Source organism: Schistocerca piceifrons, chromosome X, assembly GCF_021461385.2.
Source record: "Schistocerca piceifrons isolate TAMUIC-IGC-003096 chromosome X, iqSchPice1.1, whole genome shotgun sequence".
NCBI classification, from domain to species: domain Eukaryota; kingdom Metazoa; phylum Arthropoda; class Insecta; order Orthoptera; family Acrididae; genus Schistocerca; species Schistocerca piceifrons.
In genome coordinates this window covers 989914717-990058895 of record NC_060149.1, presented here as the reverse complement: position 1 = coordinate 990058895, position 144179 = coordinate 989914717, and positions in this window count along the sequence as shown.

Below are 144179 nucleotides of genomic sequence, written 5' to 3'. Positions count from 1 at the left end.
CTTGGAGACAAGTCGGCTGAAGAACGATGTATTGAATCTCGACGCAATTTGAATGTTTCATCGTAACTAGGAGGCCCTGAATGTTACAATTAACTTTCAGTGTTTCGTCGGATTCGAAAATCTAGACTCACTGGAGACGGACCATAAGGTGCACGAAGCAGCAATATCCCTTTGGGGACCAGTCTGCTGGAAGACGATGTATTGAGTCGCGACGCAATTAGAGTGCTCCATCGTCATTAGGAGGCCCTGAACGTTACAATTAACTATCAGTTTCGAGTCTGATTCGAAAATCTAGACTCACAGGAGAAGGACCATATCCGCCCGAGGCACCAATATACCCTTGGAGACAAGTCGGCTGGAGGCCGATGTATTGAATCTCGACGCAATTTGAGTGATCCATCGTCATTATGTGGCCCTGAACGTTACAATTAACTATCAGTTTTGCGTCGCGTTCGAAAATCTAGACTCACAGGAGAACGATCATAAGGTGCACGATTCAGCAATAGACCCTTGGAGACAAGTCGGTTGGAGGACGATGTATTGGATCGCGACGCAATTTGAGTGTTCCATCGTTTCTAGGAGGCCCTGAATGTTACAATTAACTATATGTTCGTCGGATTCGAAAATCTAGACTCACTGGAGACGGACTATGAGGTTCCGAAAGCTGCCAAATTCCCTTGGGGACCAATCCGCTGGAGGACGATGTATTGGATCGCGACGCAATTTGAGTGTTCCATCGTTATTAGGAGGCCCTGAACGTTACAATTAACAATCAGTTTTGCGTGGGGTTCGAAAATCTAGACTCACAGGAGAACGATCATATAGTGCCCGAGGCAGCAATAGACCCTTGGAGACAAGTCGCCTGGAGGACGATGTATCGGATCCCGACGCAGTTTGAGTGTTCCATCGTCATTAGGAGGCCCTGAACGTTAGAATTAACTATCAGTTTAGCGTCGGATTCGAAAATCTAGACTCACTGGAGAATGATCATAAGGTGCCCGAGGCAGCAATGGACCCTTGGAGACAAGTCGGCTGAAGGACGATGTATAGAAACTCGACGCAATTTCGGTGCTCCATCGTCTTTAGGAGGCCCTGAACTTTACAACTAACTATAAGTATTTCGTCGGATTCGAAAATCTAGACTCACTGGAGACGGACCATAAGGTTCCGGAAGCAGCAATATCCCCTTGGAGACCAGGCCGCTGGAGGACGATGTATTGAATCGCGACGCATTTTGAGTCCTCCATCGTCTATAGGGGACCCTGAACGTTACAATTAACTATCAGTTATGTGTCGGATAGAAAATCTAGACTCACAGGAGAACGACCATAAGGTGCCCGAGGCAGCAATAGACCTTTGGAGACATGTCAGCTGGAGGACGATGTATTGACTCTCGACGCAATTTGAGTGTTCCATCGTCATTAGGAGGCGCTGATCGTTACAATTAACTATCATTTTTGAGTCGGATTCGAAAATGTAGACTCACAGGAGAACGACCATCAGGTGCCCGAGGCAGCAATAGACCCTTCAGTCAAGTCGGCTGGAAAACGATGTATTGACTCTCGAGGCAATTTGAATGATCCATCGTGATTAGGAGGCCCTGAATGTTACAAATAACTATCAGTTTTACGTCGGATTCGAAAATCTAGACTCACTGGAGACGGACCATAAGGTGCCCGACTAAGCAATATCCCCTAGGAGACCAGTCCGCTGGAGGACGATGTATTGAATCGCGACGGAATTTGAGTGCTCCATCGTCATTAGGAGGCCCTGAACGATACAATTAACTATCCGTTTCGCGTCGGATTCGAAAGTCTAGACTCACAGGAGAAGGACCATACGGTGCCCGAGGCAGCAATATCCCCTAGGAACAAGTCGGCTGGAACACGATGTATTGAATCTCGGCGCAATTTGAGTGTTCCATCGTCATTATGAGGCCCTGATCGTTACAATTAACTAACTGTTTTGCGCCGGATTCGAAAATCTAGACTCATAGGAGAACGACCATAAGGAGCCCGAGGCAGCAATAGACTCTTGGAGACAAGTCGGCTGAAGGACGATGTGTTGCATCTCGACGCAATTTGAGTGTCCCATCGTCATTAGGAGTCCCTGAACGTTACAATTAACAATCAGTTTTGCATCGGATTAGAAAATCTAGACTCACAGGAGAACGACCATAAGGCGCCCGAGGCAGCAATAAACCCTTGGAGACTAGTCGGCTGAAGGACGATATATTGAATCTCGACGCAATTTGAGTGTTCCATCGTCATTAGGAGGCGCTGAACGTTACAATTAACTATCAGTTTTGCGTCGCATTCGAATACGTAGAATCACCGGAGACGAACCATGTGGTGCCCGAGGCAGCAATATCCCTCTGGAGACTAATCGGCAGGAGGACGATGTAATGAATCTCGACGCAATTTGAGTGTTCCATCGTCATTAGGAGGTGCTGAACGTTGCAATTAACTACCATTTTTGCGTCGGATTCGTAATTCTAGACTCACAGGTAAAGGACCATACGGTGCCCGAGGCAGCAATATCCCTTTCAAGGCAAGTCGGCTGGAGGTCGATGTATTGAATCTCGACGCAGTGTGAGTGATCCATCGTCGATAGAAGGCCCGGAACATAACAATTAACTATCAGTTTTTCGTCGGATTCTAAAATCTAGACTCACAGGCGAACAACTATAAGGTGCCCGAGGCAGAAATAGACCCTTGTAGACAAATCGGCTGGAGGACGATGTATTGGATCGCGACGGAATTTGAGTGTTCCATCGTCATTATGTGGCCCTGATCGTTACAATTAACTATCAGTTTGGCGTCGGGTTCGAAAATCTAGACTCACAGCAGAACGATCATAAGGTGCCCCAGGTAGCTATTGACCCTTGGAGACGAGTCGGCTGGAGGACGATGTATTGGATCGCGACGGAATTTGAGTGTTCCATCGTCATTAGGAGGCCCTGAACGTTACAATTAACTATCAGTTTTTCAACGGATTCGAAAATCTAGACTCACAGGAGACGGACCATAAGGTGCACGAGGCAGCAATATCCCCTTGGAGACAGGTCCGTTGGAGGACGATGTATTGAATCGCGACGCAATTTGAGTGCTCCATCGTCATTTGGAGGCGCTGAAAGTTGCAATTAACTGTCAGTTTCGCTTCGGATTCAAATATCTAGACTCACAGGAGACAGACTACCTGGAGCCCGAGGCAGTTAGACAAGTCGGCTGGAGGTCGATGTATTGACTCACGACGCAATTTGAGTGTTCTATCGTCATTAGGAGGTGCTGAGCATTACAATTAACTATCGGTTTTGCGTCGGATTCTAAAATGTAGGCTCACAGGGGAACGACCATACGGTGCCCGAGGCAGCAATAGACCCTTGGAGACAAATCGGCGGAATCCCGATGTATTTGATCTCGACGCAATTTGAGTGTTCCATCGTCATTAGGAAACCCTGAACGTAACAATTAACAATTTCGCGCCGGATTCGAAAATGTAGACTCACAGGAGAGCGAACAAAAGAGGTCCGAGGCAGTAATATCCTCATAGAGACAAGTCGGCTGGAGGACGATGTATTGAATCTCGACGCAATTTGAGTGTTAAATCGTCATTAGCAGGCCCTGAACGTTACAATTAACTATCATTTTTGCGTCGGATTCGAAAATCTAGACCCACAGGAGAACGACTATAAGGCGTCCGAGGGAGCAATAGACCCTAGGAGACAAGTCGGCTGGAGGCCAATGTATTGAATCTCGACGCAATTTGAGTGTTCCATCGTCATTAGCAGGCCCTGAACGTTACAATTAACTATCAGTTTCGCGTCGGATTCGAAAATCTAGACTCACAGGAGACGGACCACATGCAGCCCGAGGCAGCAAATTCCCCTTGGAGACAAGTCGGCTGGAGGAGGATGTATTGAATCCCGACTCAATTTGAGTGTTCCATGGTCATTAGGAGGCCCTGAATGTTACAATAAATTATCAGGTTTTCGTCGGATTCGAAAATCTAGACTCACTGGAGACGGACCATAAGGAGCCGACGCAGCAATATCCCCTTGGAGACCAGTCCGCTGGAGGACGATGTATTGGATCGCGACGCAATTTGAGTGTTCCATCGTTATTAGGAGGCCCTGAACGTTACAATTAACAATCAGTTTTGCGTGGGGGTCGAAAATCTAGACCCACAGGAGAACGATCATATAGTGCCCGAGGCAGTAATAGACGCTTGGAGACAAGTCGCCTGGAGGACGATGTATCGGATCCCGACGCAGTTTGAGTGTTCCATCGTCATTAGGAGGCCCTGAACGTTAGAATTAACTAACTATCAGTTATGCGTCGGATATGAAAATCTAGACTCACAGGAGAACGACCATAAGGTGCCCGAGGCAGCAATAGACCTTTGGAGACTAGTCGCCTGGAGGACGATATATTGAATCTCGACGCAATTTGAGTGTTCCATCGTCATTAGGAGGCGCTGAACGTTACAATTAACTATCAGTTTTGCGTCGCATTCGAATACGTAGAATCACCGGAGACGAACCATGTGGTGCCCGAGGCAGCGATATCCCTCTGGAGACAAGTCGGCAGGAGGACGATGTAGTGAATCTCGACGCAATTTGAGTGTTCCATCGTCATTAGGAGGTGCTGAACGTTGCAATTAACTACCATTTTTGCGTCGGATTCGTAATTCTAGACTCACAGGTAAAGGACCATATGGTGCCCGAGGCAGCAATATCCCCTTCAAGGCAAGTCGGCTGGAAGACGATGTATTGAATCTCGACGCAATTTGAGTGTTCCATCGTCATTATGAGGCCCTGATCGTTACAATTAACTAACTGTTTTGCGCCGGATTCGAAAATCTAGATTCATAGGAGAACGACCATAAGGAGCCCGAGGCAGCAATAGACTCTTTGGAGAAAAGTCGGCTGAAGGACGATGTATTGCATCTCGACGCAATTTGAGTGTTCCATCGTCATTAGGAGTCCCTGAACGTTACAATTAACTATCAGTTTCGCGTCTGATTCGAAAATCTAGACTCACAGGAGACGGACCCCATGGAGCCCGAGGCGGCAATATCCCCTTGTAGTCAAGTCGGCTGGAGGTCGATGTATTGAATCTCGACGCAATTTGAGTGTTCCATCGTCAATAGGAGGCGCTGAAAATTACAATTAACAATCAGTTTCGCGTCGGATTCGAAAATCTACTCACAGTAGAGCGGCCATAAGGAGCCCTAGGCAGCAATATCCCCTTGGAGACCAGTCCGCTGGAGGACGATGTATTGACTCTCGACGCAATTTGAGTATTCCATCGTCATTTTGAGGCCCTGAACGTTACAATTAACAATCAGTTTTGCGTCGGATTAGAAAATTTAGACTGACAGGAGAACGATCGTATAGTGCCCGAGGCAGCAATAGACCATTGGAGACAAGTCGCCTGGAGGACGATGTATCGGATCCCGACGCAGTTTGAGTGTTCCATCGTCATTAGGAGGCCCTGAACGTTAGAATTAACTATCAGTTTAGCGTCGGATTCGAAAATCTAGACTCACAGGAGAATGATCATAAGGGGCCCGAGGCAGCTATGGACCCTTGGAGACAAGTCGGCTGAAGGACGATGTATAGAATCTCGACGCAATTTCAGTGTTCCATCGTCATTTGGAGTCCCTGAACGTTACTATTAACTATCAGTTTCGCGTCGGATTCGAAAATCTAGACTCACAGGAGACGGACCACATGGAGCCCGAGGCATCAATATCCCCTTGGAGACAAGTCGGCTGAAGGCCGATGTATTGAATCTCGACTCAATTTGAGTGTTCCATCGTCATTATGTGGCCCTGATCGTTACAATTAACTATCAGTTTTGCGTCGGGTTCGAAAATCTAGACTCACAGCAGAACGATCATAAGGTGCCCGAGGTAGCTATTAACCCTTGGAGACAAGTCAGCTGGAATTTGAGTGTTCCATCGTCATTAGGAGGCCCTGAACGTTACAATTAACTATCAGTTATGCGTCGGATATGAAAATCTAGACTCACAGGAGAACGACCATAAGGTGCCCGAAGCAGCAATAGACCTTTGGAGACAAGTCGGCTGGAGGACGATGTATTGACTCTCGACGCAATTTGAGTGTTCCATCGTCATTAGGAGGCCCTGAACGTTACAATTAACAGTCAGTTTTGCATCGGATTAGAAAATCTAGACTCACAGGAGAACGACCATAAGGTGCCCGAGGCAACAATAAACCCTTGGAGACTAGTCGGCTGAAGGACGATATATTGAATCTCGACGCAATTTGAGTGTTCCATCGTCATTAGGAGGCGCTGAACGTTACAAATAACTATCGGTTTTGCGTCGCATTCGAATACGTAGAATCACCGGAGACGAACCATGTGGTGCCCGAGGCAGCGATATCCCCCTGGAGACAAGTCAGCAGACGGACGATGTAGTGAATCTCGACCCAATTTGAGTGTTCCATCGTCATTACGAGGTGCTGAACGTTGCAATTAACTACCATTTTTGCGTCGGATTCGTAATTCTAGACTCACAGGTAAAGGACCATATGGTGCACGAGGCAGCAATATCCCCTTCAAAGCAAGTCGGCTGGAGGTCGATGTATTGAATCTCGACGCCATGTGAGTGATCCATCGTCGATAGGAGGCCCGGAACATAACAATTAACTATCAGTTTTTCGTCGGATTCTAAAATCTAGACTCACAGGGGAACGACTATAAGGTGCCCGAGGCAGCAATAGATCCTTGTAGACAAATCGGCTGGAGGACGATGTATTGGATGGCGACGGAATTTGAGTGTTCCATCGTCATTATGTGGCCCTGATCGTTACAATTAATTATCAGTTTTGCGTCGGGTTCGAAAATCTAGACTCACAGCAGAACGATCATAAGGTGCCCGAGGTACCTCTTGACCCTTGGAGACAAGTCGGCTGGAGGACGATGTATTGGATCGCGACGGAATTTGAGTGTTCCATCGTCATTAGGAGGCCCTGAACGTTACAATTAACTATCAGTTTTTCGTCGGATTCGAAACTCTATACTCACAGGAGACGGACCATAAGGTGCACGAGGCAGCAAAATCCCCTTGGAGACCAGTCCGTTGGAGGACGATGTATTGAATCGCGACGCAATTTGAGTGCTCCATCGTCATTTGGAGGCCCTGAAAGTTACAATTAACTGTCAGTTTTGCATCGGATTCAAAAATCTAGACTCACAGGAGACGGACTATATGGAGCCCGAGGGAGTTAGACAAGTCGGCTGGAGGTCGATGTATTGAATCACGACGCAATTTGAGTGTTCTATCGTCATTAGGAGGTCCTGAGCATTACAATTAACTATCAGTTTTGCGTCGGATTCTAAAATGTAGGCTCACAGGGGGACGACCATATTGTGCCCGAGGCAGCAATAGACCCTTGGAGACAAATCGGCTGAATCCCGATGTATTTAATCTCGACGCAATTTGAGTGTTCCATCGTCATTAGCAAACCCTGAACGTTACAATTAACAGTTTCGCGCCGGATTCGAAAATCTAGACTCACAGGAGAGCGAACAAAAGAGGCCCGAGGCAGTAATATCCTCTTGGAGACAAGTCGGCTGGAGGTCGATGTAATTAATCTCGACCGAATTTGAGTGTTTCATCGTCATTAGGAGGCACTGAACGTTACAATTAACTATCATTTTTGCGTCGGATTCGAAAATCTAGACCCACAGGAGAACGACTATAAGACGTCCGAGGGAGCAATAGACTCTTGGAGACAAGTCGCCCGGAGGCCAATGTATTGAATCTCGACGCAATTTGAGTGTTCCATCGTCATTAGCAGGCCCTGAACGTTACAATTAACTATCAGTTTCGCGTCGGATTCGAAAATCTAGACTCACAGGAGACGGACCACATGCAGCCCGAGGCAGCAAATTACCCTTGGAGATAAGTCGGCTGGAGGAGTCCCGACTCAATTTGAGTGTTCCATGGTCATTAGGAGGCCCTGAATGTTACAATAAACTATCAGGTTTTCGTCGGATTCGAAAATCTAGACTCACTGGAGACGGACCATAAGGTGCCGACGCAGCAATATCCCCTTGGAGACCAGTCCGCTGGAGGACGATGTATTGAATCTCGACGCAATTTGAGTGTTCCGTCGTCATTAGGAGGCCCTGAACGTTACAATTAACAATGAGTTTCGCGTCGGAATCGAAAATCTAGACCCACAGGAGACGGATCACATGGAGCCCTATGCAGAAATATCCCCTTGTAGACAAGTTAGCTGGAAGTCGATGTATTGACTCTCGATGCAATTTGAGAGTTCCATCGTCATTAAGAGGCCGTGAACATTACAATTAACTATCAGTTTTCCGTCGGATTCGAAAATCTAGACTCACCGGAGAACGACCGTAAGGTGCCAGAGGCAGCAACAGACCCTTGGAGACAAGTCGGCTGGAGGCCGATGTATTGAATCTCGACGCAATTTGAGTGTTCCATCGTCATTAGGAGGTCCTGAACGTTACAATTAACAATCAGTTTTGCATCGGATTAGAAAATCTAGACTCACAGGAGAACGACCATAAGGTGCCCCAGGCAGCAATAAACCCTTGGAGACTAGTCGCCTGGAGGACGATATATTGAATCTCGACGCAATTTGAGTGTTCCATCGTCATTAGGAGGCGCTGAACGTTGCAATTAACTACCATTTTTGCGTCGGATTCGTAATTCTAAACTCACAGGTAAAGGACCATATGGTGCCCGAGGCAGCAATATCCCCTTCAAGGCAAGTCGGCTGGAGGTCGATGTATTGAATCTCGTCGCAATTTGAGTGATCCATCGTCGATAGGAGGCCCGGAAAATAACAATTAACTATCAGTTTTTCGTCGGATTCGAAAATCTAGACTCACTGGAGACGGACCATAAGGTGCCCGACTCAGCAATATCCCCTAGGAGACCAGTCCGCTGGAGGACGATGTATTGAATCGCGACTCAATTTGAGTGCTCCATCGTCATTAGGAGGCCGTGAACAATACAATTAACTATCCGTTCCGCGTCGGATTCGAAAGTCTAGACTCACAGGAGAAGGACCATACGGTGCCCGAGGCAGCAATATCCCCTAGGAACAAGTCGGCTGGAAGACGATGTATTGAATCTCGATGCAATTTGAGTGTTCCATCGTCATTAGGAGGTGCTGAACGTTGCAATTAACTACCATTTTTGCGTCGGATTCGTAATTCTAAACTCACAGGTAAAGGACCATATGGTGCCCGAGTTAGCAATATCCCCTTCAAGGCAAGTCGGCTGGAGGTCGATGTATTGAATCTCGACGCAATTTGAGTGATCCATCGTCGATAGGAGGCCCGGAAAATAACAATTAACTATCAGTTTTTCGTCTGATTCGAAAATCTAGACTCACAGGAGACGGACCACATGGAGCCCGAGGCGGCAATATCCCCTTGTAGTCAAGTCGGCTGGAGGTCGATGTATTGAATCTCGACGCAATTTGAGTGTTCCATCGTCAATAGGAGGCGCTGAAAATTACAATTAACAATCAGTTTCGCGTCGGATTCGAAAATCTACTCACAGTAGAGCGGCCATAAGGAGCCCTAGGCAGCAAAATCCCCTTGGAGACCAGTCCGCTGGAGGACGATGTATTGACTCTCGACGCAATTTGAGTGTTCCATCGTCATTTTGAGGCCCTGAACGTTACAATTAACAATCAGTTTCGCGTCGGATTCGAAAATCTAGACTCACAGGAGACGGACCACATGGAGCCCGAGGCATCAATATCCCCTTGGAGACAAGTCGGCTGAAGGCCGATGTATTGAATCTCGACTCAATTTGAGTGTTCCATCGTCATTATGTGGCCCTGATCGTTACAATTAACTATCAGTTTTGCGTCGGGTTCGAAAATCTAGACTCACAGCAGAACGATCATAAGGTGCACGTGGTAGCTATTAACCCTTGGAGACAAGTCAGCTGGAGGACGATGTATTGGATCGCGAAGGAATTTGAGTGTTCCATCGTCATTAGGAGGCCCTGAACGTTACAATTAACTATCAGTTTTTCGTCGGATTCGAAAATCTAGACTCACAGGAGACAGACCATAAGGTACACGAGGCAGCAATATACCCTTGGAGACCAGTCCGTTGGAGGACGATGTATTGAATCGCGACGCAATTTGAGTGCTCCATCGTCATTTGGAGGTCCTGAAAGTTACAATTAACTGTCAGTTTCGCGTCAGATTCAAAAATCTAGACTCACAGGAGACGGACTACATGGAGCCCGAGGCAGTTAGACAAGTCGGCTGGAGGTTGATGTATTGAATCACGACGCAATTTGAGTGTTCTATCGTCATTAGGAGGTCCTGAGCATTACAATTAACTATCAGTTTTGCGTCGGATTCTAAAATGTAGGCTCACAGGGGAACGACCATACGGTGCCCGAGGAAGCAATAGACCCTAGGAGACAAATCGGCTGAATCCCGATGTATTAAATCTCGACGCAATTTGAGTGTTCCATCGTCATTAGGAAACCCTGAACGTTACAATTAACAGTTTCGCGCCGGATTCGAAAATCTAGACTCACAGGAGAGCGAACTAAAGAGGCCCGAGGCAGTAATATCCTCATGGAGACAAGTCGGCTGGAGGACGATGTAATTAATCTCGACGCAATTTGAGTGTTTCATCGTCATTAGGAGGCACTGAACGTTACAATTAACTATCATTTTTGCGTCGGATACGAAAATCTAGACCCACAGGAGAACGACTATAAGGCGTCCGAGGGAGCAATAGACCCTTGGAGACAAGTCGGCTGGAGGCCAATGTATTGAATCTCGACACAATTTGAGTGTTCCATCGTCATTAGCAGGCCCTGAACGTTACAATTAACTATCAGTTTCGCGTCGGATTCGAAAATCTAGACTCACAGGAGACGGACCACATGCAGCCCGAGGCAGCAAATTCCCCTTGGAGACAAGTCGGCTCGAGGAGTCCCGACTCAATTTGAGTGTTCCATGGTCATTAGGAGGCCCTGAATGTTACAATAAACTATCAGGTTTTCGTCGGATTCGAAAATCTAGACTCACTGGAGACGGACCATAAGGTGCCGACGCAGCAATATCCCCTTGGAGACCAGTCCGCTGGAGGACGATGTATTGAATCTCGACGCAATTTGAGTGTTCCGTCGTCATTAGGAGGCCCTGAACGTTACAATTAACAATGAGTTTCGCGTCGGAATCGAAAATCTAGACCCACAGGAGACGGACCACATGGAGCCCTATGCAGAAATATCCCCTTGTAGACAAGTCAGCTGGAAGTCGATGTATTGACTCTCGATGCAATTTGAGAGTTCCATCGTCATTAAGAGGCCGTGAACATTACAATTAACTATCAGTTTTCCGTCGGATTAGAAAATCTAGACTCACCGGAGAACGACCGTAAGGTGCCAGAGGCAGCAACAGACCCTTGGAGACAAGTCGGCTGGAGGCCGATGTATTGAATCTCGACGCAATTTGAGGGTTCCATCGTCATTAGGACGTCCTGAACGTTACAATTAACAATCAGTTTTGCATCGGATTAGAAAATCTAGACTCACAGGAGAACGACCATAAGGTGCCCGAGGCAGCAATAAACCCTTGGAGACTAGTCGCCTGGAGGACGATATATTGAATCTCGACGCAATTTGAGTGTTCCATCGTCATTAGGAGGCGCTGAACGTTGCAATTAACTACCATTTTTGCGTCGGATTCGTAATTCTAGACTCACAGGTAAAGGACCATATGGTGCCCGAGGCAGCAATATCCCCTTCAAGGCAAGTCGGCTGGAGTTCGATGTATTGAATCTCGTCGCAATTTGAGTGATCCATCGTCGATAGGAGGCCCGGAAAATAACAATTAACTATCAGTTTTTCGTCGGATTCGAAAATCTAGACTCACTGGAGACGGACCATAAGGTGCCCGACTCAGCAATATCCCCTAGGAGACCAGTCCGCTGGAGGACGATGTATTGAATCGCGACTCAATTTGAGTGCTCCATCGTCATTAGGAGGCCGTGAACAATACAATTAACTATCCGTTCCGCGTCGGATTCGAAAGTCTAGACTCACAGGAGAAGGACCATACGGTGCCCGAGGCAGCAATATCCCCTAGGAACAAGTCGGCTGGAAGACGATGTATTGAATCTCGATGCAATTTGAGTGTTCCATCGTCATTAGGAGGTGCTGAACGTTGCAATTAACTACCATTTTTGCGTCGGATTCGTAATTCTAGACTCACAGGTAAAGGACCATATGGTGCCCGAGTTAGCAATATCCCCTTCAAGGCAAGTCGGCTGGAGGTCGATGTATTGAATCTCGACGCAATTTGAGTGATCCATCGTCGATAGGAGGCCCGGAAAATAACAATTAACTATCAGTTTTTCGTCTGATTCGAAAATCTAGACTCACAGGAGACGGACCACATGGAGCCCGAGGCGGCAATATCCCCTTGTAGTCAAGTCGGTTGGAGGTCGATGTATTGAATCTCGACGCAATTTGAGTGTTCCATCGTCAATAGGAGGCGCTGAAAATTACAATTAACAATCAGTTTCGCGTCGGATTCGAAAATCTACTCACAGTAGAGCGGCCATAAGGAGCCCTAGGCAGCAATATCCCCTTGGAGACCAGTCCGCTGGAGGACGATGTATTGACTCTCGACGCAATTTGAGTGTTCCATCGTCATTTTGAGGCCCTGAACGTTACAATTAACAATCAGTTTCGCGTCGGATTCGAAAATCTAGACTCACAGGAGACGGACCACATGGAGCCCGAGGCATCAATATCCCCTTGGAGACAAGTCGGCTGAAGGCCGATGTATTGAATCTCGACTCAGTTTGAGTGTTCCATCGTCATTATGTGGCCCTGATCGTTACAATTAACTATCAGTTTTGCGTCGGGTTCGAAAATCTAGACTCACAGCAGAACGATCATAAGGTGCCCGAGGTAGCTATTAACCCTTGGAGACAAGTCAGCTGGAGGACGATGTATTGGATCGCGACAGAATTTGAGTGTTCCATCGTCATTAGCAGGCCCTGAACGTTACAATTAACTATCAGTTATGCGTCGGATATGAAAATCTAGACTCACAGGAGAACGACCATAAGGTGCCCGAAGCAGCAATAGACCTTTGGAGACAAGTCGGCTGGAGGACGATGTATTGACTCTCGACGCAATTTGAGTGTTCCATCGTCATTAAGAGGCCCTGAACGTTACAATTAACAGTCAGTTTTGCATCGGATTAGAAAATCTAGACTCACAGGAGAACGACCATAAGGTGCCCGAGGCAGCAATAAACCCTTGGAGACTAGTCGGCTGAAGGACGATATATTGAATCTCGACGCAATTTGAGTGTTCCATCGTCATTAGGAGGCGCTGAACGTTACAATTAACTATCAGTTTTGCGTCGCATTCGAATACGTAGAATCACCGGAGACGAAACATGTGGTGCCCGAGGCAGCGATATCCCCCTGGAGACAAGTCAGCAGACGGACGATGTAGTGAATCTCGACCCAATTTGAGTGTTCCATCGTCATTACGAGGTGCTGAACGTTGCAATTAACTACCATTTTTGCGTCGGATTCGTAATTCTAGACTCACAGGTAAAGGACCATATGGTGCCCGAGGCAGCAATATCCCCTTCAAGGCAAGTCGGCTGGAGGTCGATGTATTGAATCTCGACGCCATGTGAGTGATCCATCGTCGATAGGAGGCCCGGAACATAACAATTAACTATCAGTTTTTCGTCGGATTCTAAAATCTAGACTCACAATGGAACGACTATAAGGTGCCCGAGGCAGCAATAGATCCTTGTGGACAAATCGGCTGGAGGACGATGTATTGGATGGCGACGGAATTTGAGTGTTCCATCGTCATTATGTGGCCCTGATCGTTACAATTAACTATCAGTTTTGCGTCGGGTTCGAAAATCTAGACTCACAGCAGAACGATCATAAGGTGCCCGAGGTACCTCTTGACCCTTGGAGACAAGTCGGCTGGAGGACGATGTATTGGATCGCGACGGAATTTGAGTGTTCCATCGTCATTAGGAGGCCCTGAACGTTACAATTAACTATCAGTTTTTCGTCGGATTCGAAACTCTATACTCACAGGAGACGGACCATAAGGTGCACGAGGCAGCAAAATCCCCTTGGAGACCAGTCCGTTGGAGGACGATGTATTGAATCGCGACGCAATTTGAGTGCTCCATCGTCATTTGGAGGCCCTGAAAGTTACAATTAACTGTCAGTTTCGCGTCGGATTCAAAAATCTAGACTCACAGGAGAAGGACTATATGGAGCCCGAGGGAGTTAGACAAGTCGGCTGGAGGTCGATGTATTGAATCACGACGCAATTTGAGTGTTCTATCGTCATTAGGAGGTGCTGAGCATTACAATTAACTATCAGTTTTGCGTCGGATTCTAAAATGTAGGCTCACAGGGGGACGACCATATTGTGCCCGAGGCAGCAATAGACCCTTGGAGACAAATCGGCTGAATCCCGATGTATTTAATCTCGACGCAATTTGAGTGTTCCATCGTCATTAGCAAACCCTGAAAGTTACAATTAACAGTTTCGCGCCGGATTCGAAAATCTAGACTCACAGGAGAACGACTATTAGACGTCCGAGGGAGCAATAGACTCTTGGAGACAAGTCGCCCGGAGGCCAATGTATTGAATCTCGACGCAATTTGAGTGTTCCATCGTCATTAGCAGGCCCTGAACGTTACAATTAACTATCAGTTTCGCGTCGGATTCGAAAATCTAGACTCACAGGAGACGGACCACATGCAGCCCGAGGCAGCAAATTCCCCTTGGAGACAAGTCGGCTGGAGGAGTCCCGACTCAATTTGAGTGTTCCATGGTCATTAGGAGGCCCTGAATGTTACAATAAACTATCAGGTTTTCGTCGGATTCGAAAATCTAGACTCACTGGAGACGGACCATAAGGTGCCGACGCAGCAATATCCCCTTGGAGACCAGTCCGCTGGAGGACGATGTATTGAATCTCGACGCAATTTGAGTGTTCCGTCGTCATTAGGAGGCCCTGAACGTTACAATTAACAATGAGTTTCGCGTCGGAATCGAATATCTAGACCCACAGGAGACGGACCACATGGAGCCCTATGCAGAAATATCCCCTTGTAGACAAGTCAGCTGGAAGTCGATGTATTGACTCTCGATGCAATTTGAGAGTTCCATCGTCATTAAGAGGCCGTGAACATTACAATTAACTATCAGTTTTCCGTCGGATTAGAAAATCTAGACTCACCGGAGAACGACCGTAAGGTGCCAGAAGCAGCAACAGACCCTTGGAGACAAGTCGGCTGGAGGCCGATGTATTGAATCTCGACGCAATTTGAGTGTTCCATCGTCATTAGGAGGTCCTGAACGTTACAATTAACAATCAGTTTTGCATCGGATTAGAAAATCTAGACTCACAGGAGAACGACCATAAGGTGCCCGAGGCAGCAATAAACCCTTGGAGACTAGTCGCCTGGAGGACGATATATTGAATCTCGACGCAATTTGAGTGTTCCATCGTCATTAGGAGGCGCTGAACGTTGCAATTAACTACCATTTTTGCGTCGGATTCGTAATTCTAGACTCACAGGTAAAGTGCTCCATCGTCATTAGGAGGCCGTGAACAATACAATTAACAATCAGTTTCGCGTCGGATTCGAAAATCTAGACTCACAGGAGACGGACCACATGGAGCCCGAGGCATCAATATCCCCTTGGAGACAAGTCGGCTGAAGGCCGATGTATTGAATCTCGACTCAATTTGAGTGTTCCATCGTCATTATGTGGCCCTGATCGTTACAATTAACTATCAGTTTTGCGTCGGGTTCGAAAATCTAGACTCACAGCAGAACGATCATAAGGTGCCCGAGGTAGCTATTAACCCTTGGAGACAAGTCAGCTGGAGGACGATGTATTGGATCGCGACGGAATTTGAGTGTTCCATCGTCATTAGGAGGCCCTGAACGTTACAATTAACTATCAGTTTTTCGTCGGATTCGAAAATCTAGACTCACAGGAGACAGACCATAAGGTGCACGAGGCAGCAATATCCCCTTGGAGACCAGTCCGTTGGAGGACGATGTATTGAATCGCGACGCAATTTGAGTGCTCCATCGTCATTTGGAGGTCCTGAAAGTTACAATTAACTGTCAGTTTCGCGTCAGATTCAAAAATCTAGACTCACAGGAGACGGACTACATGGAGCCCGAGGCAGTTACACAAGTCGGCTGGAGGTTGATGTATTGAATCACTACGCAATTTGAGTGTTCTATCGTCATTAGGAGGTCCTGAGCATTACAATTAACTATCAGTTTTGCGTCGGATTCTAAAATGTAGGCTCACAGGGGAACGACCATACGGTGCCCGAGGAAGCCTAGGAGACAAATCGGCTGAATCCCGATGTATTAAATCTCGACGCAATTTGAGTGTTCCATCGTCATTAGGAAACCCTGAACGTTACAATTAACAGTTTCGCGCCGGATTCGAAAATCTAGACTCACAGGAGAGCGAACTAAAGAGGCCCGAGGCAGTAATATCCTCATGGAGACAAGTCGGCTGCAGGACGATGTAATTAATCTCGACGCAATTTGAGTGTTTCATCGTCATTAGGAGGCACTGAACGTTACAATTAACTATCATTTTTGCGTCGGATTCGAAAATCTAGAACCACAGGAGAACGACTATAAGGCGTCCGAGGGAGCAATAGACCCTTGGAGGCAAGTCGGCTGGAGGCCAATGTATTGAATCTCGACGCAATTTGAGTGTTCCATCGTCATTAGCAGGCCCTGAACGTTACAATTTAGTTTCGCGTCGGATTCGAGAATCTAGACTCACAGGAGACGGACCACATGCAGCCCCAGGCAGCAAATTCCCCTTGGAGACAAGTCGGCTGGAGGGTGATGTATTGAATCCCGACTCAATTTCAATGTTCCATGGTCATTAGGAGGCCCTGAATGTTACAATAAATTATCAGGTTTTCGTCGGATTCGAAAATCTAGACTCACTGGAGACGGACCATAAGGTGCCGACGCAGCAATATCCCCTTGGAGACCAGTCCGCTGGAGGACGATGTATTGAATCTCGACGCAATTTGTGTGTTCCATCGTCATTAGGAGGCCCTGAACGTTACAATTAAAATGAGTTTCGCGTCGGAATCGAAAATCTAGACCCACAGGAAACGGACCACATGGAGCCCTATGCAGCAATATCCCCTTGTAGACAAGTCAGCTGATAGTCGATGTATTGACTCTCGACGCAATTTGAGAGTTCCATCGTCATTAAGAGGCCCTGAACATTACAATTAACTATCAGTTTTGCGTCGGATTCGAAAATCTAGACTCACTGGAGGCGGACTATAAGGTTCCTAAAGCTGCAAAATCCCCTTGGGGACCAAACCGCTGGAGGACGATGTATTGGATCGCGACGCAATTTGAGTGTTCCATCGTTATTAGGAGGCCCTGAACGTTACAATTAACAATCAGTTTTGCGTGTGGTTCGAAAATCTAGACTCACAGGAGAACGATCATATAATGCCCGAGGCAGCAATAGACCCTTGGAGACAAGTCGCCTGGAGGACGATGTATCGGATCCCGACGCAGTTTGAGTGTTCCATCGTCATTAGGAGGCTCTGAACGTTAGAATTAACTATCAGTTTAGCGTCGGATTCGAAAATCTAGATTCACTGGAGACGGACCATAAGGTGCCCGACTCAGCAATATCCCCGAGGAGACCAGTCCGCTGGAGGACGATGTATTGAATCGCGACGCAATTTGAGTGCTCCATCGTCATTAGGAGGCCCTGAACGTTACAATTTACTATCAGTTTAGCGTCGGATTCGAAAATCTAGACTCACAGGAGAATGATCATAAGGTGCCCGAGGCAGCAATGGACCCTTGGAGACAAGTCGGCTGAAGGACGATGTATAGAAACTCGACGCAATTTCAGTGTTCCATCGTCTTTAGGAGGCCCTGAACTTTACAATTAACTATAAGTTTTTCGTCGGATTCGAAAATCTAGACTCACTGGAGACGGACCATAAGGTTCCGGAAGCAGCAATATCCCCTTGGAGACCAGGCCGCTGGAGGACGATGTATTGAATCGCGACGCATTTTGAGTGCTCCATCGTCTATAGGGGACCCTGTACGTTACAATTAACTATCAGTTATGCGTCGGATATGAAAATCTAGACTCACAGGAGAACGATCATAAGGTGCCCGAGGCAGCATTAGACCTTTGGAGACATGTCGGCTGGAGGACGATGTATTGACTCTCGACGCAATTTGAGTGTTCCATCGTCATTAGGAGGCGCTGAACGTTACAATTAACTATCAGTTTTGCGTCGCATTCGAATACGTAGAATCACCGGAGACGAACCATGTGGTGCCCGAGGCAGCGATATCCCTCTGGAGACAAGTCGGCAGGAGGACGATGTAGTGAATCTCGACGCAATTTGAGTGTTCCATCGTCATTAGGAGATGCTCAACGTTGCAATTAACTACCATTTTTGCGTCGGATTCGTAATTCTAGACTCACAGGTAAAGGACCATATGGTGCCCGAGGCAGCAATATCCCCTTCAAGGCAAGTCGGCTGGAGGTCGATGTATTGAATCTCGACGCCATGTGAGTGATCCATCGTCGATAGGAGGCCCGGAACATAACAATTAACTATCAGTTTTTCGTCGGATTCTAAAATCTAGACTCACAGGGGAACGACTATAAGGTGCCCGAGGCAGCAATAGATCCTTGTAGACAAATCGGCTGGAGGACGATGTATTGGATGGCGACGGAATTTGAGTGTTCCATCGTCATTATGTGGCCTTGATCGTTACAATTAACTATCAGTTTTGCGTCGGGTTCGAAAATCTAGACTCACAGCAGAACGATCATAAGGTGCCCGAGGCACCTCTTGACCCTTGGAGACAAGTCGGCTGGAGGACGATGTATTGGATCGCGACGGAATTTGAGTGTTCCATCGTCATTAGGAGGCCCTGAACGTTACAATTAACTATCAGTTTTTCGTCGGATTCGAAACTCTATACTCACAGGAGACGGACCATAAGGTGCACGAGGCAGCAATATCCCCTTGGAGACCAGTCCGTTGGAGGACGATGTATTGAATCGCGACGCAATTTGAGTGCTCCATCGTCATTTGGAGGCCCTGAAAGTTACAATTAACTGTCAGTTTCGCGTCGGATTCAAAAATCTAGACTCACAGGAGACGGACTACATGGAGCCCGAGGCAGTTAGACAAGTCGGCTGGAGGTCGATGTATTGAATCACGACGCAATTTGAGTGTTCTATCGTCATTAGGAGGTGCTGAGCATTACAATTAAGTATCAGTTTTGCGTCGGATTCTAAAATGTAGGCTCACAGGGGGACGACCATATTGTGCCCGAGGCAGCAATAGACCCTTGGAGACAAATCAGCTGAATCACGATGTATTTAATCTCGACGCAATTTGAGTGTTCCATCGTCATTAGCAAACCCTGAACGTTACAATTAACAGTTTCGCGCCGGATTCGAAAATGTAGACTCACAGGAGAGCGAACAAAAGAGGCCCGAGGCAGTAATATCCTCTTGGAGACAAGTCGGCTGGAGGACGATGTAATTAATCTCGACCGAATTTGAGTGTTTCGTCGTCATTAGGAGGCACTGAACGTTACAATTAACTATCATTTTTGCGTCGGATTCGAAAATCTAGACCCACAGGAGAACGACTATAGGACGTCCGAGGGAGCAATAGACTCTTGGAGACAAGTCGCCCGGAGGCCAATGTATTGAATCTCGACGCAATTTGAGTGTTCCATCGTCATTAGCAGGCCCTGAACGTTACAATTAACTATCAGGTTTTCGTCGGATTCGAAAATCTAGACTCACTGGAGACGGACCATAAGGTGCCGACGCAGCAATATCCCCTTGGAGACCAGTCCGCTGGAGGACGATGTATTGAATCTCGACGCAATTTGAGTGTTCCATCATCATTAGGAGGCGCTGAACGTTGCAATTAACTACCATTTTTGCGTCGGATTCGTAATTCTAGACTCACAGGTAAAGGACCATATGGTGCCCGAGGCAGCAATAACCCCTTCACGGCAAGTCGGCTGGAGGTCGATGTATTGAATCTCGACGCAATTTGAGTGATCCATCGTCGATAGGAGGCCCGGAAAATAACAATTAACTATCAGTTTTTCGTCTGATTCGAAAATCTAGACTCACAGGAGACGGACCACATGGAGCCCGAGGCGGCAATATCCCCTTGTAGTCAAGTCGGCTGGAGGTCGATGTATTGAATCTCGACGCAATTTGAGTGTTCCATCGTCAATAGGAGGCGCTGAAAATTACAATTAACAATCAGTTTCGCGTCGGATTCGAAAATCTACTCACAGTAGAGCGGCCATAAGGAGCCCTAGGCAGCAATATCCCCTTGGAGACCAGTCCGCTGGAGGACGATGTATTGACTCTCGACGCAATTTGAGTGTTCCATCGTCTTTTTGAGGCCCTGAACGTTACAATTAACAATCAGTTTCGCGTCGGATTCGAAAATCTAGACTCACAGGAGACGGACCACATGGAGCCCGAGGCATCAATATCCCCTTGGAGACAAGTCGGCTGAAGGCCGATGTATTGAATCTCGACTCAATTTGAGTGTTCCATCGTCATTATGTGGCCCTGATCGTTACAATTAACTATCAGTTTTGCGTCGGGTTCGAAAATCTAGACTCACAGCAGAACGATCATAAGGTGCCCGAGGTAGCTATTAACCCTTGGAGACAAGTCGGCTGGAGGACGATGTATCGGATCGCGACGGAATTTGAGTGTTCCATCGTCATTAGGAGGCCCTGAACGTTACAATTAACTATCAGTTTTTCGTCGGATTCGAAAATCTAGACTCACAGGAGACGGACCATAAGGTGCACGAGGCAGCAATATCCCCTTGGAGACCAGTCCGTTGGAGGACGATGTATTGAATCGCGACGCAATTTGAGTGCTCCATCGTCATTTGGAGGTCCTGAAAGTTACAATTAACTGTCAGTTTCGCGTCGGATTCAAAAATCTAGACTCACAGGAGACGGACTACATGGAGCCCGAGGCAGTTAGACAAGTCGGCTGGAGGTTGATGTATTGAATCACGACGCAATTTGAGTGTTCTATCGTCATTAGGAGGTCCTGAGCATTACAATTAACTATCAGTTTTGCGTCGGATTCTAAAATGTAGGCTCACAGGGGAACGACCATACGGTGCCCGAGGAAACAATAGACCCTTGGAGACAAATCGACTGAATCCCGATGTATTAAATCTCGACGCAATTTGAGTGTTCCATCGTCATTAGGAAACCCTGAACGTTACAATTAACAGTTTCGCGCCGGATTCGAAAATCTAGACTCACAGGAGAGCGAACTAAAGAGGCCCGAGGCAGTAATATCCTCATGGAGACAAGTCTGCTGGAGGACGATGTAATTAATCTCGACGCAATTTGAGTGTTTCATCGGCATTAGGAGGCACTGAACGTTAGAATTAACTATCATTTTTGCGTCGGATTCGAAAATCTAGACCCACAGGAGAACGACTATAAGGCGTCCGAGGGAGCAATAGACCCTTGGAGACAAGTCGGCTGGAGGCCAATGTATTGAATCTCGACGCAATTTGAGTGTTCCATCGTCATTAGCAGGCCCTGAACGTTACAATTAACTATCAGTTTCGCGTCGGATTCGAAAATCTAGACTCACAGGAGACGGACCACATGCAGCCCGAGGCAGCAAATTCCCCTTGGAGACAAGTCGGCTGGAGGAGGATGTATTGAATCCCGACTCAATTTGAGTGTTCCATGGTCATTAGGAGGCCCTGATTGTTACAATAAATTATCAGGTTTTCGTCGGATTCGAAAATCTAGACTCACTGGAGACGGACCATAAGGTGCCGACGCAGCAATATCCCCTTGGAGACCAGTCCGCTGGAGGACGATGTATTGAATCTCGACGCAATTTGTGTGTTCCATCGTCATTAGGAGGCCCTGAACGTTACAATTAACAATGAGTTTCGCGTCGGAATCGAAAATCTAGACCCACAGGAAAGGGACCACATGCAGCAATATCCCCTTGTAGACAAGTCAGCTGATAGTCGATGTATTGACTCTCGACGCAATTTGAGAGTTCCATCGTCATTAAGAGGCCCTGAACATTACAATTAACTATCAGTTTTGCGTCGGATTCGAAAATCTACTCACAGTAGAGCGGCCATAAGGAGCCCTAGGCAGCAATATCCCCTTGCAGACCAGTCCGCTGGAGGACGATGTATTGACTCTCGACGCAATTTGAGTGTTCCATCGTCATTAGAGGCCCTGAATGTTACAATTAACAGTCAGTTTTGCATCGGATTAGAAAATCTAGACTCACAGGAGAACGACCATAAGGTGCCCGGGCAGCAATAAACCCTTGGAGACTAGTCGGCTGATGGACGATATATTGAATCTCGACGCAATTTGAGTGTTCCATCGTCATTAGGAGGCGCTGAACGTTACGATTAACTATCAGTTTTGCGTCGCATTCGAATACGTAGAATCACCGGAGACGAACCATGTGGTGCCCGAGGAAGCGATATCCCCCTGGAGACAAGTCGGCTGGAGGACGATGTAATTAATCTCGACCCAATTTGAGTGTTCCATCGTCATTACGAGGTGCTGAACGTTGCAATTAACTACCATTTTTGCGTCGGATTCGTAATTCTAGACTCACAGGTAAAGGAACATATGGCGCCCGAGGCAGCAATATCCCCTTCAAGGCAAGTCGGCTGGAGGTCGATGTATTGAATCTCGACGCCATGTGAGTGATCCATCGTCGATAGGAGGCCCGGAACATAACAATTAACTATCAGTTTTTCGTCGGATTCTAAAATCTAGACTCACAGGGGAACGACTATAAGGTGCCCGAGGCCTTGTAGACAAATCGGCTGGAGGACGATGTATTGGATGGCGACGGAATTTGAGTGTTCCATCGTCATTATGTGGCCCTGATCGTTACAATTAACTATCAGTTTTGCGTCGGGTTCGAAAATCTAGACTCATAGCAGAACGATCATAAGGTGCCCGAGGTACCTCTTGACCCTTGGAGACAAGTCGGCTGGAGGACGATGTATTGGATCGCGACGGAATTTGAGTTTTCCATCGTCATTAGGAGGCCCTGAACGTTACAATTAACTATCAGTTTTTCGTCGGATTCGAAACTCTATACTCACAGGAGACGGACCATAAGGTGCACGAGGCAGCAATATCCCCTTGGAGACCAGTCCGTTGGAGGACGATGTATTGAATCGCGACGCAATTTGACTGCTCCATCGTCATTTGGAGGCCCTGAAAGTTACAATTAACTGTCAGTTTCGCGTCGGATTCAAAAATCTAGACTCACAGGAGACGGACTACATGGAGCCCGAGGCAGTTAGACAAGTCGGCTGGAGGTTGATGTATTGAATCACGACGCAATTTGAGTGTTCTATCGTCATTAGGAGGTCCTGAGCATTACAATTAACTATCAGTTTTGCGTCGGATTCTAAAATGTAGGCTCACAGGGGAACGACCATACGGTGCCCGAGGAAGCAATAGACCCTAGGAGACAAATCGGCTGAATCCCGATGTATTAAATCTCGACGCAATTTGAGTGTTCCATCGTCATTAGGAAACCCTGAACGTTACAATTAACAGTTTCGCGCCGGATTCGAAAATCTAGACTCACAGGAGAGCGAACTAAAGAGGCCCGAGGCAGTAATATCCTCATGGAGACAAGTCGGCTGGAGGACGATGTAATTAATCTCGACGCAATTTGAGTGTTTCATCGTCATTAGGAGGCACTGAACGTTACAATTAACTATCATTTTTGCGTCGGATACGAAAATCTAGACCCACAGGAGAACGACTATAAGGCGTCCGAGGGAGCAATAGACCCTTGGAGACAAGTCGGCTGGAGGCCAATGTATTGAATCTCGACACAATTTGAGTGTTCCATCGTCATTAGCAGGCCCTGAACGTTACAATTAACTATCAGTTTCGCGTCGGATTCGAAAATCTAGACTCACAGGAGACGGACCACATGCAGCCCGAGGCAGCAAATTCCCCTTGGAGACAAGTCGGCTCGAGGAGTCCCGACTCAATTTGAGTGTTCCATGGTCATTAGGAGGCCCTGAATGTTACAATAAACTATCAGGTTTTCGTCGGATTCGAAAATCTAGACTCACTGGAGACGGACCATAAGGTGCCGACGCAGCAATATCCCCTTGGAGACCAGTCCGCTGGAGGACGATGTATTGAATCTCGACGCAATTTGAGTGTTCCGTCGTCATTAGGAGGCCCTGAACGTTACAATTAACAATGAGTTTCGCGTCGGAATCGAAAATCTAGACCCACAGGAGACGGACCACATGGAGCCCTATGCAGAAATATCCCCTTGTAGACAAGTCAGCTGGAAGTCGATGTATTGACTCTCGATGCAATTTGAGAGTTCCATCGTCATTAAGAGGCCGTGAACATTACAATTAACTATCAGTTTTCCGTCGGATTAGAAAATCTAGACTCACCGGAGAACGACCGTAAGGTGCCAGAGGCAGCAACAGACCCTTGGAGACAAGTCGGCTGGAGGCCGATGTATTGAATCTCGACGCAATTTGAGGGTTCCATCGTCATTAGGACGTCCTGAACGTTACAATTAACAATCAGTTTTGCATCGGATTAGAAAATCTAGACTCACAGGAGAACGACCATAAGGTGCCCGAGGCAGCAATAAACCCTTGGAGACTAGTCGCCTGGAGGACGATATATTGAATCTCGACGCAATTTGAGTGTTCCATCGTCATTAGGAGGCGCTGAACGTTGCAATTAACTACCATTTTTGCGTCGGATTCGTAATTCTAGACTCACAGGTAAAGGACCATATGGTGCCCGAGGCAGCAATATCCCCTTCATGGCAAGTCGGCTGGAGGTCGATGTATTGAATCTCGTCGCAATTTGAGTGATCCATCGTCGATAGGAGGCCCGGAAAATAACAATTAACTATCAGTTTTTCGTCGGATTCGAAAATCTAGACTCACTGGAGACGGACCATAAGGTGCCCGACTCAGCAATATCCCCTAGGAGACCAGTCCGCTGGAGGACGATGTATTGAATCGCGACTCAATTTGAGTGCTCCATCGTCATTAGGAGGCCGTGAACAATACAATTAACTATCCGTTCCGCGTCGGATTCGAAAGTCTAGACTCACAGGAGAAGGACCATACGGTGCCCGAGGCAGCAATATCCCCTAGGAACAAGTCGGCTGGAAGACGATGTATTGAATCTCGATGCAATTTGAGTGTTCCATCGTCATTAGGAGGTGCTGAACGTTGCAATTAACTACCATTTTTGCGTCGGATTCGTAATTCTAGACTCACAGGTAAAGGACCATATGGTGCCCGAGTTAGCAATATCCCCTTCAAGGCAAGTCGGCTGGAGGTCGATGTATTGAATCTCGACGCAATTTGAGTGATCCATCGTCGATAGGAGGCCCGGAAAATAACAATTAACTATCAGTTTTTCGTCTGATTCGAAAATCTAGACTCACAGGAGACGGACCACATGGAGCCCGAGGCGGCAATATCCCCTTGTAGTCAAGTCGGTTGGAGGTCGATGTATTGAATCTCGACGCAATTTGAGTGTTCCATCGTCAATAGGAGGCGCTGAAAATTACAATTAACAATCAGTTTCGCGTCGGATTCGAAAATCTACTCACAGTAGAGCGGCCATAAGGAGCCCTAGGCAGCAATATCCCCTTGGAGACCAGTCCGCTGGAGGACGATGTATTGACTCTCGACGCAATTTGAGTGTTCCATCGTCATTTTGAGGCCCTGAACGTTACAATTAACAATCAGTTTCGCGTCGGATTCGAAAATCTAGACTCACAGGAGACGGACCACATGGAGCCCGAGGCATCAATATCCCCTTGGAGACAAGTCGGCTGAAGGCCGATGTATTGAATCTCGACTCAGTTTGAGTGTTCCATCGTCATTATGTGGCCCTGATCGTTACAATTAACTATCAGTTTTGCGTCGGGTTCGAAAATCTAGACTCACAGCAGAACGATCATAAGGTGCCCGAGGTAGCTATTAACCCTTGGAGACAAGTCAGCTGGAGGACGATGTATTGGATCGCGACAGAATTTCAGTGTTCCATCGTCATTAGCAGGCCCTGAACGTTACAATTAACTATCAGTTATGCGTCGGATATGAAAATCTAGACTCACAGGAGAACGACCATAAGGTGCCCGAAGCAGCAATAGACCTTTGGAGACAAGTCGGCTGGAGGACGATGTATTGACTCTCGACGCAATTTGAGTGTTCCATCGTCATTAGGAGGCCCTGAACGTTACAATTAACAGTCAGTTTTGCATCGGATTAGAAAATCTAGACTCACAGGAGAACGACCATAAGGTGCCCGAGGCAGCAATAAACCCTTGGAGACTAGTCGGCTGAAGGACGATATATTGAATCTCGACGCAATTTGAGTGTTCCATCGTCATTAGGAGGCGCTGAACGTTACAATTAACTATCAGTTTTGCGTCGCATTCGAATACGTAGAATCACCGGAGACGAAACATGTGGTGCCCGAGGCAGCGATATCCCCCTGGAGACAAGTCAGCAGACGGACGATGTAGTGAATCTCGACCCAATTTGAGTGTTCCATCGTCATTACGAGGTGCTGAACGTTGCAATTAACTACCATTTTTGCGTCGGATTCGTAATTCTAGACTCACAGGTAAAGGACCATATGGTGCCCGAGGCAGCAATATCCCCTTCAAGGCAAGTCGGCTGGAGGTCGATGTATTGAATCTCGACGCCATGTGAGTGATCCATCGTCGATAGGAGGCCCGGAACATAACAATTAACTATCAGTTTTTCGTCGGATTCTAAAATCTAGACTCACAGGGGAACGACTATAAGGTGCCCGAGGCAGCAATAGATCCTTGTGGACAAATCGGCTGGAGGACGATGTATTGGATGGCGACGGAATTTGAGTGTTCCATCGTCATTATGTGGCCCTGATCGTTACAATTAACTATCAGTTTTGCGTCGGGTTCGAAAATCTAGACTCACAGCAGAACGATCATAAGGTGCCCGAGGTACCTCTTGACCCTTGGAGACAAGTCGGCTGGAGGACGATGTATTGGATCGCGACGGAATTTGAGTGTTCCATCGTCATTAGGAGGCCCTGAACGTTACAATTAACTATCAGTTTTTCGTCGGATTCGAAACTCTATACTCACAGGAGACGGACCATAAGGTGCACGAGGCAGCAAAATCCCCTTGGAGACCAGTCCGTTGGAGGACGATGTATTGAATCGCGACGCAATTTGAGTGCTCCATCGTCATTTGGAGGCCCTGAAAGTTACAATTAACTGTCAGTTTCGCGTCGGATTCAAAAATCTAGACTCACAGGAGAAGGACTATATGGAGCCCGAGGGAGTTAGACAAGTCGGCTGGAGGTCGATGTATTGAATCACGACGCAATTTGAGTGTTCTATCGTCATTAGGAGGTGCTGAGCATTACAATTAACTATCAGTTTTGCGTCGGATTCTAAAATGTAGGCTCACAGGGGGACGACCATATTGTGCCCGAGGCAGCAATAGACCCTTGGAGACAAATCGGCTGAATCCCGATGTATTTAATCTCGACGCAATTTGAGTGTTCCATCGTCATTAGCAAACCCTGAACGTTACAATTAACAGTTTCGCGCCGGATTCGAAAATCTAGACTCACAGGAGAGCGAACAAAAGAGGCCCGAGGCAGTAATATCCTCTTGGAGACAAGCCGGCTGGAGGTCGATGTAATTAATCTCGACCGAATTTGAGTGTTTCATCGTCATTAGGAGGCACTGAACGTTACAATTAACTATCATTTTTGCGTCGGATTCGAAAATCTAGACCCACAGGAGAACGACTATTAGACGTCCGAGGGAGCAATAGACTCTTGGAGACAAGTCGCCCGGAGGCCAATGTATTGAATCTCGACGCAATTTGAGTGTTCCATCGTCATTAGCAGGCCCTGAACGTTACAATTAACTATCAGTTTCGCGTCGGATTCGAAAATCTAGACTCACAGGAGACGGACCACATGCAGCCCGAGGCAGCAAATTCCCCTTGGAGACAAGTCGGCTGGAGGAGTCCCGACTCAATTTGAGTGTTCCATGGTCATTAGGAGGCCCTGAATGTTACAATAAACTATCAGGTTTTCGTCGGATTCGAAAATCTAGACTCACTGGAGACGGACCATAAGGTGCCGACGCAGCAATATCCCCTTGGAGACCAGTCCGCTGGAGGACGATGTATTGAATCTCGACGCAATTTGAGTGTTCCGTCGTCATTAGGAGGCCCTGAACGTTACAATTAACAATGAGTTTCGCGTCGGAATCGAAAATCTAGACCCACAGGAGACGGACCACATGGAGCCCTATGCAGAAATATCCCCTTGTAGACAAGTCAGCTGGAAGTCGATGTATTGACTCTCGATGCAATTTGAGAGTTCCATCGTCATTAAGAGGCCGTGAACATTACAATTAACTATCAGTTTTCCGTCGGATTAGAAAATCTAGACTCACCGGAGAACGACCGTAAGGTGCCAGAAGCAGCAACAGACCCTTGGAGACAAGTCGGCTGGAGGCCGATGTATTGAATCTCGACGCAATTTGAGTGTTCCATCGTCATTAGGAGGTCCTGAACGTTACAATTAACAATCAGTTTTGCATCGGATTAGAAAATCTAGACTCACAGGAGAACGACCATAAGGTGCCCGAGGCAGCAATAAACCCTTGGAGACTAGTCGCCTGGAGGACGATATATTGAATCTCGACGCAATTTGAGTGTTCCATCGTCATTAGGAGGCGCTGAACGTTGCAATTAACTACCATTTTTGCGTCGGATTCGTAATTCTAGACTCACAGGTAAAGTGCTCCATCGTCATTAGGAGGCCGTGAACAATACAATTAACAATCAGTTTCGCGTCGGATTCGAAAATCTAGTCCCACAGGAGACGGACCACATGGAGCCCGAGGCATCAATATCCCCTTGGAGACAAGTCGGCTGAAGGCCGATGTATTGAATCTCGACTCAATTTGAGTGTTCCATCGTCATTATGTGGCCCTGATCGTTACAATTAACTATCAGTTTTGCGTCGGGTTCGAAAATCTAGACTCACAGCAGAACGATCATAAGGTGCCCGAGGTAGCTATTAACCCTTGGAGACAAGTCAGCTGGAGGACGATGTATTGGATCGCGACGGAATTTGAGTGTTCCATCGTCATTAGGAGGCCCTGAACGTTACAATTAACTATCAGCTTTTCGTCGGATTCGAAAATCTAGACTCACAGGAGACAGACCATAAGGTGCACGAGGCAGCAATATCCCCTTGGAGACCAGTCCGTTGGAGGACGATGTATTGAATCGCGACGCAATTTGAGTGCTCCATCGTCATTTGGAGGTCCTGAAAGTTACAATTAACTGTCAGTTTCGCGTCAGATTCAAAAATCTAGACTCACAGGAGACGGACTACATGGAGCCCGAGGCAGTTAGACAAGTCGGCTGGAGGTTGATGTATTGAATCACTACGCAATTTGAGTGTTCTATCGTCATTAGGAGGTCCTGAGCATTACAATTAACTATCAGTTTTGCGTCGGATTCTAAAATGTAGGCTCACAGGGGAACGACCATACGGTGCCCGAGGAAGCCTAGGAGACAAATCGGCTGAATCCCGATGTATTAAATCTCGACGCAATTTGAGTGTTCCATCGTCATTAGGAAACCCTGAACGTTACAATTAATAGTTTCGCGCCGGATTCGAAAATCTAGACTCACAGGAGAGCGAACTAAAGAGGCCCGAGGCAGTAATATCCTCATGGAGACAAGTCGGCTGCAGGACGATGTAATTAATCTCGACGCAATTTGAGTGTTTCATCGTCATTAGGAGGCACTGAACGTTACAATTAACTATCATTTTTGCGTCGGATTCGAAAATCTAGACCCACAGGAGAACGACTATAAGGCGTCCGAGGGAGCAATAGACCCTTGGAGGCAAGTCGGCTGGAGGCCAATGTATTGAATCTCGACGCAATTTGAGTGTTCCATCGTCATTAGCAGGCCCTGAACGTTACAATTTAGTTTCGCGTCGGATTCGAGAATCTAGACTCACAGGAGACGGACCACATGCAGCCCCAGGCAGCAAATTCCCCTTGGAGACAAGTCGGCTGGAGGGTGATGTATTGAATCCCGACTCAATTTCAATGTTCCATGGTCATTAGGAGGCCCTGAATGTTACAATAAATTATCAGGTTTTCGTCGGATTCGAAAATCTAGACTCACTGGAGACGGACCATAAGGTGCCGACGCAGCAATATCCCCTTGGAGACCAGTCCGCTGGAGGACGATGTATTGAATCTCGACGCAATTTGTGTGTTCCATCGTCATTAGGAGGCCCTGAACGTTACAATTAAAATGAGTTTCGCGTCGGAATCGAAAATCTAGACCCACAGGAAACGGACCACATGGAGCCCTATGCAGCAATATCCCCTTGTAGACAAGTCAGCTGATAGTCGATGTATTGACTCTCGACGCAATTTGAGAGTTCCATCGTCATTAAGAGGCCCTGAACATTACAATTAACTATCAGTTTTGCGTCGGATTCGAAAATCTAGACTCACCGGAGAACGACCGTGAGGTGCCAGAGGCAGCAACAGACCCTTGGGGACATGTCGGCTGGAGGCCGATGTATTGAATCTCGACGCAATTTGAGTGTTCCATCGTCATTAGGAGGCCCTGAACGTTACAATTAACAATGAGTTTCGCGTCGGAATCGAAAATCTAGACCCACAGGAGACGGACCACATGGGGCCCTATGCATCAATATCCCCTTCTAGACAAGTCAGCTGGAAGTCGATGTATTGACTCTCGACGCAATTTGAGAGTTCCATCGTCATTAAGAGGCCCTGAACATTACAATTAACTATCAGTTTTGCGTCGGATTCGAAAATCTAAACTCACCGGAGAACGACCGTAAGGTGCCAGAGGCAGCAACAGACCCTCGGAGACAAGTCGGCTGGAGGCCTTTGTATTGAATCTCGATGCAATTTGAGTGTTCCATCGTCATTAGCAGGCCCTGAACGTTACAATTAACTATCATTTTAGCGTCGGATTCGAAATTCTATTCTCAGGAGAACGACCATATGGTGCCCGAAGCAGCAATCGAGACTCACAAGAGAACGATCATAAGGTGCCCCAGGCAGCAATAGACGCTTGGAGACAAGTCGGATGGAGAACGATGTATTGGATCGCGACGCAATTTGAGTGTTGCATCGTATCTAGGAGGCCCTGATGTTACAATTAACTATATGTTTTTCGTCGGATTCGAAAATCTAGACTCACTGGAGGCGGACTATAAGGTTCCTAAAGCTGCAAAATCCCCTTGGGGACCAAACCGCTGGAGGACGATGTATTGGATCGCGACGCAATTTGAGTGTTCCATCGTTATTAGGAGGCCCTGAACGTTACAATTAACAATCAGTTTTGCGTGTGGTTCGAAAATCTAGACTCACAGGAGAACGATCATATAATGCCCGAGGCAGCAATAGACCCTTGGAGACAAGTCGCCTGGAGGACGATGTATCGGATCCCGACGCAGTTTGAGTGTTCCATCGTCATTAGGAGGCTCTGAACGTTAGAATTAACTATCAGTTTAGCGTCGGATTCGAAAATCTAGATTCACTGGAGACGGACCATAAGGTGCCCGACTCAGCAATATCCCCGAGGAGACCAGTCCGCTGGAGGCCAATGTATTGAATCTCGACGCAATTTGAGTGTTCCATCGTCATTAGCAGGCCCTGAACGTTACAATTAACTATCAGTTTCGCGTCGGATTCGAAAATCTAGACTCACAGGAGACGGACCACATGCAGCCCGAGGCAGCAAATTCCCCTTGGAGACAAGTCGGCTGGAGGAGTCCCGACTCAATTTGAGTGTTCCATGGTCATTAGGAGGCCCTGAATGTTACAATAAACTATCAGGTTTTCGTCGGATTCGAAAATCTAGACTCACTGGAGACGGACCATAAGGTGCCGACGCAGCAATATCCCCTTGGAGACCAGTCCGCTGGAGGACGATGTATTGAATCTCGACGCAATTTGAGTGTTCCGTCGTCATTAGGAGGCCCTGAACGTTACAATTAACAATGAGTTTCGCGTCGGAATCGAAAATCTAGACCCACAGGAGACGGACCACATGGAGCCCTATGCAGAAATATCCCCTTGTAGACAAGTCAGCTGGAAGTCGATGTATTGACTCTCGATGCAATTTGAGAGTTCCATCGTCATTAAGAGGCCGTGAACATTACAATTAACTATCAGTTTTCCGTCGGATTAGAAAATCTAGACTCACCGGAGAACGACCGTAAGGTGCCAGAAGCAGCAACAGACCCTTGGAGACAAGTCGGCTGGAGGCCGATGTATTGAATCTCGACGCAATTTGAGTGTTCCATCGTCATTAGGAGGTCCTGAACGTTACAATTAACAATCAGTTTTGCATCGGATTAGAAAATCTAGACTCACAGGAGAACGACCATAAGGTGCCCGAGGCAGCAATAAACCCTTGGAGACTAGTCGCCTGGAGGACGATATATTGAATCTCGACGCAATTTGAGTGTTCCATCGTCATTAGGAGGCGCTGAACGTTGCAATTAACTACCATTTTTGCGTCGGATTCGTAATTCTAGACTCACAGGTAAAGTGCTCCATCGTCATTAGGAGGCCGTGAACAATACAATTAACAATCAGTTTCGCGTCGGATTCGAAAATCTAGACTCACAGGAGACGGACCACATGGAGCCCGAGGCATCAATATCCCCTTGGAGACAAGTCGGCTGAAGGCCGATGTATTGAATCTCGACTCAATTTGAGTGTTCCATCGTCATTATGTGGCCCTGATCGTTACAATTAACTATCAGTTTTGCGTCGGGTTCGAAAATCTAGACTCACAGCAGAACGATCATAAGGTGCCCGAGGTAGCTATTAACCCTTGGAGACAAGTCAGCTGGAGGACGATGTATTGGATCGCGACGGAATTTGAGTGTTCCATCGTCATTAGGAGGCCCTGAACGTTACAATTAACTATCAGCTTTTCGTCGGATTCGAAAATCTAGACTCACAGGAGACAGACCATAAGGTGCACGAGGCAGCAATATCCCCTTGGAGACCAGTCCGTTGGAGGACGATGTATTGAATCGCGACGCAATTTGAGTGCTCCATCGTCATTTGGAGGTCCTGAAAGTTACAATTAACTGTCAGTTTCGCGTCAGATTCAAAAATCTAGACTCACAGGAGACGGACTACATGGAGCCCGAGGCAGTTAGACAAGTCGGCTGGAGGTTGATGTATTGAATCACTACGCAATTTGAGTGTTCTATCGTCATTAGGAGGTCCTGAGCATTACAATTAACTATCAGTTTTGCGTCGGATTCTAAAATGTAGGCTCACAGGGGAACGACCATACGGTGCCCGAGGAAGCCTAGGAGACAAATCGGCTGAATCCCGATGTATTAAATCTCGACGCAATTTGAGTGTTCCATCGTCATTAGGAAACCCTGAACGTTACAATTAACAGTTTCGCGCCGGATTCGAAAATCTAGACTCACAGGAGAGCGAACTAAAGAGGCCCGAGGCAGTAATATCCTCATGGAGACAAGTCGGCTGCAGGACGATGTAATTAATCTCGACGCAATTTGAGTGTTTCATCGTCATTAGGAGGCACTGAACGTTACAATTAACTATCATTTTTGCGTCGGATTCGAAAATCTAGACCCACAGGAGAACGACTATAAGGCGTCCGAGGGAGCAATAGACCCTTGGAGGCAAGTCGGCTGGAGGCCAATGTATTGAATCTCGACGCAATTTGAGTGTTCCATCGTCATTAGCAGGCCCTGAACGTTACAATTTAGTTTCGCGTCGGATTCGAGAATCTAGACTCACAGGAGACGGACCACATGCAGCCCCAGGCAGCAAATTCCCCTTGGAGACAAGTCGGCTGGAGGGTGATGTATTGAATCCCGACTCAATTTCAATGTTCCATGGTCATTAGGAGGCCCTGAATGTTACAATAAATTATCAGGTTTTCGTCGGATTCGAAAATCTAGACTCACTGGAGACGGACCATAAGGTGCCGACGCAGCAATATCCCCTTGGAGACCAGTCCGCTGGAGGACGATGTATTGAATCTCGACGCAATTTGTGTGTTCCATCGTCATTAGGAGGCCCTGAACGTTACAATTAAAATGAGTTTCGCGTCGGAATCGAAAATCTAGACCCACAGGAAACGGACCACATGGAGCCCTATGCAGCAATATCCCCTTGTAGACAAGTCAGCTGATAGTCGATGTATTGACTCTCGACGCAATTTGAGAGTTCCATCGTCATTAAGAGGCCCTGAACATTACAATTAACTATCAGTTTTGCGTCGGATTCGAAAATCTAGACTCACCGGAGAACGACCGTGAGGTGCCAGAGGCAGCAACAGACCCTTGGGGACAAGTCGGCTGGAGGCCGATGTATTGAATCTCGACGCAATTTGAGTGTTCCATCGTCATTAGGAGGCCCTGAACGTTACAATTAACAATGAGTTTCGCGTCGGAATCGAAAATCTAGACCCACAGGAGACGGACCACATGGGGCCCTATGCATCAATATCCCCTTCTAGACAAGTCAGCTGGAAGTCGATGTATTGACTCTCGACGCAATTTGAGAGTTCCATCGTCATTAAGAGGCCCTGAACATTACAATTAACTATCAGTTTTGCGTCGGATTCGAAAATCTAGACTCACCGGAGAACGACCGTAAGGTGCCAGAGGCAGCAACAGACCCTCGGAGACAAGTCGGCTGGAGGCCGATGTATTGAATCTCGATGCAATTTGAGTGTTCCATCGTCATTAGCAGGCCCTGAACGTTACAATTAACTATCATTTTAGCGTCGGATTCGAAATTCTATTCTCAGGAGAACGACCATATGGTGCCCGAAGCAGCAATCGAGACTCACAAGAGAACGATCATAAGGTGCCCCAGGCAGCAATAGACGCTTGGAGACAAGTCGGATGGAGGACGATGTATTGGATCGCGACGCAATTTGAGTGTTGCATCGTATCTAGGAGGCCCTGATGTTACAATTAACTATATGTTTTTCGTCGGATTCGAAAATCTAGACTCACTGGAGGCGGACTATAAGGTTCCTAAAGCTGCAAAATCCCCTTGGGGACCAAACCGCTGGAGGACGATGTATTGGATCGCGACGCAATTTGAGTGTTCCATCGTTATTAGGAGGCCCTGAACGTTACAATTAACAATCAGTTTTGCGTGTGGTTCGAAAATCTAGACTCACAGGAGAATGATCATATAATGCCCGAGGCAGCAATAGACCCTTGGAGACAAGTCGCCTGGAGGACGATGTATCGGATCCCGACGCAGTTTGAGTGTTCCATCGTCATTAGGAGGCTCTGAACGTTAGAATTAACTATCAGTTTAGCGTCGGATTCGAAAATCTAGATTCACTGGAGACGGACCATAAGGTGCCCGACTCAGCAATATCCCCGAGGAGACCAGTCCGCTGGAGGACGATGTATTGAATCGCGACGCAATTTGAGTGCTCCATCGTCATTAGGAGGCCCTGAACGTTACAATTAACTATCAGTTTAGCGTCGGATTCGAAAATCTAGACTCACAGGAGAATGATCATAAGGTGCCCGAGGCAGCAATGGACCCTTGGAGACAAGTCGGCTGAAGGACGATGTATAGAAACTCGACGCAATTTCAGTGTTCCATCGTCTTTAGGAGGCCCTGAACTTTACAATTAACTATAAGTTTTTCGTCGGATTCGAAAATCTAGACTCACTGGAGACGGACCATAAGGTTCCGGAAGCAGCAATATCCCCTTGGAGACCAGGCCGCTGGAGGACGATGTATTGAATCGCGACGCATTTTGAGTGCTCCATCGTCTATAGGGGACCCTGTACGTTACAATTAACTATCAGTTATGCGTCGGATATGAAAATCTAGACTCACAGGAGAACGATCATAAGGTGCCCGAGGCAGCATTAGACCTTTGGAGACATGTCGGCTGGAGGACGATGTATTGACTCTCGACGCAATTTGAGTGTTCCATCGTCATTAGGAGGCGCTGAACGTTACAATTAACTATCAGTTTTGCGTCGCATTCGAATACGTAGAATCACCGGAGACGAACCATGTGGTGCCCGAGGCAGCGATATCCCTCTGGAGACAAGTCGGCAGGAGGACGATGTAGTGAATCTCGACGCAATTTGAGTGTTCCATCGTCATTAGGAGATGCTCAACGTTGCAATTAACTACCATTTTTGCGTCGGATTCGTAATTCTAGACTCACAGGTAAAGGACCAAATGGTGCCCGAGGCAGCAATATCCCCTTCAAGGCAAGTCGGCTGGAGGTCGATGTATTGAATCTCGACGCCATGTGAGTGATCCATCGTCGATAGGAGGCCCGGAACATAACAATTAACTATCAGTTTTTCGTCGGATTCTAAAATCTAGACTCACAGGGGAACGACTATAAGGTGCCCGAGGCAGCAATAGATCCTTGTAGACAAATCGGCTGGAGGACGATGTATTGGATGGCGACGGAATTTGAGTGTTCCATCGTCATTATGTGGCCCTGATCGTTACAATTAACTATCAGTTTTGCGTCGGGTTCGAAAATCTAGACTCACAGCAGAACGATCATAAGGTGCCCGAGGCACCTCTTGACCCTTGGAGACAAGTCGGCTGGAGGACGATGTATTGGATCGCGACGGAATTTGAGTGTTCCATCGTCATTAGGAGGCCCTGAACGTTACAATTAACTATCAGTTTTTCGTCGGATTCGAAACTCTATAATCACAGGAGACGGACCATAAGGTGCACGAGGCAGCAATATCCCCTTGGAGACCAGTCCGTTGGAGGACGATGTATTGAATCGCGACGCAATTTGAGTGCTCCATCGTCATTTGGAGGCCCTGAAAGTTACAATTAACTGTCAGTTTCGCGTCGGATTCAAAAATCTAGACTCACAGGAGACGGACTACATGGAGCCCGAGGCAGTTAGACAAGTCGGCTGGAGGTCGATGTATTGAATCACGACGCAATTTGAGTGTTCTATCGTCATTAGGAGGTGCTGAGCATTACAATTAAGTATCAGTTTTGCGTCGGATTCTAAAATGTAGGCTCACAGGGGGACGACCATATTGTGCCCGAGGCAGCAATAGACCCTTGGAGACAAATCAGCTGAATCACGATGTATTTAATCTCGACGCAATTTGAGTGTTCCATCGTCATTAGCAAACCCTGAACGTTACAATTAACAGTTTCGCGCCGGATTCGAAAATGTAGACTCACAGGAGAGCGAACAAAAGAGGCCCGAGGCAGTAATATCCTCTTGGAGACAAGTCGGCTGGAGGACGATGTAATTAATCTCGACCGAATTTGAGTGTTTCATCGTCATTAGGAGGCACTGAACGTTACAATTAACTATCATTTATGCGTCGGATTCGAAAATCTAGACCCACAGGAGAACGACTATAGGACGTCCGAGGGAGCAATAGACTCTTGGAGACAAGTCGCCCGGAGGCCAATGTATTGAATCTCGACGCAATTTGAGTGTTCCATCGTCGTTAGCAGGCCCTGAACGTTACAATTAACTATCAGGTTTTCGTCGGATTCGAAAATCTAGACTCACTGGAGACGGACCATAAGGTGCCGACGCAGCAATATCCCCTTGGAGACCAGTCCGCTGGAGGACGATTTATTGAATCTCGACGCAATTTGAGTGTTCCATCATCATTAGGAGGCGCTGAACGTTGCAATTAACTACCATTTTTGCGTCGGATTCGTAATTCTAGACTCACAGGTAAAGGACCATATGGTGCCCGAGGCAGCAATAACCCCTTCACGGCAAGTCGGCTGGAGGTCGATGTATTGAATCTCGACGCAATTTGAGTGATCCATCGTCGATAGGAGGCCCGGAAAATAACAATTAACTATCAGTTTTTCGTCTGATTCGAAAATCTAGACTCACAGGAGACGGACCACATGGAGCCCGAGGCGGCAATATCCCCTTGTAGTCAAGTCGGCTGGAGGTCGATGTATTGAATCTCGACGCAATTTGAGTGTTCCATCGTCAATAGGAGGCGCTGAAAATTACAATTAACAATCAGTTTCGCGTTGGATTCGAAAATCTACTCACAGTAGAGCGGCCATAAGGAGCCCTAGGCAGCAATATCCCCTTGGAGACCAGTCCGCTGGAGGACGATGTATTGACTCTCGACGCAATTTGAGTGTTCCATCGTCTTTTTGAGGCCCTGAACGTTACAATTAACAATCAGTTTCGCGTCGGATTCGAAAATCTAGACTCACAGGAGACGGACCACATGGAGCCCGAGGCATCAATATCCCCTTGGAGACAAGTCGGCTGAAGGCCGATGTATTGAATCTCGACTCAATTTGAGTGTTCCATCGTCATTATGTGGCCCTGATCGTTACAATTAACTATCAGTTTTGCGTCGGGTTCGAAAATCTAGACTCACAGCAGAACGATCATAAGGTGCCCGAGGTAGCTATTAACCCTTGGAGACAAGTCGGCTGGAGGACGATGTATCGGATCGCGACGGAATTTGAGTGTTCCATCGTCATTAGGAGGCCCTGATCGTTACAATTAACTATCAGTTTTTCGTCGGATTCGAAAATCTAGACTCACAGGAGACGGACCATAAGGTGCACGAGGCAGCAATATCCCCTTGGAGACCAGTCCGTTGGAGGACGATGTATTGAATCGCGACGCAATTTGAGTGCTCCATCGTCATTTGGAGGTCCTGAAAGTTACAATTAACTGTCAGTTTCGCGTCGGATTCAAAAATCTAGACTCACAGGAGACGGACTACATGGAGCCCGAGGCAGTTAGACAAGTCGGCTGGAGGTTGATGTATTGAATCACGACGCAATTTGAGTGTTCTATCGTCATTAGGAGGTCCTGAGCATTACAATTAACTATCGGTTTTGCGTCGGATTCTAAAATGTAGGCTCACAGGGGAACGACCATACGGTGCCCGAGGAAACAATAGACCCTTGGAGACAAATCGACTGAATCCCGATGTATTAAATCTCGACGCAATTTGAGTGTTCCATCGTCATTAGGAAACCCTGAACGTTACAATTAACAGTTTCGCGCCGGATTCGAAAATCTAGACTCACAGGAGAGCGAACTAAAGAGGCCCGAGGCAGTAATATCCTCATGGAGACAAGTCTGCTGGAGGACGATGTAATTAATCTCGACGCAATTTGAGTGTTTCATCGTCATTAGGAGGCCCTGAACGTTACAATTAACAATGAGTTTCGCGTCGGAATCGAAAATCTAGACCCACAGGAAAGGGACCACATGCAGGAATATCCCCTTGTAGACAAGTCAGCTGATAGTCGATGTATTGACTCTCGACGCAATTTGAGAGTTCCATCGTCATTAAGAGGCCCTGAACATTACAATTAACTATCAGTTTTGCGTCGGATTCGAAAATCTACTCACAGTAGAGCGGCCATAAGGAGCCCTAGGCAGCAATATCCCCTTGCAGACCAGTCCGCTGGAGGACGATGTATTGACTCTCGACGCAATTTGAGTGTTCCATCGTCATTAGGAGGCCCTGAACGTTACAATTAACAGTCAGTTTTGCATCGGATTAGAAAATCTAGACTCACAGGAGAACGACCATAAGGTGCCCGGGCAGCAATAAACCCTTGGAGACTAGTCGGCTGAAGGACGATATATTGAATCTCGACGCAATTTGAGTGTTCCATCGTCATTAGGAGGCGCTGAACGTTACGATTAACTATCAGTTTTGCGTCGCATTCGAATACGTAGAATCACCGGAGACGAACCATGTGGTGCCCGAGGAAGCGATATCCCCCTGGAGACAAGTCGGCTGGAGGACGATGTAATTAATCTCGACCCAATTTGAGTGTTCCATCGTCATTACGAGGTGCTGAACGTTGCAATTAACTACCATTTTTGCGTCGGATTCGTAATTCTAGACTCACAGGTAAAGGAACATATGGCGCCCGAGGCAGCAATATCCCCTTCAAGGCAAGTCGGCTGGAGGTCGATGTATTGAATCTCGACGCCATGTGAGTGATCCATCGTCGATAGGAGGCCCGGAACATAACAATTAACTATCAGTTTTTCGTCGGATTCTAAAATCTAGACTCACAGGGGAACGACTATAAGGTGCCCGAGGCCTTGTAGACAAATCGGCTGGAGGACGATGTATTGGATGGCGACGGAATTTGAGTGTTCCATCGTCATTATGTTGCCCTGATCGTTACAATTAACTATCAGTTTTGCGTCGGGTTCGAAAATCTAGACTCATAGCAGAACGATCATAAGGTGCCCGAGGTACCTCTTGACCCTTGGAGACAAGTCGGCTGGAGGACGATGTATTGGATCGCGACGGAATTTGAGTTTTCCATCGTCATTAGGAGGCCCTGAACGTTACAATTAACTATCAGTTTTTCGTCGGATTCGAAACTCTATACTCACAGGAGACGGACCATAAGGTGCACGAGGCAGCAATATCCCCTTGGAGACCAGTCCGTTGGAGGACGATGTATTGAATCGCGACGCAATTTGAGTGCTCCATCGTCATTTGGAGGCCCTGAAAGTTACAATTAACTGTCAGTTTCGCGTCGGATTCAAAAATCTAGACTCACAGGAGACGGACTACATGGAGCCCGAGTCAGTTAGACAAGTCGGCTGGAGGTCGATGTATTGAATCACGACGCAATTTGAGTGTTCTATCGTCATTAGGAGGTGCTGAGCATTACAATTAACTATCAGTTTTGCGCCGGATTCTAAAATGTAGGCTCACAGGGGGACGACCATATTGTGCCCGAGGCAGCAATAGACCCTTGGAGACAAATCAGCTGAATCCCGATGTATTTAATCTCGACGCAATTTGAGTGTTCCATCGTCATTAGCAAACCCTGAACGTTACAATTAACAGTTTCGCGCCGGATTCGAAAATGTAGACTCACAGGAGAGCGAACAAAAGAGGCCCGAGGCAGTAATATCCTCTTGGAGACAAGTCGGCTGGAGGACGATGTAATTAATCTCGACCGAATTTGAGTGTTTCATCGTCATTAGGAGGCACTGAACGTTACAATTAACTATCATTTTTGCGTCGGATTCGAAAATCTAGACCCACAGGAGAACGACTATAGGACGTCCGAGGGAGCAATAGACTCTTGGAGACAAGTCGCCCGGAGGCCAATGTATTGAATCTCGACGCAATTTGAGTGTTCCATCGTCATTAGCAGGCCCTGAACGTTACAATTAACTATCAGTTTCGCGTCGGATTCGAAAATCTAGACTCACAGGAGACGGACCACATGCAGCCCGAGGCAGCAAATTCCCCTTGGAGACAAGTCGGCTGGAGGAGTCCCGACTCAATTTGAGTGTTCCATGGTCATTAGGAGGCCCTGAATGTTACAATAAACTATCAGGTTTTCGTCGGATTCGAAAATCTAGACTCACTGGAGACGGACCATAAGGTGCCGACGCAGCAATATCCCCTTGGAGACCAGTCCGCTGGAGGACGATGTATTGAATCTCGACGCAATTTGAGTGTTCCGTCGTCATTAGGAGGCCCTGAACGTTACAATTAACAATCAGTTTCGCGTCGGATTCGAAAATCTAGACTCACAGGAGACGGACCACATGGAGCCCGAGGCATCAATATCCCCTTGGAGACAAGTCGGCTGAAGGCCGATGTATTGAATCTCGACTCAATTTGAGTGTTCCATCGTCATTATGTGGCCCTGATCGTTATAATTAACTATCAGTTTTGCGTCGGGTTCGAAAATCTAGACTCACAGCAGAACGATCATAAGGTGCCCGAGGTAGCTATTAACCCTTGGAGACAAGTCGGCTGGAGGACGATGTATTGGATCGCGACGGAATTTGAGTGTTCCATCGTCATTAGGAGGCCCTGAACGTTACAATTAACTATCAGTTTTTCGTCGGATTCGAAAATCTAGACTCACAGGAGACGGACCATAAGGTGCACGAGGCAGCAATATCCCCTTGGAGACCAGTCCGTTGGAGGACGATGTATTGGATCGCGACGCAATTTGAGTGCTCCATCGTCATTTGGAGGTCCTGAAAGTTACAATTAACTGTCAGTTTCGCGTCGGATTCAAAAATCTAGACTCACAGGAGACGGACTACATGGAGCCCGAGGCAGTTAGACAAGTCGGCTGGAGGTTGATGTATTGAATCACGACGCAATTTGAGTGTTCTATCGTCATTAGGAGGTCCTGAGCATTACAATTAACTATCAGTTTTGCGTCGGATTCTAAAATGTAGGCTCACAGGGGAACGACCATACGGTGCCCGAGGAAGCAATAGACCCTTGGAGACAAATCGGCTGAATCCCGATGTATTAAATCTCGACGCAATTTGAGTGTTCCATCGTCATTAGGAAACCCTGAACGTTACAATTAACAGTTTCGCGCCGGATTCGAAAATCTAGACTCACAGGAGAGCGAACTAAAGAGGCCCGAGGCAGTAATATCCTCATGGAGACAAGTCGGCTGGAGGACGATGTAATTAATCTCGACGCAATTTGAGTGTTTCATCGTCATTAGGAGGCACTGAACGTTAGAATTAACTATCATTTTTGCGTCGGATTCGAAAATCTAGACCCACAGGAGAACGACTATAAGGCGTCCGAGGGAGCAATAGACCCTTGGAGACAAGTCGGCTGGAGGCCAATGTATTGAATCTCGACGCAATTTGAGTGTTCCATCGTCATTAGCAGGCCCTGAACGTTACAATTAACTATCAGTTTCGCGTCGGATTCGAAAATCTAGACTCACAGGAGACGGACCACATGCAGCCCGAGGCAGCAAATTCCCCTTGGAGACAAGTCGGCTGGAGGAGGATGTATTGAATCCCGACTCAATTTGAGTGTTCCATGGTCATTAGGAGGCCCTGAATGTTACAATAAATTATCAGGTTTTCGTCGGATTCGAAAATCTAGACTCACTGGAGACGGACCATAAGGTGCCGACGCAGCAATATCCCCTTGGAGACCAGTCCGCTGGAGGACGATGTATTGAATCTCGACGCAATTTGTGTGTTCCATCGTCATTAGGAGGCCCTGAACGTTACAATTAACAATGAGTTTCGCGTCGGAATCGAAAATCTAGACCCAGAGGAAAGGGACCACATGGAGCCCTATGCAGCTATATCCCCTTGTAGACAAGTCAGCTGATAGTCGATGTATTGACTCTCGACGCAATTTGAGAGTTCCATCGTCATTAAGAGGCCCTGAACATTACAATTAACTATCAGTTTTGCTTCGGATTCGAAAATCTAGACTCACCGGAGAACGACCGTGAGGTGCCAGAGGCAGCAACAGACCCTTGGGGACAAGTCGGCTGGAGGCCGATGTATTGAATCTCGACGCAATTTGAGTGTTCCATCGTCATTAGGAGGCCCTGAACGTTACAATTAACAATGAGTTTCGCGTCGGAATCGAAAATCTAGACCCACAGGAGAACGACTATAGGACGTCCGAGGGAGCAATAGACTCTTGGAGACAAGTCGCCCGGAGGCCAATGTATTGAATCTCGACGCAATTTGAGTGTTCCATCGTCATTAGCAGGCCCTGAACGTTACAATTAACTATCAGTTTCGCGTCGGATTCGAAAATCTAGACTCACAGGAGACGGACCACATGCAGCCCGAGGCAGCAAATTGCCCTTGGAGACAAGTCGGCTGGAGGAGTCCCGACTCAATTTGAGTGTTCCATGGTCATTAGGAGGCCCTGAATGTTACAATAAACTATCAGGTTTTCGTCGGATTCGAAAATCTAGACTCACTGGAGACGGACCATAAGGTGCCGACGCAGCAATATCCCCTTGGAGACCAGTCCGCTGGAGGACGATGTATTGAATCTCGACGCAATTTGAGTGTTCCGTCGTCATTAGGAGGCCCTGAACGTTACAATTAACAATCAGTTTCGCGTCGGATTCGAAAATCTAGACTCACAGGAGACGGACCACATGGAGCCCGAGGCATCAATATCCCCTTGGAGACAAGTCGGCTGAAGGCCGATGTATTGAATCTCGACTCAATTTGAGTGTTCCATCGTCATTATGTGGCCCTGATCGTTATAATTAACTATCAGTTTTGCGTCGGGTTCGAAAATCTAGACTCACAGCAGAACGATCATAAGGTGCCCGAGGTAGCTATTAACCCTTGGAGACAAGTCGGCTGGAGGACGATGTATTGGATCGCGACGGAATTTGAGTGTTCCATCGTCATTAGGAGGCCCTGAACGTTACAATTAACTATCAGTTTTTCGTCGGATTCGAAAATCTAGACTCACAGGAGACGGACCATAAGGTGCACGAGGCAGCAATATCCCCTTGGAGACCAGTCCGTTGGAGGACGATGTATTGGATCACGACGCAATTTGAGTGCTCCATCGTCATTTGGAGGTCCTGAAAGTTACAATTAACTGTCAGTTTCGCGTCGGATTCAAAAATCTAGACTCACAGGAGACGGACTACATGGAGCCCGAGGCAGTTAGACAAGTCGGCTGGAGGTTGATGTATTGAATCACGACGCAATTTGAGTGTTCTATCGTCATTAGGAGGTCCTGAGCATTACAATTAACTATCAGTTTTGCGTCGGATTCTAAAATGTAGGCTCACAGGGGAACGACCATACGGTGCCCGAGGAAGCAATAGACCCTTGGAGACAAATCGGCTGAATCCCGATGTATTAAATCTCGACGCAATTTGAGTGTTCCATCGTCATTAGGAAACCCTGAACGTTACAATTAACAGTTTCGCGCCGGATTCGAAAATCTAGACTCACAGGAGAGCGAACTAAAGAGGCCCGAGGCAGTAATATCCTCATGGAGACAAGTCGGCTGGAGGACGATGTAATTAATCTCGACGCAATTTGAGTGTTTCATCGTCATTAGGAGGCACTGAACGTTAGAATTAACTATCATTTTTGCGTCGGATTCGAAAATCTAGACCCACAGGAGAACGACTATAAGGCGTCCGAGGGAGCAATAGACCCTTGGAGACAAGTCGGCTGGAGGCCAATGTATTGAATCTCGACGCAATTTGAGTGTTCCATCGTCATTAGCAGGCCCTGAACGTTACAATTAACTATCAGTTTCGCGTCGGATTCGAAAATCTAGACTCACAGGAGACGGACCACATGCAGCCCGAGGCAGCAAATTCCCCTTGGAGACAAGTCGGCTGAAGGACGATGTATTGAATCTCGACGCAATTTGAGTGTTCCATCGTCATTAGGAGGCCCTGAACGTTACAATTAACAATGAGTTTCGCGTCGGAATCGAAAATCTAGACCCACAGGAGACGGACCAGATGGAGCCCTATGCATCAATATCCCCTTCTAGACAAATCAGCTGGAAGTCGATGTATTGACTCGCGACGCAATTTGAGAGTTCCATCGTCATTAAGAAGCCCTGAACATTACAATTAACTATCAGTTTTGCGTCGGATTCGAAAATCTAGACTCACCGGAGAACGACCGTAAGGTGCCAGAGGCAGCAACAGACCCTCGGAGACAAGTCGGCTGGAGGCCGATGTATTGAATCTCGATGCAATTTGAGTGTTCCATCGTTCCCTGAACGTTACAATTAACTATCATTATAGCGTCGGATTCGAAATTCTATTCACAGGAGAACGACCATATGGTGCCCGAAGCAGCAATCGAGACTCACAGGAGAACGATCATAAGGTGCCCCAGGCATCAATAGACGCTTGGAGACAAGTCGGATGGAGGACGATGTATTGGATCGCGACGCAATTTGAGTGTTGCATCGTATCTAGGAGGCCCTGATGTTACAATTAACTATATGTTTTTCGTCGGATTCGAAAATCTAGACTCACTGGAGACGGACTATAAGGTTCCTAAAGCTCCAAAATCCTCTTGGGGACCAATCCGCTGGAGGATGATGTATTGGATCGCGACGCAATTTGGGTGTTCCATCGTTATTAGGAGGCGCTGAACGTTACAATTAACAATCAGTTTTGCGTGTGGTTCGAAAATCTAGACTCACAGGAGAACGATCATGTGGTGCCCGAGGCAGCGATATCCCTCTGGAGACAAGTCGGCAGGAGGACGATGTAGTGAATCTCGACGCAATTTGAGTGTCCCATCGTCTTTAGGAGGTGCTGAACGTTGCAATTAACTACCATTTTTGCGTCGGATTCGTAATTCTAGACTCACAGGTAAAGTACCATATGGTGCCCGAGGCAGCAACATCCCCTTCAAGGCAAGTCGGCTGGAGGTCGATGTATTGAATCTCGACGCAATTTGAGTGATCCATCGTCGATAGGAGGCCCGGAAAATAACAATTAACTATCAGTTTTTCGTCGGATTCGAGAATCTAGACTCACTGGAGACGGACCATAAGGTGCCCGACTCAGCAATATCCCTTAGGAGACCAGTCCGCTGGAGGACGATGTATTAAATCGCGACGCAATTTGAGTGCTCCATCGTCATTAGGAGGCCGTGAACGATACAATTAACTATCCGTTTCGCGTCGGATTCGAAAGTCTAGACTCACAGGAGAAGGACCATACGGTGCCCGAGTCAGCAATATCCCCTAGGAACAAGTCGGCTGGAAGACGATGTATTGAATCTCGACGCTATTTGAGTGTTCCATCGTCATTATGATTCCCTGATCGTTACAATTAACCAACTGTTTTGCACCGGATTCGAAAATCTAGACTCATAGGAGAACGACCATAAGGAGCCCGAGGCAGCAATAGACTATTGGAGACAAGTCGGCTGAAAGACGATGTATTGCATCTCGACGCAATTTGAGTGTCCCATCGTCATTAGGAGTCCCTGAACGTTACAATTAACTAACAGTTTCGCGTCTGATTCGAAAATCTAGACTCACAGGGGACGGACCACATGGAGCCCGAGGCGCCAATATCCCCTTGTAGTCAAGTCGGCTGGAGGTCGATGTATTGAATCTCGACGCAATTTGAGTGTTCCATCGTCAATAGGAGGCGCTGAAAGTTACAATTAACAAACAGTTTCGCGTCGGATTCGAAAATCTACTCACAGTAGAGCGGCCATAAGGAGCCCTAGGCAGCAATATCCCCTTGGAGACCAGTCCGCTGGAGGACGATGTATCGGATCCCGAAGCAGTTTGAGTGTTCCATCGTCATTAGGAGGCCCTGAACGGTAGAATTAACTATCAGTTTAGCGTCGGATTCGAAAATCTAGACTCACAGGAGAATGATCATAAGGTGCCCGAGGCAGCATTGGATCCTTGGAGACAAGTCGGCTGAAGGACGATGTATAGAATCTCGACGCAATTTCAGTGTTCCATCGTCTTTAGGAGGCCCTGAACTTTACAATTAACTATAAGTTTTTCGTGGATTCGAATACGTAGAATCACCGGAGACGAACCATGTGGTGCCCGTGGCAGCGATATCCCTCTGGAGAGAAGTCGGCAGGAGGACGATGTAGTGAATCTCGACGCAATTTGAGTGTTCCATCGTCATTAGGAGGTGCTGAACGTTGCAATTAACTACCATTTTTGCGTCGGATTCGTAATTCTAGACTCACAGGTAAAGGACCATATGGTGCCCGAGGCGGCAATATCCCCTTGTAGTCAAGTCGGCTGGAGGTCGATGTATTGAATCTCGAAGCAATATGAGTGTTGCATCGTCAATAGGAGGCGCTGAACGTTACAATTAACAATCAGTTTCGCGTCGGATTCGAAAATCTACTCACAGTAGAGCGGCCATAAGGAGCCCTAGGCAGCAATATCCCCTTGCAGACCAGTCCGCTGGAGGACGATGTATTGACTCTCGACGCAATTTGAGTGTTCCATCGTCATTTTGAGGCCCTGAACGTTTCAATTAACAATCAGTTTTGCGTCGGATTAGAAAATTTAGACTCACAGGAGAACGACCATAAGGTGCCCGAGGCAGCAATAGACACTTGGAGACTAGTCGGCTGAAGGATGAAGTATTGAATCTCGACGCAATTTGTGTTTTCCATCGTCATTAGGAGGCCCTGACGTTACTATTAACTATCAGTTTCGAGTCGGATTCGAAAATCTAGACTCACAGGAGCACGACCATAAGGTTCCGAGGCAGCAATAGACCCTAGGAGAGAAGTCGGCTGAAGGACGATGTATTGAATCTCGACGCAATTTGAGTGTTCCATCGTCTTTAGGAGGCCCTGAAAGTTACAATTAACAATTAATTTCGCGTCGGATTCGAAAATCTAGACTCACAGGAGACGGACCACATGGAGCCCGAGGCGGCAATATCCCCATGTAGACAAGTCGGCTGGAGGTAGATGTATTGACTCTCGACACAATTTGAGTGTTTCATCGTCATTAGGAGGCGCTGAACGTTACAATTAACAAACAGTTTCTGGTCGGATTTGAAAATCTAGACTCACAGGAGAGCGACCATAAGAAGCCCGAGACAGCAATATCGCCATGGAGACAAGTCGGCTAGAAGACGATATATTGAATCTCGACGCAATTTGTGTTTTCCATCGTTATTAGGAGGCCCTGAATGTTACAATTAACTATGAGTTTTGCATCGAATTCGAATATCTAGACTCACAGGAGAACGATCATAAGGTGCCCCAGGCAGCATGAGACGCTTGGAGACAAGTCGGCTGGACGACGATGTATTGAATCGCGACGCAATTTGAGTGCTCCATTGTAACCAGGAGGCCATGTATGTTATAATTAACTATAAGTTTTTCGTCGGATTCAAAAATGTAGACCCACTGGAGACGGACCATAAGGTTCCGGAAGCAGCAATATCCCCTTGGACACCAGTCCGCTGGAGGACGATGTATTGAATCGCGACGCAATTTGAGTGCTCCAGCGTCATTACGAGGCCCTGATCGGTACAATTAACTATCAGTTTCGCGTCGGATTCGAAAATCTAAACTTACAGGAGAAGGACCGTATGGTGGCCGAGGCAGCAATAGACCCTAGGAGAGAAGTCGGCTGAAGGACGATGTATTGAATCTCGACGCAATTTGAGTGTTCCATCGTCTTTAGAAGGCCCTGAAAGTTACAATTAACAATTAATTTCGCGTCGGATTCGAAAATCTAGACTCACAGGAGACGGACCACATCGAGCCCGAGGCGGCAATATCCCCATGTAGACAAGTCGGCTGGAGGTAGATGTATTGACTCTCGACACAATTAGAGTGTTTCATCGTCATAAGGAGGCGCTGAACGTTACAATTAACAATCAGTTTCTGGTCGGATTTGAAAATCTAGACTCATAGGAGAGCGACCATAAGAAGCCCGAGACAGCAATATCGCCATGGAGACAAGTCGGCTAGAAGACGATATATTGAATCTCGACGCAATTTGTGATTTCCATCGTTATTAGGAGGCCCTGAATGTTACAATAACTATAAGTTTTTCGTCGGATTCGAAAATCTAGACTCACTAGAAACGGACCATAAGGTCCGGAAGCAGCAATATCCCCTTGGAGACCAGGCCGCTGGAGGACGATGTGTTGAATCGCGACGCATTTTGAGTGCTCCATCGTCTATAGGAGACCCTGAACGTTACAATTAACTATCAGTTATGCGTCGGATATGGAAATCTAGACTCACAGGAGAACGACCATAAGGTACCCGAGGCAGCAATAAAACCTTGGAGACTAGTCGGCTGAAGGACGATATATTTTATCTCGACGCAATTTGAGTGTTCCATCGTCATTAGGAGGCGCTGAACGTTACAATTAACTATCAGTTTTGCGTCGCATTCGAATACGTAGAATCACCGGAGACGAACCATGTGGTGCCCGAGGCAGCGATATCCCTCTGGAGACTAATCGGCAGGAGGACGATGTAATGAATCTAGACGCAATTTGAGTGTTCCATCGTCATTAGGAGGTGCTGAACGTTGCAATTAACTACCATTTTTGCGTCGGATTCGTAATTCTAGACTCACAGGTAAAGGACCATATGGTGCCCGAGGCAGCAATATCCCCTTCAAGGCAAGTCGGCTGGAGGTCGATGTATTGAATCTCGACGCAATGTGAGTGATCCATCGTCGATAGGAGGCCCGGAACATAACAATTAACTATCAGTTATTCGTCGGATTCTAAAATCTAGACTCACAGGGGAACGACTATAAGGTGCCCGAGGCAGCAATAGACCCTTGTAGACAAATCGGCTGAATGCCGATGAATTGAATCTCGACGCAATTTGAGTGTTCCATCGTCATTAGAAGGCCCTGAACGTTACAATTAACTATCAGTTTTGCGTCGCATTCGAATACGTAGAATCACCGGAGACGAACCATGTGGTGCCCGAGGCAGCGATATCCCTCTGGAGACTAATCGGCAGGAGGACGATGTAATGAATCTAGACGCAATTTGAGTGTTCCATCGTCATTAGGAGGTGCTGAACGTTGCAATTAACTACCATTTTTGCGTCGGATTCGTAATTCTAGACTCACAGGTAAAGGACCATATGGTGCCCGAGGCAGCAATATCCCCTTCAAGGCAAGTCGGCTGGAGGTCGATGTATTGAATCTCGACGCAATGTGAGTGATCCATCGTCGATAGGAGGCCCGGAACATAACAATTAACTATCAGTTATTCGTCGGATTCTAAAATCTAGACTCACAGGGGAACGACTATAAGGTGCCCGAGGCAGCAATAGACCCTTGTAGACAAATCGGCTGAATGCCGATGAATTGAATCTCGACGCAATTTGAGTGTTCCATCGTCATTAGAAGGCCCTGAACGTTACAATTAACTATCAGTTTTGCGTCGCATTCGAATACGTAGAATCACCGGAGACGAACCATGTGGTGCCCGAGGCAGCAATATCCCTCTGGAGACTAATCGGCAGGAGGACGATGTAATGAATCTCGACGCAATTTGAGTGTTCCATCGTCATTAGGAGGTGCTGAACGTTGCAATTAACTACCATTTTTGCGTCGGATTCGTAATTCTAGACTCACAGGTAAAGGACCATATGGTGCCCGAGGCAGCAATTTCCCCTTCAAGGCAAGTCGGCTGGAGGTCGATGTATTGAATCTCGACGCAATGTGAGTGATCCATCGTCGATAGGAGGCCCGGAACATAACAATTAACTATCAGTTATTCGTCGGATTCTAAAATCTAGACTCACAGGGGAACGACTGTAAGGTGCCCGAGGCAGCAATAGACCCTTGTAGACAAATCGGCTGAATGCCGATGTATTGAATCTCGACGCAATTTGAGTGATCCATCGTCATTAGGAGGCCCTGGATGTTACAATTAACTATCAGTTTTTCGTCGGATTCGAAAATCTAGACTCACTGGAGATGGACCATAAGGTGCCCGACTCAGCAATATCCCTTAGGAGACCAGTCCGCTGGAGGACGATGTATTGAATAGCGACGCAATTTGAGTGCTCCATCGTCATTAGGAGGCCCTGAACGATACAATTAACTATCAGTTTCGCGTCGGATTCGAAAGTCTAGACTCACAGGAGAAGGACCATACGGTGCCCGAGGCAGCAATATCCCCTAGGAACAAGTCGGCTGGAAGACGATGTATTGAATCTCGACGCAATTTGAGTGTTCCATCGTCTTTATGATGCCCTGATCGTTCCAATTAACTGACTGTTTTGCGTCGGATTCGAAAATCTAGTTTCATAGGAGAACGACCATAAGGAGCCCGAGGCAGCAATAGACTCTTGGAGACAAGTCGGCTGAAGGACGATGTATTGCCTCTCGACGCAATTTGAGTGTCCCATCGTCATTAGGAGTCCCTGAACGTTACAATTAACTATCAGTTTCGCGTCTGATTCGAAAATCTAGACTCACAGGAGACGGACCACATGGAGCCCGAGGCGGCAATATCCCCTTGTAGTCAAGTCGGCTGGAGGTCGATGTATTGAATCTCGACGCAATTTGAGTGTTCCATCGTCAATAGGAGGCGCTGAACGTTACAATTAACAATCAGTTTCGCGTCGGATTCGAAAATCTACTCACAGTAGAGCGGCCATAAGGAGCCCTAGGCAGCAATATCCCCTTGGAGACCAGTCCGCTGGAGGACGATGTATTGACTCTCGACGCAATTTGAGTGTTCCATCGTCATTTTGAGGCCCTGAACGTTACAATTAACAATCAGTTTTGCGTCGGATTAGAAAATTTAAACTCACAGGAGAACGACCATAAGGTGCCCGAGGCAGCAATAGACCCTTGGAGACTAGTCGGCTGAAGGATGATGTATTGAATCTCGACGCAATTTGTGTTTTCCATCGTCATTAGGAGTCCCTGACGTTACAATTAACTATCACTTTCGAGTCGGATTCGAAAATCTAGACTCACAGGAGAAAGACCATAAGGTGTCCGAGGCAGCAATAGCCTTTTGGAGAGAAGTCGGCTGAAGGACGATGTATTGAATCTCGACGCAATTTGAGTGTTCCATCGTCTTTAGGAGGCCCTGAAAGTTACAATTAACAATTAATTTCGCGTCGGATTCGAAAATCTAGACTCACAGAAGACGGACCACATGGAGCCCGAGGCGGCAATATCCCCATGTAGACAAGTCGGCTGGAGGTAGATGTATTGACTCTCGACACAATTTGAGTGTTTCATCGTCATTAGGAGGCGCTGAACGTTACAATTAACAAACAGTTTCTGGTCGGATTTGAAAATCTAGACTCACAGGAGAGCGACCATAAGAAGCCCGAGACAGCAATATCGCCATGGAGACAAGTCGGCTAGAAGACGATATATTGAATCTCGACGCAATTTGTGTTTTCCATCGTTATTAGGAGGCCCTGAATGTTACAATTAACTATGAGTTTTGCATCGAATTCGAATATCTAGACTCACAGGAGAACGATCATAAGGTGCCCCAGGCAGCATGAGACGCTTGGAGACAAGTCGGCTGGACGACGATGTATTGAATCGCGACGCAATTTGAGTGCTCCATTGTAACCAGGAGGCCATGTAAGTTATAATTAACTATAAGTTTTTCGTCGGATTCAAAAATGTAGACCCACTGGAGACGGACCATAAGGTTCCGGAAGCAGCAATATCCCCTTGGACACCAGTCCGCTGGAGGACGATGTATTGAATCGCGACGCAATTTGAGTGCTCCAGCGTCATTACGAGGCCCTGATCGGTACAATTAACTATCAGTTTCGCGTCGGATTCGAAAATCTAAACTTACAGGAGAAGGACCGTATGGTGGCCGAGGCAGCAATAGACCCTAGGAGAGAAGTCGGCTGAAGGACGATGTATTGAATCTCGACGCAATTTGAGTGTTCCATCGTCTTTAGAAGGCCCTGAAAGTTACAATTAACAATTAATTTCGCGTCGGATTCGAAAATCTAGACTCACAGGAGACGGACCACATCGAGCCCGAGGCGGCAATATCCCCATGTAGACAAGTCGGCTGGAGGTAGATGTATTGACTCTCGACACAATTAGAGTGTTTCATCGTCATAAGGAGGCGCTGAACGTTACAATTAACAATCAGTTTCTGGTCGGATTTGAAAATCTAGACTCATAGGAGAGCGACCATAAGAAGCCCGAGACAGCAATATCGCCATGGAGACAAGTCGGCTAGAAGACGATATATTGAATCTCGACGCAATTTGTGATTTCCATCGTTATTAGGAGGCCCTGAATGTTACAATAACTATAAGTTTTTCGTCGGATTCGAAAATCTAGACTCACTAGAAACGGACCATAAGGTCCGGAAGCAGCAATATCCCCTTGGAGACCAGGCCGCTGGAGGACGATGTGTTGAATCGCGACGCATTTTGAGTGCTCCATCGTCTATAGGAGACCCTGAACGTTACAATTAACTATCAGTTATGCGTCGGATATGGAAATCTAGACTCACAGGAGAACGACCATAAGGTACCCGAGGCAGCAATAAAACCTTGGAGACTAGTCGGCTGAAGGACGATATATTTTATCTCGACGCAATTTGAGTGTTCCATCGTCATTAGGAGGCGCTGAACGTTACAATTAACTATCAGTTTTGCGTCGCATTCGAATACGTAGAATCACCGGAGACGAACCATGTGGTGCCCGAGGCAGCGATATCCCTCTGGAGACTAATCGGCAGGAGGACGATGTAATGAATCTAGACGCAATTTGAGTGTTCCATCGTCATTAGGAGGTGCTGAACGTTGCAATTAACTACCATTTTTGCGTCGGATTCGTAATTCTAGACTCACAGGTAAAGGACCATATGGTGCCCGAGGCAGCAATATCCCCTTCAAGGCAAGTCGGCTGGAGGTCGATGTATTGAATCTCGACGCAATGTGAGTGATCCATCGTCGATAGGAGGCCCGGAACATAACAATTAACTATCAGTTATTCGTCGGATTCTAAAATCTAGACTCACAGGGGAACGACTATAAGGTGCCCGAGGCAGCAATAGACCCTTGTAGACAAATCGGCTGAATGCCGATGAATTGAATCTCGACGCAATTTGAGTGTTCCATCGTCATTAGAAGGCCCTGAACGTTACAATTAACTATCAGTTTTGCGTCGCATTCGAATACGTAGAATCACCGGAGACGAACCATGTGGTGCCCGAGGCAGCAATATCCCTCTGGAGACTAATCGGCAGGAGGACGATGTAATGAATCTCGACGCAATTTGAGTGTTCCATCGTCATTAGGAGGTGCTGAACGTTGCAATTAACTACCATTTTTGCGTCGGATTCGTAATTCTAGACTCACAGGTAAAGGACCATATGGTGCCCGAGGCAGCAATTTCCCCTTCAAGGCAAGTCGGCTGGAGGTCGATGTATTGAATCTCGACGCAATGTGAGTGATCCATCGTCGATAGGAGGCCCGGAACATAACAATTAACTATCAGTTATTCGTCGGATTCTAAAATCTAGACTCACAGGGGAACGACTGTAAGGTGCCCGAGGCAGCAATAGACCCTTGTAGACAAATCGGCTGAATGCCGATGTATTGAATCTCGACGCAATTTGAGTGATCCATCGTCATTAGGAGGCCCTGGATGTTACAATTAACTATCAGTTTTTCGTCGGATTCGAAAATCTAGACTCACTGGAGATGGACCATAAGGTGCCCGACTCAGCAATATCCCTTAGGAGACCAGTCCGCTGGAGGACGATGTATTGAATAGCGACGCAATTTGAGTGCTCCATCGTCATTAGGAGGCCCTGAACGATACAATTAACTATCAGTTTCGCGTCGGATTCGAAAGTCTAGACTCACAGGAGAAGGACCATACGGTGCCCGAGGCAGCAATATCCCCTAGGAACAAGTCGGCTGGAAGACGATGTATTGAATCTCGACGCAATTTGAGTGTTCCATCGTCTTTATGATGCCCTGATCGTTCCAATTAACTGACTGTTTTGCGTCGGATTCGAAAATCTAGTTTCATAGGAGAACGACCATAAGGAGCCCGAGGCAGCAATAGACTCTTGGAGACAAGTCGGCTGAAGGACGATGTATTGCCTCTCGACGCAATTTGAGTGTCCCATCGTCATTAGGAGTCCCTGAACGTTACAATTAACTATCAGTTTCGCGTCTGATTCGAAAATCTAGACTCACAGGAGACGGACCACATGGAGCCCGAGGCGGCAATATCCCCTTGTAGTCAAGTCGGCTGGAGGTCGATGTATTGAATCTCGACGCAATTTGAGTGTTCCATCGTCAATAGGAGGCGCTGAACGTTACAATTAACAATCAGTTTCGCGTCGGATTCGAAAATCTACTCACAGTAGAGCGGCCATAAGGAGCCCTAGGCAGCAATATCCCCTTGGAGACCAGTCCGCTGGAGGACGATGTATTGACTCTCGACGCAATTTGAGTGTTCCATCGTCATTTTGAGGCCCTGAACGTTACAATTAACAATCAGTTTTGCGTCGGATTAGAAAATTTAAACTCACAGGAGAACGACCATAAGGTGCCCGAGGCAGCAATAGACCCTTGGAGACTAGTCGGCTGAAGGATGATGTATTGAATCACGACGCAATTTGTGTTTTCCATCGTCATTAGGAGTCCCTGACGTTACAATTAACTATCACTTTCGAGTCGGATTCGAAAATCTAGACTCACAGGAGAAAGACCATAAGGTGTCCGAGGCAGCAATAGCCTTTTGGAGAGAAGTCGGCTGAAGGACGATGTATTGAATCTCGACGCAATTTGAGTGTTCCATCGTCTTTAGGAGGCCCTGAAAGTTACAATTAACAATTAATTTCGCGTCGGATTCGAAAATCTAGACTCACAGAAGACGGACCACATGGAGCCCGAGGCGGCAATATCCCCATGTAGACAAGTCGGCTGGAGGTAGATGTATTGACTCTCGACACAATTTGAGTGTTTCATCGTCATTAGGAGGCGCTGAACGTTACAATTAACAAACTGTTTCTGGTCGGAATTGAAAATCTAGACTCACAGGAGAGCGACCACAAGAAGCCCGAGACAGCAATATCGCCATGGAGACAAGTCGGCTAGAAGACGATATATTGAATCTCGACGCAATTTGAGTGCTCCATTGTAATCAGGAGGCCATGTATGTTATAATTAACTATAAGTTTTTCGTCGGATTCAAAAATGTAGACCCACTGGAGACGGACCATAAGGTTCCGGAAGCAGCAATATCCCCTTGGAGACCAGTCCGCTGGAGGACGATGTATTGAATCGCGACGCAATTTGAGTGGTCCAGCGTCATTACGAGGCCCTGATCGGTACAATTAACTATCAGTTTCGCGTCGGATTCGAAAATCTAAACTTACAGGAGAAGGACCGTATGGTGGCCGAGGCAGCAATATCCCCTTGGAGACAAGTCGGCTGTAGGACGTTGTATTGAATCTTGACGCAATTTCAGTGTTCCTTCGTCATTATGCGGCGCTGAACGTTACAATTAACTATCATTTTAGCGTCGGATTCGAAAATCTACTCACAGGAGAATTTCATATGGTCCTCGTGACAGCAATATCCCCTTGGATACAGGTCGGATGGAGGACGATGTATTGAATCTCGACGCAATTTGAGTGTTCCATCGTCTTTAGGAGGCCCTGAACGTTACAATTAATTATAAGTTTTTCGTCGGATTCGAAAATCTAGACTCACTGGAGACGGACCATAAGGTTCCGGAAGCAGCAATATCCCCTTGGAGACCAGGCCGCTGGAGGACGATGTATTGAATCGCGACGCATTTTGAGTGCTCCATCGTCATTATGAGACCCTGAAGGTTACAATTAACTATCAGATATGCGTCGGATTCGAAAATCTAGACTCACAGGAGAACGACCATTAGGTGCCCGAGGCAGCAACAGACCCTTGGAGACAAGTTGGCTGGAGGCCGCTGTATTGAATATTGAGGCAATTTGAGTGTTCCATCGTCATTAGGAGACGCTGAACGTTACAATTAACTATCATTTTTGAGTCGGATTCGAAAATCTGGACTCACAGGAGAACGACCATAAGGTGCCCGAGGCAGCAATAGACCTTTGGAGACGAATCGGCTGGAGGACGATGTATTGACTCTCGACACAATCTTAGTGTTCCATCGTAAATAAGTCGCCCTGAAAGTTACAATTAACTATAAGTTTTTCGTCGGATTCGAATATCCAGACTCACTGGAGACGGACCATAAGGTTCCGGAAGCAGCAATATCCCCTTGGAGACAAGTCCGCTGGAAGACGATGTATTTAATCGCGACGGAATTTGAGTGCTCCATCGTCATTTTGAGGCCCTGAACGTTACAATTAACTATCATTATCGCGTCGGATTCGAAAATCTAGACTTACATGTGAACGATCATAAGGTGCCCCAGGCAGCAATAGACGCTTGGAGACAAGACGGCTGGAGGACGATGTTTTGGATCGCGACGCAATTTGAGTGTTACATCGTAACCAGGAGGCCCTGAATGTTAGAATAAACTATAAGTTTTTCGTCGGATTGGAAATTCTAGACTCACTGGAGACGGACCTTAAGGTTCCGGAAGCAGCAGTATCCCCTTGGAGACCAGTCCGCTGGAGGACGATGTATTGGATCGCGACGCAATTTGAGTGTCCCATCGTAACTAGGAGGCCATGTATGTTATAATTAACTGTAAGTTTTTCGTCGGATTCGAAATTATAGACTCACTGGAGACGGACCATAAGGTTCCGGAGGCGGCAATATCCCCTTGGAGACCAGTCCGCTGGAGGACGATGTATTGAATCGCGACGCAATTTGAGTGCTCCAGCATCATTAGGAGGCCCTGAACGGTACAATTAACTATCAGTTTCGCGTCGGATTCGAAAATCTAAACTTACAGGAGAAGGACCGTATGGTGCTCGAGGCAGCAATATCCCCTTGGAGACAAGTCGCCTGAAGGACGATGTATTGAATCTCGACGCAATTTGAGTGTTCCATCGTCATTTGGAGGCCCTGAACATTACAATTAACTATCAGTTTCGCGTCGGATTCGAAAATCTAGACTCACAGGAGACGGACCACATGGAGCCCGAGGCAGCAACATCCCCTTGGAAACAAGTCGGCTGAAGGACGATGTATTGAATCTCGACGCAATTTGAGTGTTCCATCGTCATTAGAAGGCCCTGAACGTTACAATTAACTATCATTTTTGCGTCGGATTCGAAAATCTAGACACTCAGGAGAACGAACATAAGGTGCCCGAGGCAGCAATTGACCCTTCAGAGAAGTCGGCTGGAAAACGATGTACTGACTCTCGAGGCAATTTGAATGATCCACCGTCATTAGGAGGCCCTGAATGTTACAATTAACTATCAGTTTTTCGTCGGATTCGAAAATCTAGACTCACTGGAGACGGACCATAAGGTGCCCGACTCAGCAATATCCCCTAGGAGACCAGTCCGCTGGAGGACGATGTATTGAATCGCGACGCAATTTGAGTGCTCCATCGTCATTAGGAGGCCCTGAACGTTACAATTAACTATCAGTTTCGCGTCGGATTTGAAAGTCTAGATCCACAGGAGAAGGACCATACGGTGCCCGAGGCAGCAATATCCCCTTGGAACAAGTCGGCTGGAAGACGATGTATTGAATCTCGACGTAATTTGAGTGTTCCATCGTCATTATGAGGCCCTGATCGTTACAATTAACTAACTGTTTTGCGCCGGATTCGAAAAGCTAGACTCATCTGCCCGAGGCAGATATTGAATCTTGGAGACAATTCGGCAGAAGGACGATGTATTGCATCTCGACGCAATTTGAGTGTCCCATCGTCATTAGGAGTCCCTGAACGTTACAATTAACTATCAGTTTCGCGTCTGATTCGAAAATCTAGACTCACAGGAGAACGACCATAAGGTGTCCGAAGCAGCAATAGTCCCTTGGAGAGAAGTCGGCTGAAGGACGATGTATTGAATCTCGACGCAATTTGAGTGTTCCATCGTTTTTAGGAGGCCCTGAAAGTTACAATTAACAATTAATTTCGCGTCGGATTCGAAAATCTAGACTCACACGAGACGGACCACATCGAGCCCGAGGCGGCAATATCCACATGTAGACAAGTCGGCTGGAGGTAGATGTATTGACTCTCGACACAGAGTGTTTCATCGTCATTAGGAGGAGCTGAACGTTACAATAAAAAATTAGTTTCTGGTCGGATTTTAAAATCTTGACTCACAGGAGAGCGACCATAAGGAGCCCGAGACATCAATATCGCCATGGAGACAAGTCGGCTGAAGGACGATGTATTGAATCTCGACGCAATTTGAGTGTTCCTTCGTCATTAAGCGGCGCTGAACGTTACAATTAACTATCATTTTAGCGTCGGATTCGAAAATATACTCACAGGAGAATTTCATATTGTGCTCGTGACAGCAATATCCCCTTGGATACATGTCGGATGGAGGACGATGTATTGAATCTCGACGCAATTTGAGTGTTCCATCGTTTTTAGGTGGCCCTGAACGTTACAATTAACTATGAGTTTTGCATTGGATTCGAAAATCTAGACTCACGGGAGACGGACCACATTGAGCCCGAGTCGGCAATATCCCCTTAGAGACAAGTCGGCTGAAGGACGATGTTTTGGATCGCGACGCAATTTGAGTGTTCCATCGTAACTAGGAGGCCTTGGATGTTACAATTAACTATAAGTTTTTCGTCGGATTGGAAATTCTAGACTCACTGGACACGGACCTTAAGGTTCCGGAAGCTGCAGTATCCCCTTGGAGACCAGTCCGCTGGAGGACGATGGATTGGATCGCGACGCAATTTGAGAGTTCCATCGTCATTAGGAGGCCCTGAACGTTACACTTAACTATCAGTTTTGCGTCCGATTAGAAAATCTAGAGTCACAGGAGAACGTCCATAAGGTGCCCGAGGCAGCAATAGACCCTTGGAGACAAGTCGGCTGGAGGACGATGTATTGAATCGCGACGCAATTGGAGAGATCCATCGTCATTAGGAGGCCCTGAACGATACAATTAACAATCAGTTTCGCGTCGGATTCGAAAATCTAGACTCACAGGGAAGGACCGTATGGTCCCTGAGGCAGCAATATCCTCTTGGAGACAGGTCGGCTGGCGGTCGATGTATTGAACCTCGACGCAATTTGAGTGTTCCATCGTCATTAGGAGGCGCTGAACGTTACAATTAACTGTGAGTTTTGTGTCGGGTTCGAATATCTAGACTCACTGGAGAACGATCATATAGTGCCCGAGGCAACAATAGACCCTTGGAGACAAGTCGCCTGGAGGACGATGTATCGGATCCCGACGCAATTTGAGTTTCCATCGTCATTAGGAGGCCCTGAATGTTACAATTATCTATCAGTTTTTCGACGGATTCGAAAATCTAGACTCACAGAAGCTGACCGTGGCAACGATATCCCCTTGGAGACCAGTCTGCTGGAGGACGATGTATTGAATCGCGACGCAAATTGAGTGCTGCATCGTCATTAGGAGGCCATGAACGTTACAATTAACTATCAGTACATCGCCGGATTCGAAAATCTAGACTCACAGGACACGGAACACATGGAACCCGAGGCAGCATGTCCCCTTCTAGACAAGTGGGCTGGAGGTCCATGTATTGACTCTCGACGCAAATTGAGTGTTCCATCGTCATTAGGAGTCGCTGAACGTAACAATTGACTATCATTTTTGCGTCGGATTTGAAAATCTAGAAACACAGGAGTCGAACCATATGTTGCCCGAGGCAGCAAAATCCCCTTGGAGACAAATCGGCTGAATGGCGATGTATTGATTCTCGACGCAATTTGAGTGTTCCATCGTTATTAGGAGGCCCTGAACATTACAATTAACTATCATTTTTGCGTCGGATTCGAAAATCTAGACTCACATTATAACGACCATAAGGTGCCCGAGGCAGCAACAGCCCCTTGGATACAAGTTAGCTGGATTCCCATGTATAGAATCTTGACGCAATTTGAGTGTCCCATGGTCATTAGGAGGCCCAGAACGTTATAATTAACAATTAGTTTTGCGTCGGATTAGAAAATCTAGGTGCCCGAGGCAGAAATAGACCATTGGAGACAAGTCAGCTGGAGGACGATGTATTGACACTCGATGCTATTTGAGTGTTCCATCGTCATTAGGAGGCACTGAACGTTACAATTAACTATCATTTTAGTGTCGGATTCGAAAATCTACTCACAGAAGAAGTTCATACGGTGCCCGAGACAGCAAAATCCCTTGAATACAAGTCGGCTGTAGGTCGATGTTTTGAATCTCGACGCAATTCGAGTGTTCCATCGTCATTAGGAGGCCCTGAACGTTGCAGTTAACAATCAGTTTTGCGTCGGATTAGAAAATCTAGACTCACTGGAGAAGGACCATAAGGTGACCGAGGCAGCAATATACCCTTGGAGACAAGTCGGCTGAAGGACGATGTATTGAATACCCCTTGTACACAAGTCGGATGGAGGTCGATGTATTGACTCTCGACACAATCTTAGAGTTCCATTGTCATTAGGAGGCCCTGAACGTTACAGTTAACAATCAGTTTTGCGTCGGATTAGAAAATCTAGACTCACTGGAGATCGACCATAAGGTGACCGAGGCAGCAATATACCCTTGGAGACAAGTCGGCTGAAGGACGATGTATTGAATACCCCCTTGTAGACAAGTCGGATGGAGGTCGATGTATTGACTCTTGACACAATCTTAGAGTTCCATTGTCATTAGGAGGCCCTGAACGTTACAGTTAACAATCAGTTTCGCGTCGGATTTGAAAATCTAGACTCACAGGAGAGCGACCATAAGGAGCCCGAGGCAGCAATATCCCCTTGAAAACAAGTCAGCTGGAGGACGATATATTGAATCTCGACGGAATTAGAGTGTTCCATCGTATTTAGGAGGCCCTGAACGTTACAATTAACTATGAGTTTTGCATCGGATTCGAAAATCTAGACACACAGGAGAACGATCATAGGGTGCCCGAGGCAGCAATATCCCCATGATAACAAGTAAGCTGGAAGACGATATATTGAATCTCGACGGAATTAGAGTGTTCCATCGTAATTAGGAGGCCTTGAGCGTTACAATTAACTATGAGTTTTGCATTGGATTCGAAAATCTAGACTCACAGGTGAACGATCATAAGGTGCCCCAGGCAGCAATAGACGCTTGGAGCAAGTCGGCTGGAGGACGATGTTTTGGATCGCGACGCAATTTGAGTGTTCCATCGTAACTAGGAGGCCCTGAACGTTACAATTAACTATAAGTTTTCCGTCGGATTCGAAAATCCAGACTCACTGGAGACGGACCATATGGTTCCGGAAGCAGCAATATCCCGTTGGAGACCAGTCCGCTGGAAGACGGTGTATTGAATCGCGACGGAATTTGAGTGCTGCATTGTCATTATGAGGCCCTGAACGTTACAATTAACTATCAGTTTCGCTTCGGATTCGAAAATCTTGACTTATAGGAGAAGGACCGTATGGTGCCCGAGGCAGCAATATTTCCTTGGAGACAAATCAGCTGAAGGACGATGTATTGAATCATGACGCAATTTGAGTGCTCCATCGTCATTATTAGGCCCTGAACGTTACAATTAACTGTCATTATCCCGTCTGATTCGAAAATCTAGTATTACAGGTGAACGATCATAAGGTGCACCAGGCAGCAATAGACGATTGGAGCAAGTCGGCTGGAGGACGATGTTTTGGATCGGGACGCAATTAGAGTGTTCTATCGTAACTAGGAGGCCCTGAATGTTACCATTAACTATAAGTTTTTCGTCGGATTGGAAATTCTAGACTCACTGGACACGGACCTTAAGGTTCCGGAAGCTGCAGTATCCCCTTGGAGACCAGTCCGCTGGAGGACGATGGAATGGATCGCGACGCAATTTGAGTGTTCAATCGTCATTAGGAGGCCCTGAACGTTACAATTAACTATCAGTTTTGCGTCGGATTAGAAAATCTAGAGTCACAGGAGAACGTCCATAAGGTGCCCGAGTCAGCAATAGACCCTTGGAGACAAGTCGGCTGGAAAACGATGTATTGAATCGCGACGCAATTTGAGAGATCCATCGTCATTAGGAGGCCCTGAACGATACAATTAACAATCAGTTTCGCGTCGGATTCGAAAAAGTAGACTCACAGGAGAAGGACCGTATGGTCCCTGAGGCAGCAATATCCTCTTGGAGACAGGTTGGCTGGCGGTCGATGGATTGAATCTCGACGCAATTTGAGTGTTCCATCGTCATTAGGAGGCCATGAACGTTACAATTAACTATCAGTATATCGCCGGATTCGAAAATCTAGACTCACAGGACACGGAACACATGGAACCCGAGGCAGCATATCCCCTTCTAGACAAGTGGGCTGGAGGTCCATGTATTGACTCTCGACGCAAATTGAGTGTTCCATCGTCATTAGGAGTCGCTGAACGTAACAATTGACTATCATTTTTGCGTCGGATTTGAAAATCTAGACACACAGGAGACGAACCATATGTTGCCCGAGGCAGCAAAATCCCCTTGGAGACAAATCCGCTGAATGGCGATGTATTGAATCTCGACGCAATTTGAGTGTTCCATCGTTATTAGGAGGCCCTGAACGTTACAATTAACTATCATTTTTGCGTCGGATTCGAAAATCTAGACTCACAGGAGAACGACCATAAGGTGCCCGAGGCAGCAACAGCCCCTTGGATACAAGTTAGCTGGATTCCGATGTATAGAATCTTGACGCAATTTGAGTGTCCCATCGTCATTAGGAGGCCCTGAACGTTATAATTAACAATCAGTTTTGCGTCGGATTAGAAAATCTAGTCTCACAGGAGATCGACCATAAGGTGCCCGAGGCAGGAATAGACCATTGGAGACAAGTCGGCTGGAGGACGATGTATTGACACTCGACGCAATTTGAGTGTTCCATCGTCATTAGGAGGCGCTGAAAATTACAATTAACTAACATTTTAGGGTTGGATTCGAAAATCTACTCACAGGAGAAGGATCATATGGTGCCCGAAACAGTAATACCCCCTTGGATACAAGTCGGCTGGAAGACGATGTATTGAATCTCGATTCAATTTGAGTGTTCCATCGTCAATAGGAGGCCCTGAACGTTACATTTAACAATCAGTTTTGCGTCGGATTAGAAAATTTAGACTCACAGGAGAACGACCATAAGGTGCCCGAGGCAGCATTAGACGCTTGGAGACAATTCGACTGGTGGACGAAATATTGGATCGCGACGCAATTTGAGTGTTTCAGAGTCATTAGGAGGCCCTGAACGTTACAAGTAACTATAAGTTTCGCGTCGGATTCAAAAATCTAGACTCACAGGATAAGGACCATATGGTGCCCGAGGCAGCAATATCCTCTTGGAGACAAGTCGGCTGAAGGACGTTGTATTGAATCTCGACGCAATTTGAGTGCTCCATCGTCATTATGAGGCCCTGAACGTTACAATTAACAATCAGTTTTGCGCCGGATTAGAAAATCTAGACTTACAGGAGAACGATCATAAGGTTCCCCAGGCAGAAATAGACGCTTGGAGACACGTCGGCTGGAGCTCGATGTTTTGGATCGCGACGCAATTTGAGTGTTCCATCGTAACTAGGAGGCCCTGAATGTTACAATTAACTATAAGTTTTTCGTCGGATTGGAAATTCTAGACTCACTGGAGATGGACCATAAGGTTCCGGAAGCAGCAGTATCCCCTTTGAGACCAGTCCGCTGGAGGACGATGTATTGGATCGCGACGCAATTAGAGTGTTCCATCGTCATTAGGAGGCCCTGAACGTTACAATTAACAATCAGTTTCGCGTCGGATTTAAAAATCTAGACTCACAGAAGAGCGACCATAAGGAGCCCGAGGCAGCAAAATCCCCATGAAAACAAGTCAGCTGGAAGACGATATATTGAATCTCGACGCAATTAGAGTGTTCCATCGTAATTAGGAGGCCCTGAGCGTTACAATTAACTATAAGTTTCGCGTCGGATTCGAAAATCTAGACTCACAGGATAAGGACCATATGGTGCCCGAGGCAGCAATATCCTCTTGGAGACAAGTCGGCTGGAGGACGATGTATTGAATCGCGAAGCAATTTGAGTGTTACGTCATTAGGAGGCCCTGAACATTACAATTAACAATCATTTTTGCGTCGGATTCGAAAATGTAGACTCACAGGAGATCGACCATAAGGTGAACGAGGCAGCAATAGACCCTTGGAGAGAAGTCGGGTGGAGGACGATGTGTTGAATAGCGACGCAATTTGAGTGTTCCATCGTCATTTTGAGGCCCTGTACGTTACAATTAACATCCAGTTTTGCGTCGGATTAGAAAATCTAGACTCACAGGAGAACGACAATAAGGTGCCCGAGGCAGCAATAGAACCTTGGAGACAAGTCGCCTGAAGGACGATGTATTGAATCTCGACGAAATTTGAGTGTTCCATCGTCTTTAGGAGGCCCTGAACGTTACAATTAACTATAAGTTTTTCGTCGGATTCGAAAATCTACACTCACTGGAGACGGACCATAAGGTTCCGGAAGCAGCAATATCCCCTTGGAGACCTGGCCGCTGGAGGACGATGTATTGAATGGCGACGCATTTTGAGTGCTCCATCGTCATTAGGAGACCCTGAACGTTACAATTAACTATCAGTTTCGCGTCGGATTCGAAAATCTAGACTCACAGGAGACGGACCACATGGAGCCCGAGGCAGCTATAGACCGTTGGATACAAGTCGGCTGAAGGCCGATGTATTGAATCTCGACGCAATCTTAGTGTTCCATCGTTATTTGGAGGCATTGAACGTTACAATTAACAATCAGTTTCGCGTCGGATTTGAAAATCTAGACTCACAGGTGAGCGACCATTACGAGCCCGAGGCAGCAATATCCCAATGAAAACAAGTCAGCTGGAAGACGATATATTGAATCTCGACGCAATTAGAGTGTTCCATCGTAATTAGGAGGCCCTGTACGTTACAATTAACTATGAGTTTTGCATCGGATTCGAAAATCTAGACTCACAGGTGAACGATCATAAGGTGCCCCAGGCAGCAATAGACGCTTGGAGACAAGTCGGCTGGAGGACGATTTTTTGGATCGCGACGCAATTTCAGTGTTCCATCGTAACTAGGGGGCCCTGAATGTTACAATTAACTATAAGTTTTTCGTCGGATTGGAAATTCTAGACTCACTGGAGACGGACCTTAAGGTTCCGGAAGCAGCAGTATCCCCTTGGAGACCAGTCCGCTGGAGGACGATGTATTGGATCGCGACGCAATTTGAGTGTTCCATCGTAACTAGGAGGCCATGTATGCTATAATTAACTATAAGATTTTCGTCGGATTCAAAAAATATAGACTCACTGGAGACGGACCATAAGGTTCCGGAAGCAGCAATATCCCATTGGAGAACAGTCCGCTGGAGGACGATGTATTGAATCTCGACGCAATTTGAGTGTTCAATCGTCATTAGGAGGCGCTGACCGTTACAATTAACTGTCAGTTTTGCGTCGGGTTCGAAAATCTAGACTCACTGGAGAACGATCATATAGTGCCCGAGGCAACAACAGACCCTTGGAGACAAGTCGCCTGAAGGACGATGTATCGGATCCCGACGCAATTTGAGTTTCCATCGTCAATAGGAGGCCCTGAATGTTACAATTATCTATCAGTTTTTCGCCGGATTCGAAAATCTAGACTCTCATAAGGTGCCCGTGGCAACGAGATCCCCTTGGAGACCAGTCCGCTGGAGGACGATGTATTGAATCGCGACGCAATTTGAGTGCTGCATCGTCATTAGGAGGCCATGAACGTTACAATTTACTATCAGTATATCGTCGGATTCGAAAATCTAGACTCACAGGACACGGAACACATGGAACCCGATGCAGCATACCCCCTTCTTGACAAGTGGACTGGAGGTCCATGTATTGACTCTCGACGCTAATTGAGTGTTCCATCGTCATTAGGAGTCGCTGAACGTAACAATTGACGATCATTTTTGCGTCGGATTCGAAAATCTAGACACACAGGAGACGTACCACATGTTGCCCGAGGCAGCAATATCCCTTTGGAGACAAATCGGCTGAATGGCGATGTTTTGAATCTCGACGCAATTTGAGTGTTCCATCGTTATTAGGAGGCCCTGAACGTTACAATTAACTATCATTTTTGCGTCGGATTCGAAAATCTAGACTCACAGGAGAACGACCATAAGGTGCCCGAGGCAGCAACAGCCCCTTGGAGACAAGTTAGCTGGATTCCGATGTATTGAATCTTGACGCAATTTGAGTGTTCCATCGTCATTAGGAGGCGCTGAAAGTTACAATTAACTATCAATTTAGCGTAGGATTCGAAAATCTACTCACAGGAGAAAGATCATATGGTGCCCGATACAGCAATATCGCCTTGGATACAAGTCGGCTGGAAGACGATGTTTTGAATCTCGATTCAATTTGAGTGTTCCATCGTCATTAGGAGGCGCTGAACGTTACAATTAACTATCATTTTCCCGTCGGATACCAAAATCTACTTACAGGGGAAGTTCATATTGTGCTCGCGACAGCAATATCCCCTTGGATACAAGCCGGCAGGAGGACGATATAGTGAATCTCGACCCAATTTGAGTGTTCCATCGTCATTAGGAGGCGCTGAACGATACAATTAACTATCAGTTATGCGTCGGATTCGAAAATCTGGCGTCACAGGAGAACGACCATAAGGTGCCCGAGGCAGCAACGGACTCTTCGAGGCAAGTCGGTTGGAGGCCGATGTATCGAATCTCGACGCAATTTGAGTGTTCCATCGTCATTAGGAGGCCCTGAACATTACAATTAACTATCATTTTTTCGTCGGATTCGAAAATCTAGACTCACAGGAGAACGACCATAAGGTGCCCGAGGCAGCTATAGACCGTTGGATACAAGTAGGCTGAAGGACGTTGTATTGAATCTCGACGCAATTTGAGTGTTCCATCGTCATTAGGAGGCGCTGAACGTTACAATTAACTATCAGTTTCGCGTCGGATTCGAAAATCTAGACTTACAGGAGAACGATCATAAGGTGCCCGAGGCAGCAATAGACGCTTGGAGACAATTCGGCTGGTGGACGAAATATTGGATCGCGACGCAATTTGAGTGTTTCAGAGTCATTAGGAGGCCCTGAATGTTACATCTAACTATCCGTTTTTCGCCGGATTCGAAAATATAGACTCACATAATGTGCCCGAGGCAGCAATATCTCCTTGGAGACGCAATTTGAGTGTTCCATCGTAACTAGGAGGCCCTGAACGTTACAATTAACTATAAGTTTTTCGTCGGATTCGAAAATCCAGACTCACTGGAGACAGACCATAAGGTTCCGGAAGCAGCAATATCCCCTTGGAGACCAGTCCGCTGGAAGACGATGTATTGAATCGCGACGAAATTTGAGTGCTCCATCGTCATTATGAGGCCCTGAACGTTACATTTAATTATCAGTTTCGCCTCGGATTCGAAAATCTAGACTTACAGGAGAAGGACCGTATGGTGCCTGAGGCAGCAATATCCCCTTGGAGACAAGTCAGCTGAAGGACGATGTATTGAATCTTGACGCAATTTGAGTGCTCCTTCGTCATTATGAGGCCCTGAACGTTACAATTAACTATCATTATCGCGTCGGAATCGAAAATCTAGACTTACAGGTGAACGATCATAAGGTGCCCCAGTCAGGAATAGACGCTTGGAGCAAGTCGGCTGGAGGACGATGTTTTGGATCGCGACGGAATTTGAGTGTTCCATCGTAACTAGGAGGCCCTGAACGTTACAATTAACTATCAGTTTTGCGTCGGATTAGAAAATGTAGACTCACAGGAGAATGTCCATAAGGTGCCCGAGGCAGCAATATCCACTTGGAGGCAGGTCGGCTGGAGGTCGATGTATTGAATCTCGACGCAATTTGAGTGTTCCATCGTCATTAGGAGGCGTTGAACTTTACAATTAACTGTCAGTTTTGCGTAGGGTTCAAAAATCTAGACTCACTGGAGAACGATCATATAGTGCCCGAGGCAACAATAGACCCTTAGAGACAAGTCGCCTGGAGGACGATGTTTCGGATCCCTACGCAATTTGAGTTTCCATCGTCAATAGGAGGATCTGAATGTTACAATTATCTATCAGTTTTTCGTCGGATTCGAAAATCTAGACTCTCATAAGGTGACCGTGGCAACGATATCCCCTTGGAGACCAGTCCGCTGGAGGACGATGTATTGAATCGCGACGCTATTTGAGTGCTGCATCGTCATTAGGTGGCCATGAACGTTACTATTGACTATCAGTATATCGTCGGATTCGAAAATCTAGACTCACAGGACACGGAACACATGGAACCCGATGCAGCATATCCCCTTCTTGACAAGTGGACTGGAGGTCCATGTATTGACTCTCGACCCTAATTGAGTGTTCCATCATCATTAGGAATCGCTGAACGTAACAATTGACGATCATTTTTGCGTCGGATTCGAAAATCTAGACACACAGGAGACGAACCATATGTTGCCCGAGGCAGCAATATCCCCTTGGAGACAAATCGGCTGAATGGCGATGTACGTTACAATTAACTATGTTTCGCGTCGGATTCTAAAATCTAGACTCACAGGATAAGGACCATAGGGTACCCGAGGCAACAATAAACTCCTTGGAGACAAGTCGGCTGGAGGACGATATATTGAATCTCGACCCAATTTGAGTGTTCCATCGTCATTAGGAGGCGCTGAACTATACAATTAACTATCAGTTGTGCGTCGGATTCGAAAATCTAGAGTCACAGGAGAACGACCATAAGGTGCCCAAGGAAGCAACGGACTCTTCGAGGCAAGTCGGTTGGAGGCCGATGTATCGAATCTCGACGCAATTTGAGTGTTCCATCGTTATTAGGAGGCCCGGAACGTTGCAATTAACTGTCATTTTTGCGTCGGATTCGAAAATCTAGACTCACAGGAGAACGACCATAAGATGCCCGAGGCAGCAACAGCCCCTTGGAGACAAGTTAGCTGGATTCCGATGTATTGAATCTTGACGCAATTTGAGTGTTCCATCGTCATTAGGAGGCGCTGAAAGTTACAATTAACTATCATTTTAGCGTAGGATTCGAAAATCTAGTCACAGGAGAAGGATCATATGACGCCCGATACAGCAATATCGCCTTGGATACAAGTCGGCTGGAAGACGATGTTTTGAATCTCGATTCAATTTGAGTGTTCCATCGTCATTAGGAGGCGCTGAACGTTACAATTAACTATCATTTTCGCGTCGGATTCCAAAATCTACTTACAGGGGAAGTTCATATGGTGCTCGCGACAGCAATATCCCCTTGAATACAAGTCGGCTGTAGGTCGATGTATTGAATCTCGACGCAATTTGAGTGTTCCATCGTCTTTAGGAGGCCCTGAACGTTACAACTAACTATCAGTTTCGCGTCGGATTCGAAAATCTAGACTCACACGAGACGGGCCACATGGAGCCCCAGGCGGCAATATCCCCTTGTAGGCAGGTCGGCTGGAGGTCGATGTATTGACTCTCGACACAATCTTGGTGTTCCATCGTCATTAGGAGGCTCTGAACGTTACAATTAACAATCGGTTTCGCGTCGGATTCGAAAATCTAGACTCACAGGACACGGACCACATGGAACCCGAGGCAGCATTTCCCCTTCTAGACAAGTGGGCTGGAGGTCCATGTATTGACTCTCGACGCAAATTGAGTGTTCCATCGTCATTAGGAGGCGCTGACCGTAACAATTGACTATCATTTTTGCGTCGGATTCGAAAATCTAGACACACAGGAGACGAACCATAAGTTGCCCGAGGTAGCAATACCCCTTGGAGACAAATCCTCTGAATGGCGAAGTATTGAATCTCGACGCTATTTGAGTGTTCCATCGTTATTAGGAGGCTCCGAACGTTACAATTAACTATCATTTTTGCGTCGGATTCGAAAATGTAGACTCACAGGAGATCGATCATAAGGTGCCCGAGGCAGGAATAGACCCTTGGAGACAAGTCGGCTGGAGGACGATGTATTGACACTCGACGCAATTTGAGTGTTCCATCGTCATTAGGAGGCGCTGAAAATTACAATTAACTAACATTTTAGGGTTGGATTCGAAAATCTACTCACAGGAGAAGGATCATATGGTGCCCGAAACAGTAATACCCCCTTGGATACAAGTCGGCTGGAAGACGATGTATTGAATCTCGATTCAATTTGAGTGTTCCATCGTCAATAGGAGGCCCTGAACGTTACATTTAACAATCAGTTTTGCGTCGGATTAGAAAATTTAGACTCACAGGAGAACGACCATAAGGTGCCCGAGGCAGCAATAGACGCTTGGAGACAATTCGACTGGTGGACGAAATATTGGATCGCGACGCAATTTGAGTGTTTCAGAGTCTTTAGGAGGCCCTAAACGTTACAAGTAACTATAAGTTTCGCGTCGGATTCAAAAATCTAGACTCACAGGAGAAGGACCATATGGTGCCCGAGGCAGCAATATCCTCTTGGAGACAAGTCGGCTGGAGGACGATGTATTGAATCGCGAAGCAATTTGAGTGTTACGTCATTAGGAGGCCCTGACATTACAATTAACAATCATTTTTGCGTCGGATTCGAAAATGTAGACTCACAGGAGATCGACCATAAGGTGCCCGAGGCAGCATTAGACCCTTGGAGAGAAGTCGGGTGGAGGACGATGTGTTGAATAGCGACGCAGTTTGAGTGTTCCATCGTCATTTTGAGGCCCTGTACGTTACAATTAACATTCAGTTTTGCGTCGGATTAGAAAATCTAGACTCACAGGAGAACGACCATAAGGTGCCCGAGGCAGCAATAGAACCTTGGAGACAAGTCGCCTGAAGGACGATGTATTGAATCTCGACGAAATTTGAGTGTTCCATCGTCTTTAGGAGGCCCTGAACGTTACAATTAACTATAAGTTTTTCGTCGGATTCGAAAATCTAGACTCACTGGAGACGGACCATAAGGTTCCGGAAGCAGCAATATCCCCTTGGAGACCTGGCCGCTGGAGGACGATGTATTGAATGGCGACGCATTTTGAGTGCTCCATCGTCATTAGGAGACCCTGAACGTTACAATTAACTATCAGTTTCGCGGCGGATTCGAAAATCTAGACTCACAGGAGACGGACCACATGGAGCCCGAGGCAGCTATAGACCGTTGGATACAAGTCGGCTGAAGGACGATGTATTGAATCTCGACACAATCTTAATGTTCCATCGTTATTTGGAGGCATTGAACGTTACAATTAACAATCAGTTTCGCGTTGGATTTGAAAATCTAGACTCACAGGTGAGCGACCATTAGGAGCCCGAGGCAGCAATATCCCAATGAAAACAAGTCAGCTGGAAGACGATATATTGAATCTCGACGCAATTAGAGTGTTCCATCGTAATTAGGAGGCCCTGTACGTTACAATTAACTATGAGTTTTGCATCGGATTCGAAAATCTAGACTCACAGGTGAACGATCATAAGGTGCCCGAGGCGGCAATATCCCCTTGTAGACAAGTCGGCTGGAGGTCGATGTATTGACTCTCGACACAATCTTAGTGTTCGATCGTAACTAGGAGGCCCTGAATGTTACAATTAACTATAAGTTTTTCGTCGGATTGGAAAATCCAGACTCACTGGAGAAGGACCATAAGGTTCCGGAAGCAGCAATATCCCCTTGGAGATAAGTCCGCTGGAAGACGATGTATTGAATCGCGACGGAATTTGAGTGCTCCATCGTCATTTTGAGGCCCTGAACGTTACAATTAACTATCCATATAGCGTCGGATTCGAAAATCTAGACTTACAGGTGAACGATCATAAGGTGCCCCAGGCAGCAATAGACGCTTGGAGACAAGTCGGCTGGAGGACGATGTTTTGGATCGCGACGCAATTTCAGTGTTCCATCGTAACTAGGGGGCCCAGAATGTTACAATTAACTATAAGTTTTTCGTCGGATTGGAAATTCTAGACTCACTGGAGACGGACCTTAAGGTTCCGGAAGCACCAGTATCCCCTTGGAGACCAGTCCGCTGGAGGACGATGTATTGGATCGCGACGCAATTTGAATGTTCCATCGTAACTAGGAGGCCATGTATGTTATAATTAACTATAAGATTTTCGTCGGATTCGAAAATATAGACTCACTGGAGACGGACCATAAGGATCCGGAATCAGCAATATCCCATTGGAGACCAGTCCGCTGGAGGACGATGTATTGAATCTCGACGCAATTTGAGTGTTCAATCGTCATTAGGAGGCACTAACCGTTACAATTACCTGTCAGTTTTGCGTCGGGTTCGAAAATCTAGGCTCACTGGAGAACGATCATATAGTGCCCGAGGCAACAATAGACCCTTGGAGACAAGTCGCCTGGAGGACGATGTATCGGATCCCGACGCAATTTGAGTTTCCATCGTCAATAGGAGGCCCTGAATGTTACAATTATCTATCAGTTTTTCGTCGGATTCGAAAATCTAGACTCTCATAAGGTGCCCGTGGCAACGAGATCCCCTTGGAGACCAGTCCGCTGGAGGACGATGTATTGAATCGCGACGCAATTTGAGTGCTGCATCGTCATTAGGAGGCCATGAACGTTACAATTTACTATCAGTATATCGTCGGATTCGAAAATCTAGACTCACAGGACACGGAACACATGGAACCCGATGCAGCATACCCCCTTCTTGACAAGTGGACTGGAGGTCCATGTATTGACTCTCGACGCTAATTGAGTGTTCCATCGTCATTAGGAGTCGCTGAACGTAATAATTGACGATCATTTTTGCGTCGGTTTCGAAAATCTAGACACACAGGAGACGTACCACATGTTGCCCGAGGCAGCAATATCCCTTTGGAGACAAATCGGCTGAATGGCGATGTTTTGAATCTCGACGCAATTTGAGTGTTCCATCTTTATTAGGAGGCCCTGAACGTTACAATTAACTATCATTTTTGCGTCGGATTCGAAAATCTAGACTCACAGGAGAACGACCATAAGGTGCCCGTGGCAGCAACAGCCCCTTGGAGACAAGTTAGCTGGATTCCGATGTATTGAATCTTGACGCAATTTGAGTGTTCCATCGTCATTAGGAGGCGCTGAAAGTTACAATTAACTATCAATTTAGCGTAGGATTCGAAAATCTACTCACAGGAGAAAGATCATATGGTGCCCGATACAGCAATATCGCCTTGGATACAAGTCGGCTGGAAGACGATGTTTTGAATCTCGATTCAATTTGAGTGTTCCATCGTCATTAGGAGGCGCTGAACGTTACAATTAACTATCATTTTCGCGTCGGATTCGAAAATCTAGACTCAGAGGAGAACGACCATAAGGTGCCCGCGGCAGCAACAGCCCCTTGGAGACAAGTTAGCTGGATTCCGATGTATTGAATCTTGACGCAATTTGAGTGTTCCATCGTCATTAGGAGGCCCTGAACGTTACAATTAACTATCATTTTTGCGTCGGATTCGAAAATCTAGACTCACAGGAGAACGACCATAAGGTGCCCGAAGCAGCAACAGCCCCTTGGAGACAAGTTAGCTGGATTCCGATGTATTGAATCTTGACGCAATTTGAGTGTTCCATCGTCATTAGGAGGCGCTGAAAGTTACAATTAACTATCAATTTAGCGTAGGATTCGAAAATCTACTCACAGGAGAAAGATCATATGGTGCCCGATACAGCAATATCGCCTTGGATACAAGTCGGCTGGAAGACGATGTTTTGAATCTCGATTCAATTTGAGTGTTCCATCGTCATTAGGAGGCGCTGAACGTTACAATTAACTATCATTTTCGCGTCGGATTCCAAAATCTACTTACAGGGGAAGTTCATATTGTGCTCGCGACAGCAATATCCCCTTGGATACAAGTCGGCTGTAGGTCGATGTATTGAATCTCGACGCAATTTGAGTGTTCCATCGTCATCAGGAGGCGCTGAACGTTACAATTAACTATCATTTTTGCGTCGGATTCGAAAATGTCGACTCACAGGAGAACGACCATAAGGTGCACGAGGCAGCAATAGACCCTTGGAGACAATTCAGCTGAAGAACGATGTATTGAATCTCGACGCAATTACAGTGTGCCATCGTCATTATGAGGCGCTGAACGTTACAATTAACAATCAGTTTCGCGTCGGATTCGAAAATCTAGACTTACAGGAGAACGATCATAAGGTGCCCGAGGCAGCAATAGACGCTTGGAGACAATTCGGCTGGTGGACGAATTATTGGATCGCGACGCAATTTGAGTGTTTCAGAGTCATTAGGAGGCCCTGAATGTTACATCTAACTATCCGTTTTTCGCCGGATTCGAAAATATAGACTCACATAATGTGCCCGAGGCAGCAATATCTCCTTGGAGACGCAATTTGAGTGCTCCATCGTCATTAGGAGGCCCTGAACGTTACAATTAACAATCAGTTTTGCGTCGGATTAGAAAATCTAGACTTACAGGAGAACGATCATAAGGTGCCCCAGGCAGCAATAGACGTTTGGAGACAAGTCGGCTGGAGGTCGATGTTTTGGATCGCGACGCAATTAGAGTGTTCCATCGTAATTAGGAGGCCCTGAGCGTTACAATTAACTATGAGTTTTGCATCGGATTCGTAAATCTAGACTCACAAGACTCGGACCACATGGAACCCGAGGCAGCATATCCCCTTCTAGACAAGTGGGCTGGAGGTTCATGTATTGACTCTCGACGCAAATTGAGTGTTCCATCGTCATTAGGAGTCGCTGAACGTAACAATTGACTATCATTTTTGCGTCGGATTCGAAAATCTAGACACACAGGAGACGAACCATATGTTGCCCGAGACAGCAATATCCCCTTGGAGACAAATCGGCTGAATGGCGATGTATTGAATCTCGACGATATTTGAGTGTTCCATCGTTATTGGGAGGCCCTGAACTTTACAATTAACTATCATTTTTGCGTCGGATTCCTAAATCTAGACTCACAGGAGAACGACAATTAGGTGCCCGAGGCAGGAATAGACCCTTGGAGACAAGTCGGCTGGAGGACGATGTATTGACACTCGACGAAATTTGAGTGTTCCATCGTAATTAGGAGGCGCTTAAAGTTACAATTAACTATCATTTTAGCGTCGGATTCCAAAATCTACTCACAGGAGAAGGATCATAAGGTGCGCGATACAGCAATCTCCCCTCGGATACAAGTCGGCTGGAAGACGATGTATTGAATCTCGATTCAATTTGAGTGTTCCATCGTCATTAGGAGGCCCTGAAAGTTACAATTAACAATCAGTTTCGCGTCGCATTCGAAAATCTAGACTCACAGGAGAACGACCATACGGTGTACGGGGCAGCAATAGACCCTTCGAGAGAAGTCGGCTGAAGGACGATGTATTGATTCTCGACGCAATTTGAGTGATCCGTCGTGTATAGGAGGCCCTGAACGTTACAATTAACTATAAGTTTCGCGTCGGATTCGAAAATCTAGACTCACAGGATAAGGACCATATGGTGCCCGAGGCAGCAATATCCCCTTGGAGACAAGTCGCCTGGAGGACGATATATTGAATCTCGACCCAATTTGAGTGTTCCATCGTCATTAGGAGGCGCTGAACAATACAATTAACTATCAGTTATGCGTCGGATTCGAAAATCTAGAGTCACAGGAGAACGACCATAAGGTGCCCGAGGCAGCAACGGACTCTTCGAGACAAGTCGGCTGGAGGCCGATGTATTGAATCTGGACGCAATTTGAGTGTTCCATCGTCAGTAGGAGGCACTGAACATTACAATTAACTATCATTTTTGCGTCGGATTCGAAAATGTAGACTAACCGGAGAGCGACCATAAGGTGCCCGAGGCTGCTATAGATCCTTGGAGACAAGTCGGCTGAAGGACGATTTATTGAATCTCGACGCAGTTTGAGTGCTCCATCGTCATTACGAGGCTCTGAACGTTACAATTAACTATCAGTTTCGCGTCGGATTCGAAAATCTAGACTTACAGGAGAACGATCATAAGGTGCCCCAGGCAGCAATAGACGCTTGGAGACAAGTCGGCTGGAGGACGATGTTTTGCATCGCGACGCAATTTGAGTGTTCCATCGTAACTAGGAGGCCCTGAATGTTACAATTAACTATAAGTTTTTCGTCGGATGTGAAATTCTAGACTCACTGGAGACGGACCATAAGGTTCCGGAAGCAGGAGTATCCCCTTGGAGATCAGTCCACTGGAGGACGATGTATTGGATCGCGACGCAATTTGAGTGTTCCATCGTCATTAGGAGGCCCTGAACGTTACAATTAACAATCAGTTTTGCGTCGGATTAGAAAATCTAGACTCACAGGAGAAGGACCGTATGGAGCCCTAGGCAGCAATAGACCCTTAGAGACAAGTCGCCTGATGGACGATGTATTGGATCCCGACGCAATTTGAGTGTTCCACCGTCATTAGGAGGCCCTGAATGTTACAATTAACTATCAGTTTTTCGTCGGATTCGAAAATCTTGACTCACAAAAGGTGCCCGTGGCAACAATATCCCCTCGGAGACCAGTCCGCTGGAGGACGATGTATTGAATCGCGACACAATTTGAGTGTTCCATCGTCATTAGGAGGCCCTGAACGTTACAATTAACTATAAGTTTCGCGTCGGATTCGAAAATCTAGACTCACAGGATAAGGACCATAAGATGCCGAGGCAGCAATATCCCCTTGCAGGCAAGTCGGCTGGAGGACGATATATTGAATATCGACCCAATTTGAGTGTTCCATCGTCATTAGGAGGCGCTGAACGTTACAATTAACTATCATTTTCGCGTCGGATTCCAAAATCTACTTACAGGGGAAGTTCATATGGTGCTCGCGACAGCAATATCCCCTTGAATACAAGTCGGCTGTAGGTCGATGTATTGAATCTCGACGCAATTTGAGTGTTCCATCGTCTTTAGGAGGCCCTGAACGTTACAACTAACTATCAGTTTCGCGTCGGATTCGAAAATCTTGACTCACACGAGACGGGCCACATGGAGCCCCAGGCGGCAATATCCCCTTGTAGGCAGGTCGGCTGGAGGTCGATGTATTGACTCTCGACACAATCTTGGTGTTCCATCGTCATTAGGAGGCTCTGAACGTTACAATTAACAATCGGTTTCGCGTCGGATTCGAAAATCTAGACTCACAGGACACGGACCACATGGAACCCGAGGCAGCATTTCCCCTTCTAGACAAGTGGGCTGGAGGTCCATGTATTGACTCTCGACGCAAATTGAGTGTTCCATCGTCATTAGGAGGCGCTGACCGTAACAATTGACTATCATTTTTGCGTCGGATTCGAAAATCTAGACACACAGGAGACGAACCATAAGTTGCCCGAGGTAGCAATACCCCTTGGAGACAAATCCTCTGAATGGCGAAGTATTGAATCTCGACGCTATTTGAGTGTTCCATCGTTATTAGGAGGCTCCGAACGTTACAATTAACTATCATTTTTGCGTCGGATTCGAAAATGTAGACTCACAGGAGATCGATCATAAGGTGCCCGAGGCAGGAATAGACCCTTGGAGACAAGTCGGCTGGAGGACGATGTATTGACACTCGACGCAATTTGAGTGTTCCATCGTCATTAGGAGGCGCTGAAAATTACAATTAACTAACATTTTAGGGTTGGATTCGAAAATCTACTCACAGGAGAAGGATCATATGGTGCCCGAAACAGTAATACCCCCTTGGATACAAGTCGGCTGGAAGACGATGTATTGAATCTCGATTCAATTTGAGTGTTCCATCGTCAATAGGAGGCCCTGAACGTTACATTTAACAATCAGTTTTGCGTCGGATTAGAAAATTTAGACTCACAGGAGAACGACCATAAGGTGCCCGAGGCAGCAATAGACGCTTGGAGACAATTCGACTGGTGGACGAAATATTGGATCGCGACGCAATTTGAGTGTTTCAGAGTCTTTAGGAGGCCCTAAACGTTACAAGTAACTATAAGTTTCGCGTCGGATTCAAAAATCTAGACTCACAGGATAAGGACCATATGGTGCCCGAGGCAGCAATATCCTCTTGGAGACAAGTCGGCTGGAGGACGATGTATTGAATCGCGAAGCAATTTGAGTGTTACGTCATTAGGAGGCCCTGACATTACAATTAACAATCATTTTTGCGTCGGATTCGAAAATGTAGACTCACAGGAGATCGACCATAAGGTGCCCGAGGCAGCATTAGACCCTTGGAGAGAAGTCGGGTGGAGGACGATGTGTTGAATAGCGACGCAGTTTGAGTGTTCCATCGTCATTTTGAGGCCCTGTACGTTACAATTAACATTCAGTTTTGCGTCGGATTAGAAAATCTAGACTCACAGGAGAACGACCATAAGGTGCCCGAGGCAGCAATAGAACCTTGGAGACAAGTCGCCTGAAGGACGATGTATTGAATCTCGACGAAATTTGAGTGTTCCATCGTCTTTAGGAGGCCCTGAACGTTACAATTAACTATAAGTTTTTCGTCGGATTCGAAAATCTAGACTCACTGGAGACGGACCATAAGGTTCCGGAAGCAGCAATATCCCCTTGGAGACCTGGCCGCTGGAGGACGATGTATTGAATGGCGACGCATTTTGAGTGCTCCATCGTCATTAGGAGACCCTGAACGTTACAATTAACTATCAGTTTCGCGGCGGATTCGAAAATCTAGACTCACAGGAGACGGACCACATGGAGCCCGAGGCAGCTATAGACCGTTGGATACAAGTCGGCTGAAGGACGATGTATTGAATCTCGACACAATCTTAATGTTCCATCGTTATTTGGAGGCATTGAACGTTACAATTAACAATCAGTTTCGCGTTGGATTTGAAAATCTAGACTCACAGGTGAGCGACCATTAGGAGCCCGAGGCAGCAATATCCCAATGAAAACAAGTCAGCTGGAAGACGATATATTGAATCTCGACGCAATTAGAGTGTTCCATCGTAATTAGGAGGCCCTGTACGTTACAATTAACTATGAGTTTTGCATCGGATTCGAAAATCTAGACTCACAGGTGAACGATCATAAGGTGCCCGAGGCGGCAATATCCCCTTGTAGACAAGTCGGCTGGAGGTCGATGTATTGACTCTCGACACAATCTTAGTGTTCGATCGTAACTAGGAGGCCCTGAATGTTACAATTAACTATAAGTTTTTCGTCGGATTGGAAAATCCAGACTCACTGGAGAAGGACCATAAGGTTCCGGAAGCAGCAATATCCCCTTGGAGATAAGTCCGCTGGAAGACGATGTATTGAATCGCGACGGAATTTGAGTGCTCCATCGTCATTTTGAGGCCCTGAACGTTACAATTAACTATCCTTATAGCGTCGGATTCGAAAATCTAGACTTACAGGTGAACGATCATAAGGTGCCCCAGGCAGCAATAGACGCTTGGAGACAAGTCGGCTGGAGGACGATGTTTTGGATCGCGACGCAATTTCAGTGTTCCATCGTAACTAGGGGGCCCAGAATGTTACAATTAACTATAAGTTTTTCGTCGGATTGGAAATTCTAGACTCACTGGAGACGGACCTTAAGGTTCCGGAAGCACCAGTATCCCCTTGGAGACCAGTCCGCTGGAGGACGATGTATTGGATCGCGACGCAATTTGAATGTTCCATCGTAACTAGGAGGCCATGTATGTTATAATTAACTATAAGATTTTCGTCGGATTCGAAAATATAGACTCACTGGAGACGGACCATAAGGATCCGGAATCAGCAATATCCCATTGGAGACCAGTCCGCTGGAGGACGATGTATTGAATCTCGACGCAATTTGAGTGTTCAATCGTCATTAGGAGGCACTAACCGTTACAATTAACTGTCAGTTTTGCGTCGGGTTCGAAAATCTAGGCTCACTGGAGAACGATCATATAGTGCCCGAGGCAACAATAGACCCTTGGAGACAAGTCGCCTGGAGGACGATGTATCGGATCCCGACGCAATTTGAGTTTCCATCGTCAATAGGAGGCCCTGAATGTTACAATTATCTATCAGTTTTTCGTCGGATTCGAAAATCTAGACTCTCATAAGGTGCCCGTGGCAACGAGATCCCCTTGGAGACCAGTCCGCTGGAGGACGATGTATTGAATCGCGACGCAATTTGAGTGCTGCATCGTCATTAGGAGGCCATGAACGTTACAATTTACTATCAGTATATCGTCGGATTCGAAAATCTAGACTCACAGGACACGGAACACATGGAACCCGATGCAGCATACCCCCTTCTTGACAAGTGGACTGGAGGTCCATGTATTGACTCTCGACGCTAATTGAGTGTTCCATCGTCATTAGGAGTCGCTGAACGTAATAATTGACGATCATTTTTGCGTCGGTTTCGAAAATCTAGACACACAGGAGACGTACCACATGTTGCCCGAGGCAGCAATATCCCTTTGGAGACAAATCGGCTGAATGGCGATGTTTTGAATCTCGACGCAATTTGAGTGTTCCATCTTTATTAGGAGGCCCTGAACGTTACAATTAACTATCATTTTTGCGTCGGATTCGAAAATCTAGACTCACAGGAGAACGACCATAAGGTGCCCGTGGCAGCAACAGCCCCTTGGAGACAAGTTAGCTGGATTCCGATGTATTGAATCTTGACGCAATTTGAGTGTTCCATCGTCATTAGGAGGCGCTGAAAGTTACAATTAACTATCAATTTAGCGTAGGATTCGAAAATCTACTCACAGGAGAAAGATCATATGGTGCCCGATACAGCAATATCGCCTTGGATACAAGTCGGCTGGAAGACGATGTTTTGAATCTCGATTCAATTTGAGTGTTCCATCGTCATTAGGAGGCGCTGAACGTTACAATTAACTATCATTTTCGCGTCGGATTCGAAAATCTAGACTCAGAGGAGAACGACCATAAGGTGCCCGCGGCAGCAACAGCCCCTTGGAGACAAGTTAGCTGGATTCCGATGTATTGAATCTTGACGCAATTTGAGTGTTCCATCGTCATTAGGAGGCCCTGAACGTTACAATTAACTATCATTTTTGCGTCGGATTCGAAAATCTAGACTCACAGGAGAACGACCATAAGGTGCCCGAAGCAGCAACAGCCCCTTGGAGACAAGTTAGCTGGATTCCGATGTATTGAATCTTGACGCAATTTGAGTGTTCCATCGTCATTAGGAGGCGCTGAAAGTTACAATTAACTATCAATTTAGCGTAGGATTCGAAAATCTACTCACAGGAGAAAGATCATATGGTGCCCGATACAGCAATATCGCCTTGGATACAAGTCGGCTGGAAGACGATGTTTTGAATCTCGATTCAATTTGAGTGTTCCATCGTCATTAGGAGGCGCTGAACGTTACAATTAACTATCATTTTCGCGTCGGATTCCAAAATCTACTTACAGGGGAAGTTCATATTGTGCTCGCGACAGCAATATCCCCTTGGATACAAGTCGGCTGTAGGTCGATGTATTGAATCTCGACGCAATTTGAGTGTTCCATCGTCATCAGGAGGCGCTGAACGTTACAATTAACTATCATTTTTGCGTCGGATTCGAAAATGTCGACTCACAGGAGAACGACCATAAGGTGCACGAGGCAGCAATAGACCCTTGGAGACAATTCAGCTGAAGAACGATGTATTGAATCTCGACGCAATTACAGTGTGCCATCGTCATTATGAGGCGCTGAACGTTACAATTAACAATCAGTTTCGCGTCGGATTCGAAAATCTAGACTTACAGGAGAACGATCATAAGGTGCCCGAGGCAGCAATAGACGCTTGGAGACAATTCGGCTGGTGGACGAATTATTGGATCGCGACGCAATTTGAGTGTTTCAGAGTCATTAGGAGGCCCTGAATGTTACATCTAACTATCCGTTTTTCGCCGGATTCGAAAATATAGACTCACATAATGTGCCCGAGGCAGCAATATCTCCTTGGAGACGCAATTTGAGTGCTCCATCGTCATTAGGAGGCCCTGAACGTTACAATTAACAATCAGTTTTGCGTCGGATTAGAAAATCTAGACTTACAGGAGAACGATCATAAGGTGCCCCAGGCAGCAATAGACGTTTGGAGACAAGTCGGCTGGAGGTCGATGTTTTGGATCGCGACGCAATTAGAGTGTTCCATCGTAATTAGGAGGCCCTGAGCGTTACAATTAACTATGAGTTTTGCATCGGATTCGTAAATCTAGACTCACAAGACACGGACCACATGGAACCCGAGGCAGCATATCCCCTTCTAGACAAGTGGGCTGGAGGTTCATGTATTGACTCTCGACGCAAATTGAGTGTTCCATCGTCATTAGGAGTCGCTGAACGTAACAATTGACTATCATTTTTGCGTCGGATTCGAAAATCTAGACACACAGGAGACGAACCATATGTTGCCCGAGACAGCAATATCCCCTTGGAGACAAATCGGCTGAATGGCGATGTATTGAATCTCGACGATATTTGAGTGTTCCATCGTTATTGGGAGGCCCTGAACTTTACAATTAACTATCATTTTTGCGTCGGATTCCTAAATCTAGACTCACAGGAGAACGACAATTAGGTGCCCGAGGCAGGAATAGACCCTTGGAGACAAGTCGCCTGGAGGACGATGTATCGGATCCCGACGCAATTTGAGTTTCCATCGTCAATAGGAGGCCCTGAATGTTACAATTATCTATCAGTTTTTCGTCGGATTCGAAAATCTAGACTCTCATAAGGTGCCCGTGGCAACGAGATCCCCTTGGAGACCAGTCCGCTGGAGGACGATGTATTGAATCGCGACGCAATTTGAGTGCTGCATCGTCATTAGGAGGCCATGAACGTTACAATTTACTATCAGTATATCGTCGGATTCGAAAATCTAGACTCACAGGACACGGAACACATGGAACCCGATGCAGCATACCCCCTTCTTGACAAGTGGACTGGAGGTCCATGTATTGACTCTCGACGCTAATTGAGTGTTCCATCGTCATTAGGAGTCGCTGAACGTAATAATTGACGATCATTTTTGCGTCGGTTTCGAAAATCTAGACACACAGGAGACGTACCACATGTTGCCCGAGGCAGCAATATCCCTTTGGAGACAAATCGGCTGAATGGCGATGTTTTGAATCTCGACGCAATTTGAGTGTTCCATCTTTATTAGGAGGCCCTGAACGTTACAATTAACTATCATTTTTGCGTCGGATTCGAAAATCTAGACTCACAGGAGAACGACCATAAGGTGCCCGTGGCAGCAACAGCCCCTTGGAGACAAGTTAGCTGGATTCCGATGTATTGAATCTTGACGCAATTTGAGTGTTCCATCGTCATTAGGAGGCGCTGAAAGTTACAATTAACTATCAATTTAGCGTAGGATTCGAAAATCTACTCACAGGAGAAAGATCATATGGTGCCCGATACAGCAATATCGCCTTGGATACAAGTCGGCTGGAAGACGATGTTTTGAATCTCGATTCAATTTGAGTGTTCCATCGTCATTAGGAGGCGCTGAACGTTACAATTAACTATCATTTTCGCGTCGGATTCGAAAATCTAGACTCAGAGGAGAACGACCATAAGGTGCCCGCGGCAGCAACAGCCCCTTGGAGACAAGTTAGCTGGATTCCGATGTATTGAATCTTGACGCAATTTGAGTGTTCCATCGTCATTAGGAGGCCCTGAACGTTACAATTAACTATCATTTTTGCGTCGGATTCGAAAATCTAGACTCACAGGAGAACGACCATAAGGTGCCCGAAGCAGCAACAGCCCCTTGGAGACAAGTTAGCTGGATTCCGATGTATTGAATCTTGACGCAATTTGAGTGTTCCATCGTCATTAGGAGGCGCTGAAAGTTACAATTAACTATCAATTTAGCGTAGGATTCGAAAATCTACTCACAGGAGAAAGATCATATGGTGCCCGATACAGCAATATCGCCTTGGATACAAGTCGGCTGGAAGACGATGTTTTGAATCTCGATTCAATTTGAGTGTTCCATCGTCATTAGGAGGCGCTGAACGTTACAATTAACTATCATTTTCGCGTCGGATTCCAAAATCTACTTACAGGGGAAGTTCATATTGTGCTCGCGACAGCAATATCCCCTTGGATACAAGTCGGCTGTAGGTCGATGTATTGAATCTCGACGCAATTTGAGTGTTCCATCGTCATCAGGAGGCGCTGAACGTTACAATTAACTATCATTTTTGCGTCGGATTCGAAAATGTCGACTCACAGGAGAACGACCATAAGGTGCACGAGGCAGCAATAGACCCTTGGAGACAATTCAGCTGAAGAACGATGTATTGAATCTCGACGCAATTACAGTGTGCCATCGTCATTATGAGGCGCTGAACGTTACAATTAACAATCAGTTTCGCGTCGGATTCGAAAATCTAGACTTACAGGAGAACGATCATAAGGTGCCCGAGGCAGCAATAGACGCTTGGAGACAATTCGGCTGGTGGACGAATTATTGGATCGCGACGCAATTTGAGTGTTTCAGAGTCATTAGGAGGCCCTGAATGTTACATCTAACTATCCGTTTTTCGCCGGATTCGAAAATATAGACTCACATAATGTGCCCGAGGCAGCAATATCTCCTTGGAGACGCAATTTGAGTGCTCCATCGTCATTAGGAGGCCCTGAACGTTACAATTAACAATCAGTTTTGCGTCGGATTAGAAAATCTAGACTTACAGGAGAACGATCATAAGGTGCCCCAGGCAGCAATAGACGTTTGGAGACAAGTCGGCTGGAGGTCGATGTTTTGGATCGCGACGCAATTAGAGTGTTCCATCGTAATTAGGAGGCCCTGAGCGTTACAATTAACTATGAGTTTTGCATCGGATTCGTAAATCTAGACTCACAAGACACGGACCACATGGAACCCGAGGCAGCATATCCCCTTCTAGACAAGTGGGCTGGAGGTTCATGTATTGACTCTCGACGCAAATTGAGTGTTCCATCGTCATTAGGAGTCGCTGAACGTAACAATTGACTATCATTTTTGCGTCGGATTCGAAAATCTAGACACACAGGAGACGAACCATATGTTGCCCGAGACAGCAATATCCCCTTGGAGACAAATCGGCTGAATGGCGATGTATTGAATCTCGACGATATTTGAGTGTTCCATCGTTATTGGGAGGCCCTGAACTTTACAATTAACTATCATTTTTGCGTCGGATTCCTAAATCTAGACTCACAGGAGAACGACAATTAGGTGCCCGAGGCAGGAATAGACCCTTGGAGACAAGTCGGCTGGAGGACGATGTATTGACACTCGACGAAATTTGAGTGTTCCATCGTAATTAGGAGGCGCTTAAAGTTACAATTAACTATCATTTTAGCGTCGGATTCCAAAATCTACTCACAGGAGAAGGATCATAAGGTGCGCGATACAGCAATCTCCCCTCGGATACAAGTCGGCTGGAAGACGATGTATTGAATCTCGATTCAATTTGAGTGTTCCATCGTCATTAGGAGGCCCTGAAAGTTACAATTAACAATCAGTTTCGCGTCGCATTCGAAAATCTAGACTCACAGGAGAACGACCATACGGTGTACGGGGCAGCAATAGACCCTTCGAGAGAAGTCGGCTGAAGGACGATGTATTGATTCTCGACGCAATTTGAGTGATCCGTCGTGTATAGGAGGCCCTGAACGTTACAATTAACTATAAGTTTCGCGTCGGATTCGAAAATCTAGACTCACAGGATAAGGACCATATGGTGCCCGAGGCAGCAATATCCCCTTGGAGACAAGTCGCCTGGAGGACGATATATTGAATCTCGACCCAATTTGAGTGTTCCATCGTCATTAGGAGGCGCTGAACAATACAATTAACTATCAGTTATGCGTCGGATTCGAAAATCTAGAGTCACAGGAGAACGACCATAAGGTGCCCGAGGCAGCAACGGACTCTTCGAGACAAGTCGGCTGGAGGCCGATGTATTGAATCTGGACGCAATTTGAGTGTTCCATCGTCAGTAGGAGGCACTGAACATTACAATTAACTATCATTTTTGCGTCGGATTCGAAAATGTAGACTAACCGGAGAGCGACCATAAGGTGCCCGAGGCTGCTATAGATCCTTGGAGACAAGTCGGCTGAAGGACGATTTATTGAATCTCGACGCAGTTTGAGTGCTCCATCGTCATTACGAGGCTCTGAACGTTACAATTAACTATCAGTTTCGCGTCGGATTCGAAAATCTAGACTTACAGGAGAACGATCATAAGGTGCCCCAGGCAGCAATAGACGCTTGGAGACAAGTCGGCTGGAGGACGATGTTTTGCATCGCGACGCAATTTGAGTGTTCCATCGTAACTAGGAGGCCCTGAATGTTACAATTAACTATAAGTTTTTCGTCGGATGTGAAATTCTAGACTCACTGGAGACGGACCATAAGGTTCCGGAAGCAGGAGTATCCCCTTGGAGATCAGTCCACTGGAGGACGATGTATTGGATCGCGACGCAATTTGAGTGTTCCATCGTCATTAGGAGGCCCTGAACGTTACAATTAACAATCAGTTTTGCGTCGGATTAGAAAATCTAGACTCACAGGAGAAGGACCGTATGGAGCCCTAGGCAGCAATAGACCCTTAGAGACAAGTCGCCTGATGGACGATGTATTGGATCCCGACGCAATTTGAGTGTTCCACCGTCATTAGGAGGCCCTGAATGTTACAATTAACTATCAGTTTTTCGTCGGATTCGAAAATCTTGACTCACAAAAGGTGCCCGTGGCAACAATATCCCCTCGGAGACCAGTCCGCTGGAGGACGATGTATTGAATCGCGACACAATTTGAGTGTTCCATCGTCATTAGGAGGCCCTGAACGTTACAATTAACTATAAGTTTCGCGTCGGATTCGAAAATCTAGACTCACAGGATAAGGACCATAAGATGCGAGGCAGCAATATCCCCTTGCAGGCAAGTCGGCTGGAGGACGATATATTGAATATCGACCCAATTTGAGTGTTCCATCGTCATTAGGAGGCGCTGAACGATACAATTAAGTATCAGTTATGCGTCGGATTCGAAAATCTAGAGTCACAGGAGAACGACCATAAGGTGCCCGAGGCAGCAACGGACTCTTCGAGACAAGTCGGCTGGAGGCCGATGTATTGAATCTCGACGCAATCTGAGTGTTCCATCGTCAGTAGGAGGCCCTGAACATTACAATTAACTATCAGATTCGCGTCGGATTCGAAAATCTAGACTTACAGGAGAACGATCATAAGGTGCCCCAGGCAGCAATAGACGCTTGGAGACAAGTCGGCTGGAGGACGATGTTTTGGATCGCGACGCAATTTGAGTGTTCCATCGTAACTAGGAGGCCCTGAATTTTACAATTAACATTCAGTTTTGCGTCGGATTAGAAAATCTAGACTCACAGGAGAACGATCATAAGGTGCCCGAGGCAGCAATAGACGCTTGGAGACAATTCGGCTGGTGGACGAAATATTGGATCGCCACGCAATTTGAGTGTTTCAGAGTCATTAGGAGGCCCTGAATGTTACATCTAACAATCAGTTTTTCGCCGGATTCGTAAATATAGACACACATAATGTGCCCGAGGTTGCAATATCCCCTTGGAGACCAGTCCGCAGGAGGACGATGTTTTGAATCGCGACGCAATTTGAGCGCTCCATCGTCATTAGGAGGCCCTGAACGTTACAATTAACTATAAGTTTCGCGTCGGATTCGAAAATCTAGACTCACAGGATAAGGACCATATGGTACACGAGGCGGCAATAAACCCCTTGGAGACAAGTCGGCTGGAGGACGAATTATTGAATCTCGACCCAATTTGAGTGTTCCATGGTCATTAGGAGGCGCTGAACTACACAATTAACTATCAGTTGTGCGTCGGATTCGAAAATCTAGAGTCACAGGAGAACAACCATAAGGTGCCCAAGGCAGCAACGGACTCTTCGAGGCAAGTCGGTTGGAGGCCGATGTATCGAATCTCGACGCAATTTGAGTGTTCCATCGTCATTAGGAGGCCCTGAACTTTACAATTAACTATCAATTTTGCGTCGGATTCGAAAATCTAGACTCACAGGAGAACGACCATAAGGTGCCCGAGGCAGCTATAGACCGTTGGATACAAGTCGGCTGAAGGACGATGTATTGAATCTCGACGCAATTTGAGTGTTCCATCGTCATTAGGAGGCGCTGAACGTTACAATTAACTATCATTTTTGCGTCGGATTCGAAAATGTAGACTCACAGGAGAACGACCATAAGGTGCCCGAGGCAGCTATAGACCCTTGGAGACAATTCAGCTGAAGAACGATGTATTGAATCTCGACGCAATTAGAGTGTTCCATCGTCATTAGGAGGCGCTGAACGTTACAATTAACTATCAGTTTCGCGTCGGATTCGAAAATCTAGACTTACAGGAGAACGATCATAAGGTGCCCGAGGCAGCAATAGACGCTTGGAGACAATTCGGCTGGTGGACGAAATATTGGATCGCGACGCAATTTGAGTGTTTCAGAGTCATTAGGAGGCCCTGAATGTTACATCTAACTATCCGTTTTTCGCCGGATTCGAAAATATAGACTCACATAATGTGCCCGAGGCAGCAATATCTCCTTGGAGACGCAATTTGAGTGCTCCATCGTCATTAGGAGGCCCTGAATGTTACAATTAACTATAAGTTTCGCGTCGGATTTCCAAAATCTAGACTCACAGGATAAAGACCATATGGTGCCCGAGGCAGCAATATCCTCTTGGAGACAAGTCGGCTGGAGGACGATGTATTGAATCGCGACGCAATTTGAGTGTTCCATCGTCAATAGGAGGCCCTGAACATTACAATTAACAATCATTTTTGCGTCGGATTCGAAAATGTAGACTCACAGGAGATCGACCATAAGGTGCCCGAGGCAGCTATAGACCCTTGGGTACAAGTCGGCTGAAGGACGATGTATTGAATCTCGACGCAATTTGAGTGCTCCATCGTCATTATGAGGCCCTGAACGTTACAATTAACACTCAGTTTTGCGTCGGATTAGAAAATCTAGACTTACAGGAGAACGATCATAAGGTGCCCCAGGCAGCAATAGACGCTTGGAGACAAGTCGGCTGGAGGTCGATGTTTTGGATCGCGACGCAATTTGAGTGTTCCATCGTAACTAGGAGGCCCTGAATGTTACAATTAACTATAAGTTTTTCGTCGGATTGGAAATTCTAGACTCACTGGAGACGGACCATAAGGTTCCGGAAGCAGCAGTATCCCCTTGGAGACCAGTCCGCTGGAGGACGATGTATTGGATCGCGACGCAATTTGAGTGTTCCATCGCCGTTAGGAGGCCCTGAACATTACAATTAACAATCAGTTTCGCGTCGGATTTGAAAATCTAGACTCACAGGAGAGCGACCATAAGGAGCCCGAGGCAGCAAAATCCCCATGAAGACAAGTCAGCTGCAAGACGATATATTGAATCTCGACGCAATTAGAGTGTTCCATCGTCATTAGGAGGCGCTTAAAGTTACAATTAACTATCATTTTAGCGTCGGATTCGAAAATCTACTCACAGGAGAAGGATCATAAGGTGCCCGATACAGCAATCTCCCCTTGGATACAAGTCGGCTGGAAGACGATGTATTGAATCTCGATTCAATTTGAGTGTTCCATCGTCATTAGGAGGCCTTGAAAGTTACAATTAACAATCAGTTTCGCGTCGCATTCGAAAATCTAGACTCACAGGAGAACGACCATACGGTGTACGGGGCAGCAATAGACCCTTCGAGAGAAGTCGGCTGAAGGACGATGTATTGATTCTCGACGCAATTTGAGTGATCCGTCGTGTATAGGAGGCCCTGAACGTTACAATTAACTATAAGTTTCGCGTCGGATTCGAAAATCTAGACTCACAGGATAAGGACCATATGGTGCCCGAGGCAGCAATATCCCCTTGGAGACAAGTCGCCTGGAGGACGATATATTGAATCTCGACCGAATTTGAGTGTTCCATCGTCATTAGGAGGCGCTGAACAATACAATTAACTATCAGTTATGCGTCGGATTCGAAAATCTAGAGTCACAGGAGAACGACCATAAGGTGCCCGAGGCAGCAACGGACTCTTCGAGACAAGTCGGCTGGAGGCCGATGTATTGAATCTGGACGCAATTTGAGTGTTCCATCGTCAGTAGGAGGCACTGAACATTGCAATTAACTATCATTTTTGCGTCGGATTCGAAAATGTAGACTAACAGGAGAGCGACCATAAGGTGCCCGAGGCAGCTATAGAACCTTGGAGACAAGTCGGCTGAAGGACGATTTATTGAATCTTGACGCAGTTTGAGTGCTCCATCGTCATTATGAGGCTCTGAACGTTACAATTAACTATCAGTTTCGCGTCGGATTCGAAAATCTAGACTTACAGGAGAACGATCATAAGGTGCCCCAGGCAGCAATAGACGCTTGGAGACAAGTCGGCTGGAGGACGATGTTTTGCATCGCGACGCAATTTGATTGTTCCATCGTAACTAGGAGGCCCTGAATGTTACAATTAACTATAAGTTTTTCGTCGGATTGGAAATTCTAGACTCACTGGAGACGGACCATAAGGTTCCGGAAGCAGGAGTATCCCCTTGGAGATCAGTCCACTGGAGGACGATGTGTTGGATCGCGACACAATTTGAGTGCTCCATCGTCATTAGGAGGCCCTGAACGTTACAATTAACTATAAGTTTCGCGTCGGATTCGAAAATCTAGACTCACAGGATAAGGACCATAAGATGCCCGAGGCAGCAATATCCCCTTGGAGGCAAGTCGGCTGGAGGACGATATATTGAATATCGACCCAATTTGAGTGTTCCATCGTCATTAGGAGGTGCTGAACGATACAATTAACTATCAGTTATGCGTCGGATTCGAAAATCTAGAGTCACAGGAGAACGACCACAAGGTGCCCGAGGCAGCAACGGACTCTTCGAGGCAAGTCGGCTGGAGGCCGATGTATTGAATCTCGACGCAATCTGAGTGTTCCATCGTCAGTAGGAGGCCCTGAACATTACAATTAACTATCAGATTCGCGTCGGATTCGAAAATCTAGACTTACAGGAGAACGATCATAAGGTGCCCCAGGCAGCAATAGACGCTTGGAGACAAGTCGGCTGGAGGACGATGTTTTGGATCGCGACGCAATTTGAGTGTTCCATCGTAACTAGGACGCCCTGAATTATACAATTAACATTCAGTTTTGCGTCGGATTAGAAAATCTAGACTCACAGGAGAACGTCCATAAGGTATCCGAGGCTGCAATAGACCCTTGGAGACAAGTTGGCTGGAGGACGATGTATTGAATCGCGACGCAATTTGAGAGATCCATCGTCATTAGGAGGCCATGAACGTTACAATTAACTATCAGTATCTCGTCGGATTCGAAAATCTACTCATAGGACACGGACCATATGGAACCCGAGGCAGCAAATCATCTTCTACACAAGTGGGCTGGAGGTCCATGTATTGACTCTCGACGCAAATTGAGTGTTCCATCGTCATTAGGAGGCGCTGAACGTTACAATTAACAATCATTTTTGCGTCGGGTTCGAAAATCTAGACTCACAGGAGAACGATCATAAGGTGCTCGAGGCAGCAATAGACGCTTAGAGACAATTCGGCTGGTGGACGAAATATTGGATCGCCATGCAATTTGAGAGTTTCAGAGTCATTAGGAGGCCCTGAATGTTACATCTAACTATCAGTTTTTCGCCGGATTCGTAAATATAGACACACATAATGTGCCCGAGGTTGCAATATCCCCTTGGAGACCAGTCCGCAGGAGGACGATGTTTTGAATCGCGACGCAATTTGAGCGCTCCATCGTCGTTAGGAGGCCCTGAACGTTACAATTAACTATAAGTTTCGCGTCGGATTCGAAAATCTAGACTCACAGGATAAGGACCATATGGTACACGAGGCGGCAATAAACCCCTTGGAGACAAGTCGGCTGGAGGACGATATATTGAATCTCGACCCAATTTGAGTGTTCCATGGTCATTAGGAGGCGCTGAACTATTCAATTAACTATCAGTTGTGCGTCGGATTCGAAAATCTAGAGTCACAGGAGAACAACCGTAAGGTGCCCAAGGCAGCAACGGACTCTTCGAGGCAAGTCGGTTGGAGGCCGATGTATCGAATCTTGACGCAATTTGAGTGTTCCATCGTCATTAGGAGGCCCTGAACTTTACAATTAACTATCATTTTTGCGTCGGATTCGAAAATCTAGACTCACAGGAGAACGACCATAAGGTGCCCGAGGCAGCTATAGACCGTTGGATACAAGTCGGCTGAAGGACGATGTATTGAATCTCGACGCAATTTGAGTGTTCCATCGTCGTTAGGAGGCTCTGAACGATCCAATTAACTATCAGTTATGCGTCGGATTCGAAAATCTAGAGTCACAGGAGAACGACCATAAGGTGCCCGAGGCAGCAACGGACTCTTCGAGGCACGTCGGTTGGAGGCCGATGTATCGAATCTCGACGCAATTTGAGTGTTCCATCGTCATTAGGAGGCCCTGAACATTACAATTAACTATGATTTTTGCGTCGGATTCGAAAATCTAGACTCACAGGAGAACGACCATAAGGTGCCCGAGGCAGCTATAGACCGTTGGATACAAGTCGGCTGAAGGACGATGTATTGAATCTCGACGCAATTTGAGTGTTCCATCGTCGTTAGGAGGCTCTGAACGATACAATTAACTATCAGTTATGCGTCGGATTCGAAAATCTAGAGTCACAGGAGAACGACCATAAGGTGCCCGAGGCAGCAACGGACTCTTCGAGGCACGTCGGTTGGAGGCCGATGTATCGAATCTCGACGCAATTTGAGTGTTCCATCGTTATTAGGAGGCCCTGAACGTTAGAATTAACAATCAGTTTTGAGTCGGATTAGAAAATCCAGACTCACAATAGAACGACCATAAGGTACCCGAGGCAGGAATAGACCCTTGGAGACAAATCGGCTGGAGGACGATGTATTTACACTCGACGCAATTTGAGTGTTCCATCGTCATTAGGAGGCGCTCAAAATAACAATTATCTATCATTTTAGCGTCGGATTCGAAAATCTACTCACAGGAGAAGGAAAATATGGTGCCCGAAACAGCAAAATCCCCTTGTATACAAGTCGGCTGGAAGACGATGAATTGAATCTCGATTCAATTTGAGTGTTCCATCGTCATTAGGAGGCGCTGAACGTTACAATTAACAATCATTTTTGCGTCGGGTTCGAAAATCTAGACTCACAGGAGAACGACCATAAGGTGCCCGAGGCAGCAAATAGACGCTTGGAGACAATTCTGCTGGTGGACGAAATATTGGATCGCGACGCAATTTGAGTGTTTCAGAGTCATTAGGAGGCCCTGAATGTTACATCTAACTATCAGTTTTTCGCCGGATTCGTAAATATAGACTCACATAATGTGCCCGAGGCAGCAATATCCCCTTGGAGACCAGTCCGCAGGAGGACGATGTTTTGAATCGCGACGCAATTTGAGCGCTCCATCGTCATTAGGAGGCCCTGACCGTTACAATTAACTATGTTTCGCGTCGGATTCGAAAATCTAGACTCACAGGATAAGGACCATATGGTACCCGAGACAACAATAAACCCCTTGGAGACAAGTCGGCTGGAGGACGATATATTGAATCTCGACCCAATTGAGTGTTCCATCGTCATTAGGAGGCGCTGAACTCTACAATTAACTATCAGTTGTGCGTCGGATTCGAAAATCTAGAGTCACAGGAGAACGACCATAAGGTGCCCAAGGCAGCAACGGACTCTTCGAGGCAAATCGGTTGGAGGCCGATGTATCGAATCTCGACGCAATTTGAGTGATCCATCGTCATTACGAGGCCCTGAACTTTACAATTAACTATCATTTTTGCGTCGGATTCGAAAATCTAGACTCACAGGAGAACAACCATAAGGTGCCCGAGGCAGCTATAGACCGTTGGATACAAGTCGGCTGAAGGACGATGTATTGAATCTCGACGCAATTTGAGTGCTCCATCGTCATTAGGAGGCCCTGAACGTTACAATTAACTATAAGTTTCGCGTCGGATTTGCAAAATCTAGACTCACAGGATAAAGACCATATGGTGCCCGAGGCAGCAATATCCTCTTGGAGACAAGTCGGCTGGAGGACGATGTATTGAATCGCGACGCAATTTGAGTGTTCCATCGTCAATAGGAGGCCCTGAACATTACAATTAACAATCATTTTTGCGTCGGTTTCGAAAATGTAGACTCACAGGAGATCGACCATAAGGTGCCCGAGGCAGCTATAGACCGTTGGATACAAGTCGGCTGAAGGACGATGTATTGAATCTCGACGCAATTTGAGTGCTCCATCGTCATTATGAGGCCCTGAACGTTACAATTAACAATCAGTTTTGCGTCGGATTAGAAAATCTAGACTTACAGGAGAACGATCATAAGGTGCCCCAGGCAGCAATAGACGCTTGGAGACAAGTCGGCTGGAGGTCGATGATTTGGATCGCAACGCAATTTGAGTGTTCCATCGTAACTAGGAGGCCCTGAATGTTACAATTAACTATAAGTTTTTCGTCGGATTGGAAATTCTAGACTCACTGGAGACGGACCATATGGTTCCGGAAGCAGCAGTATCCGCTTGGAGACCAGTCCGCTGGAGGACGACCTATTGGATCGCGACGCAATTTGAGTGTTCCATCGTCATTAGGAGGCCCTGACCATTACAATTAACAATCAGTTTCGCGTCGGATTTGAAAATCTAGACTCACAGGAGAGCGACCATAAGGAGCCCGAGGCACCAAAATCCCCATGAAAACAAGTCAGCTGGATGACGATATATTGAATCTCGACGCAATTAGAGTGTTCCATCGTAATTAGGGGGCCCTGAGCGTTACAATTAACTATGAGTTTTGCATCGGATTCGTAAATCTAGACTCACAAGACACGGACCACATGGAACCCGAGGCTGCATATCCCCTTCTAGACAAGTGGGCTGGAGGTCCATGTATTGACTCTCGACGCAAATTGAGTGTTCCATCGTCATTACGAGTCGCTGAACGTAACAATTGACTATCATTTTTGCGTCGGATTCGAAAATCTAGACTCACAGGAGACGAACCATATGTTGCCCGAGACAGCAATATCCCCTAGGAGACGAATCGGCTGAATGGCGATGTATTGAATCTCGACGATATTTGAGTGTTCCATCGTTATTAGGAGGCCCTGAACTTTACAATTAACTATCATTTTTGCGTCGGATTCCAAAATCTACACTCACAGGAGAACGACAATAAGGTGCCCGAGGCCGGAATAGACCCTTGGAGACAAGCCGGCTGGAGGACGATGTATTGACACTCGACGAAATTTGAGTGTTCCATCGTCATTAGGAGGCGCTTAAAGTTACAATTAACTATCATTTTAGCGTCGGATTCGAAAATCTACTCACAGGAGAAGGATCATAAGGTGCCCGATACAGCAATCTCCCCTTGGATACAGGTCGGCTGGAAGACGATGTATTGAATCTCGATTCAATTTGAGTGTTCCATCGTCATTAGGAGGCCCTGAAAGTTACAATTAACAATCAGTTTCGCGTCGCATTCGATAATCTAGACTCACAGGAGAACGACCATAAGGTGTACGAGGCAGCAATAGACCCTTCGAGAGAAGTCGGCTGAAGGACGATGTATTGAATCTCGACGCAATTTGAGTGATCCATCGTGTATAGGAGGCCCTGAACGTTACAATTAACTATAAGTTTCGCGTCGGATTCGAAAATCTAGACTCACAGGATAAGGACCATATGGTGCCCGAGGCAGCAATATCCCCTTGGAGACAAGTCGCCTGGAGGACGATATATTTAATCTCGACCCAATTTGAGTGTTCCATCGTCATTAGGAGGCGCTGAACGATACAATTAACTATCAGTTATGCGTCGGATTCGAAAATCTAGAGTCACAGGAGAACGACCATAAGGTGCCCGAGGCAGCTATAGACCCTTGGGTACAAGTCGGCTGAAGGACGATGTATTGAATCTCGACGCAATTCGAGTGCTCCATCGTCATTATGAGGCCCTGATCGTTACAATTAACAATCAGTTTTGCGTCGGATTAGAAAATCTAGACTTACAGGAGAACGATCATAAGGTGCCCCAGGCAGCAATAGACGCTTTGAGACAAGTCGGCTGGAGGTCGATGTTTTGGATCGCGACGCAATTTGAGTGTTCCATCGTAACTAGGAGGCCCTGAATGTTACAATTAACTATAAGTTTTTCGTCGGATTGGAAATTCTAGACTCACTGGAGACGGACCATATGGTTCCGGAAGCAGCAGTATCCCCTTGGAGACCAGTCCGCTGGAGGACGATGTATTGGATCGCGACGCAATTTGAGTGTTCCATCGTCATTAGGAGGCCCTGACCATTACAATTAACAATCAGTTTCGCGTCGGATTTGAAAATCTAGACTCACAGGAGAGCGACCATAAGGAGCCCGAGGCAGCAAAATCCCCATGAAAACAAGTCAGCTGGAAGACGATATATTGAATCTCGACGCAATTAGAGTGTTCCATCGTAATAGCGTTACAATTAACTATGAGTTTTGCATCGGATTCGTAAATCTAGACTCACAAGACACGGACCACATGGAACCCGAGGCAGCATATCCCCTTCTAGACAAGTGGGCTGGAGGTCCATGTATTGACTCTCGACGCAAATTGAGTGTTCCATCGTCATTAGGAGTCGCTGAACGTAACAATTGACTATCATTTTTGCGTCGGATTCGAAAATCTAGACTCACAGGAGACGGACCATATGTTGCCCGAGACAGCAATATCCCCTAGGAGACAAATCGGCTGAATGGCGATGTATTGAATCTCGACTATATTTGAGTGTTCCATCGTTATTAGGAGGCCCTGAACTTTACAATTAACTATCATTTTTGCGTCGGATTCCAAAATCTACACTCACAGGAGAACGACAATAAGGTGCCCGAGGCAGGAATAGACCCTTGGAGACAAGTCGGCTGGAGGACGATGTATTGACACTCGACGAAATTTGAGTGTTCCATCGTCATTAGGAGGCGCTTAAAGTTACAATTAACAATCAGTTTCGCGTCGCATTCGAAAATCTAGACTCTCAGGAGAACGACCATAAGGTGTACGAGGCAGCAATAGACCCTTCGAGAGAAGTGGGCTGAAGGACGATGTATTGAATCTCGACCCAATTTGAGTGTTCCATCGTCATTAGGAGGCGCTGGACGATACAATTAACTATCAGTTATGCGTCGGATTCGAAAATCTAGAGTCACAGGAGAACGACCATAAGGTGCCCGCGGCAGCAACGGACTCTTCGAGACAAGTCGGCTGGAGGCCGATGTATTGAATCTGGACGCAATTTGAGTGTTCCATCGTCAGTAGGAGGCACTGAACATTGCAATTAACTATCATTTTTGCGTCGGATTCGAAAATGTAGACTAACAGGAGAGCGACCATAAGGTGCCCGAGGCAGCTATAGAACCTTGGAGACAAGTCGGCTATAGGACGATTTATTGAATCTCGACGCAGTTTGAGTGCTCCATCGTCATTATGAGGCTCTGAACGTTACAATTAACTATCAGTTTCGCGTCGGATTCGAAAATCTAGACTTACAGGAGAACGATCATAAGGTGCCCCAGGCAGCAATAGACGCTTGGAGACAAGTCGGCTGGAGGACGATGTTTTGCATCGCGACGCAATTTGATTGTTCCATCGTAACTAGGAGGCCCTGAATGTTACAATTAACTATAAGTTTTTCGTCGGATTGGAAATTCTAGACTCACTGGAGACGAACCATAAGGTTCCGGAAGCAGGAGTATCCCCTTGGAGATCAGTCCACTGGAGGACGATGTATTGGATCGCGACGCAATTTGAGTGTACCATCGTCATTAGGAGGCCCTGAACGTATGGAGCCCTAGGCAGCAATAGACCCTTGGAGACAAGTCGCCTGATGGACGATGTATTGGATCCCGACGCAATTTGAGTGTTCCACCGTCATTAGGAGGCCCTGAATGTTACAATTAACTATCAGTTATTCGTCGGATTCGAACATCTTGACTCACAAAAGGTGCCCGTGGCAACAATATCCCCTTGGAGACCAGTCCGCTGGAGGACGATGTATTGAATCGCGACACAATTTGAGTGCTCCATCGTCATTAGGAGGCCCTGAACGTTACAATTAACAATAAGTTTCGCGTCGGATTTGAAAATCTGGACTCACAGGATAAGGACCATAAGATGCCCGAGGCAGCAATATCCCCTTGGAGGCAAGTCGGCTGGAGGACGATATATTGAATATCGACCCAATTTGAGTGTTCCATCGTCATTAGGAGGCGCTGAACGATACAATTAACTATCAGTTATGCGTCGGATTCGAAAATCTAGAGTCACAGGAGAACGACCATAAGGTGCCCGAGGCAGCAACGGACTCTTCGAGACAAGTCGGCTGGAGGCCGATGTATTGAATCTCGACGCAATCTGAGTGTTCCATCGTCATTATGAGGCCCTGAACGTTACAATTAACAATCAGTTTTGCGTCGGATTAGAAAATCTAGACTTACAGGAGAACGTTCATAAGGTGCCCCAGGCAGCAATAGACGCTTGGAGACAAGTCGGCTGGAGGACGATGTTTTGGATCGCGACGCAATTTGAGTGTTCCATCGTAACTAGGAGGCCCTGAATTTTACAATTAACATTCAGTTTTGCGTCGGATTAGAAAATCTAGACTCACAGGAGAACGTCCATAAGGTGCCCGAGGCTGCAATAGACCCTTGGAGACAAGTTGGCTGGAGGACGATGTATTGAATCGCGACGCAATTTGAGCGATCCATCGTCATTAGGAGGCCATGAACGTTACAATTAACTATCAGTATCTCGTCGGATTCGAAAATCTACTCATAGGACACGGACCATATGGAACCCGAGGCAGCAAATCATCTTCTACACAAGTGGGCTGGAGGTCCATGTTTTGACTCTTGACGCAAATTGAGTGTTCCATCGTCATTAGGAGGCGCTGAACGTTACAATTAACAATCAAAATCTAGACTCACAGGAGAACGATCATAAGGTGCCCGAGGCAGCAATAGACGCTTAGAGACAATTCGGCTGGTGGACGAAATATTGGATCGCCATGCAATTTGAGTGTTTCAGAGTCATTAGGAGGCCCTGAATGTTACATCTAACTATCAGTTTTTCGCCGGATTCGTAAATATAGACACACATAATGTGCCCGAGGTTGCAATATCCCCTTGGAGACCAGTCTGCAGGAGGACGATGTTTTGAATCGCGACGCAATTTGAGCCCTCCATCGTCGTTAATAGGCCCTGAACGTTACAATTAACTATAAGTTTCGCGTCGGATTCGAAAATCTAGACTAACAGGATAAGGACCATATGGTACACGATGCGGCAATAAGCCCCTTGGAGACAAGTCGGCTGGAGGACGATATATTGAATCTCGACCCAATTTGAGTGTTCCATCGTCATTAGGAGGCGCTGAACTATTCAGTTAACTATCAGTTGTGCGTCGGATTCGAAAATCTAGAGTAACAGGAGAACAACCGTAAGGTGCCCAAGGCAGCAAGGGACTCTTCGAGGCAAGTCGGTTGGAGGCCGATGTATCGAATCTCGACGCAATTTGAGTGTTCTATCGTCATTAGGAGGCCCTGAACTTTACAATTAACTATCATTTTTGCGTCGCATTCGAAAATCTAGACTCACAGGTGCCCGAGGCAGCTATAGACCGTTGGATACAAGTCGGCTGAAGGACGATGTATTGAATCTCGACGCAATTTGAGTGTTCCATCGTCATTAGGAGGCTCTGAACGATACAATTAACTATCAGTTATGCGTCGGATTCGAAAATCTGGAGTCACAAGAGAACGACCATAAGGTGCCCGAGGCAGCAACGGACTCTTCGAGGCAAGTCGGTTGGAGGCCGATGTATTGAATCTCGACGCAATTTGAGTGTTCCATCGTTATTAGGAGGCCCTGAACGTTACAATTAACAATCAGTTTTGTGTCGGATTAGAAAATCCAAACTCACAATAGAACGACCATAAGGTACCCGAGGCAGGAATAGACCCTTGGAGACAAATCGGCTGGAGAACGATGTATTTACACTCGACGCAATTTGAGTGTTCCATCGTCATTAGGAGGCGCTCAAAATAACAATTATCTATCATTTTAGCGTCGGATTCGAAAAATCTACTCACAGGAGAAGGAAAATATGGTGCCCGAAACAGCAAAATCCCCTTGGATACAAGTCCGCTGGAAGACGATGTATTGAATCTCGATTCAATTTGAGTGTTCCATCGTCAATAGGAGGCGCTGAACGTTACAATTAACAATCATTTTTGCGTCGGGTTCGAAAATCTAGACTCACAGGAGAACGACCATAAGGTGCCCGAGGCAGCAAATAGACGCTTGGAGACAATTCTGCTGGAGGACGAAATATTGGATCGCGACGCAATTTGAGTGTTTCAGAGTCATTAGGAGGCCCTGAATGTTACATCTTACTATCAGTTTTTCGCCGGATTCGTAAATATAGACTCACATAATGTGCCCGAGGCAGCAATATCCCCTTGGAGACCAGTCCGCAGGAGGACAATGTTTTGAATCGCGACGCAATTTGAGCGCACCATCGTCATTACGAGCCCCTGAGCGTTACAATTAACTACAAGTTTCACGTCGGATTCGAAAATCTAGACTCACAGGATAAGGACCATATGGTGCCCGAGGCAGCAATATCCCCTTGGAGACAAGTCGCCTGGAGGACGATATATTGAATCTCGACCCAATTTGAGTGTTCCATCGTCATTAGGAGGCGCTGAACGATACAATTAACTATCAATTATGCGTCGGATTTGAAAATCTAGAGTCACAGGAGAACGACCATAAGGTGCCCGAGGCAGCAACGGACTCTTCGAGGCAAGTCGGTTGGAGGCCGATGTATCGAATCTCGACGCAATTTGAGTGTTCCATCGTCATTAGGAGGCCCTGAACATTACAATTAACTATCATTTTTGCGTCGGATTCGAAAATCTAGACTCACAGGAGAACGACCATAAGGTGCCCGAGGCACCTATAGACCTTTGGATACAAGTCGGCTGAAGGACGATGTATTGAATCTCGACGCAATTTGAGTGTTCCATCGTTATTAGGAGGCCCTGAACGTTAGAATTAACAATCAGTTTTGTGTCGGATTAGAAAATCCAGACTCACAATAGAACGACCATAAGGTACCCGAGGCAGGAATAGACCCTTGGAGACAAATCGGCTGGAGGACGATGTATTTACACTCGACGCAATTAGAGTGTTCCATCGTAATTAGGGGGCCCTGAGCGTTACAATTAACTATAAGTTTCGCGTCGGATTCGAAAATCTAGACTCACAGGATAAGGACCATATGGTGCCCGAGGCAGCAATATCCCCTTGGAGACAAGTCGCCTGGAGGACGATATATTGAATCTCGACCCAATTTGAGTGTTCCATCGTCATTAGGAGGCGCTGAACGATACAATTAACTATCAGTTATGCGTCGGATTCGAAAATCTAGAGTCACAGGAGAACGACCATAAGGTGCCCGAGGCAGCTATAGACCCTTGGGTACAAGTCGGCTGAAGGACGATGTATTGAATCTCGACGCAATTCGAGTGCTCCATCGTCATTATGAGGCCCTGATCGTTACAATTAACAATCAGTTTTGCGTCGGATTAGAAAATCTAGACTTACAGGAGAACGATCATAAGGTGCCCCAGGCAGCAATAGACGCTTTGAGACAAGTCGGCTGGAGGTCGATGTTTTGGATCGCGACGCAATTTGAGTGTTCCATCGTAACTAGGAGGCCCTGAATGTTACAATTAACTATAAGTTTTTCGTCGGATTGGAAATTCTAGACTCACTGGAGACGGACCATATGGTTCCGGAAGCAGCAGTATCCCCTTGGAGACCAGTCCGCTGGAGGACGATGTATTGGATCGCGACGCAATTTGAGTGTTCCATCGTCATTAGGAGGCCCTGACCATTACAATTAACAATCAGTTTCGCGTCGGATTTGAAAATCTAGACTCACAGGAGAGCGACCATAAGGAGCCCGAGGCAGCAAAATCCCCATGAAAACAAGTCAGCTGGAAGACGATATATTGAATCTCGACGCAATTAGAGTGTTCCATCGTAATAGCGTTACAATTAACTATGAGTTTTGCATCGGATTCGTAAATCTAGACTCACAAGACACGGACCACATGGAACCCGAGGCAGCATATCCCCTTCTAGACAAGTGGGCTGGAGGTCCATGTATTGACTCTCGACGCAAATTGAGTGTTCCATCGTCATTAGGAGTCGCTGAACGTAACAATTGACTATCATTTTTGCGTCGGATTCGAAAATCTAGACTCACAGGAGACGGACCATATGTTGCCCGAGACAGCAATATCCCCTAGGAGACAAATCGGCTGAATGGCGATGTATTGAATCTCGACTATATTTGAGTGTTCCATCGTTATTAGGAGGCCCTGAACTTTACAATTAACTATCATTTTTGCGTCGGATTCCAAAATCTACACTCACAGGAGAACGACAATAAGGTGCCCGAGGCAGGAATAGACCCTTGGAGACAAGTCGGCTGGAGGACGATGTATTGACACTCGACGAAATTTGAGTGTTCCATCGTCATTAGGAGGCGCTTAAAGTTACAATTAACAATCAGTTTCGCGTCGCATTCGAAAATCTAGACTCTCAGGAGAACGACCATAAGGTGTACGAGGCAGCAATAGACCCTTCGAGAGAAGTGGGCTGAAGGACGATGTATTGAATCTCGACCCAATTTGAGTGTTCCATCGTCATTAGGAGGCGCTGGACGATACAATTAACTATCAGTTATGCGTCGGATTCGAAAATCTAGAGTCACAGGAGAACGACCATAAGGTGCCCGAGGCAGCAACGGACTCTTCGAGACAAGTCGGCTGGAGGCCGATGTATTGAATCTGGACGCAATTTGAGTGTTCCATCGTCAGTAGGAGGCACTGAACATTGCAATTAACTATCATTTTTGCGTCGGATTCGAAAATGTAGACTAACAGGAGAGCGACCATAAGGTGCCCGAGGCAGCTATAGAACCTTGGAGACAAGTCGGCTATAGGACGATTTATTGAATCTCGACGCAGTTTGAGTGCTCCATCGTCATTATGAGGCTCTGAACGTTACAATTAACTATCAGTTTCGCGTCGGATTCGAAAATCTAGACTTACAGGAGAACGATCATAAGGTGCCCCAGGCAGCAATAGACGCTTGGAGACAAGTCGGCTGGAGGACGATGTTTTGCATCGCGACGCAATTTGATTGTTCCATCGTAACTAGGAGGCCCTGAATGTTACAATTAACTATAAGTTTTTCGTCGGATTGGAAATTCTAGACTCACTGGAGACGAACCATAAGGTTCCGGAAGCAGGAGTATCCCCTTGGAGATCAGTCCACTGGAGGACGATGTATTGGATCGCGACGCAATTTGAGTGTACCATCGTCATTAGGAGGCCCTGAACGTATGGAGCCCTAGGCAGCAATAGACCCTTGGAGACAAGTCGCCTGATGGACGATGTATTGGATCCCGACGCAATTTGAGTGTTCCACCGTCATTAGGAGGCCCTGAATGTTACAATTAACTATCAGTTTTTCGTCGGATTCGAACATCTTGACTCACAAAAGGTGCCCGTGGCAACAATATCCCCTTGGAGACCAGTCCGCTGGAGGACGATGTATTGAATCGCGACACAATTTGAGTGCTCCATCGTCATTAGGAGGCCCTGAACGTTACAATTAACAATAAGTTTCGCGTCGGATTTGAAAATCTAGACTCACAGGATAAGGACCATAAGATGCCCGAGGCAGCAATATCCCCTTGGAGGCAAGTCGGCTGGAGGACGATATATTGAATATCGACCCAATTTGAGTGTTCCATCGTCATTAGGAGGCGCTGAACGATACAATTAACTATCAGTTATGCGTCGGATTCGAAAATCTAGAGTCACAGGAGAACGACCATAAGGTGCCCGAGGCAGCAACGGACTCTTCGAGGCAAGTCGGTTGGAGGCCGATGTATCGAATCTCGACGCAATTTGAGTGTTCTATCGTCATTAGGAGGCCCTGAACTTTACAATTAACTATCATTTTTGCGTCGCATTCGAAAATCTAGACTCACAGGAGAACGACCATAAGGTGCCCGAGGCAGCTAATGACCGTTGGATACAAATCGGCTGAAGGACGATGTATTGAATCTCGACGCAATTTGAGTGTTCCATCGTCATTAGGAGGCCCTTAACGTTACAATTAACAATCAGTTTTGCGTCAGATTAGAAAATCTAGACTCACAGGAGAACCACCATAAGGTGCCCGAGGCAGGAATAGACCCTTGGAGACAAGTCGGCTGGAGGACGATGTATTGACACTCGACGCATTTTGAGTGTTCCATCGTCTTTAGGAGGCGCTCAAAATAACAATTATCTATCATTTTAGCGTCGGATTCGAAAAATCTACTCACAGGAGAAGGAAAATATGGTGCCCGAAACAGCAAAATCCCCTTGGATACAAGTCCGCTGGAAGACGATGTATTGAATCTCGATTCAATTTGAGTGTTCCATCGTCAATAGGAGGCGCTGAACGTTACAATAAACAATCATTTTTGCGTCGGGTTCGAAAATCTAGACTCACAGGAGAACGACCATAAGGTGCCCGAGGCAGCAAATAGACGCTTGGAGACAATTCTGCTGGAGGACGAAATATTGGATCGCGACGCAATTTGAGTGTTTCAGAGTCATTAGGAGCCCCTGAATGTTACATCTAACTATCAGTTTTTCGCCGGATTCGTAAACATAGACTCACATAATGTGCCCGAGGCAGCAATTTCCCCTTGGAGACCAGTCCGCAGGAGGACGATGTTTTGAATCGCGACGCAATTTGAGCGCTCCATCGTCATTAGGAGGCCCTGACCGTTACAATTAACTATGTTTCGCGTCGGATTCGAAAATCTAGACTAACAGGATAAGGACCATATGGTACCCGAGACAACAATAAACCCCTTGGAGACAAGTCGGCTGGAGGACGATATATTGAATCTCGACCCAATTGAGTGTTCCATCGTCATTAGGAGGCGCTGAACTATACAATTAACTATCAGTTGTGCGTCGGATTCGAAAATCTAGAGTCACAGGAGAACGACCATAAGGTGCCCAAGGCAGCAACGGACTCTTCGAGGCAAGTCGGTTGGAGGCCGATGTATCGAATCTCGACGCTATTTGAGTGTTCCATCGTCATTAGGAGGCCCTGACCTTTACAATTAACTATTATTTTTGCGTCGGATTCGAAAATCTAGACTCACAGGAGAACGACCATAAGGTGCCCGAGAAAGCAATAAACGCTTGGAGACAATTCGGGTGGTGGACGAAATATTGGATCGCGACGCAATTTGAGTGTTTCAGAGTCATTAGGAGGCCCTGAATGTTACATCTAACTATCAGTTTTTCGCCGGATTCGTAAATATAGACTCACATAATGTGCCCGAGGCAGCAATATCCCCTTGGAGACCAGTCCGCAGGAGGACAATGTTTTGAATCGCGACGCAATTTGAGCGCACCATCGTCATTACGAGCCCCTGAGCGTTACAATTAACTACAAGTTTCACGTCACATTCGAAAATCTAGACTCACAGGATAAGGACCATATGCTACCCGAGGCAGCAATAAACCCCTTGGAGACAAGTCGGCTGGAGGACGATATATTGAATCTCGACCCAATTTGAGTGCTCCATCGTCATTAGGAGGCGCTGAACGATACAATTAACTATCAATTATGCGTCGGATTTGAAAATCTAGAGTCACAGGAGAACGACCATAAGGTGCCCGAGGCACCAACGGACTCTTCGAGGCAAGTCGGTTGGAGGCCGATGTATCGAATCTCGACGCAATTTGAGTGTTCCATCGTCATTAGGAGGCCCTGAACATTACAATTAACTATCATTTTTACGTCGGATTCGAAAATCTAGACTCACAGGAGAACGACCATAAGGTGCCCGAGGCACCTATAGACCTTTGGATACAAGTCGGCTGAAGGACGATGTATTGAATCTCGACGCAATTTGAGTGTTCCATCGTCTTTTGGAGGCGCTGAACGTTAAAATTAACTATCATTTTTGCGTCGGATTCGAAAATCTAGACTCACAAGAGAACGACCATAAGATGCCGGAGGCAGCAACAGCCCCTTGGAGACAAGTTAGCTGGATTCCGATGTATTGAATCTCGACGCAATTTGAGTCTCCATCGTCATTAGGAGGCCCTGAACGTTACAATTAACAATCAGTTTTGCGTCGGATTAGAAAATCTAGACTCACAGGAGAACCACCATAAGGTGACCGAGGCAGGAATAGACCCCTGGAGACAAGTCGGCTGGAGGACGATGTATTGACACTCGACGCAATTGAGTGTTCCATCGTCATTAGGAGGCCCTGAATGTTACATCTAACTATCAGTTTTTCGTCGGATTCGAAAATATAGACTCACATAATGTGCCCGAAGCAGCAATATCCCCTTGGAGACCAGTCCGCTGGAGGATGATGTATTGAATCGCGACGCAATTTGACTGCTCCATCGTCATTAGGAGGCCATAAACGTTACAATTAACTATCAGTATCTCGTCGGATTCGAAAATCTAGACTCACAGGACACGGACCACATGGAACCCGAGGCAGCATATCCCCTTCTAGACAAGTGGGCTGGAGGTCCATGTATTGACTCTCGACGCAAATTGAGTGTTCCATCGTCAATAGGAGGCCCTGAACGTTACAATTAACAATCAGTTTTGCGTCGGATTAGGAAAATCTAGACTCACTGGAGAGTCTAGATTTTCGAACCCGACGCAAAAATGATTGTTAATTGTAACGTTCAGCGCGTCCGAGCCAGGAATAGACCCTTGGAGACAAGTCGGCTGGAGGACGATGTATTGACACTCGACGCAATTGAGTGTTCCATCGTCATTAAGAGGCGCTGAACGTAACAATTGACTTTCATTTTTGCGTCGGATTCGAAAATCTAGACTCACAGGAGACGAACCATAAGTTGCCCTTGGAGACAAATCGGCTGAATGGCGAAGAATTGAATCTCGACGCAGTTTGAGTGTTCCATCGTTATTAGGAGGCCCTGAACGTTACAATTAACAATCAGTTTTGTGTCGGATTAGAAAATCCAGACTCACAATAGAACGACCATAAGGTACCCGAGGCAGGAATAGACCCTTGGAGACAAATCGGCTGGAGGACGATGTATTGACACTCGACGCAATTGAGTGTTCCATCGTCATTAGGAGGCCCTGAATGTTACATCTAACTATCAGTTTTTCGTCGGATTCGAAAATATAGACTCACATAATGTACCCGAGGCAGCAATATCCCCTTATGGACCAGTCCGCTGGAGGACGATGTTTTGAATCGCGACGCAATTTGAGCGCTCCATCGTCATTAGGAGGCCCTGACCGTTACAATTAACTATGTTTCGCGTCGGATTCGAAAATCTAGACTCACAGGATAAGGACCATATGGTACCCGAGGCAACAATAAACCCCTTGGAGACAAGTCGGCTGGAGGATGATATATTGAATCTCGACCCAATTTGAGTGTTCCATCGTCATTAGGAGGCGCTGAACTATACAATTAACTATCAGTTGTGCGTCGGATTCGAAAGTCTAGAGTCACAGGAGAACGACCATAAGGTGCCCAAGGCAGCAACGGACTCTTCGAGGCAAGTCGGTTGGTGGCCGATGTATCGAATCTCGACGCAATTTGAGTGATCCATCGTCACTAGGAAGCCCTGAACTTTACAATTAACTATCAATTTTGCGTCGGATTCGGAAATCTAGATTCACAGGAGAACGACCATAAGGTGCCCGAGGCAGCTATAGACCGTTGGATACAAGTCGGCTGAAGGACGATGTATTGAATCTCGTCGCAATTTGAGTGTTCCATCGTCATTAGGAGGCCCTGAACGTTACAATTAACAATCAGTTTTGCGTCAGATTAGAAAATCTAGTCTCACAGGAGAACCACCATAAGGTGCCCGAGGCAGGAATAGACCCTTGGAGACAAGTCGGCTGGAGGACGATGTATTGACTCTCGACGCAATTTGAGTGTTCCATCGTCATTAGGAGGCCCTGAATGTTACATCTAACTATCAGTTTTTCGTCGGATTCGAAAATATAGACTCACATAATGTACCCGAGGCAGCAATATCCCCTTATGGACCAGTCCGCTGGAGGACGATGTATTGAATCGCGACGCAATTTGAGTGCTCCATCGTCATTAGGAGGCCATGAACGTTACAATTAACTATCAGTATCTCGTCGGATTTGAAAATCTAGACTCACAGGACACGGACCACATGGAACTCGAGGCAGCATATCCCCTTCTAGACAAGTGGGCTGGAGGTCCATGTATTGACTCTCGACGCAAATTGAGTGTTCCATCGTCATTAGGAGGCGCTGAACGTAACAATTGAATATCATTTTTGCGTCGGATTCGAAAATCTAGACTCACAGGAGACGAACCATAAGTTGCCCTTGGAGACAAATCGGCTGCATGGCGAAGAATTGAATCTCGACGCAGTTTGAGTGTTCCATCGTTATTAGGAGGCCCTGAACGTTACAATTAACTATCAGTTTTGCGTCGGATTAAAAAATCCAGACTCACAGGAGAACGACGATAAGGTAGCCGAGGCAGGAATAGACCCTTGGAGACAAATCGGCTGGAGGACGATGTATTTACACTCGACGCAATTTGAGTGTTCCATCGTCATTAGGAGGCGCTGAAAATAACAATTAACTATCATTTTAGCGTCGGATTCGAAAATCTACTAACAGGAGAAGGATAATATGGTGCCCGAAACAGCAAAATCCCCTTGGATACAAGTCGGCTGGAAGACGATGTATTGAATCTCGATTCAATTTGAGTGTTCCATCGTCATTAGGAGGCGCTGAACGTTACAATTAACAATCATTTTTGCGTCGGGTTCGAAAATCTATACTCACAGGAGAACGACCATAAGGTGCCCGAGGCAGCAAATAGACGCTTGGAGACAATTCGTCTGGTGGACGAAATATTGGATCGCGACGCAATTTGAGTGTTTCAGAGTCATTAGGAGGCCCTGAATGTTACATCTAACTATCAGTTTTTCGCCGGATTCGTAAATATAGACTAACATAATGTGCCCGAGGCAGCAATATCCGCTTGGAGACCAGTCCGCAGGAGGACGATGTTTTGAATCGCGACGCAATTTGAGCGCTCCATCGTCATTAGGAGGCCCTGAACGTCACAATTAACTATGTTTCGCGTCGGATTCTAAAATCTAGACTCACAGGATAAGGACCATATGGTACCCGAGGCAACAATAAACCCCTTGGAGACAAGTCGGCTGGAGGACGATATATTGACTCGACCCAATTTGAGTGTTCCATCGTCATTAGGAGGCGCTGAACTATACAATTAACTATCAGTTGTGCGTCGGATTCGAAAATCTAGAGTCACAGGAGAACGACCATAAGGTGCCCAAGGCAGCAACGGACTCTTCGAGGCAAGTCGGTTGGAGGCCGATGTATCGAATCTCGACGCAATTTGAGTGTTCCATCGTCATTAGGAGGCCCTGAACTTTACAATTAACTATCATTTTTGCGTCGGATTCGAAAATCTAGACTCACAGGAGAACGACCATAAGGTGCCCGAGGCAGCTATAGACCGTTGGATACAAGTCGGCTGAAGGACGATGTATTGAATCTCGACGCAATTTGAGTGTTCCATCGTCATTAGGAGGCCCTGAACTTTACAATTAACTATCATTTTTGCGTCGGATTCGAAAATCTAGACTCACAGGAGAACGACCATAAGGTGCCCGAGGCAGCTATAGACCGTTGGATACAAGTCGGCTGAAGGACGATGTATTGAATCTCGACGCAATTTGAGTGATCCATCGTGTATAGGAGGCCCTGAACGTTACAATTAACTATAAGTTTCGCGTCAGATTAGAAAATCTAGTCTCACAGGAGAACCACCATAAGGTACCCGAGGCAGGAATAGACCCTTGGAGACAAGTCGGCTGGAGGACGATGTATTGACACTCGACGCAATTTGAGTGTTCCATCGTCATTAGGAGGCCCTGAATGTTACATCTAACTATCAGTTTTTCGTCGGATTCGAAAATATAGACTCACATAATGTGCCCGAGGCAGCAATATCCCCTTATGGACCAGTCCGCTGGAGGACGATGTATTGAATCGCGACGCAATTTGAGTGCTCCATCGTCATTAGGAGGCCATGAACGTTACAATTAACTATCAGTATCTCGTCGGATTTGAAAATCTAGACTCACAGGACACGGACCACATGGAACCCGAGGCAGCATATCCCCTTCTAGACAAGTGGGCTGGAGGTCCATGTATTGACTCTCGACGCAAATTGAGTGTTCCATCGTCATTAGGAGGCGCTGAACGTAACAATTGAATATCATTTTTGCGTCGGATTCGAAAATCTAGACTCACAGGAGACGAACCATAAGTTGCCCTTGGAGACAAATCGGCTGCATGGCGAAGAATTGAATCTCGACGCAGTTTGAGTGTTCCATCGTTATTAGGAGGCCCTGAACGTTACAATTAACTATCATTTTTGCGTCGGATTCGAAAATCTAGACTCACAAGAGAACGACCATAAGGTGCCGGAGGCAGCAACAGCCCCTTGGAGACAAGTTAGCTGGATTCCGATGTATTGAATCTCGACGCAATTTGAGTGTTCCATCGTCATTAGGAGGCCCTGAACGTTACAATTAACAATCAGTTTTGCGTCGGATTAAAAAATCCAGACTCACAGGAGAACGACGATAAGGTAGCCGAGGCAGGAATAGACCCTTGGAGACAAATCGGCTGGAGGACGATGTATTTACACTCGACGCAATTTGAGTGTTCCATCGTCATTAGGAGGCGCTGAAAATAACAATTAACTATCATTTTAGCGTCGGATTCGAAAATCTACTAACAGGAGAAGGATAATATGGTGCCCGAAACAGCAAAATCCCCTTGGATACAAGTCGGCTGGAAGACGATGTATTGAATCTCGATTCAATTTGAGTGTTCCATCGTCATTAGGAGGCGCTGAACGTTACAATTAACAATCATTTTTGCGTCGGGTTCGAAAATCTAGACTCACAGGAGAACGACCATAAGGTGCCCGAGGCAGCAAATAGACGCTTGGAGACAATTCGTCTGGTGGACGAAATATTGGATCGCGACGCAATTTGAGTGTTTCAGAGTCATTAGGAGGCCCTGAATGTTACATCTAACTATCAGTTTTTCGCCGGATTCGTAAATATAGACTAACATAATGTGCCCGAGGCAGCAATATCCAATTGGAGACCAGTCCGCAGGAGGACGATGTTTTGAATCGCGACGCAATTTGAGTGCTCCATCGTCATTAGGAGGCCCTGAACGTTACAATTAACTATGTTTCGCGTCGGATTCTAAAATCTAGACTCACAGGATAAGGACCATATGGTACCCGAGGCAACAATAAACCCCTTGGAGACAAGTCGGCTGGAGGACGATATATTGACTCGACCCAATTTGAGTGTTCCATCGTCATTAGGAGGCCCTGAATGTTACATCTAACTATCAGTTTTTCGTCGGATTCGAAAATATAGACTCACATAATGTGCCCGAGGCAGCAATATCCCCTTATGGACCAGTCCGCTGGAGGACGATGTATTGAATCGCGACGCAATTTGAGTGCTCCATCGTCATTAGGAGGCCATGAACGTTACAATTAACTATCAGTATCTCGTCGGATTTGAAAATCTAGCCTCACAGGACACGGACCACATGGAACCCGAGGCAGCATATCCCCTTCTAGACCAGTGGGCTGGAGGTCCATGTATTGACTCTCGACGCAAATTGAGTGTTCCATCGTCATTAGGAGGCGCTGAACGTAACAATTGAATATCATTTTTGCGTCGGATTCGAAAATCTAGACTCACAGGAGACGAACCATAAGTTGCCCTTGGAGACAAATCGGCTGCATGGCGAAGAATTGAATCTCGACGCAGTTTGAGTGTTCCATCGTTATTAGGAGGCCCTGAACGTTACAATTAACTATCATTTTTGCGTCGGATTCGAAAATCTAGACTCACAAGAGAACGACCATAAGGTGCCCGAGGCAGCTATAGACCGTTGGATACAAGTCGGCTGAAGGACGATGTATTGAATCTCGACGCAATTTGAGTGTTCCATCGTCATTAGGAGGCCCTGAACGTTACAATTAACAATCAGTTTTGCGTCAGATTAGAAAATCTAGTCTCACAGGGGAACCACCATAAGGTGCCCGAGGCAGGAATAGACCCTTGGAGACAAGTCGGCTGGAGGACGATGTATTGACACTCGACGCAATTTGAGTGTTCCATCGTCATTAGGAGGCCCTGAATGTTACATCTAACTATCAGTTATTCGTCGGATTCGAAAATATAGACTCACATAATGTGCCCAAGGCAGCAATATCCCCTTATGGACCAGTCCGCTGGAGGACGATGTATTGAATCGCGACGCAATTTGAGTGCTCCATCGTCATTAGGAGGCCATGAACGTTACAATTAACTATCAGTATCTCGTCGGATTTGAAAATCTAGACTCACAGGACACGGACCACATGGAACCCGAGGCAGCATATCCCTTCTAGACAAGTGGGCTGGAGGTCCATGTATTGACTCTCGACGCAAATTGAGTGTTCCATCGTCATTAGGAGGCGCTGAACGTAACAATTGAATATCATTTTTGCGTCGGATTCGAAAATCTAGACTCACAGGAGACGAACCATAAGTTGCCCTTGGAGACAAATCGGCTGCATGGCGAAGAATTGAATCTCGACGCAGTTTGAGTGTTCCATCGTTATTAGGAGGCCCTGAACGTTACAATTAACTATCATTTTTGCGTCGGATTCGAAAATCTAGACTCACAAGAGAACGACCATAAGGTGCCGGAGGCAGCAACAGCCCCTTGGAGACAAGTTAGCTGGATTCCGATGTATTGAATCTCGACGCAATTTAAGTGTTCCATCGTCATTAGGAGGCCCTGAACGTTACAATTAACAATCAGTTTTGCGTCGGATTAAAAAATCCAGACTCACAGGAGAACGACGATAAGGTAGCCGAGGCAGCAATAGACCCTTGGAGACAAATCGGCTGGAGGACGATGTATTTACACTCGACGCAATTTGAGTGTTCCATCGTCATTAGGAGGCGCTGAAAATAACAATTAACTATCATTTTAGCGTCGGATTCGAAAATCTACTAACAGGAGAAGGATAATATCGTGCCCGAAACAGCAAAATCCCCTTGGATACAAGTCGGCTGGAAGACGATGTATTGAATCTCGATTCAATTTGAGTGTTCCATCGTCATTAGGAGGCACTGAACGTTACAATTAACAATCATTTTTGCGTCGGGTTCGAAAATCTAGACTCACAGGAGAACGAATATAAGGTGCCCGAGGCAGCAAATAGACGCTTGGAGACAATTCGTCTGGTGGACGAAATATTGGATCGCGACGCAATTTGAGTGTTTCAGAGTCATTAGGAGGCCCTGAATGTTACATCTAACTATCAGTTTTTCGCCGGATTCGTAAATATAGACTAACATAATGTGCCCGAGGCAGCAATATCCAATTGGAGACCAGTCCGCAGGAGGACGATGTTTTGAATCGCGACGCAATTTGAGCGCTCCATCGTCATTAGGAGGCCCTGAACGTTACAATTAACTATGTTTCGCGTCGGATTCTAAAATCTAGACTCACAGGATAAGGACCATATGGTACCCGAGGCAACAATAAACTCCTTGGAGACAAGTCGGCTGGAGGACGATATATTGACTCGACCCAATTTGAGTGTTCCATCGTCATTAGGAGGCGCTGAACTATACAATTAACTATCAGTTGTGCGTCGGATTCGAAAATCTAGAGTCACAGGAGAACGACCATAAGGTGCCCAAGGCAGCAACGGACTCTTCGAGGCAAGTCGGTTGGAGGCCGATGTATCGAATCTCGACGCAATTTGAGTGTTCCATCGTCATTAGGAGGCCCTGAACTTTACAATTAACTATCATTTTTGCGTCGGATTCGAAAATCTAGACTCACAGGAGAACGACCATAAGGTGCCCGAGGCAGCTATAGACCGTTGGATACAAGTCGGCTGAAGGACGATGTATTGAATCTCGACGCAATTTGAGTGTTCCATCGTCATTAGGAGGCCCTGAACGTTACAATTAACAATCAGTTTTGCGTCAGATTAGAAAATCTAGTCTCACAGGAGAACCACCATAAGGTGCCCGAGGCAGGAATAGACCCTTGGAGACAAGTCGGCTGGAGGACGATGTATTGACACTCGACGCAATTTGAGTGTTCCATCGTCATTAGGAGGCCCTGAATGTTACATCTAACTATCAGTTTTTCGTCGGATTCGAAAATATAGACTCACATAATGTGCCCGAGGCAGCAATATCCCCTTGGAGACCAGTCCGCTGGAGGACGATGTATTGAATCGCGACGCAATTTGAGTGCTCCATCGTCATTAGGAGGCCATGAACGTTACAATTAACTATCACTATCTCGTCGGATTCGAAAATCTAGACTCACAGGACACGGACCACATGGAACCCGAGGCAGCATATCCCCTTCTAGACAAGTGGGCTGGTGGTCCATGTATTGACTCTCGACGCAAATTGAGTGTTCCATCGTCATTAGGAGGCGCTGAACGTAACAATTGAATATCATTTTTGGGTCGGATTCGAAAATCTAGACTCACAGGAGACGAACCATAAGTTGCCCTTGGAGACAAATCGGCTGCATGGCGAAGAATTGAATCTCGACGCAATTTGAGTGTTCCATCGTTATTAGGAGGCCCTGAACGTTACAATTAACTATCATTTTTGCGTCGGATTCGAAAATCTAGACTCACAAGAGAACGACCATAAGGTGCCCGAGGCAGCTATAGACCGTTGGATACAAGTCGGCTGAAGGACGATGTATTGAATCTCGACGCAATTTGAGTGTTCCATCGTCATTAGGAGGCCCTGAACGTTACAATTAACAATCAGTTTTGCGTCGGATTAAAAAATCCAGACTCACAGGAGAACGACGATAAGGTAGCCGAGGCAGCAATAGACCCTTGGAGACAAATCGGCTGGAGGACGATGTATTTACACTCGACGCAATTTGAGTGTTCCATCGTCATTAGGAGGCGCTGAAAATAACAATTAACTATCATTTTAGCGTCGGATTCGAAAATCTACTAACAGGAGAAGGATAATATCGTGCCCGAAACAGCAAAATCCCCTTGGATACAAGTCGGCTGGAAGACGATGTATTGAATCTCGATTCAATTTGAGTGTTCCATCGTTATTAGGAGGCACTGAACGTTACAATTAACAATCATTTTTGCGTCGGGTTCGAAAATCTAGACTCACAGGAGAACGAATATAAGGTGCCCGAGGCAGCAAATAGACGCTTGGAGACAATTCGTCTGGTGGACGAAATATTGGATCGCGACGCAATTTGAGTGTTTCAGAGTCATTAGGAGGCCCTGAATGTTACATCTAACTATCAGTTTTTCGCCGGATTCGTAAATATAGACTAACATAATGTGCCCGAGGCAGCAATATCCAATTGGAGATCAGTCCGCAGGAGGACGATGTTTTGAATCGCGACGCAATTTGAGCGCTCCATCGTCATTAGGAGGCCCTGAACGTTACAATTAACTATGTTTCGCGTCGGATTCTAAAATCTAGACCCACAGGATAAGGACCATATGGTACCCGAGGCAACAATAAACTCCTTGGAGACAAGTCGGCTGGAGGACGATATATTGACTCGACCCAATTTGAGTGTTCCATCGTCATTAGGAGGCGCTGAACTATACAATTAACTATCAGTTGTGCGTCGGATTCGAAAATCTAGAGTCACAGGAGAACGACCATAAGGTGCCCAAGGCAGCAACGGACTCTTCGAGGCAAGTCGGTTGGAGGCCAATGTATCGAATCTCGACGCAATTTGAGTGTTCCATCGTCATTAGGAGGCCCTGAACTTTACAATTAACTATCATTTTTGCGTCGGATTCGAAAATCTAGACTCACAGGAGAACGACCATAAGGTGCCCGAGGCAGCTATAGACCGTTGGATACAAGTCGGCTGAAGGACGATGTATTGAATCTCGACGCAATTTGAGTGTTCCATCGTCATTAGGAGGCCCTGAACGTTACAATTAACAATCAGTTTTGCGTCAGATTAGAAAATCTAGTCTCACAGGAGAACCACCATAAGGTGCCCGAGGCAGGAATAGACCCTTGGAGACAAGTCGGCTGGAGGACGATGTATTGACACTCGACGCAATTTGAGTGTTCCATCGTCATTAGGAGGCCCTGAATGTTACATCTAACTATCAGTTTTTCGTCGGATTCGAAAATATAGACTCACATAATGTGCCCGAGGCAGCAATATCCCCTTATGGACCAGTCCGCTGGAGGACGATGTATTGAATCGCGACGCAATTTGAGTGCTCCATCGTCATTAGGAGGCCATGAACGTTACAATTAACTATCAGTATCTCGTCGGATTTGAAAATCTAGACTCACAGGACACGGACCACATGGAACCCGAGGCAGCATATCCCCTTCTAGACAAGTGGGCTGGAGGTCCATGTATTGACTCTCGACGCAAATTGAGTGTTCCATCGTCATTAGGAGGCGCTGAACGTAACAATTGAATATCATTTTTGCGTCGGATTCGAAAATCTAGACTCACAGGAGACGAACCATAAGTTGCCCTTGGAGCCAAATCGGCTGCATGGCGAAGAATTGAATCTCGACGCTGTTTGAGTGTTCCATCGTTATTAGGAGGCCCTGAACGTTACAATTAACTATCATTTTTGCGTCGGATTCGAAAATCTAGACTCACAAGAGAACGACCATAAGGTGCCCGAGGCAGCTATAGACCGTTGGATACAAGTCGGCTGAAGGACGATGTATTGAATCTCGACGCAATTTGAGTGTTCCATCGTCATTAGGAGGCCCTGAACGTTACAATTAACAATCAGTTTTGCGTCAGATTAGAAAATCTAGTCTCACAGGAGAACCACCATAAGGTGCCCGAGGCAGGAATAGACCCTTGGAGACAAGTCGGCTGGAGGACGATGTATTGACACTCGACGCAATTTGAGTGTTCCATCGTCATTAGGAGGCCCTGAATGTTACATCTAACTATCAGTTTTTCGTCGGATTCGAAAATATAGACTCACATAATGTGCCCGAGGCAGCAATATCCCCTTATGGACCAGTCCGCTGGAGGACGATGTATTGAATCGCGACGCAATTTGAGTGCTCCATCGTCATTAGGAGGCCATGAACGTTACAATTAACTATCAGTATCTCGTCGGATTTGAAAATCTAGACTCACAGGACACGGACCACATGGAACCCGAGGCAGCATATCCCCTTCTAGACAAGTGGGCTGGAGGTCCATGTATTGACTCTCGACGCAAATTGAGTGTTCCATCGTCATTAGGAGGCGCTGAACGTAACAATTGAATATCATTTTTGCGTCGGATTCGAAAATCTAGACTCACAGGAGACGAACCATAAGTTGCCCTTGGAGACAAATCGGCTGCATGGCGAAGAATTGAATCTCGACGCAGTTTGAGTGTTCCATCGTTATTAGGAGGCCCTGAACGTTACAATTAACTACCATTTTTGCGTCGGATTCGAAAATCTAGACTCACAAGAGAACGACCATAAGGTGCCGGAGGCAGCAACAGCCCCTTGGAGACAAGTTAGCTGGATTCCGATGTATTGAATCTCGACGCAATTTAAGTGTTCCATCGTCATTAGGAGGCCCTGAACGTTACAATTAACAATCAGTTTTGCGTCGGATTAAAAAATCCAGACTCACAGGAGAACGACGATAAGGTAGCCGAGGCAGCAATAGACCCTTGGAGACAAATCGGCTGGAGGACGATGTATTTACACTCGACGCAATTTGAGTGTTCCATCGTCATTAGGAGGCGCTGAAAATAACAATTAACTATCATTTTAGCGTCGGATTCGAAAATCTACTAACAGGAGAAGGATAATATGGTGCCCGAAACAGCAAAATCCCCTTATATACAAGTCGGCTGGAAGACGATGTATTGAATCTCGATTCAATTTGAGTGTTCCATCGTCATTAGGAGGCACTGAACGTTACAATTAACAATCATTTTTGCGTCGGGTTCGAAAATCTAGACTCACAGGAGAACGACCATAAGGTGCCCGAGGCAGCAAATAGACGCTTGGAGACAATTCGTCTGGTGGACGAAATATTGGATCGCGACGCAATTTGAGTGTTTCAGAGTCATTAGGAGGCCCTGAATGTTACATCTAACTATCAGTTTTTCGCCGGATTCGTAAATATAGACTAACATAATGTGCCCGAGGCAGCAATATCCAATTGGAGACCAGTCCGCAGGAGGACGATGTTTTGAATCGCGACGCAATTTGAGCGCTCCATCGTCATTAGGAGGCCCTGAACGTTACAATTAACTATGTTTCGCGTCGGATTCTAAAATCTAGACCCACAGGATAAGGACCATATGGTACCCGAGGCAACAATAAACTCCTTGGAGACAAGTCGGCTGGAGGACGATATATTGACTCGACCCAATTTGAGTGTTCCATCGTCATTAGGAGGCGCTGAACTATACAATTAACTATCAGTTGTGCGTCGGATTCGAAAATCTAGAGTCACAGGAGAACGACCATAAGGTGCCCAAGGCCGCAACGGACTCTTCGAGGCAAGTCGGTTGGAGGCCAATGTATCGAATCTCGACGCAATTTGAGTGTTCCATCGTCATTAGGAGGCCCTGAACTTTACAATTAACTATCATTTTTGCGTCGGATTCGAAAATCTAGACTCACAGGAGAACGACCATAAGGTGCCCGAGGCAGCTATAGACCGTTGGATACAAGTCGGCTGAAGGACGATGTATTGAATCTCGACGCAATTTGAGTGTTCCATCGTCATTAGGAGGCCCTGAACGTTACAATTAACAATCAGTTTTGCGTCAGATTAGAAAATCTAGTCTCACAGGAGAACCACCATAAGGTGCCCGAGGCAGGAATAGACCCTTGGAGACAAGTCGGCTGGAGGACGATGTATTGACACTCGACGCAATTTGAGTGTTCCATCGTCATTAGGAGGCCCTGAATGTTACATCTAACTATCAGTTTTTCGTCGGATTCGAAAATATAGACTCACATAATGTGCCCGAGGCAGCAATATCCCCTTATGGACCAGTCCGCTGGAGGACGATGTATTGAATCGCGACGCAATTTGAGTGCTCCATCGTCATTAGGAGGCCATGAACGTTACAATTAACTATCAGTATCTCGTCGGATTTGAAAATCTAGACTCACAGGACACGGACCACATGGAACCCGAGGCAGCATATCCCCTTCTAGACAAGTGGGCTGGAGGTCCATGTATTGACTCTCGACGCAAATTGAGTGTTCCATCGTCATTAGGAGGCGCTGAACGTAACAATTGAATATCATTTTTGCGTCGGATTCGAAAATCTAGACTCACAGGAGACGAACCATAAGTTGCCCTTGGAGACAAATCGGCTGCATGGCGAAGAATTGAATCTCGACGCTGTTTGAGTGTTCCATCGTTATTAGGAGGCCCTGAACGTTACAATTAACTATCATTTTTGCGTCGGATTCGAAAATCTAGACTCACAAGAGAACGACCATAAGGTGCCCGAGGCAGCTATAGACCGTTGGATACAAGTCGGCTGAAGGACGATGTATTGAATCTCGACGCAATTTGAGTGTTCCATCGTCATTAGGAGGCCCTGAACGTTACAATTAACAATCAGTTTTGCGTCAGATTAGAAAATCTAGTCTCACAGGAGAACCACCATAAGGTGCCCGAGGCAGGAATAGACCCTTGGAGACAAGTCGGCTGGAGGACGATGTATTGACACTCGACGCAATTTGAGTGTTCCATCGTCATTAGGAGGCCCTGAATGTTACATCTAACTATCAGTTTTTCGTCGGATTCGAAAATATAGACTCACATAATGTGCCCGAGGCAGCAATATCCCCTTATGGACCAGTCCGCTGGAGGACGATGTATTGAATCGCGACGCAATTTGAGTGCTCCATCGTCATTAGGAGGCCATGAACGTTACAATTAACTATCAGTATCTCGTCGGGTTTGAAAATCTAGACTCACAGGACACGGACCACATGGAACCCGAGGCAGCAGATCCCCTTCTAGACAAGTGGGCTGGAGGTCCATGTATTGACTCTCGACGCAAATTGAGTGTTCCATCGTCATTAGGAGGCGCTGAACGTAACAATTGAATATCATTTTTGCGTCGGATTCGAAAATCTAGACTCACAGGAGACGAACCATAAGTTGCCCTTGGAGACAAATCGGCTGCATGGCGAAGAATTGAATCTCGACGCAGTTTGAGTGTTCCATCGTTATTAGGAGGCCCTGAACGTTACAATTAACTACCATTTTTGCGTCGGATTCGAAAATCTAGACTCACAAGAGAACGACCATAAGGTGCCGGAGGCAGCAACAGCCCCTTGGAGACAAGTTAGCTGGATTCCGATGTATTGAATCTCGACGCAATTTAAGTGTTCCATCGTCATTAGGAGGCCCTGAACGTTACAATTAACAATCAGTTTTGCGTCGGATTAAAAAATCCAGACTCACAGGAGAACGACGATAAGGTAGCCGAGGCAGCAATAGACCCTTGGAGACAAATCGGCTGGAGGACGATGTATTTACACTCGACGCAATTTGAGTGTTCCATCGTCATTAGGAGGCGCTGAAAATAACAATTAACTATCATTTTAGCGTCGGATTCGAAAATCTACTAACAGGAGAAGGATAATATGGTGCCCGAAACAGCAAAATCCCCTTATATACAAGTCGGCTGGAAGACGATGTATTGAATCTCGATTCAATTTGAGTGTTCCATCGTCATTAGGAGGCACTGAACGTTACAATTAACAATCATTTTTGCGTCGGGTTCGAAAATCTAGACTCACAGGAGAACGACCATAAGGTGCCCGAGGCAGCAAATAGACGCTTGGAGACAATTCGTCTGGTGGACGAAATATTGGATCGCGACGCAATTTGAGTGTTTCAGAGTCATTAGGAGGCCCTGAATGTTACATCTAACTATCAGTTTTTCGCCGGATTCGTAAATATAGACTAACATAATGTGCCCGAGGCAGCAATATCCAATTGGAGACCAGTCCGCAGGAGGACGATGTTTTGAATCGCGACGCAATTTGAGCGCTCCATCGTCATTAGGAGGCCCTGAACGTTACAATTAACTATGTTTCGCGTCGGATTCTAAAATCTAGACTCACAGGATAAGGACCATATGGTACCCGAGGCAACAATAAACCCCTTGGAGACAAGTCGGCTGGAGGACGATATATTGACTCGACCCAATTTGAGTGTTCCATCGTCATTAGGAGGCGCTGAACTATACAATTAACTATCAGTTGTGCGTCGGATTCGAAAATCTAGAGTCACAGGAGAACGACCATAAGGTGCCCAAGGCAGCAACGGACTCTTCTAGGCAAGTCGGTTGGAGGCCGATGTATCGAATCTCGACGCAATTTGAGTGTTCCATCGTGATTAGGAGGCGCTGAACGTAACAATTGAATATCATTTTTGCGTCGGATTCGAAAATCTAGACTCACAGGAGAACGACCATAAGGTGCCCGAGGCAGCTATAGACCGTTGGATACAAGTCGGCTGAAGGACGATGTATTGAATCTCGACGCAATTTGAGTGTTCCATCGTCATTAGGAGGCCCTGAACGTTACAATTAACAATCAGTTTTGCGTCAGATTAGAAAATCTAGTCTCACAGGAGAACCACCATAAGGTGCCCGAGGCAGGAATAGACCCTTGGAGACAAGTCGGCTGGAGGACGATGTATTGACACTCGACGCAATTTGAGTGTTCCATCGTCATTAGGAGGCCCTGAATGTTACATCTAACTATCAGTTTTTCGTCGGATTCGAAAATATAGACTCACATAATGTGCCCGAGGCAGCAATATCCCCTTGGAGACCAGTCCGCTGGAGGACGATGTATTGAATCGCGACGCAATTTGAGTGCTCCATCGTCATTAGGAGGCCATGAACGTTACAATTAACTATCACTATCTCGTCGGATTCGAAAATATAGACTCACAGGACACGGACCACATGGAACCCGAGGCAGCATATCCCCTTCTAGACAAGTGGGCTGGTGGTCCATGTATTGACTCTCGACGCAAATTGAGTGTTCCATCGTCATTAGGAGGCGCTGAACGTAACAATTGAATATCATTTTTGGGTCGGATTCGAAAATCTAGACTCACAGGAGACGAACCATAAGTTGCCCTTGGAGACAAATCGGCTGCATGGCGAAGAATTGAATCTCGACGCAATTTGAGTGTTCCATCGTTATTAGGAGGCCCTGAACGTTACAATTAACTATCATTTTTGCGTCGGATTCGAAAATCTAGACTCACAAGAGAACGACCATAAGGTGCCGGAGGCAGGAATAGACCCTTGGAGACAAATCGGCTGGAGGACGATGTATTTACACTCGACGCAAATTGAGTGTTCCATCGTCATTAGGAGGCGCTGAAAATAACAATTAACTATCATTTTAGCGTCGGATTCGAAAATCTACTCACTGGAGAAGGATAATATGGTGCCCGAAACAGCAAAATCCCCTTGGATACAAGTCGGCTGGAAGACGATGTATTGAATCTCGATTCAATTTGAGTGTTCCATCGTCATTAGGAGGCACTGAACGTTACAATTAACAATCATTTTTGCGTCGGGTTCGAAAATCTAGACTCACAGGAGAACGACCATAAGGTGCCCGAGGCAGCAAATAGACGCTTGGAGACAACTCGTCTGGTGGACGAAATATTGGATCGCGACGCAATTTGAGTGTTTCAGAGTCATTAGGAGGCCCTGAATGTTACATCTAACTATCAGTTTTTCGCCGGATTCGTAAATATAGACTAACATAATGTGCCCGAGGCAGCAATATCCCCTTGGAGACCAGTCCGCAGGAGGACGATGTTTTGAATCGCGACGCAATTTGAGCGCTCCATCGTCATTAGGAGGCCCTGAACGTCACAATTAACTATGTTTCGCGTCGGATTCTAAAATGTAGACTCACAGGATAAGGACCATATGGTACCCGAGGCAACAATAAACCCCTTGGAGACAAGTCGGCTGGAGGACGATATATTGACTCGACCCAATTTAAGTGTTCCATCGTCATTAGGAGGCGCTGAACTATACAATTAACTATCAGTTGTGCGTCGGATTCGAAAATCTAGAGTCACAGGAGAACGACCATAAGGTGCCCAAGGCAGCAACGGACTCTTCGAGGCAAGTCGGTTGGAGGCCGATGTATCGAATCTCGACGCAATTTGAGTGTTCCATCGTCATTAGGAGGCCCTGAACTTTACAATTAACTATCATTTTTGCGTCGGATTCGAAAATCTAGACTCACAGGAGAACGACCATAAGGTGCCCGAGGCAGCTATAGACCGTTGGATACAAGTCGGCTGAAAGACGATGTATTGAATCACGACGCAATTTGAGTGTTCCATCGTCATTAGGAGGCCCTGAACGTTACAATTAACAATCAGTTTTGCGTCAGATTAGAAAATCTAGACTCACAGGAGAACCACCATAAGGTGCCCGAGGCAGGAATAGACCCTTGGAGACAAGTCGGCTGGAGGACGATGTATTGACACTCGTCGCAATTTGAGTGTTCCATCGTCATTAGGAGGCCCTGAATGTTACATCTAACTATCAGTTTTTCGTCGGATTCGAAAATATAGACTCACATAATGTGCCCGAGGCAGCAATATCCCCTTGGAGACCAGTCCGCTGGAGGACGATGTATTGAATCGCGACGCAATTTGAGTGCTCCATCGTCATTAGGAGGCCATGAACGTTACAATTAACTATCAGTATCTCGTCGGATTCGAAAATCTAGACTCACAGGACACGGACCACATGGAACCCGAGGCAGCATATCCCCTTCTAGACAAGTGGGCTGGTGGTCCATGTATTGACTCTCGACGCAAATTGAGTGTTCCATCGTCATTAGGAGGCGCTGAACGTAACAATTGAATATCATTTTTGCGTCGGATTCGAAAATCTAGACTCACAGGAGACGAACCATAAGTTGCCCTTGGAGACAAATCGGCTGCATGGCGAAGAATTGAATCTCGACGCAGTTTGAGTGTTCCATCGTTATTAGGAGGCCCTGAACGTTACAATTAACTATCATTTTTGCGTCGGATTCGAAAAGCTAGACTCACAAGAGAACGACCATAAGGTGCCGGAGGCAGGAATAGACCCTTGGAGACAAATCGGCTGGAGGACGATGTATTTACACTCGACGCTAATTGAGTGTTCCATCGTCATTAGGAGGCGCTGAAAATAACAATTAACTATCATTTTAGCGTCGGATTCGAAAATCAATTTACAGGAGAAGGATAATATGGTGCCCGAAACAGCAAAATCCCCTTGGATACACGTCGGCTGGAAGACGATGTATTGAATCTCGATTCAATTTGAGTGTTCCATCGTCATTAGGAGGCGCTGAACGTTACAATTAACAATCATTTTTGCGTCGGGTTCGAAAATCTAGGCTCACAGGAGAACGACCATAAGGTGCCCGAGGCAGCAAATAGACGCTTGGAGACAATTCGTCTGGTGGACGAAATATTGGATCGCGACGCAATTTGAGTGTTTCAGCGTCATTAGGAGGCCCTGAATGTTACATCTAACTATCAGTTTTTCGCCGGATTCGTAAATATAGACTCACATAATGTGCCCGAGGCAGCAATATCCCCTTGGAGACCAGTCCGCAGGAGGACGATGTTTTGAATCGCGACGCAATTTGAGCGCTCCATCGTCATTAGGAGGCCCTGAATGTCACAATTAACTATGTTTCGCGTCGGATTCTAAAATCTAAACTCACAGGATAAGGACCATATGGTACCCCAGGCAACAATAAACCCCTTGGAGACAAGTCGGCTGGAGGACGATATATTGACTCGACCCAATTTGAGTGTTCCATCGTCATTAGGAGGCGCTGAACTATACAATTAACTATCAGTTGTGCGTCGGATTCGAGAATCTAGAGTCACAGGAGAACGACCATAAGGTGCCCAAGGCAGCAACGGACTCTTCGAGGCAAGTCGGTTGGAGGCCGATGTATCGAATCTCGACGCAATTTGAGTGTTCCATCGTCATTAGGAGGCCCTGAACTTTACAATTAACTATCATTTTTGCGTCGGATTCGAAAATCTAGACTCACAGGAGAACGACCATAAGGTGCCCGAGGCAGCTAATGACCGTTGGATACAAATCGGCTGAAGGACGATGTATTGAATCTCGACGCAATTTGAGTGTTCCATCGTCATTAGGAGGCCCTTAACGTTACAATTAACAATCAGTTTTGCGTCAGATTAGAAAATCTAGACTCACAGGAGAACCACCATAAGGTGCCCGAGGCAGGAATAGACCCTTGGAGACAAGTCGGCTGGAGGACGATGTATTGACACTCGACGCATTTTGAGTGTTCCATCGTCATTAGGAGGCCCTGAATGTTACATCTAATTATCAGTTTTTCGTCGGATTCGAAAATATAGACTCACATAATGTGCCCGAGGCAGCAATATCCCCTTGGAGACCAGTCCTCTGGAGGACGATGTATTGAATCGCGACGCAATTTGAGTGCTCCATCGTCATTAGGAGGCCATGAACGTTACAATTAACTATCAGTATCTCGTCGGATTCGAAAATCTAGACTCACAGGACACGGACCACATGGAACCCGAGGCAGCATATCCCCTTCTAGACAAGTGGGCTGGTGGTCCATGTATTGACTCTCGACGCAAATTGAGTGTTCCATCGTCATTAGGAGGCGCTGAACGTAACAATTGAATATCATTTTTGCGTCGGATTCGAAAATCTAGACTCACAGGAGACGAACCATAAGTTGCCCTTGGAGACAAATCGGCTGCATGGCGAAGAATTGAATCTCGACGCAGTTTGAGTGTTCCATCGTTATTAGGAGGCCCTGAACGTTACAATTAACTATCATTTTTGCGTCGGATTCGAAAATCTAGACTCACAAGAGAACGACCATAAGGTGCCGGAGGCAGCAACAGCCCCTTGGAGACAAGTTAGCTGGATTCCGATGTATTGAATCTCGACGCAATTTGAGTGTTCCATCGTCATTAGGAGGCCCTGAACGTTACAATTAACAATCAGTTTTGCGTCGGATTAAAAAATCCAGACTCACATTAGAACGACGATAAGGTACCCGAGGCAGGACTAGACCCTTGCAGACAAATCGGCTGGAGGACGATGTATTTACACTGGACGCAATTTGAGTTTTCCATCGTCATTAGGAGGCGCTGAAAGTAACAATTAACTATCATTTTAGCGTCGGATTCGAAAATCTACTCACAGGAGAAGGATAATATGGTGCCCGAAACAGCAAAATCCCCTTGGATACACGTCGGCTGGAAGACGATGTATTGAATCTCGATTCAATTTGAGTGTTCCATCGTCATTAGGAGGCGCTGAACGTTACAATTAACAATCATTTTTGCGTCGGGTTCGAAAATCTAGACTCACAGGAGAACGACCATAAGGTGCCCGAGGCAGCAAATAGACGCTTGGAGACAATTCGTCTGGTGGACGAAATATTGGATCGCGACGCCATTTGAGTGTTTGAGAGTCATTAGGAGGCCCTGAATGTTACATGTAACTATCAGTTTTTCTCCGGATTCGTAAATATAGACTAACATAACGTGCCCGAGCCAGCAATATCCGCTTGGAGATCAGTCCGCAGGAGGACGATGTTTTGAATCGCGACGCAATTTGAGCGCTCCATCGTCATTAGGAGGCCATCAACGTTACAATTAACTATCAGTATCTCGTCGGATTCGAAAATCTAGACTCACAGGACACGGACCACATGGAACCCGAGGCAGCATATCCCCTTCTAGACAAGTGGGCTGGTGGTCCATGTATTGACTCTCGACGCAAATTGAGTTTTCCATCGTCATTAGGAGGCGCTGAACGTAACAATTGAATATCATTTTTGCGTCGGATTCGAAAATCTAGACTCACAGGAGACGAACCATAAGTTGCCCTTGGAGACAAATCGGCTGCATGGAGAAGAATTGAATCTCGACGCAGTTTGAGTGTTCCATCGTTATTAGGAGGCCCTGAACGTTACAATTAACTATCATTATTGCGTCGGATTCGAAAATCTAGACTCACAAGAGAACGACCATAAGGTGCCGGAGGCAGCAACAGCCCCTTGGAGACAAGTTAGCTGGATTCCGATGTATTGAATCTCGACGCAATTTGAGTGTTCCATCGTCATTAGGAGGCCCTGAACGTTACAATTAACAATCAGTTTTGCGTCGGATTAAAAAATCCAGACTCACAGGAGAACGACGATAAGGTACCCGAGGCAGGAATAGACCCTTGCAGACAAATCGGCTGGAGGACGATGTATTTACACTGGACGCAATTTGAGTTTTCCATCGTCATTAGGAGGCGCTGAAAGTAACAATTAACTATCATTTTAGCGTCGGATTCGAAAATCTACTCACAGGAGAAGGATAATATGGTGCCCGAAACAGCAAAATCCCCTTGGATACACGTCGGCTGGAAGACGATGTATTGAATCTCGATTCAATTTGAGTGTTCCATCGTCATTAGGAGGCGCTGAACGTTACAATTAACAATCATTTTTGCGTCGGGTTCGAAAATCTAGACTCACAGGAGAACGACCATAAGGTGCCCGAGGCAGCAAATAGACGCTTGGAGACAATTCGTCTGGTGGACGAAATATTGGATCGCGACGCAATTTGAGTGTTTCAGAGTCATTAGGAGGCCCTGAATGTTACATCTAACTATCAACTTTCGCCGGATTCGTAAATATAGACTAACATAATGTGCCCGAGGCAGCAATATCCGCTTGGAGACCAGTCCGCAGGAGGACGATGTTTTGAATCGCGACGCAATTTGAGCGCTCCATCGTCATTAGGAGGCCCTGAACGTTACAATTAACTATGTTTCGCGTCGGATTCTAAAATCTAGACTCACAGGATAAGGACCATATGGTACCCGAGGCAACAATAAACCCCTTGGAGACAAGTCGGCTGGAGGACGATATATTGACTCGACCCAATTTGAGTGTTCCATCGTCATTAGGAGGCGCTGAACTATACAATTAACTATCAGTTGTGCGTCGGATTCGAAAATCTAGAGTCACAGGAGAACGACCATAAGGTGCCCAAGGCAGCAACGGACTCTTCGAGGCAAGTCGGTTGGAGGCCGATGTATCGAATCTCGACGCAATTTGAGTGTTCCATCGTCATTAGGAGGCCCTGAACTTTACAATTAACTATCATTTTTGCGTCGGATTCGAAAATCTAGACTCACAGGAGAACGACCATAAGGTGCCCGAGGCAGCTATAGACCGTTGGATACAAGTCGGCTGAAGGACGATGTATTGAATCTCGACGCAATTTGAGTGTTCCATCGTCATTAGGAGGCCCTGAACGTTACAATTAACAATCAGTTTTGCGTCAGATTAGAAAATCTAGACTCACAGGAGAACCACCATAAGGTGAACGAGGCAGGAATAGACCCTTGAAGACAAGTCGGCTGGAGGACGATGTATTGACACTCGACTCAATTTGAGTGTTCCATCGTCATTAGGAGACCCTGAATGTTACATCTAACTATCAGTTTTTCGTCGGATTCGAAAATATAGACTCACATAATGTGCCCGAGGCAGCAATATCCCCTTGGACACCAGTCCGCTGGAGGACGATGTATTGAATCGCGACGCAATTTGAGTGCTCCATCGTCATTAGGAGGCCATGAACGTTACAATTAACTATCAGTATCTCGTCGGATTTGAAAATCTAGACTCACAGGACACGGACCACATGGAACCCGAGGCAGCATATCCCCTTCTAGACAAGTGGGCTGGAGGTCCATGTATTGACTCTCGACGCAAATTGAGTGTTCCATCGTCATTAGGAGGCGCTGAACGTAACAATTGAATATCATTTTTGCGTCGGATTCGAAAATCTAGACTCACAGGAGACGAACCATAAGTTGCCCTTGGAGACAAATCGGCTGCATGGCGAAGAATTGAATCTCGACGCAGTTTGAGTGTTCCATCGTTATTAGGAGGCCCTGAACGTTACAATTAACTATCATTTTTGCGTCGGATTCGAAAATCTAGACTCACAGGAGAACGACCATAAGGTGCCCGAGGCAGCTATAGAGCGTAGGATACAAGTCGGCTGAAGGACGATGTATTGAATCTCGACGCAATTTGAGTCTTCCATCGTCATTAGGAGGCGCTGAAAGTTACAATTAACTATCATTTAGCGTCGGATTCGAAAATCTAGACTCACTGGAGATCGACAATAAGGTGACCGAGGCAGCAATAGACCCTTGGAGACAAGTCGCCTGAAGGACCATGTATTGAATCTCGACTCCATTTGAGTGTTCCATCGCCTTTTGGAGGCCCTGACCGTTACAATTAACTACCAGGTTCGGCTGGAAGACGATGTATTGAAACTCGATTCAATTTGAGTGTTTCATCGTCATCAGGAGGCCCTGAACGTTACAATTAACAATCAGTTTTGCGTCGGGTTCGAAAATCTAGACTCACAGGAGAACGACCATAAGGTGCCCGAGTAAGCAATAAACGCTTGGAGACAATTCGGCTGGTGGACGAAATATTGGATCGTGACGCAATTTGAGTGTTTCAGAGTCATTAGGAGGCCCTGAATGTTACATCTAACTATCAGTTTTTCGCCGGATTCGTAAATATAGACTCACATAATGTGCCAGAGGCAGCAATTTCCCCTTGGAGACCAGTCCGCAGGAGGACGATGTTTTGAATCGCGACGCAATTTGAGCGCTCCATCGTCATTAGGAGGCCCTGAACGTTACAATTAACTATGTTTCGCGTCGGATTCTAAAATCTAGACTCACAGGATAAGGACCATATGGTACCCGAGGCAACAATAAACCCCTTGGAGACAAGTCGGCTGGAGGACGATATATTGAATCTCGACGCAATTTGAGTGTTCCATCGTCATTAGGAGGCCCTGAACGTTACAATTAACAATCAGTTTTGCGTCAGATTAGAAAATCTAGACTCAAAGGAGAACCACCATAAGGTGCCCGAGGCAGGAATAGACCCTTGGAGACAAGTCGGCTGGAGGACGATGTATTGACACTCGACGCAATTTGAGTGTTCCATCGTCTTTAGGAGGCCCTGAATGTTACATCTAACTATCAGTTTTTCGTCGGATTCGAAAATATAGACTCACATAATGTGCCCGAGGCAGCAATATCCCCTTGGACACCAGTCCGCTGGAGGACGATGTATTGAATCGCGACGCAATTTGAGTGCTCCATCGTCATTAGGAGGCGCTGAACGTAACAATTGAATATCATTTTTGCGTCGGATTCGAAAATCTAGACTCACAGGAGACGAACCATAAGTTGCCCTTGGAGACAAATCGGCTGAATGGCGAAGAATTGAATCTCGACGCAGTTTGAGTGTTCCATCGTTATTAGGAGGCCCTGAACGTTACAATTAACTATCATTTTTGCGTCGGATTCGGAAATCTAGACTCACAGGAGAACGACCATAAGGTGCCCGAGGCAGCTATAGACCGTAGGATACAAGTCGGCTGAAGGACGATGTATTGAATCTCGACGCAATTTGAGTGTTCCATCGTCATTAGGAGGCGCTGAAAGTTACAATTAACTATCATTTAGCGTCGGATTCAAAAATCTAGACTCACTGGAGATCGACAATAAGGTGACCGAGGCAGCAATAGACCCTTGGAGACAAGTCGCCTGAAGGACGATGTATTGAATCTCGACTCCATTTGAGTGTTCCATCGCCTTTTGGAGGCCCTGACCGTTACAATTAACTACCAGTTTCGGCTGGAAGACGATGTATTGAAACTCGATTCAATTTGAGTGTTTCATCGTCATCAGGAGGCCCTGAACGTTACAATTAACAATCAGTTTTGCGTCGGGTTCGAAAATCTAGACTCACAGGAGAACGACCATAAGGTGCCCGAGTAAGCAATAAACGCTTGGAGACAATTCGGCTGGTGGACGAAATATTGGATCGTGACGCAATTTGAGTGTTTCAGAGTCATTAGGAGGCCCTGAATGTTACATCTAACTATCAGTTTTTCGCCGGATTCGTAAATATAGACTCACATAATGTGCCCGAGGCAGCAATTTCCCCTTGGAGACCAGTCCGCAGGAGGACGATGTTTTGAATCGCGACGCAATTTGAGCGCTCCATCGTCATTAGGAGGCCCTGAACGTTACAATTAACTATGTTTCGCGTCGGATTCTAAAATCTAGACTCCCAGGTTAAGGACCATATGGTACCCGAGGCGACAATAAACCCCTTGGAGACAAGTCGGCTGGAGGACGATATATTGAATCTCGACGCAATTTGAGTGTTCCATCGTCATTAGGAGGCCCTGAACGTTACAATTAACAATCAGTTTTGCGTCAGATTAGAAAATCTAGACTCACAGGAGAACCACCATAAGGTGCCCGAGGCAGGAATAGACCCTTGGAGACAAGTCGGCTGGAGGACGATGTATTGACACTCGACGCAATTTGAGTGTTCCATCGTCTTTAGGAGGCCCTGAATGTTACATCTAACTATCAGTTTTTCGTCGGATTCGAAAATATAGACTCACATAATGTGCCCGAGGCAGCAATATCCCCTTGGACACCAGTCCGCTGGAGGACGATGTATTGAATCGCGACGCAATTTGAGTGCTCCATCGTCATTAGGAGGCCATGAACGTTACAATTAACTATCAGTATCTCGTCGGATTCGAAAATCTAGACTCACAGGACACGGACCACATGGAACCCGAGGCAGCATATCCCCTTCTAGACAAGTGGGCTGGAGGTCCATGTATTGACTCTCGACGCAAATTGTGTGTTCCATCGTCATTAGGAGGCGCTGAACGTAACAATTGAATATCATTTTTGCGTCGGATTCGAAAATCTAGACTCACAGGAGACGAACCATAAGTTGCCCTTGGAGACAAATCGGCTGAATGGCGAAGAATTGAATCTCGACGCAGTTTGAGTGTTCCATCGTTATTAGGAGGCCCTGAATGTTACAATTAACTATCATTTTTGCGTCGGAATCGAAAATCTAGACTCACAGGAGATCAACCATAAGGTGCCCGAGGCAGCAACAGCCCCTTGGTGACAAGTTAGCAGGATTCCGATGCATTGAATCTCGACGCAATTTGGGTGTTCCATCGTCATTAGGAGGCCCTGAACTTTACAATTAACAATCAGTTTTGCGTCGGATTAGAAAATCTAGACTCACAGGAGAACGACCATAAGGTGCCCGAGGCAAGAATAGACCCTTGGAGACAAGTCGGCTGGAGGACGACGAATTGACACTCGACGCATTTTGTGTGTTCCATCGTCATTAGGAGGCGCTGAAAGTTACAATTAACTATCATTTAGCGTCGGATTCGAAAATCTAGACTCACTGGAGATCGACAATAAGGTGACCGAGGCAGCAATAGACCCTTGGAGACAAGTCGCCTGAAGGACGATGTATTGAATCTCGACTCCATTTGAGTGTTCCATCGTCTTTTGGATTCCCTGACCGTTACTATTAACTATCAGTTTCGGCTGGAGACGATGTATTGAAACTCGATTCAATTTGAGTGTTTCATCGTCATTAGGAGGCCCTGAACGTTACAATTAACAATCAGTTTTGCGTCGGATTAAAAAATCCAGACTCACATTAGAACGACGATAAGGTACCCGAGGCAGGACTAGACCCTTGCAGACAAATCGGCGGGAGGACGATGTATTTACACTGGACGCAATTTGAGTTTTCCATCGTCATTAGGAGGCGCTGAAAGTAACAATTAACTATCATTTTAGCGTCGGATTCGAAAATCTACTCACAGGAGAAGGATAATATGGTGCCCGAAACAGCAAAATCCCCTTGGATACACGTCGGCTGGAAGACGATGTATTGAATCTCGATTCAATTTGAGTGTTCCATCGTCATTAGGAGGCGCTGAACGTTACAATTAACAATCATTTTTGCGTCGGGTTCGAAAATCTAGACTCACAGGAGAACGACCATAAGGTGCCCGAGGCAGCAAATAGACGCTTGGAGACAATTCGTCTGGTGGACGAAATATTGGATCGCGACGCAATTTGAGTGTTTCAGAGTCATTAGGAGGCCCTGAATGTTACATCTATCAACTTTCGCCGGATTCGTAAATATAGACTAACATAATGTGCCCGAGGCAGCAATATCCGCTTGGAGACCAGTCCGCAGGAGGACGATGTTTTGAATCGCGACGCAATTTGAGCGCTCCATCGTCATTAGGAGGCCCTGAACGTTACAATTAACTATGTTTCGCGTCGGATTCTAAAATCTAGACTCACAGGATAAGGACCATATGGTACCCGAGGCAACAATAAACCCCTTGGAGATAAGTCGGCTGGAGGACGATATATTGACTCGACCCAATTTGAGTGTTCCATCGTCATTAGGAGGCGCTGAACTATACAATTAACTATCAGTTGTGCGTCGGATTCGAAAATCTAGAGTCACAGGAGAACGACCATAAGGTGCCCAAGGCAGCAACGGACTCTTCGAGGCAAGTCGGTTGGAGGCCGATGTATCGAATCTCGACGCAATTTGAGTGTTCCATCGTCATTAGGAGGCCCTGAACTTTACAATTAACTATCATTTTTGCGTCGGATTCGAAAATCTAGACCCACAGGAGAACGACCATAAGGTGCCCGAGGCAGCTATAGACCGTTGGATACAAGTCGGCTGAAGGACGATGTATTGAATCTCGACGCAATTTGAGTGTTCCATCGTCATTAGGAGGCCCTGAACGTTACAATTAACAATCAGTTTTGCGTCAGATTAGAAAATCTAGACTCACAGGAGAACCACCATAAGGTGAACGAGGCAGGAATAGACCCTTGAAGACAAGTCGGCTGGAGGACGATGTATTGACACTCGACGCAATTTGAGTGTTCCATCGTCATTAGGAGACCCTGAATGTTACATCTAACTATCAGTTTTTCGTCGGATTCGAAAATATAGACTCACATAATGTGCCCGAGGCAGCAATATCCCCTTGGACACCAGTCCGCTGGAGGACGATGTATTGAATCGCGACGCAATTTGAGTGCTCCATCGTCATTAGGAGGCCATGAACGTTACAATTAACTATCAGTATCTCGTCGGATTTGAAAATCTAGACTCACAGGACACGGACCACATGGAACCCGAGGCAGCATATCCCCTTCTAGACAAGTGGGCTGGAGGTCCATGTATTGACTCTCGACGCAAATTGAGTGTTCCATCGTCATTAGGAGGCGCTGAACGTAACAATTGAATATCATTTTTGCGTCGGATTCGAAAATCTAGACTCACAGGAGACGAACCATAAGTTGCCCTTGGAGACAAATCGGCTGCATGGCGAAGAATTGAATCTCGACGCAGTTTGAGTGTTCCATCGTTATTAGGAGGCCCTGAACGTTACAATTAACTATCATTTTTGCGTCGGATTCGAAAATCTAGACTCACAGGAGAACGACCATAAGGTGCCCGAGGCAGCTATAGAGCGTAGGATACAAGTCGGCTGAAGGACGATGTATTGAATCTCGACTCCATTTGAGTGTTCCATCGCCTTTTGGAGGCCCTGACCGTTACAATTAACTACCAGTTTCGGCTGGAAGACGATGTATTGAAACTCGATTCAATTTGAGTGTTTCATCGTCATCAGGAGGCCCTGAACGTTACAATTAACAATCAGTTTTGCGTCGGGTTCGAAAATCTAGACTCACAGGAGAACGACCATAAGGTGCCCGAGTAAGCAATAAACGCTTGGAGACAATTCGGCTGGTGGACGAAATATTGGATCGTGACGCAATTTGAGTGTTTCAGAGTCATTAGGAGGCCCTGAATGTTACATCTAACTATCAGTTTTTCGCCGGATTCGTAAATATAGACTCACATAATGTGCCCGAGGCAGCAATTTCCCCTTGGAGACCAGTCCGCAGGAGGACGATGTTTTGAATCGCGACGCAATTTGAGCGCTCCATCGTCATTAGGAGGCCCTGAACGTTACAATTAACTATGTTTCGCGTCGGATTCTAAAATCTAGACTCACAGGATAAGGACCATATGGTACCCGAGGCAACAATAAACCCCTTGGAGACAAGTCGGCTGGAGGACGATATATTGAATCTCGACGCAAATTGAGTGTTCCATCGTCATTAGGAGGCCCTGAACGTTACAATTAACAATCAGTTTTGCGTCAGATTAGAAAATCTAGACTCACAGGAGAACCACCATAACGTGCCCGAGGCAGGAATAGACCCTTGGAGACAAGTCGGCTGGAGGACGATGTATTGACACTCGACGCAATTTGAGTGTTCCATCGTCTTTAGGAGGCCCTGAATGTTACATCTAACTATCAGTTTTTCGTCGGATTCGAAAATATAGACTCACATAATGTGCCCGAGGCAGCAATATCCCCTTGGACACCAGTCCGCTGGAGGACGATGTATTGAATCGCGACGCAATTTGAGTGCTCCATCGTCATTAGGAGGCGCTGAACGTAACAATTGAATATCATTTTTGCGTCGGATTCGAAAATCTAGACTCACAGGAGACGAACCATAAGTTGCCCTTGGAGACAAATCGGCTGAATGGCGAAGAATTGAATCTCGACGCAGTTTGAGTGTTCCATCGTTATTAGGAGGCCCTGAACGTTACAATTAACTATCATTTTTGCGTCGGATTCGAAAATCTAGACTCACAGGAGAACGACCATAAGGTGCCCGAGGCAGCTATAGACCGTAGGATACAAGTCGGCTGAAGGACGATGTATTGAATCTCGACGCAATTTGAGTGTTCCATCGTCATTAGGAGGCGCTGAAAGTTACAATTAACTATCATTTAGCGTCGGATTCAAAAATCTAGACTCACTGGAGATCGACAATAAGGTGACCGAGGCAGCAATAGACCCTTGGAGACAAGTCGCCTGAAGGACGATGTATTGAATCTCGACTCCATTTGAGTGTTCCATCGCCTTTTGGAGGCCCTGACCGTTACAATTAACTACCAGTTTCGGCTGGAAGACGATGTATTGAAACTCGATTCAATTTGAGTGTTTCATCGTCATCAGGAGGCCCTGAACGTTACAATTAACAATCAGTTTTTCGTCGGGTTCGAAAATCTAGACTCACAGGAGAACGACCATAAGGTGCCCGAGTAAGCAATAAACGCTTGGAGACAATTCGGCTGGTGGACGAAATATTGGGTCGTGACGCAATTTGAGTGTTTCAGAGTCATTAGGAGGCCCTGAATGTTACATCTAACTATCAGTTTTTCGCCGGATTCGTAAATATAGACTCACATAATGTCCCCGAGGCAGCAATTTCCCCTTGGAGACCAGTCCGCAGGAGGACGATGTTTTGAATCGCGACGCAATTTGAGCGCTCCATCGTCATTAGGAGGCCCTGAACGTTACAATTAACTATGTTTCGCGTCGGATTCTAAAATCTAGACTCCCAGGATAAGGACCATATGGTACCCGAGGCAACAATAAACCCCTTGGAGACAAGTCGGCTGGAGGACGATATATTGAATCTCGACGCAATTTGAGTTTTCCATCGTCATTAGGAGGCCCTGAACGTTACAATTAACAATCAGTTTTGCGTCAGATTAGAAAATCTAGACTCACAGGAGAACCACCATAAGGTGCCCGAGGCAGGAATAGACCCTTGGAGACAAGTCGGCTGGAGGACGATGTATTGACACTCGACGCAATTTGAGTGTTCCATCGTCTTTAGGAGGCCCTGAATGTTACATCTAACTATCAGTTTTTCGTCGGATTCGAAAATATAGACTCACATAATGTGCCCGAGGCAGCAATATCCCCTTGGACACCAGTCCGCTGGAGGACGATGTATTGAATCGCGACGCAATTTGAGTGCTCCATCGTCATTAGGAGGCCATGAACGTTACAATTAACTATCAGTATCTCGTCGGATTCGAAAATCTAGACTCACAGGACACGGACCACATGGAACCCGAGGCAGCATATCCCCTTCTAGACAAGTGGGCTGGAGGTCCATGTATTGACTCTCGACGCAAATTGTGTGTTCCATCGTCATTAGGAGGCGCTGAACGTAACAATTGAATATCATTTTTGCGTCGGATTCGAAAATCTAGACTCACAGGAGACGAACCATAAGTTGCCCTTGGAGACAAATCGGCTGAATGGCGAAGAATTGAAATTCGACGCAGTTTGAGTGTTCCATCGTTATTAGGAGGCCTGAATGTTACAATTAACTATCATTTTTGCGTCGGAATCGAAAATCTAGACTCACAGGAGATCAACCATAAGGTGCCCGAGGCAGCAACAGCCCCTTGGTGACAAGTAAGCAGGATTCCGATGCATTGAATCTCGACGCAATTTGGGTGTTCCATCGTCATTAGGAGGCCCTGAACTTTACAATTAACAATCAGTTTTGCGTCGGATTAGAAAATCTAGACTCACAGGAGAACGACCATAAGGTGCCCGAGGCAAGAATAGACCCTTGGAGATAAGTCGGCTGGAGGACGACGAATTGACACTCGACGCATTTTGTGTGTTCCATCGTCATTAGGAGGCGCTGAAAGTTACAATTAACTATCATTTAGCGTCGGATTCGAAAATCTAGACTCACTGGAGATCGACAATAAGGTGACCGAGGCAGCAATAGACCCTTGGAGACAAGTCGCCTGAAGGACGATGTATTGAATCTCGACTCCATTTGAGTGTTCCATCGTCTTTTGGATTCCCTGACCGTTACTATTAACTATCAGTTTCGGCTGGAGACGATGTATTGAAACACGATTCAATTTGAGTGTTTCATCGTCATTAGGAGGCCCTGAACGTTACAATTAACAATCAGTTTTGCGTCGGATTAAAAAATCCAGACTCACATTAGAACGACGATAAGGTACCCGAGGCAGGACCAGACCCTTGCAGACAAATCGGCTGGAGGACGATGTATTTACACTGGACGCAATTTGAGTTTTCCATCGTCATTAGGAGGCGCTGAAAGTAACAATTAACTATCATTTTAGCGTCGGATTCGAAAATCTACTCACAGGAGAAGGATAATATGGTGCCCGAAACAGCAAAATCCCCTTGGATACACGTCGGCTGGAAGACGATGTATTGAATCTCGATTCAATTTGAGTGTTCCATCGTCATTAGGAGGCGCTGAACGTTACAATTAACAATCATTTTTGCGTCGGGTTCGAAAATCTAGACTCACAGGAGAACGACCATAAGGTGCCCGAGGCAGCAAATAGACGCTTGGAGACAATTCGTCTGGTGGACGAAATATTGGATCGCGACGCAATTTGAGTGTTTCAGAGTCATTAGGAGGCCCTGAATGTTACATCTATCAACTTTCGCCGGATTCGTAAATATAGACTAACATAATGTGCCCGAGGCAGCAATATCCGCTTGGAGACCAGTCCGCAGGAGGACGATGTTTTGAATCGCGACGCAATTTGAGCGCTCCATCGTCATTAGGAGGCCCTGAACGTTACAATTAACTATGTTTCGCGTCGGATTCTAAAATCTAGACTCACAGGATAAGGACCATATGGTACCCGAGGCAACAATAAACCCCTTGGAGATAAGTCGGCTGGAGGACGATATATTGACTCGACCCAATTTGAGTGTTCCATCGTCATTAGGAGGCGCTGAACTATACAATTAACTATCAGTTGTGCGTCGGATTCGAAAATCTAGAGTCACAGGAGAACGACCATAAGGTGCCCAAGGCAGCAACGGACTCTTCGAGGCAAGTCGGTTGGAGGCCGATGTATCGAATCTCGACGCAATTTGAGTGTTCCATCGTCATTAGGAGACCCTGAACTTTACAATTAACTATCATTTTTGCGTCGGATTCGAAAATCTAGACTCACAGGAGAACGACCATAAGGTGCCCGAGGCAGCTATAGACCGTTGGATACAAGTCGGCTGAAGGACGATGTATTGAATCTCGACGCAATTTGAGTGTTCCATCGTCATTAGGAGGCCCTGAACGTTACAATTAACAATCAGTTTTGCGTCAGATTAGAAAATCTAGACTCACAGGAGAACCACCATAAGGTGAACGAGGCAGGAATAGACCCTTGAAGACAAGTCGGCTGGAGGACGATGTATTGACACTCGACGCAATTTGAGTGTTCCATCGTCATTAGGAGACCCTGAATGTTACATCTAACTATCAGTTTTTCGTCGGATTCGAAAATATAGACTCACATAATGTGCCCGAGGCAGCAATATCCCCTTGGACACCAGTCCGCTGGAGGACGATGTATTGAATCGCGACGCAATTTGAGTGCTCCATCGTCATTAGGAGGCCATGAACGTTACAATTAACTATCAGTATCTCGTCGGATTTGAAAATCTAGACTCACAGGACACGGACCACATGGAACCCGAGGCAGCATATCCCCTTCTAGACAAGTGGGCTGGAGGTCCATGTATTGACTCTCGACGCAAATTGAGTGTTCCATCGTCATTAGGAGGCGCTGAACGTAACAATTGAATATCATTTTTGCGTCGGATTCGAAAATCTAGACTCACAGGAGACGAACCATAAGTTGCCCTTGGAGACAAATCGGCTGCATGGCGAAGAATTGAATCTCGACGCAGTTTGAGTGTTCCATCGTTATTAGGAGGCCCTGAACGTTACAATTAACTATCATTTTTGCGTCGGATTCGAAAATCTAGACTCACAGGAGAACGACCATAAGGTGCCCGAGGCAGCTATAGAGCGTAGGATACAAGTCGGCTGAAGGACGATGTATTGAATCTCGACTCCATTTGAGTGTTCCATCGCCTTTTGGAGGCCCTGACCGTTACAATTAACTACCAGTTTCGGCTGGAAGACGATGTATTGAAACTCGATTCAATTTGAGTGTTTCATCGTCATCAGGAGGCCCTGAACGTTACAATTAACAATCAGTTTTGCGTCGGGTTCGAAAATCTAGACTCACAGGAGAACGACCATAAGGTGCCCGAGTAAGCAATAAACGCTTGGAGACAATTCGGCTGGTGGACGAAATATTGGATCGTGACGCAATTTGAGTGTTTCAGAGTCATTAGGAGGCCCTGAATGTTACATCTAACTATCAGTTTTTCGCCGGATTCGTAAATATAGACTCACATAATGTGCCCGAGGCAGCAATTTCCCCTTGGAGACCAGTCCGCAGGAGGACGATGTTTTGAATCGCGACGCAATTTGAGCGCTCCATCGTCATTAGGAGGCCCTGAACGTTACAATTAACTATGTTTCGCGTCGGATTCTAAAATCTAGACTCACAGGATAAGGACCATATGGTACCCGAGGCAACAATAAACCCCTTGGAGACAAGTCGGCTGGAGGACGATAAATTGAATCTCGACGCAATTTGAGTGTTCCATCGTCATTAGGAGGCCCTGAACGTTACAATTAACAATCAGTTTTGCGTCAGATTAGAAAATCTAGACTCACAGGAGAACCACCATAACGTGCCCGAGGCAGGAATAGACCCTTGGAGACAAGTCGGCTGGAGGACGATGTATTGACACTCGACGCAATTTGAGTGTTCCATCGTCTTTAGGAGGCCCTGAATGTTACATCTAACTATCAGTTTTTCGTCGGATTCGAAAATATAGACTCACATAATGTGCCCGAGGCAGCAATATCCCCTTGGACACCAGTCCGCTGGAGGACGATGTATTGAATCGCGACGCAATTTGAGTGCTCCATCGTCATTAGGAGGCGCTGAACGTAACAATTGAATATCATTTTTGCGTCGGATTCGAAAATCTAGACTCACAGGAGACGAACCATAAGTTGCCCTTGGAGACAAATCGGCTGAATGGCGAAGAATTGAATCTCGACGCAGTTTGAGTGTTCCATCGTTATTAGGAGGCCCTGAACGTTACAATTAACTATCATTTTTGCGTCGGATTCGAAAATCTAGACTCACAGGAGAACGACCATAAGGTGCCCGAGTAAGCAATAAACGCTTGGAGACAATTCGGCTGGTGGACGAAATATTGGGTCGTGACGCAATTTGAGTGTTTCAGAGTCATTAGGAGGCCCTGAATGTTACATCTAACTATCAGTTTTTCGCCGGATTCGTAAATATAGACTCACATAATGTCCCCGAGGCAGCAATTTCCCCTTGGAGACCAGGCTGCAGGAGGACGATGTTTTGAATCGCGACGCAATTTGAGCGCTCCATCGTCATTAGGAGGCCCTGAACGTTACAATTAACTATGTTTCGCGTCGGATTCTAAAATCTAGACTCCCAGGATAAGGACCATATGGTACCCGAGGCAACAATAAACCCCTTGGAGACAAGTCGGCTGGAGGACGATATATTGAATCTCGACGCAATTTGAGTTTTCCATCGTCATTAGGAGGCCCTGAACGTTACAATTAACAATCAGTTTTGCGTCAGATTAGAAAATCTAGACTCACAGGAGAACCACCATAAGGTGCCCGAGGCAGGAATAGACCCTTGGAGACAAGTCGGCTGGAGGACGATGTATTCACACTCGACGCAATTTGAGTGTTCCATCGTCTTTAGGAGGCCCTGAATGTTACATCTAACTATCAGTTTTTCGTCGGATTCGAAAATATAGACTCACATAATGTGCCCGAGGCAGCAATATCCCCTTGGACACCAGTCCGCTGGAGGACGATGTATTGAATCGCGACGCAATTTGAGTGCTCCATCGTCATTAGGAGGCCATGAACGTTACAATTAACTATCAGTATCTCGTCGGATTCGAAAATCTAGACTCACAGGACACGGACCACATGGAACCCGAGGCAGCATATCCCCTTCTAGACAAGTGGGCTGGAGGTCCATGTATTGACTCTCGACGCAAATTGTGTGTTCCATCGTCATTAGGAGGCGCTGAACGTAACAATTGAATATCATTTTTGCGTCGGATTCGAAAATCTAGACTCACAGGAGACGAACCATAAGTTGCCCTTGGAGACAAATCGGCTGAATGGCGAAGAATTGAAATTCGACGCAGTTTGAGTGTTCCATCGTTATTAGGAGGCCCTGAATGTTACAATTAACTATCATTTTTGCGTCGGAATCGAAAATCTAGACTCACAGGAGATCAACCATAAGGTGCCCGAGGCAGCAACAGCCCCTTGGTGACA